The sequence below is a fragment of the Rhinichthys klamathensis genome, unplaced genomic scaffold, assembly GCF_029890125.1.
Source record: "Rhinichthys klamathensis goyatoka isolate OS25496 unplaced genomic scaffold, OSU_Roscu_1.1 h1tg000811l_1, whole genome shotgun sequence".
Lineage (NCBI taxonomy): Eukaryota > Metazoa > Chordata > Actinopteri > Cypriniformes > Leuciscidae > Rhinichthys > Rhinichthys klamathensis.
Window position 1 is genome coordinate 6,630 of NW_026607199.1, and position 144,179 is coordinate 150,808.

The following is a 144,179-nucleotide window of genomic DNA, read 5'->3' on the forward strand; positions in this document are numbered from 1 at the left end:
ATTAGCCGACCTCTCGTGAATCTAGTCTGTAGTTATATTTAATGTAGCCAGTTTTAGTAAATGTTTATTGGAAGATAATAGGTTAATTGCAGCGATAGCTTACGTGACCAACACTTCACTAACGTTAGCTAACTGGTAACCTGATGTATATAATATATTTAATAATATTTGAAATGTATATATATATATATATATATATATATAACCTATATATAATATTATATACACACACACACACACACACACACACAATTCATTTATTTAAATGGGTTAGGGAGGGTTATGCATGTGCTTATATGTACTTAGGAACATAGTTAATTCACTCATTAACTATCTCTCCGGTTTAATTTTATGAAGAATATTTTTCGGTTGAATATTTACCGAACATTGCTGTATATAGTCGTTGCTTTCTACGTTATGGGACCAGTCTATTTCCCTCCTAAATCATTCATTTGTACATGCACAGCGTAATTATTTATATTTTGTGTTGGTTGGAATTCTGAACGGACTGCAGACCTCTTTGCGTGATCACGAAGGTATAGGCTAATGGCTGAATTGGAATTTATAAGCAAGATCACGGGAATCAATAGCCTAATACAGCCCAGTTGTGCTAAAATAAATATCATGAGACGTCCATCATCAGATGAATGACATGGAAAAGTTAAGTTAGAGCCGCTAAAGCCAGTGCTAACGTAGGCCTACTACCCATGCGAACATGAACACTAAGCTTTTCCCTCCAAAAAAATAGCCTAAAACTTATCTAAGTTGTCACCCTGCCTCTCCAAATGCAAAACGGACATTAACAAAATGCAATAACAGCTTAAAAAGTACTTGGGTGTGTGTTTTATTTTATATTTACCGTTTAATAATCCAATCACTGCTGTCTGTCCATAGAAGAACATGACAGCCCGCGTGTGTTTTGGAACTAATGGGGCTTACATGAACCACGTGACAGCCGTCGCGGCGACATCAAAGCGTGTCGCAACTCTTTCTCTCTATGGCTCTGGGCGGGCTCTGGTATCGCTTGGACAGGGCTTGTGTGGTATAATTGAAAAAAATGGCGCTTGGTTGATTTCAGTCGTAATCTCCTGCTGAACACGCTGTGACAAAATATAAATGAGCTTATTTTGGATAGAGGGACTGAGGTATGTGGCATTTTTACTGATCTTTTTAACATGTCACTTTCCCAGCATAAGGTCCCAACACTGTGGAAGGAATCTGTAGTTGTACCTGTGGCCAAGAACAGATACCCAAAAGAGCTTAATGACCTTAGGCCTGTAGTAGCCCTAACATCAGTGATGAAGACCTTTGTGTCATGATCCCGGTGTTCTCTTCTGTCTCTGTCTCCCTCTTGTGTTCTTTTTGTTTCCTGTATCCATTCTCACACGCGCTCCCTTCATACACACACACCTCGCTTAGACACACCCACTTACTATCACGCTCATTCATTCTCCACCAGCTGATTGCCATCAGCCTTTCCATTACTCTTTCTCCATTTCCACCTGTTATCACTTTCTTCCTAATTAGCTTTCCTACTTCTAGTTCTCTTTTTCCCCTTTTCTCTGCCAGATTATTGACTATGTTAAACGTGTGTTACAGAGCTTACCTGTTCGCATCTTGTCTTGTCTTGTTGACGTATGTTTGCTACTTCTGCACTGCCTGTGCTGGAAATTACTGAAGTCTTTCTCTACCCAGCTTCTCTGTGTTTGAGGGCGACAGACGGACCACGAGCCCTGATTTGTGTTTCTGCTGCTGGATGCTGAGTATCGTTGCTGGACTACTCCTCAGTTTGGTTTGATTCCCAGAGACTTTCTGTTCATCTAATTACCTGCTTCAAGAGGCTTTCTGTTCGTCTGATTACCAGCTACAAGAGACTTTTCTGTTTGACCACTCTACGCAGCTTGCATTATTTTCATTAAAGGAACTGTTGTCTCGCAGATTGCATTTGGGTCCTTTTTTTCTGAACGTGTCCGTGACAGAATAATCTGGCCAAAGGATGGACCCAGCAACTGACCATTCCGTTCAGTCTGCGGTGGAATTTCAGGGAGCCATGCTGGGCCGCCAACAGGACGAGCTGACCACTACCCGTCGAGCAGTCGAATCCTTGGCGAGTCAACTGTCGGATCTCTCAGAGCAGATGCACTATCTACGCTCGGAACCTCCTCCGCGCCTCTCTGGAACCCAAGAACCCAGAATTAATAATACACCCTGCTACTCTGGCGACCCTTCAGACTGCCGTTCGTTCCTAACTCAATGCGAGGTGGTTTTCACTTTACAGCCACTCACCTACTCGCTGGACCGCACTCGTATCGCCTACGTTGTTTCTCTTCTCACCGGGAGGGCGCGAGAGTGGGGAACGGCGGTCTGGAATGCCGACTCTGATTGCATCAGCTGTTACTCTACATTTAAGGAGGAGATGACTCGAGTGTTTGACCGGTCTTCACATGGCGTCGAGGCTTCTCGTTTGCTCTCATCTCTCCGTCAAGTTAAACGGTCAGTCCCGGACTTTTCAATTGAATTCCGCACGCTCGCTACAACATGTGGATGGAATGAGCCAGCGGTTGTTGCTCGATTTATTGAGAGTCTCAACACAGACATTAAGGACGAGATTCTGTCCCGGGAGGTGCCGACCCATCTTGACTCTCTTATTGACCAAGCTATCCGCATAGACAGACGCTTTGAGCTTCGGCGCCGAGCACGCGGCATGGAGAGGGCTCTACTCTCCTCACCTCCCGTTTCTTCTTATACCCCTCCTATTAATCCGGTTCCCGAGCCAATGCAGTTGGGGGGAATTCGGATCACTGCTGCTGAACATGAGCGACGCATCTTAAACCGACTTTGCCTTTACTGCAGATCTGCCGGTCACTTCGCTGCCACATGAAAGGTAAAAGCCAACGCTCGTCAGTAAGGAGAGGGCTTCTGGCGAGCGCTACTGCTTGTGTCCCTCCGCCAAGTTCACACACTTCTTTCCCTGCCACTCTCCAATGGTCCGGCTCTTCTGTAACCTGTCAGGCCCTTATCGACTCGGGAGCGGAGGCCAGTTTTTTAGACGAGACTTGGGCTCTTGAACAGGGCATTCCTTTAGTTAATTTGAATGACAGTACTCCTGTTTTTGCCCTTGATGGTAGCGAGCTTGAAAGAGTCAGCCGTACTACCATTCCAGTGAGTCTCACGCTTTCTGGCAATCACAAGGAGACCATTACCTTTTTTATTTTTCATTCGCCCTACACTCCCATTGTTTTGGGCCATCCCTGGCTCGTTGAACACAGTCCACATATTGATTGGGGCAAGGGGTCCATTCTCTCGTGGAGATTGTCTTGTCATGTTAAGTGTTTAGTGTCTGCTGTTCCCCCTGTCTCTTCTGTTTCTGTGTTTCAGGAGGATCCTGGCGATCTGTCGGGGGTTCCGGAGGAGTATCTCGATTTGCGGGCGGTTTTTAGTCGATCACGTGCCGCTTCTCGTCCTCCCCATCGCCTGTACGACTGTTGTATCGACCTCCAACCTGGCACGACTCCGCCGCGGGGCAGACTGTATTCATTGTCCACGCCCGAGCGCGAAGCCATGGAGAAGTATCTCTCAGAGTACCTCGCTGCAGGTACTATTGTTTCGTCTTCCTCTCCCGCGGGCGCAGGTTTCTTTTTTGTAAAGAAGAAGGACGGCTCTTTGCGCCCTTGTATAGATTATCGTGGGCTAAATGACATAACGGTCAAGAACCGCTACCCTCTTCCCCTTATGTCATCAGCTTTCGAGATCCTTCAGGGGGCAAAGATTTTCACAAAGCTGGATCTGCGGAACGCGTATCATTTGGTGCGTATACGAGAGGGAGATGAATGGAAGACCGCGTTTAACACCCCCCTCGGGCACTTTGAATATAAGGTTTTACCGTTCGGCCTCGTCAACGCCCCTTCAGTCTTTCAAGCCCTAGTAAATGATGTTTTGAGAGACATGTTGAATGTCTTTGTTTTTGTCTACCTAGACGACATAATAATTTTCTCCCCATCTCTCCAGGTTCACGTTCAACACGTACATTGTGTACTCCAACGTTTGTTGGAGAATCGTCTTTTCGTTAAGGCCGAGAAATGTACCTTTCATGCCAAGTCGGTCACGTTTTTAGGGTCCGTCATTTCTGCTGACGGAGTCAGCATGGACCTCGCTAAGGTTCAGGCTGTCACCGATTGGCCGGTTCCCGACTCACGAGTCGCTTTACAGCGCTTTTTGGGTTTTGCGAATTTTTATCGGAGGTTTATCCGCAACTTTAGTCAGGTCGCCGCTCCTCTCACCGCTCTCACGTCTGTCAAGTCCCGTTTTGAATGGTCGCACTCAGCCCAGTCCACTTTCGATCGTTTAAAGACCTTGTTTACGTCTGCTCCTATTCTAGTTACTCCCGATCCCTCCAAACAATTCATCGTGGAGGTCGACGCGTCAGAGGTGGGCGTTGGGGCCATTCTGTCGCAACGGTCATCTTCTGATGATAAGGTTCACCCGTGCGCTTTCTACTCTCACCGTCTTTCTCTTCCCGAGCGAAATTATGACGTCGGTAATCGAGAACTTCTGGCCATTCGTTTAGCCTTGGGGGAGTGGCGTCATTGGCTCGAGGGCTCTCCTGTCCCATTCGTTGTCTGGACCGATCATAAAAACCTCGAGTACATACGGTCCGCTAAACGACTTAACGCTCGCCAGGCTCGTTGGTCCCTGTTTTTTGTTAGCTTCGATTTTTCTATTTCGTATCGCCCTGGTTCCAAGAACCTTAAGCCCGACGCTCTCTCGCGTCAGTTCGATTCCCCCGTGGGAACTCCTGTGAGAAAGGAGATTCTTCCTCAAGGCTGCATCGTTGGTTCTTCCATCTGGGGAATCGAACGCTTGGTTAAACGGGCTTTATCTCGGGTCGTCACTCCTCGCCAATGTCCGCGAGACCTACTCTTTGTTCCTGTCCCCACTCGCTTGGCTGTCATGCAATGGGGTCACTCCTCCAAGTTGTTCGCCCATCCTGGAGTTAGGGGAAACATTGCTGTCATCCGTCAGAGATTCTGGTGGCCTACCCGCGAGCGCGATATCCGTCGATTTGTGGCCGCCTGTTCTATCTGTGCCCAGACTAAGTCTAGTAATTTGCCACCGGCTGGTCTGCTTAGACCCCTGTCTATTCCATCTCGCCCGTGGTCACATATCGCGCTCGACTTCATTACCGGACTACCGGAGTCCAAAGGCAACACTGTAATCCTCACTGTAGTTGATCGCTTTTCTAAAGCCGCTCACTTCATTCCTCTTCCCAAACTCCCATCCGCTAAGGAGACCGCTCAAGCTGTCGTTAGTCATGTTTTCAAGCTTCACGGACTTCCCTCGGATGTCGTGTCTGATCGCGGACCCCAGTTTGCGTCGTTATTTTGGAAGGAGTTTTGCCGTCAGATCGGTGCGTCACCCAGTCTATCTTCTGGTTTTCACCCACAGACCAACGGTCAGGCCGAACGAACTAATCAGATTGTTGGTCGTATTCTCCGCAGTCTCGCATTTCGTAATCCTTCCTCGTGGGCTGATCAACTTCCATGGGCCGAATATGCCTATAATTCTTCTCCGTCCTCCGCCACCGGCTTATCTCCGTTTCACGGTTGTCTTGGGTACCAGCCACCTCTGTTTCCTTCTCAGAAGGCGGAGACTAATGTTCCGTCTGTCGAGGCGTTTATTCGGCGTTGTAAAAGAACCTGGAGAGGGGTGAGGTCTGCTCTATGCCATACTCGTTCTCTCACTCGCCGTGCCGCTAATCGTCATCGTATTAAGAGTCCGAGATACATCTGCGGTCAAAAGGTTAGGCTCTCCTCTCGCAATCTTCCTTTACGGTTCGCGTCCCGCAAGTTGGCCCCTAAGTTTATTGGGCCATATTCTATCTCTAAGATTATCAGTCCTGTCGCGGTTAGACTTAGATTGCCTCCTAACCTCCGGCGCGTCCATCCAGTGTTTCATGTTTCGTGCGTCAAGCCCGTCGTCCGCCCCCCACCTCGCCAAGTTTCCCCTCCTGTTCAGGTGGAGGAAGGTCCTGTTTATCGCGTACGTAAGTTACTTGATGTCCGTCCGCGAGGTCGTGGTCACCAGTACCTTGTCGACTGGGAGGGATACGGGCCGGAGGAGAGAAGCTGGATTCCTTCACGGAACGTCTTGGACCGCTCGCTTATCGAGGACTTCTACCGCACTCGCCAGCCTCTACCCTCGGGAGCGCCAGGGGGCGCTCGTTGAGGAGGGGGTACTGTCATGATCCCGGTGTTCTCTTCTGTCTCTGTCTCCCTCTTGTGTTCTTTTTGTTTCCTGTATCCATTCTCACACGCGCTCCCTTCATACACACACACCTCGCTTAGACACACCCACTTACTATCACGCTCATTCATTCTCCACCAGCTGATTGCCATCAGCCTTTCCATTACTCTTTCTCCATTTCCACCTGTTATCACTTTCTTCCTAATTAGCTTTCCTACTTCTAGTTCTCTTTTTCCCCTTTTCTCTGCCAGATTAGTGACTATGTTAAACGTGTGTTACAGAGCTTACCTGTTCGCATCTTGTCTTGTCCTGTTGACGTATGTTTGCTACTTCTGCACTGCCTGTGCTGGAAATTACTGAAGTCTTTCTCTACCCAGCTTCTCTGTGTTTGAGGGCGACAGACGGACCACGAGCCCTGATTTGTGTTTCTGCTGCTGGATGCTGAGTATCGTTGCTGGACTACTCCTCAGTTTGGTTTGATTCCCAGAGACTTTCTGTTAATCTAATTACCAGCTACAAGAGACTTTTCTGTTTGACCACTCTACGCAGCTTGCATTATTTTCATTAAAGGAACTGTTGTCTCGCAGATTGCATTTGGGTCCTTTTTTCCTGAACGTGTCCGTGACACTTTGAGCGATTAGTCAAGCAAATCCTGTAAAGGTTCATGGCATGCTTGACCCAATGCAATTTGCATATCAGGTTAATAGAGGAGTAGACGATGCTACTACTACCTTACCTAATCTTCTGTATAAGCATCTTGAGGGGAAAAAAACCCATGCAAGGCTTTTATTTGTTGATTTTTCATCAGCATTTAACACAATCCAAACACATCTTTTAGTAAGGAAACTTGTGTCCTCTTTTAACCTTGATCCAGGTATAGTAAAATGGGTACTGGATTTTTTAACATTTAGGCCCCAGTCAGTCAGCGTTAATGGCGTTCTATCTCAGAAGCGATTGTTATCTACAGGCTCACCCCAGGGGTGTGTCCTGTCCCCACTATTGTATCTCCTAAATGACTGTAGGAGTCACCACAATAACAGGTTTCTTCTGAAGTTTGCGGACGATACAGTACTAGTCAGTCTGCTCCAGCATGGGGAGGCTGATCATGGGCCTGTTTTGAACGACTTTGTTGATTGGTGTGACCACCACTTCTTAAAGTTAAATGTCCTTAAAACCAAAAACATTGTCATAGACTTCAGAAAAACTCTCCACTCTACCTCTTCAACAACAATCAAGGGCTCACTTATTGAGACAGTGCAGTGTTACAAATACCTAGGAACAGTCATTGACAAAAACTTGAGCTTTGACCTTAACACTTCCGCTGTCTACAAGAAGGGTCTTCAGAGGCTTAATTTTCTGCACAGACTGAATACCTTTAATGTGGACAAAACTTTGATGACTCCATTTCATAAATCTTTTATTGAATCAATTTTAACTTTTTGTTGCATATGTGGCAGAATGGATAGATATAACAGGCAGTTAGCAGACTACGCCATGATGGGACTTACACCCAAAGAATTAGCCATTTTGTTCTAACCAGGCACTCAAGTTCATTGATGGATCAGCCAGAGACAGTGGTCCAATACAAAAATAGAGTCTTTATTTTCACACTTACACTCAATCGACACACACACAATATTCACTATACTCTATTCGTAACGCACATACACCCCCAAGAGAGGAGGGAAATCGGGCAGAATCTTACCAGTGGGAGGCTAGTAGCTCGAGCAATGAGCATCCATAAAAAAACACCCTAATCATACGTGTCGAGGTTTACACACACACACACACAGCAAGGGAAATGACCACACTTGGTGAACATGCAGCCACAGCACACACCAAGGGACCCACCACCGCAAGGGGCACTGCTCCCACTGGCAGTTCTCAGCACCTGGACAAAAGGACAAAAATTGCAAAAAACAGATGTCTAATAGACCACCTGTTCTAAAGCCCAAAAATGGTACTAGGGTTAGCAATATTACAAAAACTCAGTTACACAAATTAAAATGAACAATCAAACATGAACAAAACAAAATAAACCATACACAATAACCAACAGAATGACAAAAATGCCACACTGAGGAAGCAACTTCCAAGGTCTCCCATCAATGTAAACAAATCAAGAAAACGAAAAAAAAATCAAAACAATCACAACAAATAGGTCCATCATTTTGGATATCGACAGCAGGAGAAATACAAAAGTTCAAAGAAATACACACTACAAACGACTTAACCGATGCAAGTTGCTCGTTAACTTGAACTAACCGCGGGACCTGTGATATTGGTCCCGTGGGAAAAGGCAGCCGGATACAACGAAGAAACCGTGAGCTGGTGTCACGTGAAAAACATACAAAGCAAAGCAGCAGATGTTCGGTGTAGATGTAGCCAACCAGCGGCCGCCCCCCGACTAAATAGCACTCCCTGAAATACACAGGATGTCTACTTACAAACATATCCCACGGTAATCATTCACTTATCATTCAGTGTAGCCACATACCTATGATTAGCAGCGTTAAGTGACAAGCCCCAAGCTCTGATTACCAATAGCAGGGCGCACACTCCGCTGGTGGAAGGGCTGCTACAGCACCGGGGATTCTACAACAAAACATTCCCCATAAGCCCAAGTTATGGAGTCAAACGAATGGAAAGAAAAACGAAGCTAGTCATACCTGCGGCGCTACGATAGAATGGACGACCAAGGCAGACCTCAGATCGCTAGGCCGGTAAACAATGCAAGTCGCGAGCCGGTGACGTCCCTCGTCAAAAGAACAGTCCCAGTTTATAAAGGGGCTTGGCCATTGCGATTGGCTCACAGCACAGCAAATTAAATACCACTTGGGGAGGCATGAGCCTAACAGCTGCATCCTGCTACACATAGCTTGGTATGGGAATCTTACGGTGCAAAGTAAAAATAAACTGTCTAACATTGTTAAGGTAGCCAGCAAAATTAGTTCCAATTAATTTAGTTAATTGGAACTAAACAACTTTCCTTGGCAGACATCTACAAAAGACAAGTTATATGTAAGGCTCAGACTATCTCATCATAGCTAGCCCTGACCACCCTCTGTTGGAGGAATTTGTTCTTCTCCCCTCTGGGAGAAAATACAGATTGCCCATAATAAAAACTAACAGATACAAATTTTCCTTTGCACCCACGCCAATTAATGCCCTAAATTTGTACTGAGCTTGAGCTGCTCCTCAAAACGATAGATTGTTAAGGCTACCATTTCAACTTTTGAGTACTTTTAGATTAACAAAAAAAGGTTGTATATAACGGCTGTTCTTATCTTTGTTTATGTCTCATGCATGTTTGTTTTTTAACCCTATTGCAAATCAAATTTCCCCGGGTGGGACAATAAAGACTGAACTGAACTGAACTGTCATAGGTTGCCAGCAGCTGTCCCAAAATGTCTCTGTGTCCCCAGAACGCTAGGTTGCACAATGTGCTCTAGCACCTGTCTCCAAAAAAGCACAGCATCACACATGTCCCTCTCCTGCGGATCAATGGTGCCATGAAGTTTCCACTGTTCATACAACTAGTAAAAGTTGTGAAACTGGATAACTTTACACAAAAATGCTTAGCGAGTCTTTTTTTTTACACTAAAATCCATGTTAACAACCGCATTATTTATGTCAGTGGCTTTATCTTTGAAACTGAGATTAGTATAAGGTTTGGCCCTATTTAGGATACTTCCATTTTCTCACTGTCACGCAAATGCCCGTAAACTAAAGTTTGTGAATCATCCAGTTGTGCTCTCAGGAACATCACCATTTCATTAATAAAGTAGACAACACACTCATGAAAAATATGGAGTTATAGTGCTTGTAACTTTTAAATATAACTTGTAAACAATAACTTGTAAAATCAAATAATAATTTTGCCATTAATTAGGCGTATCAAATACTCCTTTTTAAGTATTTCACAGGACAGTTGTACCTAATATATGTGGTGATGTCATCAGCCACTATAGGGTTAATTCCCAAATATGGCGTTCCGTGAATATATAAAACAGCTGCGACGGACATCTAGCCAAGCGTGCTATTCCGGGTTCGGGAAGTGACGTCATTCTCGGGGCGCCGGTTTAGGTTCAGGAGTGTGGCTGAGGAGGATGAAGATAAGTGGAATGCCTATTCATCATAGCGAGCCTGTTATTTAACACGCCCTCGAGTGCGCGGCTTGAGTTATCCAACGCAGTGGTACAGGGCGTGGAGGTGTTGCAGCAGGCTTAGCACCCTTCGGGAGGCTAAGAGGACGCTGACGGCTCGCGCTACTGGTTGTAGCTTTTGTTTGCGTGACACAGACAACTCCGGATGGATTGGAGGGTGTCTCACTGATCGGTCGCCTTCCGCCTCTTGTCTGACTTGTCTTTTCTTGTGGACGTGTACGGGAGCTCTAATTCGACAGCGCGGGTCTCTATCTGGAAGAGGACGACGCTCAAGTGGATTAGAACACGCGCTAGCGTGCAGCCTGCCAGGTTATCTCTAAATTGGTGCGGTGACAGTGCGTGTTCCTCGACTGATGGACTGAGAAACGTGGGGGGGGGGGGGGTAATCTTGAGGGACGAAGATCTATGTGTGTCTCCCTGATACTTGTATGTTATTCTTAGTGGTTGGTTTAACTTGGGTTTTGTATTGTTTGCTCTTTTTTTGTGTTTGATCCCCCTGGTTGTGATTTTGTTTATTTTGTTGTCAAAAGAACAGGGAATGACTCACCATCAACCCCTATTGTGCTGATTCCGGTCCATTAGTATCAGCAGGTTGCTGGTGTTGCAATCGAAGAAGGACGGCCTCTTTTGGCCATGTGTGACCCATCCACTTCGTAGACCTAGTTCATGTGTAAAGTGTATGTGTCTTTTGTTCATTACTGTTGTATTAACTGTTCTTGTCTTTTCCCTTCAGAATCTGGGGGATACGTGGTTCCTGAAGTCTTCTGGGTGTGGTGGTGGTTTGACTGACAGCGTGCAGTGTTCACAGTGTGTGGAGTGTGGTGAGAGCACGAGTGATTGCTGTGTCCATCCGATGAGCAAGACAGTAGTGATGTGTCGTTCATGAACGATTCGTTCATTTTGAACGAATCTTTAATATGACTCGGGACTACCGAGTTGTCTTAGAGAGTGATTCGTTCATTTTGTGTTGATCGCGCATGCGCATTGCGCAACATATGGTTTCTGAATCTGTACTGGAAATGATTAGTTCATCTCTCTCGAGTTCGGGTTCGGGACGGGTCCGAGTCTTTCGTTCTTCCTGTCAGTCCCATAGAGGCTATGCTGTCAGTACCGGAAAGAGTAATGATTAGTTCATCTTTCGAGTCTCGAGTTCGGGTTCGGCCGGGTCCGAGTCTTTCGTTCTTCCTGTCAGTCCCATAGAGGCTATGCTGTCAGTACCGGAAAGAGTAATGATTAGTTCATCTTCTGAGTCTTCGGGTTTGAGTCCTTCGTTCTTTTCTCACGTGACTTGTCACCGTATTGAATAGCCTACTAATTCACAACCTTTTTACAAACAAGCACGTAGTTAATGTATAATATAATAGTAGTTAATTAATGTATAATATATAATAAAACACACCACAGATGCACAAGAAACATTTAAAGAAACGGACAGGGACAATAATAAGATGGAACTTTTATTTTTCAGATAATGTTTATTTCACATATTTTGTATTTTAATTCCTAAATATAAAACAATATACATTCAGACGCAGTCAATAATACGAATCTAATATTGTATTTGATGCGAGATACCAGCGGTCACGTGACAAAAGAACGAAGGACTCAAACCCGAAGACTCGAAGAAAATGAACTAATCATTACTATTACTTTTTCCGGTACTGACAGCATAGCCTCTATGGGACTGACAGGAAGAACGAAAGACTCGGACCCGGCCGAACCCGAACTCGAGACTCGAAAGATGAACTAATCATTACTCTTTCCGGTACTGACAGCATAGCCTCTATGGGACTGACAGGAAGAACGAAAGACTCGGACCCGGCCGAACCCGAACTCGAGACTCGAAAGATGAACTAATCATTACTCTTTCCGGTACTGACAGCATAGCCTCTATGGGACTGACAGGAAGAACGAAAGACTCGGACCCGGCCGAACCCGAACTCGAGACTCGAAAGATGAACTAATCATTACTCTTTCCGGCCCTGCTGTATCACACACGGCACGGCCCAGCAGACAGATCAGAGTCAGACACTGACGAGTCGACAACTAACGTCTCGAGACACAAGAGGAGGAGAACAAACCTGATAAATATGAAGTTGCAAAGGAAAGAACGTCTCGGATGAGGAGGTGAGGTGAACTAACAGAATCAGACTGCAATAGCCTGAACTTAAAACCCAACAACTAATCAATTCATAAAAATTTCGGTTTCTTATAATTTGGCTTTGGCTGCATTACCCTATAATTTATTTTTATTCTTTTTACAAATGTAATCAACATTTTCGTAAGTTCTAGATAGGGGTGGTTAAAAAAATCGATTATTGATTAATCGCGATTATGTTATGGACGATTATGAATCGATTATTAAATTTTCAAAAATCGATTTTTTATTATTATATAAAAAAAAAATTTTGCGTTATTATTATTGCCGCATCGCTGGATCTAGAGAGAAGCCGCCGCCGCCGTCGAGGAAGCGACAAGACAGCGCCTGAAGAAGCCGGCCGTCTTCGCCACCTTCAGCCATCCGTGCGAGCTACGCTATCCGGCGACGGATCCTTTCTTGCAAAACTTACTGTCTAAAAGAGCAGCGAGCGTCTTTTTCAAGATGCCTTGCACTTCCTGCGGCGCGTGCAGAGCCCCGCACAGCGACGGAGACCGCCATGTGATCTGCGCTCTCTGCCTGGGTTTGTGAGCTCAGCGACGCACTTCTGATGTCGACCCTGCGGGCTGCACTGCCGTCGTTTTCTGATGCAAATGCTCGCCGGAATGACTCCCTCGAGCGTCTATCTCTCCTTCTCCGCCCCCTCTCCCGGACTCGCAGCCGCCGGCTCCCGCCCGCGCTGCCGCCGCCTCAAGCCTTGTTTATACTCGACGCGTCCGCACGAGCGCGAGTCTCCGCTGAAGCCTTGTTTATACTCGACGCGTCCGCACGAGCGCGAGTCTCCGCTGACTGCGCGCGGACCTCTCCATATGGACGAGGCGTTTATACTTGACGCGCTCGCCGTTGTGCTATTCTGTGAAACGACAGGGGGCGACTCGGAGTAATTCTCCTCTAAACCACCAGGAATCAGCAGTGAAGAAGTAGTTTGCCATTTATTAGTAGTTTATTAATTTCTGATTCATATAAAAAGAGTAATAAATGCAGTAGGTTTATTGTACTTTCACTGCATGTAAACTAGTAAACAACTGAAGCCTTATTGAAGAGTGTTTAAACCTTAATTTCATCAGCAGGGCTTACTTCTGCTATTGTAGGCTTATTTTGTAAATATAAGCAGTTACTTTAGAGTGCAAACTGGGTGCTTAATGTAAATGTGTTCCTATTCAAAAAATGAGAGGCTTTTATGGTCGCCCATCAATGCAAATGTCTCTGTGTATAGAAGGATCATAAACATGCTGATACAGACGCACCAGTTCGGCCAGATTCGGCTCGAAGTCGTTCATCTTCGGATGCGGCGCCGCGCGCGATGTTACAAAAAGTGCCGTGCACACCGCCAGTCGAAATGGGGTCTTGCGCACCCAACGCGCACGACCGCCCACACCGCAATGACGTCATTTTTGCCGCGCGCACTTCGCGCTCTTGCGGACGCGTCGAGTATAAACAAGGCTTCAGGGGACGAGGCGCTTGATATGGATGAGGACGCGCTGCTGACAGCTGTTCTAACCGCATATAATGCAAAACATTTTTTGCATTATAAACTTTTTATTTACCTTGACATGTTTCGACTGCAACCTGCAGTCTTCCTCCACCTGAACAACACCTTGTCTTTCTAGAAGAAAATTGTCCAATTTCTACAGTATGTTGTTTCTGATCTACTTCCTTAAGGAAATAAGCCTTTCATTTATTTGTTATTGTTTCGTTCAACTTGATGAGTCACAACACAATGTGATGTATTCATTTCTGTGTTCTACAGAACATAAGCTACATACAAATAATTCTGAAATTATAACTACACAACACAGAAAGTGCTTTGAGTTGTTGTTACTCAATAAAAGAGTTAAGTAATTCAGCAGCTGACTTTTTTTAATACTGCAATCACTTTGTAGTGTTTTTTCGTTTACTGTTGTGAAATGGAAAATCAATAATCGCTAATCGAGAATCGTTAATAATCGAAAATCGACTGTAATCGAATCGGGACTTCAATAATCGTAATCGAATCGAATCGGGAAATCAGACAGATTAACCACCCCTAGTTCTAGATGTGTTGGGATATTTAACATGCCATTTTAATTATATTATGCTGAAATGAACGAAATGACTCGAAAAAAGATTCGTTCATTTTGCTGAACGAGACTCAAAGATCCGAGTCAGTAAAATGATCCGAACTTCCCACTACTACAAGACAGATTCCCCAGGTTCTGAAGTGGTAGGGGCGTTTCCGTGTGTGTGCGCGAACGCGCGTGTATGTGAAGTTTGATTTATAAGCTTTTAGGATTTAGGCTATTACCAGAGATTGTGTTGTATTTTATTAAATGGTGTTTCTGAATAAACTGTTTTATACCATTCTCATTGTCTGTTATCTGACGCAGCCACAACGTATCTGTGTGCTTTGTATTTAAATTATTGGTGGGTTCCCGGACCGTTCCGGGTGGCGTAGTCGGGCTTAACCTAAAAATCCAAACTGCCACATATACAACATATTTATATCTTTATTTTTATAATTTGAAATATTAAGTTAAAATCTGAGCATTTGGCTGACAAAAAAAGTTTGGGAACATCTGGTCTAATTGAAGCTGAGGAAAGGAGCGGGTTAGAAAAGAACAAGCGCTCCAGTGCTGTGTTGTTTGTAGACTGAGAGAGAGAAAAGCCTGTCGATCGCCCCCTGGAGGAGGAAGAAATAATGACTGAGGCTGGGCTGTCCTTTGTGCACCGAAAGCAGACAGAAGCCAGAGAGAAAGCGAAATGAAAGACAAATAAATGAAGCAATTGAATTTAAACGCATAAAGCAGGAACAACCATGGGAGCCGAGCCATAAAGTGTATTAGTGAAGATAAAGCAAAAGCTTACAGCACCTGGTATTCCCAGGCGGTCTCCCATCCAAGTACTAACCAGGCCCGACCCTGCTTAGCTTCCGAGATCGGACGAGATCGGGCGTGTTCAGGGTGGTATGGCCGTAAGCAAAAGTCTCAGCCAATAAAGAGCTATTTAAAGAAGGGACACCGGGGCTCGGCCTGCATTCACACACTTTCCAGGCTGTAGCTGCAGGACAAACAGGACTCCCTTCACCCATGCATTGTAGTGGGGTGAACTGTTGTCTCCAAATAGCCAGGTTCACATATGCACAGTCACACTCATTCATTTAGTGGTTCCACATGATTAAAACAAGTAATCTTAATAAAACAGGAACAAATAAAACCCAATAAAATCAACCATGTAAAACCAACTAGAACCAATGGTGTTCATTTAACTTGAACTTAACTTGACATGAACACATTTTAACCATTAATAGTGAAGTGAAATAAAATAAAAAATGGTATATTATAGATAGTGATTAGTAAAAGTGAACCCATTCTCCTTTTACTGTACAAAATAAAGCGCAAAGAAGAATAACATGATGCATGGAAAAAGGCTCTTTTTTTCTTTTTTAACAGTGAGTAGATGAAGCTGTATTTCTAAACTGAGCACACACACACACACACACACACACACACACACACACACACACACACACACACACACACACACACACACACACACACACACGTTGGTCTACTCATTATCATAATGGTTTTTATTCAGAACAAACTGTATATTCTATTCCCTAAGCCTAAACCTAACCATCACAGAAAACTTTCTGCATTCTTGCATTTTTTATAAAACATTGTTTAACATGTTTTTCATGCCATTTTAATCCCTCAGGAAATGTCCACATAAACCACGTTTATGTTGTAATCAGTGGCATAACTTTATACTGCTGCCACTGTCACAGGTAATGTCAAAAATAATAGCAGAGCAGTGCACACCTCACCGTAGGTGAATGTTATGGAGTCCACAATCAACATCTTTGCAAGTTGATAGATTGAGGGCTGCTGAGCATTTTTTGCTCTAAAACAGGCCCTGAATGTTGTGCAGGAAATGTAAATCATATGTCCCTGTTGTAGTGGTCAGACACGTTTTGCCTTGACATACAGCTCATCATCACTTGCGAGCTGAAGAGTCATGGGGTGAAGGGCCTCAAACATGTCAGAGGTTGCTCACATACTGTTAAATCTTTGAGAAAGCTGGTTGATTATTTTGTCTTAGCGTTAAAAATGTTGACTCTGAAATAACTTAGGGGAGACCGGGGATGGTTGTAACATTTTTGACCTTTCTGTCTATATCTTGGAGTACTTTTAAGCCAGTGTGTTCAAAATGTGATTCAAACTAGTTACAAGTGTCTGCTATCAAATGACATAACTTTTATCTTTGCAACACAAACAGAAAATGCATGGTTTAGTTTCAAACACGAAGAGTGAAATTTTACAATTCACCCCAATAGTCTGGGTTAGTTGTAACATACCCTGGGGTGAGATGTAACATTATGAGATCCACCGGGGTGATATGTAACATAATGAAATAAGGATTTTGACAAAAAACAAACAAAAAAGGATTTTGAAAGGTTTTTATTCAACTCTGACTTTTCAATATAACTGATGTGTGTGTCTGTGTCACTCTTAGTCATAGTAATTGACCACTATAAATTTAACTTGAACACAAAACATTGTTTGTGTGTAAGCTTGTTTGTTACTGTCAGTCATAGTATTGGCCATAATAAATTAAAAATTGAACACTTGTGTTGGTGTAAGCACGTTTGTTACTATCAGTTATAGTATTGGCCATAATATAAAATTTAAATGGAACGTGTGTGTGTGTCGTGTGTAAGGTGTTAGGGTTAGGTTGTAACATTTCATTGTTGTTACAACTAACAGAGTCATGTAGCCATGAACTAGCTCACCTTACAGCTAACAGGCAAAACATTTTACATGAAAAATATCTACACAGACACACAATAAACATAATTTAAATTTGATGAGATTATAAAGCAGAAATTTGTCACAGGTCGGGGGGAGCCAAGCCAGACTGCGCCCACCCCTCAAACCCAGGACCACCTCGAGGAGCGTACCAGAGACCAGACAGACAAGGAGAATTTCTAAAAGCAACAATCTTTATTGAATAAAAGCAAGAATTAAAAGTCTTAATGCAGGCTTCGTCTCTCTTTCCAGGGAGGAGGAGACCGAGGGGTGCACTGCGAGGGCCCGGATTACTGGCAGCCACAGAGGAGGAGGAGACCGAACGCCTGTCTGGCGTGCAGGTAAGTAACGTGGTAAGGCGGCTCTTTTCGGCGTAATACAGGCGGACAACGGTCCGAGCAGACCAGGGCCGGGACCACGGGCCAGGAGGGGACTCTCTCCACAGGACAGGTGGGTAGCAGGTAAGTTTCTTCCAAGCGTCAGCTATTCGGCAGATGATCGGCCCAGGGGGCGATGGAGTCCAGAAGGGGGACCCGCTGCCGATCAGGTAGGTAGTCGGGTAGGCAAGTCTCCTCCGTGCAGGGTGCTCTCCCCCGTGGCGTCACGGAGCAGCAGGTGTGAGGTCCTCCGGGTGCCTTTCTGCCCTTGACGGCTCCAGCCAGAGACAAGGGTACCCTGTATAATCCAAGACAGAGACAAGTGTGCAGGTTCAAATCTATTTCGGTGGAGTATGGACTTACGGCTGGAGCGGGTGGTTCGGGACAAGCAGCGCTGCTGCTGGGGTGTGTCTCTCCTCTGAACAGGCAGCACGCAAGAAGGCCGAGGCAGAAGAATCTTCTATTTAAATAGACAAGACAAGTTAAACAGGGCAATCACACTCCTCTCTCATCTCACAGGACCTGGTGGCCGAAGTGGAACATACACATCCAACCTGAGGGCTTCGTTCTGCAAACACTGGCGAGAATGTGAACTGGAGAACACTGGCGGTTAAATAAACATGTACATCCACACACTGCAACTTCACGTCAAGTCCAATACTGTGTGACACTTCAATTCAGGCACCGCAATCCACTCTCAAATCTTAGTACAATAAGGCCAGCACTCACCCAATGTTCAATCCCTCCACTGTTGCGCTGATTCAACACTCAGGAGCCGATGAGACGCAGAGGATTTCGCATTGCATGGAACACAGCGTCTTCAACACACTTTCACACTCAGAAGAAGATATCAGGGTTTCAAAGATGAATCAGTTCACACTCTTAGTGGTAATTATATTTGTGGTCAATACACTTCACAATTCCTTATCCAATTCAGTGCAAGACATGCATTCACACGGATCCGGTGTTTCATTACTTATCTTTCTCCCTCGAGTGATGGCATTCTCCAGTCTTGACTCAATCTCCACAATTCACTCACTTCACATCCAATTCACGTTCCAGCTTGCACTCCCTCAATCACCGTTGCACCCCTTTCCAGTCAGATCCTCACAGCCGCTCCAAAGATCCCAGCAAACCCAAGCCACTGCCAAAGGAATCAATCTCTCCCGGGGGAGTACCACGCTCGAATGCGTTTTCCTTTTCCTTTTAACTAATCCTTTTGGTCGTGTTTCCCAATCACAAATCCCCACACCAAACACCCGCACCTGGTCCCGCTTAGCTAAATCAGCTGCCGCTGTCATGGCAACTGACAACAGCAAACCAGCACGGTGTGCCGGTGAAATCGTCCCGGGGGGGAAACACACTCCTAGCGGAAATTAGTTCTGCTAGATTTGTCACCTTGTGACAAATTCCCATAACAAAAATAAACAAAGTAAAAAAAGTTACTTTCATACCTCAAAATTGGTTTTTCCACTCTAACATCTGCTGTGTTTGCCACAGGGCTCTACTTTATTACATGTGGAATAAGGACTAAACTGAGCATGTGCGAAGTGAATCAGGGGATTTGTAACTAGTTCCTGATTGGACAGATTGGAATTGTTACAACTGACCCGTGTTACAACCATCCCCGGTCTCCTACTGTGTTGGACAGGCGCTCTTCTTACAACTAGTCATAATGACATTTCATTCTTCTGATTCTCACATTTTCGAAAGTTGTCTGAGATCCCCATTTTTCTGCAAGCGTCTGTGCCTTCATCTTTGCCTGGTCAAAAGCGCCACGATACTCAGACAAGCTCTGAATGGTGTTGTTCAGCAATGTTACGGCCTTCTGCATGTCAGCGTTTGTAGCTTGAAGCATTGTAGATACAGTATTCACACTCTCCAAAATTTTAGTCTGCTGAATCACTTGAAAAATGAAAGGGAATTTCTTAATTTATTTTCTTTATTCCTGCTGCTTCACCACGCTCATCCTTCTTGTCACTTGTCAGATATATTTTTGCCAGTGCTTTCATTATATCCACATATCTGTACCGAATAGCAACAATGGATTCATATCTAAAGGACCAGCGGGTGGGACACAGTCGCTTCAGTGTGACACCTGAGTGAGGGCTCTGTGGAGTCGATGCCAGTGAGCATGGCCCCCCTTTTAATACTGTGGCCAAAAAACACATACAAATGTTTGATGGTGTCAGAACTGTGACACTTCTGGAATGTTTTTTACTGCATCATTCAGCACTAGGTTCAGGTTATTTGCTGCACAGTGTACATATACGTTGCAAGTCTCTTTTTTCCCTGATCCTGGCCTGCCCTCCCGCATAGACGCCACTCATATTGGCCACTCCGTCGTATCCCTGCCCACGACATGAGAAATATCAAGGCCATTTTTCGTAATGCTGTTGAGGATTTTGTTTTCCAGTTCACTTGCAGATCTGTCAGACGTTTTCTGGAATCCGAGAAAAGCTTCAGCTACTTTGATATCGATAGCTATGTCCAATGTGTTCCTCACTATGGTGGTGACATATCTGTAAACTTGACCAAGTTGGTATCGCTTGGACAGGGCTTGTGTGGTATAATTGAAAAAAATGGCGCTTGGTTGATTTTAGTCGTAATCTCCTGCTGAACACGCTGTGACAAAATATAAATGAGCTTATGTTGGATAGAGGGACTGAGGTTTTGGGCCGTTTGATCTGCTCTAGCAGCAGAGGGTCATATTGCCAGCAGCTCAATAATGGCAAGGAAATTCCCACTGTTTGGCTGTCCCAAAATGTCTCTGTGTCCCCAGAACGTTAGGTTGCACAATGTGCTCCAGCACCTGTCTCCAAAAAAGCGCAGCATCACGCATGTCCCTCTCCTGCGCATCAATGGTGCCATTAAGTTTCCACTGTTCATACAACCAGTAAATGTTGTGAAACTGGATAACTTTACACAAAAATGCTTAGCGAGTCATTTTTTAACACTAAAATCCATGTTTTCATTATTTATGTCAGTGGGTTTATCTTTGAAACTGAGATTAGTATAAGGTTTGGTCCCATTTAGGATACTTCCATTTTCTCACTGTCACGCAAATACCCGTAAACTAAAGTTTGTCGAATCATCCAATTGTGCACTCAGGAACATCACCATTTCATTCATAAAGTAGACAACACACTCATGACAAATATGGAGTTATAGTGCTTGTAACTTTTAAATATATAACTTGTAAACAATAACTTGTAAAATCAAATAATTATCAAATACTCCTTTTTAAGTATTTCACATCACAGGACAGTTGTACCTAATATACAACATATTTATATCTTTATTTTTATAATTAGAGTTAAAACTATTTTATAATAATAATATCAATAGCTCACAGCCCTATATTAAAATAAAACCAAATAAAATTAAACAAGTAAACCCAAAATAAAGAAAAGATTCAATATTCCATCTGTTTACTTGCATGTCTCTTCTGACTGTTCCCAACGTTAGAAAACCATGAACATGCGAATGTGTGTGTAATTATTGAAATATTAATTTGAATATTAAGTTAAAATCTGAGCGTTCGGCTGACAAAAAAAGTTTAGGAACATCTGCTCTAATTGAAGCTGAGGAAAGGTGCTTTGGTGCGGGTTAGAAAAGAACAAGCGCTCGAGTTCTGTGTTGCTTGTAGACTGAGAGAAAGAAAAGCCGGTCGATCGCCCCCTGGAGGAGGAAGAAATAATGACTGAGGCTGAACTGTCCTTTGTACACCGAAAGCAGACAGAAGCCAGAGAGAAAGCAAAATGAAAGACAAATAAATGAAGCAATTGAATTTAAAAGCATAAAGCAGGAACAACCATGGGAGCCGAGCCATAAAGTGTATTAGTGAAGATAAAGCAAAAGCTTACAGCACCTGGTATTCCCAGGCGGTCTCCCATCCAAGTACTAACCAGGCCCGACCCTGCTTAGCTTCCGAGATCGGACGAGATCGGGCGTGTTCAGGGTGGTATGGCCGTAAGCGAGAATCTCAGCCAATAAAGAGCTATTTAAAGAAGGGACACCGGGGCTCGGCCTGCATTCACACACTTCCCAGTCTGTAGCTGCAAGACAAACAGGAACCACCAAGTGTCTCATGCAGCCTTGAATATGAAACTGAGAGGCCTCGTGTATTTAAAAAAATGGTTTTCAGACAAATGGCCCCAATCTCTGACTCCCTTCACCCATGCATTGAAGTGGGATGAACACTGTGTCCCCAGAACGTTAGGTTGCACAATGTGCTCTAGCACCTGTCTCCAAAAAAGCGCAGCATCACGCATGTCCCGCTCCTGCGCATCAATGGTGCTATTAAGTTTCCACTGTTCATACAACTAGTAAAAGTTGTAAAACTGGATAACTTTACACAAATATGCTTAGCGAGTCATTTTTTTACACTAAAATCCATGTAAACAACCGCATTATTTATGTCAGTGGCTTTATCTTTGAAACTGAGATTAGTATAAGGTTTGGTCCCATTTAGGATACTTCCATTTTCTCACTGTCACGCAAATACCCGTAAACTAAAGTTTGTGAATCATCCAGTTGTGCTCTCAGGAACATCACCATTTCATTCATAAAGTAGACAACACACTCATGACAAATATGGAGTTATAGTGCTTGTAACTTTTAAATATAACTTGTAAACAATAACTTGTAAAATCAAACAATTATTTTGCCATTAATTAGGCATATCAAATACTCCTTTTAAAGTATTTCACAGGACAGTTGAACCTAATATACAACATATTTATATCTTTATTTTTATAATTTGAAATATTAAGTTAAAATCTGAGCGTTCGGCTGACAAAAAAAGTTTGGGAACATCTGGTCTAACTGAAGCTGAGGAAAGGAGCGGGTTAGAAAAGAACAAGCGCTCGAGTTCTGTGTTGCTTGTAGACTGAGAGAGAGAAAAGCCTGTCGATCGCCCCCTGGAGGAGGAAGAAATAATGACTGAGGCTGAGCTGTCCTTTGTGCACCGAAAGCAGACAGAAGCCAGAGAGAAAGCGAAATGAAAGACAAATAAATGAAGCAATTAAATTTAAAAGCATAAAGAAGGAACAACCATGGGAGCCGAGCCATAAAGTGTATTAGTGAAGATAAAGCAAAAGCTTACAGCACCTGGTATTCCCAGGCGGTCTCCCATCCAAGTACTAACCAGGCCCGACCCTGCTTAGCTTCCGAGATCGGACGAGATCGGGCGTGTTCAGGGTGGTATGGCCGTAAGCGAGAGTCTCAGCCAATAAAGAGCTATTTAAAGAAGGGACACCGGGGCTCGGCCTGCATTCACACACATCCCAGTCTGTAGCTGCAAGACAAACAGAAACCACCAAGTGTTTTCATGCAGCCTTGAATATGAAACTGAGAGGACTCGTGTATTTAAAAAAATTGTTTTCAGACAAATGGCCCCAATCTCTGACTCCCTTCACCCATGCATTGAAGTCGGGTGAACTGTGGTCTCCAAATAGCATAGGTTCAGGGTCACACTCATTCATTCATGGACAGTGGTTTCACGTGATTAAAACAAGTAATCTTAACAAAACAGGAACAAATAAAACCCAATAAAATCAACCATGTGAAACCAACTACAACCAATGGTGTTCATTTAACTTCAATGAAAGATTTTAGTTTAACTTTAATTAATGGTTTTCAGTTAACTTGAATTATTTTAGTTATCCTGCATTTAAGGGTTCTTGTTTAGTCTAAATCACATTGGACGAAATCCATTTGGTCAGGTTAAAACAACTAGGCCTATGTGTAATAATTTTATCTCCGTGACTCGAAGGAACAACAGGAACGACATACACTATAACATCCATTTACTGGGAGGAAGACAAAGTTCACAAAAAGTGTCATCCCTTTCTACAGTAGCAAACACGTTTTTAGACTAATGTGTTTAGCATTGCATCTTTAATTTACACATTACTCATTATGTCGTTTAAAAAGCGCCGTTATGTCCCCACACATGCAGGGGGTAAAACACCGCTTTGGAATTAATTTTAATAGTTTATTTCTGTATCTTACACACATGAAGTTTTAGCATCTACTCTCGTGTAATGGAAATCATGAAGATCTGGATACGTCCAGTGACTGCGGTGAATAGTGCTGCTGGCAACAAGGGAAAGACCTTGTGACAGTCTGGAGAGACAGCTGACAGGAGGAAAGAGACCCCAATGGGGCTGGTAAGGGTTAGCTACCCTTGTCGGCAGTATCCAGCTCCGTGTTTACAGGATGCTGGAGACACCCGCCCAAGGCTTCTGAGAAATTAAAGAGAATATTACCCCTAGAGTCTGCGAGAGCGGGGGCGGAAGATGACTCAATGTTGGACAACATGGTTAACGACTTAGGAATGGAAACGGATATGAGTATGGAGAGTAAGACTAGTCCAAGATCTGCAGTTAGTAAAGTCATTGAATTCCATGTTTGTGTCTGTGGCTGGAGCAAGGCGACAACGGTCAGTGGTTTGAAGGTTCATCAAGAGAAAATAAAATGCTTGAGGGAGAAGGGACAAGGGCCTCACATTGATCAGTACTTCTTACGAAGTCAGTCAAGTCAGTCGAATGAAATCCAGCGACAGGAAGCAAATCACAGCTCGCAGAATATCAGCACCCCTGTCATAGAGGAGAGGAGGGCTTGCACAGTTAGTGATGAACATATTAATACTTGTGAACCCGGTCAGACTAAACAGTATAAGAGAGAAAAGAACCTCAACGGGCATAGGCCTGGAGTTAGATGGCCAAGAGCTTGTGAGAAAACTGCATGGGACACGGTAAACACAGATCTGTGCTTTGCATTGGAAAGATTAACTGGTACAGTTGAAAAGAAGCTGGATAAATTTGGGGACATCATTTACGCATATGGAAGTGAGAGGTTTGGTGTGGAAAAAAGGAAGGAAAAAGTACAGACTACTCCTGGAATGTCTAGACGGCAGCAGAAAATTGAAGGGTTAGTTAGAGAAAGGAGACAGCTGAGGAAGATTTGGAAAAGAGCAGAACAAAGTCAGAAGGAGGGACTCAATCTCTTACAAAGGCCCATAAAAGATAAGCTGGCAACATTACGCAGAGCTGAGCGTCAACGGAAACGCTACAAAAAGAAGGAACGTGCGAGTGCTAATTTCAATAAAGACCATTCAAATTTGTAAAAGAAGTTATTCACCAAGGAGAAGAATGGCACTTTAAAAGCATATAGGGTTGAGCTAGAGAGATATTTGGAGGAAACGCATACAGATGCAAAAAGGCATGAGCCTATGTCAAATCCATCAGACATACCACCTATCAACCCACCAGAATACCAAATGGATGTCTGTGCACCTAAGTGGAAAGAGGTAGAGCAGGCTGTGAGAAAGGCAAGGGCTTCATCATCTCCAGGGCCTAATGGAGTTCCGTACAGAGTGTACAAGAGTGCTTCAGGAGTTCTGCGAATTCTGTGGAAATTGATAAAAGTGGCATGGGAAAAACAGGTTGTACCTAGAGCATGGCGCAGAGCAGGTGGAGTCTTTATACCTAAAGAAAAAGATGCTACAAGCATCAGTCAGTTTCGTCCTATTTCACTATTCAAGGTTGAAGGTAAGATTTTCTTCAGCATTATTGCCCAGAGATTGTCCACCTACCTATTAAAGAATGGCTTCATTGACACTTTAGTTCAAAAAGCGGGCACTCCAGGGTTCAGTTCTGGGATGCGACTACCACCAATCAGAGCATACATGGATGACATGACAACCATGACTACAACAGTAGTCTGCACTAATCGGTTATTGGGGAAGTTAACAGATAATATTGAATGGGCACGAATGCAATTTAAGCCCTCTAAATCAAGGAGCATCTCGATAGTTAAAGGAAAGGTAGTAGATAAAACATTCTTCATTAATGGTGAGGCAATACCAACAGTTTCTGAGAAGCCAGTGAAGAGTCTTGGGAGATGGTACGATGGAGATCTAAAGGACACAGTTCAAGTGGGAGAAGTTAGATGACAAGCAGTGGAAGGTTTGAAGAGCATAAACAGCTGTGCTCTACCAAGCAAACTAAAACTCTGGTGCTTTCAGTTTGGTCTACTGCCAAGGTTGATGTGGCCACTGACTGTGTACGAGGTTTCTTTGACAACAGTGGATAAGCTGGAAGCGTTAATAAGTTCATACATCAGGAAATGGTTGGGAGTTCCACGCTGCCTCAGCAGAGTGGGACTTTATAGTAAAGGAGTATTGCAGCTGCCAGTCTCTGCTTTAACCGAGGAGTTTAAGTGTGCCAAGGTCAGACTGGAAATGACTTTAGTAGAGTCACGCGACAAATGTGTAAGGGAGGCAGCCCCTGTGGTAAAAACTGGTAGAAAGTGGTCAGCAAAGAAATCTGTAGTAGAGGCAAAGGCTGACCTTCAAATTGGGGATATCGTGGGACAGGTACAGCATGGAAGAGGAGGTTTTGGGCTCAGTTTAGCTCCTCCTAAATGGCACAAGGCAGGCCCAGCTCAAAGGAGGAAGCTGGTAGTCAACGAGGTGCGAAAGCAGGAGGAGAGGATGAGATGTATAAAGGCCATTTCCCAGGCCAAGCAGGAAGAGTGGATGAGATGGGAGAGTGTGGAACAACGCAAAATGGGCTGGCAAGACCTTTGGTCAATGGAAGAGAGTAGGATCAGTTTCCTTATTAGGTCAACATATGATGTTCTCCCATCACCGCAGAACCTAAACCTCTGGGTAGGAGAGGATCCCTCTTGTCCTTTGTGTTCATCACCTGCCACATTAAGGCACATTTTGACAGTTCTAGTTCTAGCAAAACATTACACGCAGAAGACAATATTCCTCCGCCCAGGTGAGCAACCACCAAGAAAAGGTGCTAACACCAATTCTCGCCCAGGACAACTGGAAGCTGCTGGGGACTGGAAGATGCTGGCTGATCTTGATCAATGGCTTATTTTTCCACCTGAGATTGCCACCACTAACCTACGACCAGATATTGTTTTGTGGTCTGGATCAGCATGCATTGTTCAACTGATAGAGTTAACAGTGCCATGGGAGGATGCGGTAGATGAGGCAAATGAGAGGAAGAAACTGCGGAATGCTCATCTGGCCACTGAAGCAGAACAGCGAGGATGGAGAGTCCAGGGTTATCCAGTGGAAGTGGGTTGTCGAGGTTTTGTGGCACACTCTACAACCCGGTTCCTCAGAGACGTCGGATTCAGTGGCCAAGAGTTGCGTCGCACAGTAAAGAACTTATCTGAAGCAGCAGAAAGGAGCAGCAACTGGCTGTGGTTGAGACGGAAAGATTCTAGCTGGCTGTGTACAGGCCGCCACGCTACGGTTTCGTAGAATTCTTGAAAACTTGAAGAGTCTGTTGGTTTATTTGTATAGGTTGTATAGTATTTACAGTCATTACGTTCCTGTGTATATTGCGTGAATGACGGGTGGTTGGGCAGATATTGTGTTTTGCGGTAGGTGGTATGCCATACGGAACCGTTGCCACTGAAACTGCATATCAACGCACCAGTGGGGCTCGACAGCCTTAGTCAAACAGGTTGGCGCGTATGGTTGGGTTGCGGAGAGATTGTGAGATTGTGGTTAGGTCTCAGCAGCAGGAGGGATGTAGAGGTCAGTAAGCTGGGCTGAGTTGAGTGGGGGACGGAGGGGGGTGACTCTGGGACGCCAGAGTCACTGTCGAGCCCTCTTGAGGTGTCGTGGGCTAGTCGACGAAACACTGAGGACGGAAGGTACCCACTTGAAGACCCTAGAGATGTCCCCTACTTGGCTCAATCCAGACGGTTGTCACGCTGGTCCACTAGGGAGACCACACTGTAGTTGCAGCCGTCGTGTGTGCTGACGCGCCAAGTACACTGCAGTCGTTAACGCCGGACAGAAGGGGAGTCACACCACCATATGGAAAGAAGCGTAAATGGGTGAAGCATAGTTTACTGTAAAGCTACGTCTTAGTGTTGCTTATCTTCCCGAAAGCCGAGTACAAATCAGCATGAAGTTTTAACATCTACTCTCGTGTAATGGAAATCATGAACACGTTTTAACCATTAATACTGAAGTGAAATAAAAATGGTAGGCTATATTATAGAGAGTGATATTAATGCTGTCGAGGATTTTGTTTTCCAGTTCACTTGCAGATCTGTCAGATGTTTTCTGAAATCTAAGAAAAGCTTCAGCTACTTTAATATCGATAGCTATGTCCAATGTGTTCCTCACTATGGTGGTGACATATCTGTAAACTTGACCAAGTTGGTATCGCTTGGACAGGGCTTGTGTGGTATAATTGGAAAAAAATGGCGCTTGGTTGATTTCAGTCGTAATCTCCTGCTGAACACGCTGTGACAAAATATAAATGAGCTTATTTTGGATAGAGGGACTGAGGTATTTAATTGACCCCTTGGGCCGTTTGATCTGCTCTTGCAGCACAGGGTCTGATAGGATAACGGGTAAATTTCTAAAAGTCTGTGCAGATCAATTATGTGACATTTTTACTGATCTTTTTAACATGTCACTTTCCCAGCATAAGGTCCCAACACTGTGGAAGGAATCTGTAGTTGTACCTGTGGCAAAGAACAGATACCCAAAAGAGCTTAATGACCTTAGGCCTGTAGCCCTAACATCAGTGATGAAGACCTTTGAGCGATTAGTCAAGCAAATCCTGTCTGTAAAGGTTCATGGCATGCTTGACCCAATGCAATTTCCATATCAGGTTAATAGAGGAGTAGACGATGCTACTACTACCTTACTTAATCTTCTGTATAAGCAACTTGAGGGGAAAAAAAACCATGCAAGGCTTTTATTTGTTGATTTTTCATCAGCATTTAACACAATCCAAACACATCTTTTAGTAAGGAAACTTGTGTCCTCTTTTAACCTTGATCTAGGTATAGTAAAATGGGTACTGGATTTTTTAACATTCAGGCCCCAGTCAGTCAGCGTTAATGGCGTTCTATCTCAGAAGCGATTGTCATCTACAGGCTCACCCTAGGGGTGTGTCCTGTCCCCACTATTGTATCTCCTAAATGACTGTAGGAGTCACCACAATAACAGGTTTCTTCTGAAGTTTGTGGACGATACAGTACTAGTCAGTCTGCTCCAGGATGGAGAGGCTGACCATGGGCCTGTTTTGAACGACTTTGTTGGTGTGACCACCACTTTTCAGAAAAACTCTCCACTCTACCTCTTCAACAACAATCAAGGGCTCACTTATTGAGACAGTGGAGTGTTACAAATACCTAGGAATAGTCATTGACAAAAACTTAAACTTTGACCTTAACACTTCCGCTGTCTACAAGAAGGGTCTTCAGAGGCTTCATTTTCTGCACAGCCTGAATACCTTTAATGTGGACAAAACTTTGATGACTCTTTTATTGAATCAATTTGAACTTTTTGTTGCATAGCTTGGTGTGGGAATCTTACGGTGCAAAGTAAAAATAAACTGTCTAACATTGTTAAGGTAGCCAGCAAAATAATTGGAACTAAACAACTTTCCTTGGCAGACATCTACAAAAGACAAGTTATATGTAAGGCTCAGACTATCTAATCATAGCTAGCCCTGACCACCCTCTGTTGGAGAAATTTGTTCTTCTCCCCTCTGGGAGAAAATACAGATTGCCCATAATAAAAACTAACAGATACAAATTTTCCTTTGCACCCACGGCAATTAATGCCCTAAATTTGTACTGAGCTTGAGCTGCTCCTCAAAACGATAGATTGTTGAGGCTACCATTTCAACTATTGAGTACTTTTAGATGAACAAAAAAAGGTTGTATATAACGGCTGTTCTTATCTTTGTTTATGTCTCATGCATGTTTGTTTTTTAACCCTATTGCAAATCAAATTTCCTCGGGTGGGACAACAAAGACTGAACTGAACTGAACTGTCATAGGTTGCCAGCAGCTGTCCCAAAATGTCTCTGTGTCCCCAAAACGCTAGGTTGCACAATGTGCTCTAGCACCTGTCTCCAAAAAAGCGCAGCATCACACATGTCCCTCTCCTGCGCATCAATGGTGCCATTAAGTTTCCACTGTTCAAACAACTAGTAAAAGTTGTGAAACTGGATAATTTTACACAAAAATGCTTAGCGAGTCATTTTTTTTACACTAAAATCCACGGTAAAAAACGCATTATTTATGTCAGTGGCTTTACCTTTGAAACTGAGATTAGTATAAGGTTTGGTCCCATTTAGGATACTTCCATTTTCTCACTGTCACGCAAATACCCGTAAACTAAAGTTTGTTAAATCATCCAGTTGTGCTCGCAGGAACATCACCATTTCATTCATAAAGTAGACAACACACTCATGACAAATATGGAGTTATAGTGCTTGTAACTTTTAAATATAACTTGTAAACAATAACTTGTAAAATCAAATAATTATTTTGCCATTAATTAGGCGTATCAAATACTCCTTTTTAAGTATTTCACAGGACAATTGTACCTAATATACAACATATTTATATCTTTCTTTTTATAATTTGAAATATTAAGTTAAAATCTGAGCGTTCGGCTGACAAAAAAAGTTTGGGAACATCTGGTCTAATTGAAGCTGAGGAAAGGTGCGGGTTAGAAAAGAACAAGCGCTCGAGTTCTGAGTTGCTTGTGGACTGAGAGAGAGAAAAGCCTGTCGATCGCCCCCTGGAGGAGGAAGAAATAATCACGAGGCTGAGCTGTCCTTTGTGCACCGAAAGCAGACAGAGGCCAGAGAGAAAGCGAAATGAAAGACAAATAAAAGAAGCAATTGAATTTAAAAGCATAACGAAGGAACAACCATGGGAGCCGAGCCATAAAGTGTATTTATGAAGATAAAGCAAAGGCAAACTCTCCTCTAAGTCCTTATACTGACCAATCATTGAGCGCCGTTGAGCAAGTTGAGTAGCTCAATCAACCAATCACTGAGCTCTGTTGAGCAGGCATCTTCCTCAACCCACCAATCAGATGGCCCCATTGACCGGGTCAAGTGCATCATGAGAGTGACAAGCGTAAACAACACTAACGTTACTATCATCAGTGGACTGAGATCGGTGACAGCAAACAAGAGGTAAGTCCAGTATATTCTCTGTGATTTTATATGTTTTTAGCATTTACCGAGCGATCGTTGAGATAGCGGATTTTAGTATATTAAATTGGCTAGGACTGTTTGACATCACGTCTTCGCGTAACTTAGTGTTTGGCCAAAAACGGCTTTACTCAGTGATGTCGCGAATAGATATGACTTTAAGCTTTCTAACAGTTTTTTCTGCATGGATTTACGTGCAGTAATTACAAAGTTATCAACTGTTAAAGTTTTAAAAACATTAATAGGGGAAATATAATCGCCCATCTAACTAACGTTACTGACATGAATCGTAAACTGCACTGCAGTAATTCTTGATAGTCTTTGTAATGTTTTACTAAAAAGTAAATACTTTTGGAAATAGTTACCCAAACACTATCAGGGCTGGACATTAAAACTAACCTAGGCTACTATCCAAATACAGTTAGATTTTACTTATGGCTAGTAACACAACTGTCACTTGCCAGTTTGTCCTGTTGGAATTGACTGACTACCATACTGTACATTTAAATAGTTTAGGCCTGTTTTGTCAGGCTATCTCCACTTATTTAAACTATTTTGTCTCATAGTAACTGATAAGCCATTAACAGTCAATAACATAAAACACTGAAAACTAAAATACAGTCTAAAATTATAAACCATTACCTTTTGAACTTTCAGCTAATCATGTGAAATATCACATTAAAAGGTAAATCAGATAACATCCATAAAGATTACTCAGTACTTGTGTAGTATTTTTTTTATTTATTTTTTATTTATTTTTACTTCTACTTTAAGTAATAGTAATAGCAGTAGGCCTACTGTTACTTGTGTGATGTACATGTTTTGCATCTCCTGGTCTTCCAGTGTTTAGTCCCCTGTACCGTTTGAAAAGAAGAAACTATTCTGAATCTGTTTCTGTTTTATTACATCAGATAAAAAGCATGGATTTGCAGGGACACAAGTGCAGTGTATGTGACAGGAGTTTCTCTGTGAAGTCCAACCTGACTCGGCACATGCAGCTTCATGGTCCAAAGGAACATGTGTGTGAAGTGTGTGGGAAAAGCTTCTCACTGAAACAGCAGCTGAGCAGCCACCAAAAACAGCACCTGTACCCATGCATCCGTCTGTACAGGCAGGGAGAGGCCAAGCTACAGTGTACGGATGCAGCTAAGAGTGTGGCAATGGCCCCCAGCAAAGCAGTAGACCCCAGCTGTCTGGATTCTGAAAAGGCAGAGGCTGCTGCAAAGAAAGCTGGAGGGGAAATGTGGAAAGGCCAGCTAATTGTCACATTCGGCAAATATGAAGGACAGTCTTTCAGGTGGCTGCTTGAAAATGATGTGGGCTGGGTCATATGGCTGCTGTCTGAATATTGCCAGAAGGGTGAGAAGAACGAACTCCTAAAGTGGCAAAAGGAGCGATTGCTGCAGTATGCCAGAGAGTTCCCGCCTGTCACCTTTCATCTTGACAAACGCTTGGAGGTAACTTTAACCCTTTAACTGAGATTAAATTATATTTACTGTTTTGTTTATAAAAAAATGTAGTGCATGTGTAAATCAGTTAGGCACATGTAATGCACCTTCAATAGTAAAATCATCAATGTTTACTCTGCACAAAAGCTTGTGCTTTAGACATAGGAAGTGGTAACAGTGTAAGTACTTGTGTTTATGTGGTACAATACAACTTTGAATGTTTTTATACAATTTCTTTATTTTCTGCATGAATAGGAGTCAAGGAAAGACAAAGGAAAGAAGGCTGAATCTACCCTTTCTAAGTTCCAGCAGGATCCTGACTATGCCAGTGATGCTGAATTGTTGGCAGCTGCAGGTATTTAACATTTAACTCGCCATAACTCTATTTTAAAATTCATATAACATTTAACACGCCATAACTCTATTTTAAAATTCATATAACATTTTCTTACTGATGTATTTCAAACATCTGACTAAATACACTGCTGAAATATCACACATTTTATGGCACTGATAATGACGACAGTAGGTTTAGTATTTCACTTTAATTTTCAGCAGGGTGAGGGATATTGTCAAGCTAGCTGCCCTTTTTCAGTCTAACAGATTCATGTCTAAATTCTTTGTTGGCATTTAGATAACACATACAAAAATCAATTTAATTTGTAGATGTGATATGTTGGATTTGTTTTAAACTATTGCCTATATTTGTAGCAGCTCTATACTAAAATGTTTGTATCAAATATAATTTGTGTTCTCTAAAATAAGATCTGATAACATGGAAAAAAGAAACAAAATGTGTTTATTGTGATAATGCTAGTGTTTGTCATTATATTCACATCTTTAGCAATGTGCTCGATACATTTTGTCTGATTTTTTTCTACAGAGACAGTCCTTGAAGATTCTGAGGTAGCGGTCTCCACACGGCTGACCACCTGGGGAGAGCTCACACCGGCTGTGAGTCAGGACCCTTCCCACAGCCTCAGCACATCTCAGGGAAGACCTTCTTCCCCTGTAGACACCTCTGCCTCAGAAACCGGTGGCATCTTGCTGGAGGGCTGGCAGAAATACTGGGAGCATCCACCTCCATCTACACAAGCCAATGGTATAGCTCCTCCTAACATCACATGGCTGAAATGTGATGAGATGTATGGTCTGTTTAAGAGGCCTTCCAAGTACAAGAATGCCAAAGGAGAGATTGTGGAGAGAAGGCTTTTAAAGGAGAAGATGGAGTTCCACCCACCCCCAATTCCTACTTCTGTCAAGGGAGGACTGCCCAACATGATGGCCTTTTTCACAACCCCTGCCTTCTTCTGGCGCCCAGTTGGTGTGATGCAAGCCAAGATCCGCTGCCCTAGCTCCAACTGCCCTGCACCACCAGGTGAATACCTTGAGAAGAAAGGCTTTGGTAGTTATGCCAGGCAAGTGTGTGGGATGAAGTACAATTACACCCTGTTGACGGAGAAGCTGAAGTGTTCACATTGTGAAAAGATGAGGCGGGCAGTGAGTAAGACACATAGTGACACAGACAGTGAAGATGAGGACAGTCTTCATGTTCAGCAGTACATTTGGCTGGCACACAGTCCCAAGATTTTGATGAACCTGGCCCCGGCCATCAGAAGCATGTTTCCTGCCATACTGTGTGGGAAGCGTGCTATTGACAAAGGCGTGGTTACTCTTCTGAATGACAGGGTCAACAGTGTGTCCATGAACAAAGTCCAGAGACTGCTGCAGCAGGGACATGATGAGTGGTATGTGGAGCGCCGTGACCTGTACCAGACTCTCCTGTACGAAGCCCACACAGCTGGATCTGCATCGTCTCAGAAGAGCATCCTGTCCTTTGTCAAAGCTGCTGGTACTTACACCCCTCCTCTGCCCCGGACTCCCCTTCCTTCTGCACGTGTGCTGAGGCGTGCACACATGATCATGGAGATGGAGAAGATGCCTGTGTACAGAGCCTCAATCCTCAGTGTGACTGGAGAAATCCTCTGCATTGATGGTACAAAAAAGGTATGTGTATTGTATCAATTCATGAAGTTAAGCAGACTTAATATTTACTTAGTCACTTTAAAGTGACTTGAGCCAGCTTATCGTTTTGAATAAGGGACTTTGGCCTCACTGTTCAGCGTTCAAATGTGATGGATACAATATGTACATGCATTGTAATTCATATAAATTATATTGGACAGACAGGTTATTGATAGAAACTATCAAATGAATGTTCTGCTTTGTATTTTCCAGGTCCTTAAGAAGATATATGGTGATGGCCAGGGCACCATGCAGTATATCACCAGTGTGCTGAACGAGTGGGGCCAGTTCTTGACCACAGTGGTGGTGGCAGCTGAGTCTGAGGGGTGCTACAGACGTATGGCCAAAGGTCTGATGGCCCGCTTTGAACGAGCTAGGGCTCCTGCACCAATTGCCATATATGCAGATAACAACTGTTGTCGGTAGGTAATAACACATCCATATACCCTGATAAAATTTGTCATTAATTTAATGTTAAAAAAAAAACAAAGAACACATGCAGAATTTATATTGTTTCAGTGACAGTGGTTCGTCCTTCCTGGAGAATCTGTTCGGGGACTGGGTGCAGAAGGGTACTGTGGTCAGACTGGACATCCGACACTGGCTGCACCGCTGGGATGCTGTTGTCATGAAACAGAGCCATGCCAAGTATGGGATGTTCATGAGTGCCCTGGCAGGTGCAGTGCTGGCCTACAACAAGGACGATATGATGCTCCTAATCCAGGCAGTCAGGAAGGGCAACCAGGAGTTGTACGCCAGTCTTTCAGACGAGGACATGATAGCCTTCCTCAAACCTCACCAGATCAGGTCCTATGTCAGACGGATCACCCGTGGGGTTGAGGTAAGTGTAATATTAATCCATATATAATCTTTATGTATAAGAAGCTCAAAACATACTTCACTAAAATTAACTAAGTTGTCACACTACTATATTTCATTTTGAAAATACTTCCAATTATTGAAATAATTTCACATTTTAAGCGATACAACTGTATAAAATAAATGTGAATGATTGTTACAGGAGACAGCTTCAGCAATTGAGTCCATCATTACGGAGTTCAAGGGACGTGCAGGCCTTGACATTGATGGAATCCACCTGTTCAAATCAGCACAGGCAGTGGATTCTCACTGGGCAACTGCAAGCAAGCATCTTAGTTGTATGCAGGTGGGTAAACATTTTTGAACTAATCATTGTAAAATCATACAAACTCAAACTCACTGACACCATAATAAATAAGCAACTTATGTTTTATAGGACCCCCCTGGCATACAGCTGTATGTGTCAGTGAAGGTGGTGGTGCTGAATGGTGTCCGCCTGAACAAGTACAGGTGTCGGCGAGGCAGTAACTCCTTGGAGGGCTTGCACTCACACCTGTACAATGCCATTCCCTCACAGAGATGTGGAGTTACGCCATTCCAAGTAAGTATAAACAGCTTTAATATTTAAAAAAAACATTGATTACACATCATTGTTCATAGGCGTATTTTACCTGTATCCTCCTTGCTTTTGTGCTACATTCTCCTCCTGTGCGTGTGAGCTCTATGCTGTTCACGTAGCATCAACTGAGTGTATGAGTGTCACGGTGGGTAGTGAGAATAAATCCATGGACTCAGGTGCGGAGTGAATGAGTTATTTTAATATTTTAATAAAGACAAAACATAAAATAAACAAATCAACAAAAGAAAACCACGATCATACTAACTAAATCCAGAACAAACAAGGCAGGGCAAGACAGGCACGGAACTTAACGCAACAACAAATACAACGAACGAGCACAGGACAGCAAACACAGGAAGACTAAATAGGAAGGCAAATAAGGAGGGTAACGAGGATAACAGGTGGGACAAATAAACCAATAATCAGATAACAAGGGGGAGGGACCAGACAATAACAAGAGCACATGGCCCAACATAACAAAACACTCAAGTGCATAACCAAGACAGGACAGACATGTGACAATGAGATGCACACACACAAAATAGCCCATTGCGGACAAAAGACAAATTGTATGTCATGCTGCTGGGTAATGCCCACTTTGTAATCAAAATTAGTTTCTGATGTACAATAATGCAATGGTCATGTCTTTCAGGTGTATCTGATTGCATTTGCTGTGCAGTGGAACAGCCGTATGGAATCACTCCGGGTTGCTGGTGGTCATGGCAGGCAGACGTGGTGCATGGACCCGCGGCAGATTCAGCGCCTGAATCAGCAGGCTGAGGTGCTCTTCGGTAAAGAGCATGTCCTCGAGCCCAACTTTGCCGCTCCAATGCCCTACCCTGCTGTATACAAGGACCCAGACGAGGAGGAGCTCCTTGGAGTAGAGTATGCCATGTGCCAGTCAACCAGCTTCACTGCAAGGGATTACTATGCCCAGCAAGGTACACAATCTTGCATTATAACAATATACATACATACTAAGTGGTCAAATACCTATAAATATCATGCATGTTCTATCCATGACAAGTATGTATGATATAGTTCATTTTTATTTTACATAACATGAAACAAATGAACTGCAGCATTGCCATGTTGTATTAATTTGTCTACTGTTAGTTGTTGTAACTGCCTAGACACACTGGTGATTAGTACATTACATATTTGCAGTTGAGGAAGAGCAGTCCCGTGAAGAAGAGGAGACGGGTGAACAAAGTGAGGACATGCTGGCAGATGAGGGTGTGGACGTGGGTGCAGAGTCAGAGGAGGATCCTATGGACACTGTCAGTGACAAACATGTCATCCTCACTCAATCAGAACAGGTGGAGGAGGAGGACAGTCCTGCTCTGCAGGATGTGCTGATGACCAAGAGCCATCTGCATCTTCCTGGGCTGGAGGAAGTGGAAGCCTTGGCCCTGCTCCTTTTAGAACTGGCAGACAACAGTGACCGTCACCTAGTGCCAGCTGACCTAAGGCTGAAGATTGGCACTGCAGTTGGTGCTCTGCATGAGCATGACAGGTCTGCAGCCAACTTTGTAAAAAGGTATGAGTCTAGGTGGGGTTACACCCTGTTTGGCAGATGCTTGGGAGCTGACACACCTGAGACCAGAGCAGCACAGAAGACAAAGTTTTCCTGGATGAGGTACCCTCAGGCAGCCCAGGTGACTGAGGATAGTCGTCTGTTGTACCTCATTATTAAGATGCTGAAAAACCGGCCACCAGCCAGTCGTCTCACCTCCCCCACTAAAATCACCAATGCAATCAAGGGCCAGTATAAAAGGATTGTAGACAGAGTCAGAGACGATCCCATCCTCAACGGTCTCTCCATTCCTCTGCCCAATCTGAATGCAAAGTCCATCTCTACATTCATGGCACGGGAAGAGAAGAAGGCTAACTACAGGGCAACAGTAATGCCAAATGTGAAACCCCACCAAAGAGTGCTGTCAGAAGAACCAATGCCAGCAGCTCCTACTCTGCCAGAATCCCTACCAGCTCCAGATCGACCTCAGGTTCAGTACCAGAGCCTACGTCATGAAGCTGGGAAAAGGCATGGTCAGAAGCGGAGGTAAGTTGTTCAGTTCTTCATTTCACAAGTATGTGACTTTACTACTACAATATGTGAACAAATCTGAATTTATCAGCGGAATGGTTTAAACTGAATTATACTCATGAATTATACTCATCAACGCATGTATGATTTTTTTTTTTGCAGGGTAGACGTGGAAGAGCCGGAGCTTGTGAACAGGCCCATTCAACCTAAACCCCCTGTGGCCACGTACATCCCACCCAGAGCGTCAGCAGCACCTGTCCTGGTAGTGGTTCCTGCTCAGCCACAGTGACCATCCATGATGCTCTGTGGGGCATCCAGCAGTCAAGGCTTCATACCTTTCGCACCGCCTCCTGAGCTGACATCCAGACCAATCAAGCCTCATAAATCCATGAAGCCTTGTGGGGCCTGCCAAGTACCCCAGTGTGGTGGGCAGCGTAAGCGGTACACGCCCTCCAAAGACAAGGCTGCTGAAAGTAGCCAAAAAATATTTACCTATTGCCCAGCAACTAGGAAGTCCACCACTTCAGGTTTTGAAGGTGTTGTGTTCAACAGTTTTGAACACTTCAAAAGTGTAGTAGATGAGGAACTTAAAAAGAAAAAAAAATAACAATTAGAGAGCCAACTACATCTTCAACTACATCCCCCAAATCACAATAGCAGATTCCTGGGGTATGGTTTGGACCTGGTTCAGACCTGGATTAGACCTAGTTTAGATTTTGCCCTAGTTTGGCCATGATTTAGACCTGGTTTAATCCCAGTTGTACTTACCTACAACCCCAATTCCAATGAAGTTGGAACGTTGTGTAAAACGTAAATAAAACCAGAATACAATGATTTGCAAATCCTTTTCAACCTATGTTCAATTGAATACACCACAAAGACAAGATATTTAATGTTCAAACTGTTAAACTTTATTGTTTTTTTGCAAATATTCACTCACTTTGAATTTGATGCCTGCAACACGTTCCAAAAAAGGTGCATCTTGTCTTTGTAATGTATTAAATTGAATACAGGTTGAAAAGGATTTGCAAATGAATGTATTCTGGTTTTATTTATGTTTTACACAATGTCCCAACTTCATTGGAATTGGGGTTGTAATTTGGTCCTGGTTTAGACATGGTGTGGGTTAGTCAGAATTACCTGTGCACAGATTTACATGTCCTCAACATTATTTGCACTTTGTGTAATTTGCCAAAAAATATGTGTTTTCAGTGAATGTAAATATCTGCTTAACATTGCATACTATTGCACTGCATTACCTCATCCCCTTGTATATATTGTACGTATATTGTATATTGCTCAATGTGTACATGTATAAATCTTGTAAATATATATAAAAATCCTGTAAATAATAACTTATTAGTACCTATTTTGCTATATTTTCTGCTAAATTACTTAATAATTAATGTTAATTCTATTATGTTTACCTTGTTACCTGTTATTGTTATTATTGTTGTTGTTTATTTATTTCTGATATGTAGATATATATTGTTGAACAAATCCTGTAAATTATAATTTAGTACCTATTTTGCTATATTTTCTGCTAAATTACTTAATGTTAATTCTATTCTGTGTACTTTGTTACCTGTGTTATTGTTATTATTGTTGAGTTGTTTATTTATTTCTGATATGTAGATATATATTGTTGACCAAATAAAAAAAAAGAATGTTTCCAAATATATGATTCCTCTCACTGCTGTTTCCCCATTTGTCCAATAGCTAAAGACTGTCACATGAAACTTTATTGAGTATAACAGAGGCTGAATTACTTACCAGGAAGGTAAAGTCTTAAACTTCCATTAAGGCCCTTTTATGAGTACATTTTACATGCTCCCTACAGGGCGAATAGGGCATATAGAGTGCATAATATCTCACATATGAACAAATTACACTTTGTTCAAGTAGCCTAATATAGTTTATTAGCTTTTTTCAGTGATCTTGCAAACATTGTAACTAAAAGTCTCAAGTTTATTTGTAAAGTGCATCCATTCATACTTCAAACAGATATGAGCAAACACATTTGTTTTATTACTTGTTTTTTATTGTTTTAACTGAAGCATTATGTTTGTTATATTACGTGACAGACATCATATTATACTTAATAAACTATTCAAGTCAGAGATTATAGTCTTCATGGTCTTATTCACAAAAACATAAAAAAGATAAAAAAAAGAACAGTAAACTATTTCAGAGGTAAACAAGACTTAAAATATAGATGTCCTGAAGTGTGAAAACATTGGTCTCTCTTTCCATTTGGCCCCTCCCCTCTCTCATCTCTCTCCTCCCCTTGTTTCCAAGGTGATCAGGACCCAGGATAAGGACTTGGAGGGGTCATGAGCCCTGGGCAGGCGGTCTCCCATCCAAGTACTAACCAGGCCCGACCCTGCTTAGCTTCTGAGATCGGACGAGATCGGGCGTGTTCAGGGTGGTATGGCCGTAAACGAAAGTCTCAGCCAATAAATAGCTATTTAAAGAAGGGACACCGGGGCTCGGCCCGCATTCACACACGTCCCAGTCTGTAGCTGCAAGACAAACAGAAACCACCAAGTGTTTTCATGCAGCCTTGAATATGAAACTGAGAGGACTCGTGTATTTAAAAAAAAAAAAAATTTCAGACGAGAAATGGCCCCAAACGGTTGGCGGTATATTTTGGAGAAAAAATGGCAGCGGGAGTCTCTGAGGACACATCTGTGCAACCATATCAATTTGAACCGGAGTCGGACCTGGAACAAGATGACGGCCAGGAAGAAATTCGACAATTAAGGCTCGAACAGGACATTTCTGAATGGTTGGTTAACGTAATGTCACTTTGATCTATCTTTGTATTTGCTAGCAGGGTAGAGTAGTGAGATGCGAACGCTATGTGTTTACTTATGTATACTTACACAGTTTGTAATAACACAATAACCATAACGCGTTGTTCATATATAAACGTGGGATTATGAATTATATTGAGAACGTCGTACATAGAAAACATGCCGTAATGTACCCTGAGTGTAACCTTAGCCGCATTCATCGTGAAGCGTGCAAGCGATTTGCAAAGATTAATATAAAGGTTAATAAAACTTTACACTCACTTCTTCTGGAGGTGCAGCAGAAACACGAATAGTTGGTACCCATTATTTTTTCAGGGGCAGTTTCTTAGCAAAACCAGGTTTATACTGACCCTTGTTTATAAAGCAGTCTGTTGGTGAGAAATGATTTGCGCAAACATGAAAGCATTGACGTTGTTCGTGGGGAATATTCCCTTCGAAAACAAAACTCAGCCACTGCGTCTTCGGCGGTTCGGATTTAGGAACATCAAAATGACTGCTGTGTTCGTTATTACACCCAAGAACACAACATCACAAACGCTTAGACGACATTCTGCTCCAGCGTATCAACAATGACGGATTATGATGACAGCTCGCTCAGGGCGGGTCTGTGTTGAAACGCTGCTGTTAATTATAAATCGTGGGAGGAGCGTCCGATCTAGTGACGTCACAAGATCGAACGGCTCAATTTGAGACAGGAAAACATAAGGAGATTAAAACAAAAACACTGGATTGATTTTTATCATTGTGGTTGTGTACAGGTACTGCCAACACACATTTCAGTACAATCACTTTTAAAAGTGCATGTACCATAATATGACCCCTTTAATCTGTGGCTAAAAAACACATACAAATGTTTAATGGTGTCATAGAACTGTGACACTTCTGGAATGTTTTTTACTGCATCATTCAGCACTAGGTTCAGGTTATTTGAGGCACAGTGCACATACGTTGCAAGTGTCTCTTTTTCCCTGATCCTGGCCTGCCCTCCCGCATAGACGCCACTCATATTGGCCACTCCGTCGTATCCCTGCCCACGACATGAGAAATATCAAGGCCATTTTTCGTAATCCTGTCGAGGATTTTGTTTTCAAGTTCCCTTGCAGATCTGTCAGATGTTTTCTGAAATCCGAGAAAAGCTTTAGATACTTTGATATCCATGTCCAATGTGTTCCTCACTAGAGGGACTGAGGTATTTATTGGACCCCTTGGGCCGTTTGATCTGCTCTTGCAGCAGAGGGTCATATTGCCAGCAGCTCAATAATGGCAAGGAAATTCCCACTGTTTGGCTGTCCCAAAATGTCTGTGTCCCCAGAACGTTAGGTTGCACAATGTGCTTTAGCACCTGTCTCCAAAAAAGCGCAGCATCACACATGTCCCTCTCCAACTGCGCATCAATGGTGCCATTAAGTTTCCACTGTTCATACAACTAGTAAAAGTTGTGAAACTGGATAACTTTACACAAAAATGCTTAGCGAGTCATTTTTTAACACTAAAATCCACGTTAACAACAGCATTATTTATGTCAGTGGCTTTATCTTTGAAACTGAGATTACTAGTAAAGGTGTGGTCCCATTTAGGATACTTCCATTTTCTCTCTGTCACGCAAATACCCGTAAATTAAAGTTTGTCGAATCATCAGTTGTGCTCTCAGGAACATCACCATTTCATTCATAAAGTAGACAACAAACTCATGACAAAAATTGAGTTATAGTGCTTGTAACTTTTAAAGGTTCTCTAAGCGATCCTGGGTGACGTCACTTCTTGTTGACGTTCGAACTATTGTCAAACAAAACGGAGGCTAGCTAGACCCTCCCTCCTCCTCATCCGCACACTAACCCCCCAAACCACACCCCCAAACCCTTCTTGTCGGTCATTGGCTGGAATAGTTTATTATGTTTCAGGGAGCGGGTCGCTGCAGTTTGCTTTTGTTGCTGTTTGTGGAGCCTGGGCTGTCTACAGAGATCGCGTTTCTTTACAGTGTGTTCAGGGGACAGGCAGCCAGCGGTTAGTGAGGAGATGTTTGCTGTATGTGACAAAAAATGTTTTGCCCTAAAAAACGCGTGACATCGCTTAGAGCACCTTTAAATATATAACTTGTAAACAATAACTTGTAAAATCAAATAATAATTTTGCCATTAATTAGGCGTATCAAATACTCCTTTTAAAGTATTTCACAGGACAGTTAAACCTAATTTACAACATATTTATATCTTTATTTATATAATTAGAGTTAAAACTATTTTATAATAATAATATCAATAGCTCACAGCCCTATATTAAAATAAAACCAAATAAAATTAAACAAGTAAATCCAAAATAAAGAAAAGATTCAATATTCCACTTCCATGTCTCTTCTGACCGTTCCCAACGTCAGAAAACCATGAACATGCGAATGTGTGTGTAATTATTGAAATATTAATTTGAAATATTAAGTTAAAATCTGAGCGTTCAGCTGACAAAAAAAGTTCTGTGTTGCTTGTAGACTGAGAGAGAGAGAAAAGCCTGTCGATCGCCCCCTGGAGGAGGAAGAAATAATGACTGAGGCTGAGCTGTCCTTTGCACACCGAAAGCAGACAGAAGCCAGAGAGAAAGCGAAATGAAAGACAAATAAATGAAGCAATTGAATTTAAAAGCATAAAGAAGGAACAACCATGGGAGCCGAGCCATAAAGTGTATTAGTGAAGATAAAGCAAAAGCTTACAGCACCTGGTATTCCCAGGCGGTCTCCCATCCAAGTACTAACCAGGCCCGACCCTGCTTAGCTTCCGAGATCGGGCGTGTTCAGGGTGGTATGGCCATAAGCGAGAATCTCAGCCAATAAAGAGCTATTTAAAGAAGGGACACCGGGGCTCGGCCTGCATTCACACACGTCCCAGTCTGTAGCTGCAAGACAAACAGAAACCGATACTCGGTTACTAACGTAACCTCGGTTCTCTCTAGAGAGGGAACGAGTATTGTGTAAGCTAGCTTACGCTACGGGAAAGATTCATCTTCTTGAGATATTGAAGCCAAAAATTATCCTTAATTTTGTATTTATTGTCAACACAGTGCAGCAGCTAGCAGACCTAGAGCAGGCTATCTTGCGTGCTCATTGGCTGCCCTGCGGCAACTGTAGCAGCCTACCAGTGAGCCCGGCGTGACGTAACGCCCAATGGAAGGCACCCGCGCCTTCATAGCGTCATAGCCCGCCAGAATGGGCGTGGCTTAGCGTATAAAAGAAGGGGCTGTAGGCTGATTTCCCTGGGTTTCGTCGACTGAAGCGGAGTCGCTCAGGGCGCGACCACGGCCGGTTACGCAATACTCGTTCCCTCTCTAGAGAGAACCGAGGTTACATTAGTAACCGAGTATCGTTCTCTTACGAGAGGTTCTCTCGTATTGCGTAAGCTAGCTTTTTGTCAACGCCATGCGCGCCAAGCATCCACCATGAGTCCCCGAGTTTTTCGGGGAACCCAATAAGCGGAAAAATAAGGTGGCCAGCCGCGCGGGCCATCACTTGTATATAAGCACACATAGGGAATACAGAGCAGCGCGCTGGTCTGTATTAGCATATAGCACATACCCCATCAGCAGCTCAACCAGGAGAGCTAAGTTGCGTGAGAGTGGTCTGAGCACGAAGATCTGGGCAGAACGCACATCTCACATCTCACAAGCCTGACAAAGGTAGAGGGGGAGCTCCAGCCCGCCGCTACACATATGTCGTGGATAGAAATCCCGCTGGACCATGCCCACGATGAGGCCATGCCTCTTGTGGAATGAGCCCTGATGCCCAGAGGGCATTGCAGACCTTTTGACGCGTAAGCAGCTGCTATAGCGTTATAGCGTCCAATATCCATCTGGACAAGCTTTGCTTCGAGGCGGCGAGACCTTTGGTGCGTCCGCCAAACGAAACGAAAAGCTGTTCTGAACGCCTGAAAGAGGCGGAGCGCGCAGTGTAGAGCCTCAGCACCCTGACTGGGCAAAGGAGATTCACTCTAAAAGGAGTGCCCATCACTTAGGAACACAACCATGTCTAGGTTTGAGGATGACTTTAGAGTCATTTAGCCCGAACTCAAGACACGCCGCGCTGACAGACAGCGCGTGCAGATCCCCCACACGTTTAACTGATGACAGAGCAGTCAGAAAAAGTCAGTTTTCAGTGATAGATATTTTAACTCCACGGAGTCCAGTGGCTCAAAGGGGAAGACTTTCAGGGCCTCGAGGACCAAGGAAAGGTCCCACATAGGAACCGACGGGGGGCGCGGCGGATTCATCCTTCTAGCTCCTCTAAGGAAGCGGATAACCAGCTAATTTTTTTCCCAGCGACCGGCCGCGCGTTGACTCTGCGAACGCTGCTACGGCCGCCACATACACTTTGAGCGTGGATGGGACCTCCCCTTATCCAACAGCTCTTGTAGGAAAGTGAGCAGTTGCGTGGGCATGGTCCACTGGCCAAAGGCCGGTCTGACCTTTCGATAAGAGATAGCTCCCATAATTACTACCCACTGATACCAGTCGGCTACTAACCAGGGCTGCAGAGCTGCTATGCAGGTCTGAGTCACTCTGATCTTCTCGCCGCCAGAAGCCCAAGCTCGGTGAGACGCGCGAGCATTCAGTCAGCGTTGGAGCGGGCGCATGCGCAGTAGCCCCGGCTGAAGCACTGCTGCAGCTGATGCCATATACAGCCCAGCATCCTTTGAAACGTTTTCAAAGGGAAAAAGCTTCCCTTCTGGAAGGATGCGGCTAGGTGTCGAACACGGCGCGCGCGCTGTGTCTATAGACGAGCCGTCATGGCCACAGAGTGCCGTTCTATTTCTAGAAGGAAATCGACTGACTGGGCAGTAATGAGCTCTTGGTCCAGTTGACCGAGAGTCCCAAGTTTTCCAGGTGACTGAGGAGCACCGTTCTGTGAGATAACAGTTTTATCTCTGACTGTGCCAAAATCAGCCAATCGTCCAGATAGTTTGTGATTCGCAAACCTGATTTCTCAAGGGGGTGAGCGCCGCGTCCATGCACTTCGTAAATGTACGGGGTGCTAAAAGGCAGGCCGAACGGCAGGACGGTGTATTGATAAACCTGACCGTTGAAGGCGAATCTCAAGAATGGCCTGTGACGGGGTATTATCTGAATCTGAAAATAGGCATCTTCCAGATCGAGAGAGATAAACCAGTCCCTCGGGCGAACGTGCGCGAGGATTTTCCTGGTCGTAAGCATTTTGAACGGCCTTTTCATAAGCACTTTGTTCAAATGTCTCAGATCTAAGATGGGCCTGAGGGCTCCGTCCTTCTTGGGCATGAGAAAAATATTGGCTGTAAAAGCTCTATAGCACCTTTGCACAGTAGCTTCGCTATTTCTGCACGGAGTAGATGTGCTACTTCTGCATTCACTGTCGTCACGGTCCGCGCTTGAAAGCGCGGGGGACGGCGAACGAGCTGACGTGAATAGCCCTGCTTTATTGTGCTTAGCACCCATTCTGAAGAACCCCTGGGATAGCTTCCCATGCTTTTATATGTACAGCTAGGGGGCGAATGGCCTCCGCGCTCTGATCGCCGCACTTTGGGGGATCGAGAAACTGAACCGGAGGAGTGGGCGCAGCGCGCGCGCCCTCGGTACTTGGAGGCGGCAGCTCGCTGACAACCGTGACAGGCTGAATTGTGTGTGACGTCCCAATTGCCATGAATGGGGATCGTTCTTTTACCACTTTGTGATGCGCGAGCAGCGCCCTGGGCGAATTGTCTATTAGTAAGCATGAGCGCTTGTGCGCGGGCACGAGACTTACATATGAATGTGACGCCCTGATCGCTTTGGATGGGGAGCGTTTTACGATCGCCTTGAGACACGAGCGCGGCGCTATGGGCAGAGTGTTTATTAGTAAGCGTGAGCGCTTCTGAGCGGGCACAGGACTTACAGTTATATGTGACGCCCCGATCGCTTGGGATGGGCAGCGTTTTATAGTCACTCTTAGATGCGCGGGCGGCGCTCGGGGAGAGGTATGTGTTAGAAAGCATGAACGCTCGTGGGCGGCACGTGACTTACATTCATAACCTGACTGATGTGAGTCTTTAATGGCCGTGTGAGCGTTGCCAGTAAGCATGCGCGCTCGTGAGGGGGCACGTGACTTACTTTCACAGCCCGACAAGTTATGAGCACTTGAGTACGGCGGCTCGCTGACAGCGACAGCTGGCTGTTTTACATGTGACGTCCCGGTTGCTTAGAACGGGGAACGTTTTGTGAAAATATTGTAATGTGAGAGCAGCGCCGGAGGCGGTGTGTCTGCTTAGTAAGCGTGAGCGCTCGTGAGCGGGCACGTAACTTCCATTCATAGCCTGACCAATATGAGTACTCAAATACGGCGGCTCGCTGACAGCGACAGCTGGCTGTTTTACATGTGACGTCCCGGCTGCTTTTAAACGGGGAACGTTTATGAAAACTTGTAATGTGCGAGCAGCGCCGGAGGCGATGTGTCTGTTAGTAAGCGTGAGCGCTCGTGAGCGGGCACGTGACTTACATTCTTAACCTGACATGTATGAGGCTGATCTGGCCGTGTGACAGAGCGGGTAGAAAATAGGCGTGAGCACAGAGTTGTGGGCACGTTTCCTACATCTAGCACTCGAGCGGCATTTGCCAGCTTTATGAGAGTGGGCTCTGCGAGAGACACGGGGGTTATCGTGCTTGTGTGTAAGGGTGAACACCGAGATGTGGGCACATTTTCTACACTCAAGACACCAACGGCGTGAGCCGGATAACCAGACATTATACTCGCTTGAGATTTCTCTGGGTCGCCGCGAGAACGGCGGATGTGTGCAGGCGAGCGGGTTGCATTACCGGCTCGTTGGCTGCCAAATACACTGCTACAGTAGCCTTATCTAAGGGGACTGACAGGGCGAGACATTTCGACAGCGGCGCGCAAGCCCGTCCGGGCCATGCAGAGAGCTCGAGAGGGCTCTGCATGACGCGCGAACGGGGACGTGAGGGCGGGGTAGCTCTCTTGTAACGTTAAGAGAGCTAGCCGCGTGCTCGTTGGTCGAGCAGAACTGTATAAAAATTTCTGCTCTTACCACGCATCCAGTACGTCGCGTATGTTGATGCCCGTCCGGGTCATGCAGCGAGCTTGAGAGGGCTCTGCATGACGCGCGAACGGCGACGCGAGGGCGGGGTAGCTCTCTTGTAACGTAAAGAGAGCTAGCCGCGTGCTCGTTGGTCGAGCAGAACTGGGAACAGTGTTTGTATGAGGGCGCGTGCACTAGTAGTGGGCATGGGATCTACATGTGACACAGATGATGCCCGTCCGGGTCATTCAGAGAGCTCGAGAGGGCTCTGCATGACACGCGAAACGGGGGCGCGAGGGTGGGGAAACTCTCTTGTAACGAGAGCTAGCCGCGCGGCGCTGTGGTTATAGACTTCATTCGAGCCCGCAGGGTCGACATCGGAAGTTCCTCGCAGTGCTCGCATCCTCCATCGAGAGGGCGAGGCTGCGTGTTCCTGGCCCAGGCAGAGAGCGCAGATGGGCGGTCTCCAACGCTGAGCGGCTCTGCACGAGCCATAGGAAGTGTGAGACATCTTGAAAAAGACGTCTCGCTGCTCTTTTAGGAAGTGTAGAAAACAGAATACAGAGATAAAAGGATATTTCGCCGGATAGCGTAGCTCGCACGGATGGCTGAAGGTGGCGAAGACGGCCGGCTTCCTCAGTGCTGTCCTAAGCTGGCTGTTCGCTGTTCGACGGCGGCTTCTCTCAGATCCAGCGATGCGAAGAGCACGCTGAAGAGGCAAAAATCAGGGAAATCAGCCTACAGCCCCTTCTTTTATACGCTAAGCCACGCCCATTCTGGCGGGCTATGACGCTATGAAGGCGTGGGTGCCTTCTAGGGGTGGAACGGTACATGTATTCGTATCGAACCGAAACGGTACGGGCGTCACAGTTCGGTGCACGAATTTACACGGAGAATACACGGTATAAAAATAAATAAAACTCGCGTGCAAATTAATGAATGTAATGCGGAACTACTGTTAGATACGCGGGTTCTTTAGGGACACATAATCTGTACCATCGGCTTAGCTGTACCATCGGCTTATGTGGCATTTTTACTGATCTTTTTAACATGTCACTTTCCCAGCATAAGGTCCCAACACTGTGGAAGGAATCTGTAGTTGTACCTGTGGCCAAGAACAGATACCCAAAAGAGCTTAATGACCTTAGGCCTGTAGTAGCCCTAACATCAGTGATGAAGACCTTTGTGTCATGATCCCGGTGTTCTCTTCTGTCTCTGTCTCCCTCTTGTGTTCTTTTTGTTTCCTGTATCCATTCTCACACGCGCTCCCTTCATACACACACACCTCGCTTAGACACACCCACTTACTATCACGCTCATTCATTCTCCACCAGCTGATTGCCATCAGCCTTTCCATTACTCTTTCTCCATTTCCACCTGTTATCACTTTCTTCCTAATTAGCTTTCCTACTTCTAGTTCTCTTTTTCCCCTTTTCTCTGCCAGATTATTGACTATGTTAAACGTGTGTTACAGAGCTTACCTGTTCGCATCTTGTCTTGTCTTGTTGACGTATGTTTGCTACTTCTGCACTGCCTGTGCTGGAAATTACTGAAGTCTTTCTCTACCCAGCTTCTCTGTGTTTGAGGGCGACAGACGGACCACGAGCCCTGATTTGTGTTTCTGCTGCTGGATGCTGAGTATCGTTGCTGGACTACTCCTCAGTTTGGTTTGATTCCCAGAGACTTTCTGTTCATCTAATTACCTGCTTCAAGAGGCTTTCTGTTCGTCTGATTACCAGCTACAAGAGACTTTTCTGTTTGACCACTCTACGCAGCTTGCATTATTTTCATTAAAGGAACTGTTGTCTCGCAGATTGCATTTGGGTCCTTTTTTTCTGAACGTGTCCGTGACAGAATAATCTGGCCAAAGGATGGACCCAGCAACTGACCATTCCGTTCAGTCTGCGGTGGAATTTCAGGGAGCCATGCTGGGCCGCCAACAGGACGAGCTGACCACTACCCGTCGAGCAGTCGAATCCTTGGCGAGTCAACTGTCGGATCTCTCAGAGCAGATGCACTATCTACGCTCGGAACCTCCTCCGCGCCTCTCTGGAACCCAAGAACCCAGAATTAATAATACACCCTGCTACTCTGGCGACCCTTCAGAGTGCCGTTCGTTCCTAACTCAATGCGAGGTGGTTTTCACTTTACAGCCACTCACCTACTCGCTGGACCGCACTCGTATCGCCTACGTTGTTTCTCTTCTCACCGGGAGGGCGCGAGAGTGGGGAACGGCGGTCTGGAATGCCGACTCTGATTGCATCAGCTGTTACTCTACATTTAAGGAGGAGATGACTCGAGTGTTTGACCGGTCTTCACATGGCGTCGAGGCTTCTCGTTTGCTCTCATCTCTCCGTCAAGTTAAACGGTCAGTCCCGGACTTTTCAATTGAATTCCGCACGCTCGCTACAACATGTGGATGGAATGAGCCAGCGGTTGTTGCTCGATTTATTGAGAGTCTCAACACAGACATTAAGGACGAGATTCTGTCCCGGGAGGTGCCGACCCATCTTGACTCTCTTATTGACCAAGCTATCCGCATAGACAGACGCTTTGAGCTTCGGCGCCGAGCACGCGGCATGGAGAGGGCTCTACTCTCCTCACCTCCCGTTTCTTCTTATACCCCTCCTATTAATCCGGTTCCCGAGCCAATGCAGTTGGGGGGAATTCGGATCACTGCTGCTGAACATGAGCGACGCATCTTAAACCGACTTTGCCTTTACTGCAGATCTGCCGGTCACTTCGCTGCCACATGAAAGGTAAAAGCCAACGCTCGTCAGTAAGGAGAGGGCTTCTGGCGAGCGCTACTGCTTGTGTCCCTCCGCCAAGTTCACACACTTCTTTCCCTGCCACTCTCCAATGGTCCGGCTCTTCTGTAACCTGTCAGGCCCTTATCGACTCGGGAGCGGAGGCCAGTTTTTTAGACGAGACTTGGGCTCTTGAACAGGGCATTCCTTTAGTTAATTTGAATGACAGTACTCCTGTTTTTGCCCTTGATGGTAGCGAGCTTGAAAGAGTCAGCCGTACTACCATTCCAGTGAGTCTCACGCTTTCTGGCAATCACAAGGAGACCATTACCTTTTTTATTTTTCATTCGCCCTACACTCCCATTGTTTTGGGCCATCCCTGGCTCGTTGAACACAGTCCACATATTGATTGGGGCAAGGGGTCCATTCTCTCGTGGAGATTGTCTTGTCATGTTAAGTGTTTAGTGTCTGCTGTTCCCCCTGTCTCTTCTGTTTCTGTGTTTCAGGAGGATCCTGGCGATCTGTCGGGGGTTCCGGAGGAGTATCTCGATTTGCGGGCGGTTTTTAGTCGATCACGTGCCGCTTCTCGTCCTCCCCATCGCCTGTACGACTGTTGTATCGACCTCCAACCTGGCACGACTCCGCCGCGGGGCAGACTGTATTCATTGTCCACGCCCGAGCGCGAAGCCATGGAGAAGTATCTCTCAGAGTACCTCGCTGCAGGTACTATTGTTTCGTCTTCCTCTCCCGCGGGCGCAGGTTTCTTTTTTGTAAAGAAGAAGGACGGCTCTTTGCGCCCTTGTATAGATTATCGTGGGCTAAATGACATAACGGTCAAGAACCGCTACCCTCTTCCCCTTATGTCATCAGCTTTCGAGATCCTTCAGGGGGCAAAGATTTTCACAAAGCTGGATCTGCGGAACGCGTATCATTTGGTGCGTATACGAGAGGGAGATGAATGGAAGACCGCGTTTAACACCCCCCTCGGGCACTTTGAATATAAGGTTTTACCGTTCGGCCTCGTCAACGCCCCTTCAGTCTTTCAAGCCCTAGTAAATGATGTTTTGAGAGACATGTTGAATGTCTTTGTTTTTGTCTACCTAGACGACATAATAATTTTCTCCCCATCTCTCCAGGTTCACGTTCAACACGTACATTGTGTACTCCAACGTTTGTTGGAGAATCGTCTTTTCGTTAAGGCCGAGAAATGTACCTTTCATGCCAAGTCGGTCACGTTTTTAGGGTCCGTCATTTCTGCTGACGGAGTCAGCATGGACCTCGCTAAGGTTCAGGCTGTCACCGATTGGCCGGTTCCCGACTCACGAGTCGCTTTACAGCGCTTTTTGGGTTTTGCGAATTTTTATCGGAGGTTTATCCGCAACTTTAGTCAGGTCGCCGCTCCTCTCACCGCTCTCACGTCTGTCAAGTCCCGTTTTGAATGGTCGCACTCAGCCCAGTCCACTTTCGATCGTTTAAAGACCTTGTTTACGTCTGCTCCTATTCTAGTTACTCCCGATCCCTCCAAACAATTCATCGTGGAGGTCGACGCGTCAGAGGTGGGCGTTGGGGCCATTCTGTCGCAACGGTCATCTTCTGATGATAAGGTTCACCCGTGCGCTTTCTACTCTCACCGTCTTTCTCTTCCCGAGCGAAATTATGACGTCGGTAATCGAGAACTTCTGGCCATTCGTTTAGCCTTGGGGGAGTGGCGTCATTGGCTCGAGGGCTCTCCTGTCCCATTCGTTGTCTGGACCGATCATAAAAACCTCGAGTACATACGGTCCGCTAAACGACTTAACGCTCGCCAGGCTCGTTGGTCCCTGTTTTTTGTTAGCTTCGATTTTTCTATTTCGTATCGCCCTGGTTCCAAGAACCTTAAGCCCGACGCTCTCTCGCGTCAGTTCGATTCCCCCGTGGGAACTCCTGTGAGAAAGGAGATTCTTCCTCAAGGCTGCATCGTTGGTTCTTCCATCTGGGGAATCGAACGCTTGGTTAAACGGGCTTTATCTCGGGTCGTCACTCCTCGCCAATGTCCGCGAGACCTACTCTTTGTTCCTGTCCCCACTCGCTTGGCTGTCATGCAATGGGGTCACTCCTCCAAGTTGTTCGCCCATCCTGGAGTTAGGGGAAACATTGCTGTCATCCGTCAGAGATTCTGGTGGCCTACCCGCGAGCGCGATATCCGTCGATTTGTGGCCGCCTGTTCTATCTGTGCCCAGACTAAGTCTAGTAATTTGCCACCGGCTGGTCTGCTTAGACCCCTGTCTATTCCATCTCGCCCGTGGTCACATATCGCGCTCGACTTCATTACCGGACTACCGGAGTCCAAAGGCAACACTGTAATCCTCACTGTAGTTGATCGCTTTTCTAAAGCCGCTCACTTCATTCCTCTTCCCAAACTCCCATCCGCTAAGGAGACCGCTCAAGCTGTCGTTAGTCATGTTTTCAAGCTTCACGGACTTCCCTCGGATGTCGTGTCTGATCGCGGACCCCAGTTTGCGTCGTTATTTTGGAAGGAGTTTTGCCGTCAGATCGGTGCGTCACCCAGTCTATCTTCTGGTTTTCACCCACAGACCAACGGTCAGGCCGAACGAACTAATCAGATTGTTGGTCGTATTCTCCGCAGTCTCGCATTTCGTAATCCTTCCTCGTGGACTGATCAACTTCCATGGGCCGAATATGCCTATAATTCTTCTCCGTCCTCCGCCACCGGCTTATCTCCGTTTCACGGTTGTCTTGGGTACCAGCCACCTCTGTTTCCTTCACAGAAGGCGGAGACTAATGTTCCGTCTGTCGAGGCGTTTATTCGGCGTTGTAAAAGAACCTGGAGAGGGGTGAGGTCTGCTCTATGCCATACTCGTTCTCTCACTCGCCGTGCCGCTAATCGTCATCGTATTAAGAGTCCGAGATACATCTGCGGTCAAAAGGTTTGGCTCTCCTCTCGCAATCTTCCTTTACGGTTCGCGTCCCGCAAGTTGGCCCCTAAGTTTATTGGGCCATATTCTATCTCTAAGATTATCAGTCCTGTCGCGGTTAGACTTAGATTGCCTCCTAACCTCCGGCGCGTCCATCCAGTGTTTCATGTTTCGTGCGTCAAGCCCGTCGTCCGCCCCCCACCTCGCCAAGTTTCCCCTCCTGTTCAGGTGGAGGAAGGTCCTGTTTATCGCGTACGTAAGTTACTTGATGTCCGTCCGCGAGGTCGTGGTCACCAGTACCTTGTCGACTGGGAGGGATACGGGCCGGAGGAGAGAAGCTGGATTCCTTCACGGAACGTCTTGGACCGCTCGCTTATCGAGGACTTCTACCGCACTCGCCAGCCTCTACCCTCGGGAGCGCCAGGGGGCGCTCGTTGAGGAGGGGGTACTGTCATGATCCCGGTGTTCTCTTCTGTCTCTGTCTCCCTCTTGTGTTCTTTTTGTTTCCTGTATCCATTCTCACACGCGCTCCCTTCATACACACACACCTCGCTTAGACACACCCACTTACTATCACGCTCATTCATTCTCCACCAGCTGATTGCCATCAGCCTTTCCATTACTCTTTCTCCATTTCCACCTGTTATCACTTTCTTCCTAATTAGCTTTCCTACTTCTAGTTCTCTTTTTCCCCTTTTCTCTGCCAGATTAGTGACTATGTTAAACGTGTGTTACAGAGCTTACCTGTTCGCATCTTGTCTTGTCTTGTCCTGTTGACGTATGTTTGCTACTTCTGCACTGCCTGTGCTGGAAATTACTGAAGTCTTTCTCTACCCAGCTTCTCTGTGTTTGAGGGCGACAGACGGACCACGAGCCCTGATTTGTGTTTCTGCTGCTGGATGCTGAGTATCGTTGCTGGACTACTCCTCAGTTTGGTTTGATTCCCAGAGACTTTCTGTTAATCTAATTACCAGCTACAAGAGACTTTTCTGTTTGACCACTCTACGCAGCTTGCATTATTTTCATTAAAGGAACTGTTGTCTCGCAGATTGCATTTGGGTCCTTTTTTCCTGAACGTGTCCGTGACACTTTGAGCGATTAGTCAAGCAAATCCTGTAAAGGTTCATGGCATGCTTGACCCAATGCAATTTGCATATCAGGTTAATAGAGGAGTAGACGATGCTACTACTACCTTACCTAATCTTCTGTATAAGCATCTTGAGGGGAAAAAAACCCATGCAAGGCTTTTATTTGTTGATTTTTCATCAGCATTTAACACAATCCAAACACATCTTTTAGTAAGGAAACTTGTGTCCTCTTTTAACCTTGATCCAGGTATAGTAAAATGGGTACTGGATTTTTTAACATTTAGGCCCCAGTCAGTCAGCGTTAATGGCGTTCTATCTCAGAAGCGATTGTTATCTACAGGCTCACCCCAGGGGTGTGTCCTGTCCCCACTATTGTATCTCCTAAATGACTGTAGGAGTCACCACAATAACAGGTTTCTTCTGAAGTTTGCGGACGATACAGTACTAGTCAGTCTGCTCCAGCATGGGGAGGCTGATCATGGGCCTGTTTTGAACGACTTTGTTGATTGGTGTGACCACCACTTCTTAAAGTTAAATGTCCTTAAAACCAAAAACATTGTCATAGACTTCAGAAAAACTCTCCACTCTACCTCTTCAACAACAATCAAGGGCTCACTTATTGAGACAGTGCAGTGTTACAAATACCTAGGAACAGTCATTGACAAAAACTTGAGCTTTGACCTTAACACTTCCGCTGTCTACAAGAAGGGTCTTCAGAGGCTTAATTTTCTGCACAGACTGAATACCTTTAATGTGGACAAAACTTTGATGACTCCATTTCATAAATCTTTTATTGAATCAATTTTAACTTTTTGTTGCATATGTGGCAGAATGGATAGATATAACAGGCAGTTAGCAGACTACGCCATGATGGGACTTACACCCAAAGAATTAGCCATTTTGTTCTAACCAGGCACTCAAGTTCATTGATGGATCAGCCAGAGACAGTGGTCCAATACAAAAATAGAGTCTTTATTTTCACACTTACACTCAATCGACACACACACAATATTCACTATACTCTATTCGTAACGCACATACACCCCCAAGAGAGGAGGGAAATCGGGCAGAATCTTACCAGTGGGAGGCTAGTAGCTCGAGCAATGAGCATCCATAAAAAAACACCCTAATCATACGTGTCGAGGTTTACACACACACACACACAGCAAGGGAAATGACCACACTTGGTGAACATGCAGCCACAGCACACACCAAGGGACCCACCACCGCAAGGGGCACTGCTCCCACTGGCAGTTCTCAGCACCTGGACAAAAGGACAAAAATTGCAAAAAACAGATGTCTAATAGACCACCTGTTCTAAAGCCCAAAAATGGTACTAGGGTTAGCAATATTACAAAAACTCAGTTACACAAATTAAAATGAACAATCAAACATGAACAAAACAAAATAAACCATACACAATAACCAACAGAATGACAAAAATGCCACACTGAGGAAGCAACTTCCAAGGTCTCCCATCAATGTAAACAAATCAAGAAAACGAAAAAAAAATCAAAACAATCACAACAAATAGGTCCATCATTTTGGATATCGACAGCAGGAGAAATACAAAAGTTCAAAGAAATACACACTACAAACGACTTAACCGATGCAAGTTGCTCGTTAACTTGAACTAACCGCGGGACCTGTGATATTGGTCCCGTGGGAAAAGGCAGCCGGATACAACGAAGAAACCGTGAGCTGGTGTCACGTGAAAAACATACAAAGCAAAGCAGCAGATGTTCGGTGTAGATGTAGCCAACCAGCGGCCGCCCCCCGACTAAATAGCACTCCCTGAAATACACAGGATGTCTACTTACAAACATATCCCACGGTAATCATTCACTTATCATTCAGTGTAGCCACATACCTATGATTAGCAGCGTTAAGTGACAAGCCCCAAGCTCTGATTACCAATAGCAGGGCGCACACTCCGCTGGTGGAAGGGCTGCTACAGCACCGGGGATTCTACAACAAAACATTCCCCATAAGCCCAAGTTATGGAGTCAAACGAATGGAAAGAAAAACGAAGCTAGTCATACCTGCGGCGCTACGATAGAATGGACGACCAAGGCAGACCTCAGATCGCTAGGCCGGTAAACAATGCAAGTCGCGAGCCGGTGACGTCCCTCGTCAAAAGAACAGTCCCAGTTTATAAAGGGGCTTGGCCATTGCGATTGGCTCACAGCACAGCAAATTAAATACCACTTGGGGAGGCATGAGCCTAACAGCTGCATCCTGCTACACATAGCTTGGTATGGGAATCTTACGGTGCAAAGTAAAAATAAACTGTCTAACATTGTTAAGGTAGCCAGCAAAATTAGTTCCAATTAATTTAGTTAATTGGAACTAAACAACTTTCCTTGGCAGACATCTACAAAAGACAAGTTATATGTAAGGCTCAGACTATCTCATCATAGCTAGCCCTGACCACCCTCTGTTGGAGGAATTTGTTCTTCTCCCCTCTGGGAGAAAATACAGATTGCCCATAATAAAAACTAACAGATACAAATTTTCCTTTGCACCCACGCCAATTAATGCCCTAAATTTGTACTGAGCTTGAGCTGCTCCTCAAAACGATAGATTGTTAAGGCTACCATTTCAACTTTTGAGTACTTTTAGATTAACAAAAAAAGGTTGTATATAACGGCTGTTCTTATCTTTGTTTATGTCTCATGCATGTTTGTTTTTTAACCCTATTGCAAATCAAATTTCCCCGGGTGGGACAATAAAGACTGAACTGAACTGAACTGTCATAGGTTGCCAGCAGCTGTCCCAAAATGTCTCTGTGTCCCCAGAACGCTAGGTTGCACAATGTGCTCTAGCACCTGTCTCCAAAAAAGCACAGCATCACACATGTCCCTCTCCTGCGCATCAATGGTGCCATGAAGTTTCCACTGTTCATACAACTAGTAAAAGTTGTGAAACTGGAGGGGGGGGGGGGGGGGGGGGGGGGTAATCTTGAGGGACGAAGATCTATGTGTGTCTCCCTGATACTTGTATGTTATTCTTAGTGGTTGGTTTAATTTGGGTTTTGTATTGTTTGCTCTTTTTTTTGTGTTTGATCCCCCTGGTTGTGATTTTGTTTATTTTGTTGTCAAAAGAACAGGGAATGACTCACCATCAACCCCTATTGTGCTGATTCCGGTCCATTAGTATCAGCAGGTTGCTGGTGTTGCAATCGAAGAAGGACGGCCTCTTTTGGCCATGTGTGACCCATCCACTTCGTAGACCTAGTTCATGTGTAAAGTGTATGTGTCTTTTGTTCATTACTGTTGTATTAACTGTTCTTGTCTTTTCCCTTCAGAATCTGGGGGATACGTGGTTCCTGAAGTCTTCTGGGTGTGGTGGTGGTTTGACTGACAGCGTGCAGTGTTCACAGTGTGTGGAGTGTGGTGAGAGCACGAGTGATTGCTGTGTCCATCCGATGAGCAAGACAGTAGTGATGTGTCGTTCATGAACGATTCGTTCATTTTGAACGAATCTTTAATATGACTCGGGACTACCGAGTTGTCTTAGAGAGTGATTCGTTCATTTTGTGTTGATCGCGCATGCGCATTGCGCAACATATGGTTTCTGAATCTGTACTGGAAATGATTAGTTCATCTCTCTCGAGTTCGGGTTCGGGACGGGTCCGAGTCTTTCGTTCTTCCTGTCAGTCCCATAGAGGCTATGCTGTCAGTACCGGAAAGAGTAATGATTAGTTCATCTTTCGAGTCTCGAGTTCGGGTTCGGCCGGGTCCGAGTCTTTCGTTCTTCCTGTCAGTCCCATAGAGGCTATGCTGTCAGTACCGGAAAGAGTAATGATTAGTTCATCTTCTGAGTCTTCGGGTTTGAGTCCTTCGTTCTTTTCTCACGTGACTTGTCACCGTATTGAATAGCCTACTAATTCACAACCTTTTTACAAACAAGCACGTAGTTAATGTATAATATAATAGTAGTTAATTAATGTATAATATATAATAAAACACACCACAGATGCACAAGAAACATTTAAAGAAACGGACAGGGACAATAATAAGATGGAACTTTTATTTTTCAGATAATGTTTATTTCACATATTTTGTATTTTAATTCCTAAATATAAAACAATATACATTCAGACGCAGTCAATAATACGAATCTAATATTGTATTTGATGCGAGATACCAGCGGTCACGTGACAAAAGAACGAAGGACTCAAACCCGAAGACTCGAAGAAAATGAACTAATCATTACTATTACTTTTTCCGGTACTGACAGCATAGCCTCTATGGGACTGACAGGAAGAACGAAAGACTCGGACCCGGCCGAACCCGAACTCGAGACTCGAAAGATGAACTAATCATTACTCTTTCCGGTACTGACAGCATAGCCTCTATGGGACTGACAGGAAGAACGAAAGACTCGGACCCGGCCGAACCCGAACTCGAGACTCGAAAGATGAACTAATCATTACTCTTTCCGGTACTGACAGCATAGCCTCTATGGGACTGACAGGAAGAACGAAAGACTCGGACCCGGCCGAACCCGAACTCGAGACTCGAAAGATGAACTAATCATTACTCTTTCCGGCCCTGCTGTATCACACACGGCACGGCCCAGCAGACAGATCAGAGTCAGACACTGACGAGTCGACAACTAACGTCTCGAGACACAAGAGGAGGAGAACAAACCTGATAAATATGAAGTTGCAAAGGAAAGAACGTCTCGGATGAGGAGGTGAGGTGAACTAACAGAATCAGACTGCAATAGCCTGAACTTAAAACCCAACAACTAATCAATTCATAAAAATTTCGGTTTCTTATAATTTGGCTTTGGCTGCATTACCCTATAATTTATTTTTATTCTTTTTACAAATGTAATCAACATTTTCGTAAGTTCTAGATAGGGGTGGTTAAAAAAATCGATTATTGATTAATCGCGATTATGTTATGGACGATTATGAATCGATTATTAAATTTTCAAAAATCGATTTTTTATTATTATATAAAAAAAAAAATTTGCGTTATTATTATTGCCGCATCGCTGGATCTAGAGAGAAGCCGCCGCCGCCGTCGAGGAAGCGACAAGACAGCGCCTGAAGAAGCCGGCCGTCTTCGCCACCTTCAGCCATCCGTGCGAGCTACGCTATCCGGCGACGGATCCTTTCTTGCAAAACTTACTGTCTAAAAGAGCAGCGAGCGTCTTTTTCAAGATGCCTTGCACTTCCTGCGGCGCGTGCAGAGCCCCGCACAGCGACGGAGACCGCCATGTGATCTGCGCTCTCTGCCTGGGTTTGTGAGCTCAGCGACGCACTTCTGATGTCGACCCTGCGGGCTGCACTGCCGTCGTTTTCTGATGCAAATGCTCGCCGGAATGACTCCCTCGAGCGTCTATCTCTCCTTCTCCGCCCCCTCTCCCGGACTCGCAGCCGCCGGCTCCCGCCCGCGCTGCCGCCGCCTCAAGCCTTGTTTATACTCGACGCGTCCGCACGAGCGCGAGTCTCCGCTGAAGCCTTGTTTATACTCGACGCGTCCGCACGAGCGCGAGTCTCCGCTGACTGCGCGCGGACCTCTCCATATGGACGAGGCGTTTATACTTGACGCGCTCGCCGTTGTGCTATTCTGTGAAACGACAGGGGGCGACTCGGAGTAATTCTCCTCTAAACCACCAGGAATCAGCAGTGAAGAAGTAGTTTGCCATTTATTAGTAGTTTATTAATTTCTGATTCATATAAAAAGAGTAATAAATGCAGTAGGTTTATTGTACTTTCACTGCATGTAAACTAGTAAACAACTGAAGCCTTATTGAAGAGTGTTTAAACCTTAATTTCATCAGCAGGGCTTACTTCTGCTATTGTAGGCTTATTTTGTAAATATAAGCAGTTACTTTAGAGTGCAAACTGGGTGCTTAATGTAAATGTGTTCCTATTCAAAAAATGAGAGGCTTTTATGGTCGCCCATCAATGCAAATGTCTCTGTGTATAGAAGGATCATAAACATGCTGATACAGTCACAATTGCTCTGTCATATGTCTCTGCAGAGTACTCATCATTTTCAGATAGATCACAGACTGGGAGCATTAAGAACTTATCTTTGTGATCTAACATTTTTTGTCGAGAACATCCCAGCAAAACAAGACCTTCTAGCTTTTGTGCCTTAGCAACAAGAGGATAAACACCTAGCCAGTCATTGACAAGTTTGCCCACCCTATTTGAGACATCAGCACTAGTCGTTGTTCGTTTAAGTAGTTGGGGAATTGACTGAAGTATGTTGAATTGGCGTGCAATTTGAGATGGGATATAATTTGTTCCATGACACAACCTCTTCAGTTTCTGGTTGTGACCCTCAAATGAAAATGCAGATGTACACCAAAGAGGTCCATACATCTTGACAGAGAAAGGCAAATGTGTAAGCTGATGGACATTGAAGGACATTTGGCACAAGCCATATGTCGTTGGTATCTCCTGCACAAACTTTGTGATCTTGGATGTTGCTGCTGCCAAGTCATTTTCTGTGACAGTGTCTTTCAGAAAGCAAAAAATGGCAGTGACCAGAAGGAGCCAATGTTTCAAAAATTTTGTTGGAAGAATCTTGTATAGAACAGGACCACTGTAGAATAATAGCCAGCTTCTGCATTCTGCAGCCTTCCACCTTTGCGCAACTTTCACAGTCCGTGGTATTCTTGGTATATCAGATGGAGGTTTGATGCTAAGCAGACTTTGATCAACAAGCTTATGTGATGTCCCAATGTACCAAGGGCTGTCATGGTACTTGCTATTGAACCACAAGTCCAAGAATTGCTTTGTCACTCCCAAGAGAACACAGTGCATGTAGTCAATTGGAAAGCTGTTCACAATGTCAAAACCAGTGGAGGGATTCAGGAGGACTAATGGTGATACTGTCTTCACCCCAAACACATGGTCAACATCATTCTCAATGGCCCTCTGCCCACATTCAATGACATGGTCATGGGTTCTTTTCTGTGCCTCAGTGGGTGGATATACTCTGGCATATCCTCTTCCTTTTGGCACTGTTTTCCCTTCATTTAAGCCAGCGGTTTTCAATAGGTGAGGCGCGCCTCCCCTGGGGGGCGCCAAAGAGCCACAGGGGAGGCGCGACACGAGAAGAAAAAATAACTCTGTATGCAGCTCTATTAATGTTGCAGGGCTTAAAGTATCCCGGCAACGCATGCAATAAGTTTTTGTATATGATAACGCTCTTATTCACGCAAATGCTTTTAAACCATTCATTCGCGACAAGACAAAAGAGAACGCGCTGTCAGTGAATGTCCTCCTGTCCTGACACACGCACACATACGCACGCACGCATGACGCACAGAAAGACGCGCGCCAGTATCGAGTTCTCTTTCGCGCCTGAACGAACAATAACCCACACATTTATGCCAAAATGTCAGTTTTGTCGAGTATCCTCACAAGAACAGTCTTAAATGAGTTAAATAAAATCTTAAATAGAAGTAAAGAGTAGAGAATGAGATGATGCCAATGCTGGAGTGTGTGTGCGCGCGCGCGCGCGAGAGAGAGAGAGTAGGCACGGGCATGAGAGAGTGAGACACGCGGGCGCGATCGAACAGTGGAGACATAAAAACATACTCCGTCATTTTGTTAATACAGGACATCATTCAGTCTGCAAAGTGTTTACTTATATTTGTGTAGTCCTATACTCGCAATAAAACACAACATCGTGCTTTTCTTCACTCTGTATTTCTTGTCAAACTGTAACCTATAACTGTCACACACACATACACACCGTTTTAAAAGCAAAACATATTTATCCAACCCCTTTTTAAAACAGTCTGTGTGTTCCATCTTTTGGACATTCATCATATCGCATTGGTTTTCATTTCTTGTCCTCAAAACAGAGCACTAATCTGTTTATTTTTAAGTTACACATTAATTAAAAAAGAAAAAATCCATTATTTATAATTCTGATGAGAATAAAGTTACGGTTAATTAAAATGAAGGAAAACAAATATATTGATCTGAAATATTGCAAATTTTAAATTCATTCAGGTACAATTACCAAACATATCTCAAGGTCTTTTTATCTTTTTATTAATTTAATAAACTAATTATATAAAACTATTATCAGTGCACTATAAATAAACTGGTTCTATGCCTTTATTAATAAAACTTATTTAAAAAATACAAGGCTTAAGACATTTATAAAAATGCCTTCTATATTTCTGTTTTGCTTTTCACTCCATTGTACTGAAATCGTACCGAACCGTGGTGTCTGAACCGAACCGTGACTTCTGTGTACCGTTCCACCCCTAGTATTGTCTTCATACTATGAATTATGTTAAGCTATGGTAAAAGTGGTACCGCCAGACCTGGAGATCGGCTGAATCCTATAAACGGTAAAAAAAAACAATTGTTTTACTCGAGGGGAGGTGGAAAAGGAGCTTAATTTCCCAAATGGTGCAATATCCCTGTAACGTTAGCTTGGCTTATCGTTACCCGGGTGCTCTGCCCTGACTTCTTATGATACAGTGCATGTCTAAGATACAAACTTCCGGGTTGCAACACAAAGATTTTTGATAAGTATGCTGATTTTTGTTAAGTCACGCTCAGAAATGTGTCATTTGCATATTAAAATCACAAAAAATCGAGCAGGGGGCACGTACGACCACAACCCCCCACCACCCCCGTCCCGCCGCACCGCGCCACTGTCACCTTTTTTACTCTGAGGAGTTTGCAGGTCTGATTGTGAATTTAGACTTATGTTTACATTTTAATTATTTGAGTTTTCATGGTTGTGTTGACATTTCTGTCTTGGGATTATAATCAGAGGAAGGTTAAGTTTAAAATAAAAATGTTTAAATGTAATATATTTTTTCTCCTGGTCCTTATTTTAAATGGGTCATAAAAAAATCAATAATTATCGATATCGACCGATATGAAACACTGATATCGTGATACAGTTTTCAGCCATATCGCCCAGCCCTAGGCGACAGAAGCAACTTATTGTGTCACGTATGGCAGGCAAACCCCATAACATCGGCGAAACACTGCTACTCATTGCATTACACATGTTAAGCATGTTTTGTTGACTTGTGGTTAGGCCAGTGATTTTAAAAGTAGCCTCAATTAGGCCTGCATAAAGTTGGAAATTATTTGCTGTTGCAAAGAATAGTTTATGAATGCACTTTTAAAAAAGTTGTGGAAATAAAATGTCTTCAATTAGGCTACAATATTAAAAAATATTTACATTTTATCCGTTTTTATTGGAACTCATCGTTGCCTGGAACACACAAAAGATGGCATTTACTGCAGAGGTGTGTGGGTTAGGGCAGGGGGGCGGGATTTTGGGGAAGGGGGGGCTCGGCTGTCCTAACCTACTGTTAGGGGAGGCTCACATTCACCCAATTTGAAAACCCCTGATTTAAGCAATGTCCACATCCATATGCACCATTGAATTGATGTATACCTTGAAGCATACATCGGGCTACTGCGTCACATGAGCATACGATAGGGAAAACTTTAGACACCACAGTTTTTTTTGTATGTGGGTGCTTCCATTCCAGACCTTGTGAATTGATTTTTAGAATGTCATCCACAAATTGCTTAAGGTAGGTGGACATGTCAGGTTTACCACGCCCAAACCAGACACCTGCGAGTATCATGTTTTTGAAATGAACATTTGGTTGGAGTTCATTTATCACACATCTGATGGGCCACAATGAGAAAGGTGAAGATTTAAACATTGGAATGCCATCACAGTTCCATAGTAGTGATATGTCATTAGCTGTGAAATTGGGGAGTGTTTGATACATTTCACCCTTTCTTACATCATTTGTTCCATATACTTCTGATTGAAATGCACAATCATCTTTTTGTAGGATGTCTCTTAGCTGGTCCTCGATAGAGAGACTTATATAAAAATTGCCTTCTGCAATATTCTTTTTTGGGTCATTTATCTCATTACACTCTGGACAATGCATGTTGTTCTTTGAAAGATATGTTTGGCAAATGTTGCAGAAAAGGTGAACATTTAGAGACTCAGATGGATCATGGAATATTTTTCGGAAGAGGTGGAGAGACTCTGGCAATATGTTGCTACTCGGTAGAAAGACATTTAAGAGCTTTAATAGGTCTTCCACAGCACTTGCTGTTAAACTGTGCCTCAGAGAGAAGGACAAAATTAGAACTATTGCCTGTGCAATTGTTATCTCTGATCCTGTGTAAAGAGGGGCCCCAGATTTTTCAAATTGTGAATTTGAATCAGAATTTGTGACAGCAGTGTCATCCATAGTAGAGTCAAAATCTCCCTGAGTGTCACTCCACTCATCTTCACCATGGTCCATTTCATCAACAGAATCATAAAATTCGTCCTCGTCTTCCTCACTGTCTGCAGGGGATTCATTCTGATGGGTATCATCCCAATTGTAATGAGGAGTGTTGTTTGCCCGCCATCGACTTGTCTTTGGAAGGGGGCAACTCGATTCTGGATCCAAAAATCTAGTAATATGATCAAAGACTATTTTAACATGTGACAGTGCTTTCAAGTAATAAAATGTTAACATAATTTTATTTAACCCTCTGGTACTTTTTAGTCATTTTCGTGTTTTGAAGTTGTTCCATTTTTTACTTAATCAAAATGGTACAAAGCTTTGTGATTTTGTAGCACTTGCTGCAGTAAAATACACAAATAATTATATAAATAACAGTGAACATTGTATTAGATGTACAATGTTTACAAAAAATAATTTGCATTTTTAATATTTAAAATGTACCAATTAATTATTTCAAATGTATTGAATTATCTATACTCAGATTCAAGTTGTAAAAATAGGGTACCTTTTGTAAGGGCCTCGTTGTTTTGCATTCATTTCAATGTAGGGATATCTTCTTGTTTAGAGGAATCATTTGTGGTCACTGTTGTGGAAATATTAAATATGTATAACGTACTGCATATGTAAATAATAATAATAATAATAATAATAATACAAAATCTTGGCGTTAGAAAGTCAACATAATAAAAACTGAACGGAAAATAATTTGTATATTCATACAAAGAACACCGCCCACAACTCACATCGTAGGCATGAACATTCAATTGCGCATGCGCATCCTTGCTCACTGCAGCGCAACGGTCAGAGGAGACGATCATACAACTTTCTTGAAGACGACGAACTGTGACAAACAATTGTAAGTAACATATTTAAACGTTTCTTTATATTAACATTTGACACAATCTAGAAATATTTATGTGTAAACCTGCGTAAAATGTTTTTTTTTTTCGTAACATTTTAAGACTGGTCAGTAACGTTAGTCATCTGGCTGCTTTTTGATAACAGTTATATAATTAACGTTAGATCATGTTTAACGGTCTTACCGTTACATTTATCAACTACTTACACCATAAGTAGAAACCTTTAAGTAGAAATACACCATTATTAGAAACTTAAGTCATTTCTTAAACGTTATTTTTGTAGTTAACATCACAATGGACTTCATCATCAGTGGCTGTCGGTTATGTCTCGGACATTAACGTTACGTTTCTGTTGCTGGTTGCTTAGTAACAGTTTTAAACATCATTTTAGAGGGAAATTACCCTTATCTGTTCTAAATCCACTGTAAACCTTGCAATATACACGAGAAACAACTTGTGTTCTTTGATCTTGAGCATATCTCTCCTAAAAGAAAGCAAGCATCAGGTTGTCAATGTACGAGACTCATACAGGCACGCAACTACAGTAACACGGCTAGATCCACCGGCTGGTGCGAAGCTATGTCTGAATTGAGGTCCAGATCGAACAAAACCTTAACAAGAGATTAATACACCTATAAAACATTGAATGTCTTTTACATTAAACATCAAAGCATATAATATTTGTATAAACACTCTTTGTTTTGCCCACACATCAAAAGCATTATAATTGACAGAATATTGTCTATTTTTTTTTATCCTATTAAGAAAATGAGGTTTATGTTAATCCAATGGATTGAAGATCCCCCAACATGGGATGTGCTTCCAACTGAAAAAATTATTAATGGACAGTGTGAAATTGGTGGTGTATGTGATGTACAGTACAAAGAAGAATCCAGCCCTGCAAAAATTCTAAACGTTGGTAAGTATGTTTTTGTAATATGTCTGTGCATTACTGTGATACAATTGATGCATGTTGTGATAATAATTAATTATCATTTCAGGAACTAGATCTGCCATGCTTAAGCAGCTTCATTCTATTGAGAAAAATCAGTCCATCAAAAGATCCAGACCTGAAGGGAATGAAGAATTAGGGAGAGGGCAGCGCCAGAAGTATAGCAGAATACTTTCTGAATCAGAAAGCAGTGAAGAATATGAGGTAAATTAGGATGATGCAGTTTGTGGTAACCCTAACCCCATTTTGTCTAATATCTAACACGATATTAACTCCTTGTTTATTAAATATCAAAATCGAGTGCTGGCAGTAGATCCATTTCATATTTAGCACTAAAACTCTGGAACAGTCTTCCTAATATTTTCCAGGAAGCAGACACACGCTGTCAGTTCAAAGCTAGACTAAAAACACATCTCTTTGACCTAGCATACACATAACACACTATAGACTTCTATAATTCAATGTTAGGCTGCATAGATTAGGTCAGCCGGAACCGGGAACACTTCCCTTAAATCCTGATGTACTCGTTACATCATAAGAAAAATGGCGTCCGAATGACAAGCACATGACAATATATAATGTCGAAACCTGATAAGCTATTGTTGCTTAGACCCATATGATTGCCACTTTCAGCTAATTTGAAGGTTATATTTGTAATTGTACAATTCTCTTTTATTTACAGTCGGTCAGTAAACAAGTTTCTGAAAAGAGCGTCAAAAGGATAAGAGCCGCCAGATCCTTTCTGCAGCAGTATAATCTTGAAAAAGTAAGATTATTTCAACGAAGTTACATATATCAGGGCTCTAGTCTAGACTCATTCTTCCCACTGCTTTATTTTTCCAGCAACAGTAGATGTATTTAACAGTAGCATACAAGAAAGAAATTAAATGAACAAATATAAAAAATAAAACACTACATAGTAGACTTCACTGTAAATTATACATTGATTCTTATTAAATCTACTATTAAAGTTCTCACAAGACTCTTATTTTCACAGCACCCGTTCACTGCAGATGATCCATTGGTGAGTAAATGATGTAATGCTAAATTTCTCCAAATCTGTTACAAATTATGAAACAAACTCATCTACATCTTGGATGGTTTGATGTTGAATACATTTTCAGCAAGTTTTAATTACATACAAACTGCACTAACAAATGTTTTACAATTCTAGGAATCAAGCAGGGAGGGAACGACATCAGCAAGGACAAGGAATGACAGTGGAGTCAATCAGCAAATTTTGGCTGAATTAAAAGAGATTAAGAGTGTTCTTGTGGAAACTCTAACACTTTTAAAAAATGGTAACCCTATGAAAAGTTTTTAATTTTTTTAAGTGATTGCTTCAAAAGATATTAAAACCTATTTTGTTCTAGGATGCACTCCATTAATGACTGCACCAGCACACAATCTCCCTGGATGCACTTCGGATTTGCCAGCCCCAGAGTCTTCCCCTGTGGTACCTGCCCCTTCCTCTCTACTGCCTCTTCATGTAAAGGAGACTAGGAGTAATAATGACTGCAAAAAGGTATTGTTTTTAAGTAACATTCAAAATGCTTTCTTACTAGGGCTGCATGATTTGGTCAAAAATGTATATTATGATTCAGTGTTTCCCACAGGAGTTTATATATTAAAAGTCAGAATTGTTAGATTATGTTCGGTTCATATTTTCAGCCTTTTTTCTCTTTCATACAAAAACCAAAAATGCCATTTTACATGAGAGATGATACAGATTATGGTATGCAAGATGGACAGAATTGTCAGATTTTTAAGGAACAAAAGTAAACAACATAATGCTGACAACTACATCCAATGTTTGTTATTATTTATTTTTTTTTGTTCTAGAGATAAATGCAAATTAGTGCATACTTAAACATAACATTTCAGAAAACTTGTATTACAAAAATGTTTGCAAGTAATGTAATCAATCATTTGGAGAAGTATGTCAATAGAGGGTATGCGTGTGACGTCACCGTCGGCTGGATTGATAGAGCCCTATGCAATCCGTTTTATTTTTTCCCAAATTCCGTTTTATTTTTTCCCAAATTCCGTTTTTTTTCTTTTTTTTTCGTTATTTTAGTTGTAAAAAGTGTGCTTTTAAAGTTAATGATTAAAAAATGTACACAAATAAAATAGGAATGACCTTAAATTTATTGAGGTAACAGACATTTACTCAGTACTTTTCAGCACAAATACTGCATGATGCAACATAACACTGCACTCTTCAAGTAACAACAAAATATGGTTATGAGCTTTAAACTGTCCAGTAAAATAAATTATATTAGTTTATATAAGTGTAAATAAAAGTCACACTGTCTCTCTCTCGCCCACTGTTGCGTGCTCTCGGACACACTCGGTCTCTCTCGCGGAGTATCGCTCGCGGTGTTCGCTTCGCTTTTGTCCAGTCCGGCGCCTCATAGACAGACGCGGTGTGTGTGTGTGTGTGAGAGAGAGAGAGAGAGAGAGAGAGAGAGAGAGAGAGAGAGAGAGAGAGAGAGAGAGAGAGAGAGAGAGAGAGAGAGAGACGCGTGAGTAGGGGTGTCACGATTCTCCAAATCCTCGTTTTGATTACATTTTTGATTCTAAGGTCACGGTTCGATTCGATTCTCGATTTTTACATTTATTTTTTTTAATGATGAATCGTGCATTTGGGATATTATGTCACTCAACACTCAGATAACGACACATTTCATCCTCTGTTGCAACGAAAGTGGCTAACTTATTTTAACCTTATCTACAAGCAAGGACAAAAATAAAGCAATTGAATTTGAATTAATATCGATTCTGGAATAAAAAAATCGATTTTAGAATCGATAAAAAAACTGCGATAGCTAGGTGTATCGATTTTTTTCTCTCAGCCCTAATCCCTAGTATGTAATAGTGAAGAAGAACATAGGCACAGGCTTCCCTTGAGGAGTTCTATTGTCAACATAGATGCCCAATACCATTACTCAATAATCATTATGGTTTGTAAACTTATGTTCTGTTTGTTTCTTTCCTTACAGGCTACATCAAAAATAAATTTAATATTGAAGCAAGTATAATTAAGAAGGCCATCTCCCAGAAATGCGCAGATGAATGCAAGATGTCAAAAAGGCGCCACAATGATTGTGTGTGAGTTTGTTTGAATCAAACTGATTTGTTCAGGATGTTTAATGTTGTATTTCACAGTTGGTGTGAGTGTGTGTGCGCGTGTGAGTTCGTGGGAATCAGACAGATTTGCTCAGGATATGTTTAATGCTGTATTTCAGTTATTGTTGTGTGTGTGTGTGTGTGTGTTTGAGTGTATGTGTGTGTAAGTCTGTAGCGAATATAATCTGTAAAAAAGTTATAAATTCATAGTTATGAAAGTAGAAATAAATAAATAAAATACTTATGAAATTAAAATAACAGAAAATGCATTTATTGTTTTGTTTTTTTATTTGTATCAATCCATTATCAGTGTGTGCACTAATACTGTGTGCCCAAATCACCTGCCATGTTGTTTATAATGTGACTGCAGGTTGCACAACATACATTAAACAGTGAACAATGTCTACATTGAGGTGAGTTTAAGCAAACTGCAAGACAAAATCAAAAAACTACTATTAGTAAAAAGAAAAACATTGGAAAAGTGCAGCTATAGGATTCTTAAAAATGCTCGAAAATAAAAAGGAAACTCCTTACCTGAGTAGTGACCCAATTAGATCCCATTAAAATACTGTAGAAAATCCTACAGGAGGTTTATGCATTGTCCTAAAAGACCATTTCTATCGGAATCCTATAGGATATTTATGTATAGTCCTATAAGACAATTTCTATCGGAATCCTATAGGATATTTATGTATAGTCCTATAAGACAATTTCTATCGGAATCCTATAGGATATTTATGTATAGTCCTATAAGACAATTTCTATCGGAATCCTATAGGATATTTATGTATAGTCCTATAAGACCATTTCTATCGGAAATCCTATAGGAATGGTTCCAAAATATGATAGAAATTCTAATTAGAATCCTGTACAATTTTCTTATTGGAATCCTTTAGGATTTTTTGACAGTCTTCTGGGTGTGGTGGTGGTTTGACTGACAGCGTGCAGTGTTCACAGTGTGTGGAGTGTGGTGAGAGCACGAGTGATTGCTGTGTCCATCCGATGAGCAAGACACTAGACAGATTCCCCAGGTTCTGAAGTGGTAGGGGCGTTTCCGTGTGTGTGCGCGAACGCGCGTGTATGTGAAGTTTGATTTATAAGCTTTTAGGATTTATTACCAGAGATTGTGTTGTATTTTATTAAATGGTGTTTCTGAATAAACTGTTTTATACCATTCTCATTGTCTGTTATCTGACGCAGCCACAACGTATCTGTGTGCTTTGTATTTAAATTATTGGTGGGTTCCCGGACCGTTCCGGGTGGCGTAGTCGGGCTTAACCTAAAAATCCAAACTGCCACATATACAACATATTTATATCTTTATTTTTATAATTTGAAATATTAAGTTAAAATCTGAGCATTTGGCTGACAAAAAAAGTTTGGGAACATCTGGTCTAATTGAAGCTGAGGAAAGGAGCGGGTTAGAAAAGAACAAGCGCTCCAGTGCTGTGTTGTTTGTAGACTGAGAGAGAGAAAAGCCTGTCGATCGCCCCCTGGAGGAGGAAGAAATAATGACTGAGGCTGGGCTGTCCTTTGTGCACCGAAAGCAGACAGAAGCCAGAGAGAAAGCGAAATGAAAGACAAATAAATGAAGCAATTGAATTTAAACGCATAAAGCAGGAACAACCATGGGAGCCGAGCCATAAAGTGTATTAGTGAAGATAAAGCAAAAGCTTACAGCACCTGGTATTCCCAGGCGGTCTCCCATCCAAGTACTAACCAGGCCCGACCCTGCTTAGCTTCCGAGATCGGACGAGATCGGGCGTGTTCAGGGTGGTATGGCCGTAAGCAAAAGTCTCAGCCAATAAAGAGCTATTTAAAGAAGGGACACCGGGGCTCGGCCTGCATTCACACACTTTCCAGGCTGTAGCTGCAGGACAAACAGGACTCCCTTCACCCATGCATTGTAGTGGGGTGAACTGTGGTCTCCAAATAGCCAGGTTCACATATGCACAGTCACACTCATTCATTTAGTGGTTCCACATGATTAAAACAAGTAATCTTAATAAAAAAGGAACAAATAAAACCCAATAAAATCAACCATGTAAAACCAACTAGAACCAATGGTGTTCATTTAACTTGAACTTAACTTGACATGAACACATTTTAACCATTAATAGTGAAGTGAAATAAAATAAAAAATGGTATATTATAGATAGTGATTAGTAAAAGTGAACCCATTCTCCTTTTACTGTACAAAATAAAGCGCAAAGAAGAATAACATGATGCATGGAAAAAGGCTCTTTTTTTCTTTTTTAACAGTGAGTAGATGAAGCTGTATTTCTAAACTGAGCACACACACACACACACACACACACACACACACACACACACACACGTTGGTCTACTCATTATCATAATGGTTTTTATTCAGAACAAACTGTATATTCTATTCCCTAAGCCTAAACCTAACCATCACAGAAAACTTTCTGCATTCTTGCATTTTTTATAAAACATTGTTTAACATGTTTTTCATGCCATTTTAATCCCTCAGGAAATGTCCACATAAACCACGTTTATGTTGTAATCAGTGGCATAACTTTATACTGCTGCCACTGTCACAGGTAATGTCAAAAATAATAGCAGAGCAGTGCACACCTCACCGTAGGTGGATGTTATGGAGTCCACAATCAACATCTTGGCAAGTTGATAGATTGAGGACTGCTGAGCATTTTTTGCTCTAAAACAGGCCCTGAATGTTGTGCAGGAAATGTAAATCATATGTCCCTGTTGTAGTGGTCAGACACGTTTTGCCTTGACATACAGCTCATCATCACTTGCGAGCTGAAGAGTCATGGGGTGAAGGGCCTCAAACATGTCAGAGGTTGCTCACATACTGTTAAATCTTTGAGAGAGCTGGTTGATTATTTTGTCTTAGCGTTAAAAATGTTGACTCTGAAATAACTTAGGGGAGACCGGGGATGGTTGTAACATTTTTGACCTTTCTGTCTATATCTTGGAGTACTTTTAAGCCAGTGTGTTCAAAATGTGATTCAAACTAGTTACAAGTGTCTGCTATCAAATGACATAACTTTTATCTTTGCAACACAAACAGAAAATGCATGGTTTAGTTTCAAACACGAAGAGTGAAATTTTACAATTCACCCCAATAGTCTGGGTTAGTTGTAACATACCCTGGGGTGAGATGTAACATTATGAGATCCACCGGGGTGATATGTAAGATAATGAAATAAGGATTTTGACAAAAAACAAACAAAAAAGGATTTTGAAAGGTTTTTATTCAACTCTGACTTTTCAATATAACTGATGTGTGTGTCTGTGTCACTCTTAGTCATAGTAATTGACCACTATAAATTTAACTTGAACACAAAACATTGTTTGTGTGTAAGCTTGTTTGTTACTGTCAGTCATAGTATTGGCCATAATAAATTAAAAATTGAACACTTGTGTTGGTGTAAGCACGTTTGTTACTATCAGTTATAGTATTGGCCATAATATAAAATTTAAATGGAACGTGTGTGTGTGTGTGTGTGTCGTGTGTAAGGTGTTAGGGTTAGGTTGTAACATTTCATTGTTGTTACAACTAACAGAGTCATGTAGCCATGAACTAGCTCACCTTACAGCTAACAGGCAAAACATTTTACATGAAAAATATCTACACAGACACACAATAAACATAATTTAAATTTGATGAGATTATAAAGCAGAAATTTGTCACAGGTCGGGGGGAGCCAAGCCAGACTGCGCCCACCCCTCAAACCCAGGACCACCTCGAGGAGCGTACCAGAGACCAGACAGACAAGGAGAATTTCTAAAAGCAACAATCTTTATTGAATAAAAGCAAGAATTAAAAGTCTTAATGCGGGCTTCGTCTCTCTTTCCAGGGAGGAGGAGACCGAGGGGTGCACTGCGAGGGCCCGGATTACTGGCAGCCACAGAGGAGGAGGAGACCGAACGCCCGTCTGGCGTGCAGGTAAGTAACGTGGTAAGGCGGCTCTTTTCGGCGTAATACAGGCGGACAACGGTCCGAGCAGACCAGGGCCGGGACCACGGGCCAGGAGGGGACTCTCTCCACAGGACAGGTGGGTAGCAGGTAAGTTTCTTCCAAGCGTCAGCTATTCGGCAGATGATCGGCCCAGGGGGCGATGGAGTCCAGAAGGGGGACCCGCTGCCGATCAGGTAGGTAGTCGGGTAGGCAAGTCTCCTCCGTGCAGGGTGCTCTCCCCCGTGGCGTCACGGAGCAGCAGGTGTGAGGTCCTCCGGGTGCCTTTCTGCCCTTGACGGCTCCAGCCAGAGACAAGGGTACCCTGTATAATCCAAGACAGAGACAAGTGTGCAGGTTCAAATCTATTTCGGTGGAGTATGGACTTACGGCTGGAGCGGGTGGTTCGGGACAAGCAGCGCTGCTGCTGGGGTGTGTCTCTCCTCTGAACAGGCAGCACGCAAGAAGGCCGAGGCAGAAGAATCTTCTATTTAAATAGACAAGACAAGTTAAACAGGGCAATCACACTCCTCTCTCATCTCACAGGACCTGGTGGCCGAAGTGGAACATACACATCCAACCTGAGGGCTTCGTTCCGCAAACACTGGCGAGAATGTGAACTGGAGAACACTGGCGGTTAAATAAACATGTACATCCACACACTGCAACTTCACGTCAAGTCCAATACTGTGTGACACTTCAATTCAGGCACCGCAATCCACTCTCAAATCTTAGTACAATAAGGCCAGCACTCACCCAATGTTCAATCCCTCCACTGTTGCGCTGATTCAACACTCAGGAGCCGATGAGACGCAGAGGATTTCGCATTGCATGGAACACAGCGTCTTCAACACACTTTCACACTCAGAAGAAGATATCAGGGTTTCAAAGATGAATCAGTTCACACTCTTAGTGGTAATTATATTTGTGGTCAATACACTTCACAATTCCTTATCCAATTCAGTGCAAGACATGCATTCACACGGATCCGGTGTTTCATTACTTATCTTTCTCCCTCGAGTGATGGCATTCTCCAGTCTTGACTCAATCTCCACAATTCACTCACTTCACATCCAATTCACGTTCCAGCTTGCACTCCCTCAATCACCGTTGCACCCCTTTCCAGTCAGATCCTCACAGCCGCTCCAAAGATCCCAGCAAACCCAAGCCACTGCCAAAGGAATCAATCTCTCCCGGGGGAGTACCACGCTCGAATCTTCTTCTTCTTCTTCTTCTTCTTGTTTTTATGGCGGTTGGCAAATAACGTCTGGTTGCATTACCGCCACCTTCTGAAATGGAGTGTAGGTCTGGATAAATTATTTCCCTACACTTAAATTATCTTTATTAAACCTGTTCTTCTAAAAAAGGAAAATAAAACCCCAAAACAAAAATCTCCCGAATTCCTTAGCAAAATATCTCTTACTTTCAAAGGTATCTCTTCATCTTCTAGCTGCTGGATTAACTGTTGTCTCTCATTACTATATCTAGTACATTCTTCAATAGCATGTTCTATGGTATCCTGTGTGTTACATACACTACACCTCCCATCAGCATGTTTTTCCATTAAAAATAATGTACTGTTTAAGCCTGTATGCCCAAGTCTCATTCTTGAAATGATGTTCTCCTCCTGTGTATTTCTGCAAGTACTTCTACTCACCCCCACTCTTTTTTGGATATTATATAGTCTCCTACCAGTCTGACCATTATCCCACAACACTTGCCACTTCTCCTTTATCTTTCTTTTAATGATTGATTTCACCTCTTCTTTACTATACTTAATGCTTAAACTTATATACTCCATTTCTGTTGCCTTTTTTGCATACTTATCAGCCAACTCATTCCCTATTACTCCTTTGTGGGCAGGAACCCATACAAGTCCAACATTGACTCCAGTTTTAATTAATGTACTAGCCATTTGGACAATTTCTACAACAATGTCTTGTCTAGATTGTGAATTTATGTTCTGAATACTCATCAGAGCTGACGCTGAGTCTGAAGCAATTACTAAACTTCTTGGCCTGTTACTCACAGCCCAAGAGAGTGCCATTAAAATAGCAATTAGTTCTGCTGTATAGACTGCTAAATTATCATTAATTCTTTTTTGTGTTGCTACTTTTAATTTTGGAATAACAAAAGCCACCCCCACTCTCCCATCCCTTTTGGACCCATCTGTGTACATTATAATCCTATCCCCATATCTTTCAACTAAATACCCCTGCACCATATTACTATCTATATCCCCATTCTTAGTTTCCTCCAAAAGACTGAGATCAACTGAAAGATCTTCAAGAGTCCATAAAGGAACTCTTGAAAATACTACTGTGGGACTTATATCCAACAAGGCTATTTCCATCTCATTTATTTTCTGTCCAATAGTCCACCCAAAACTACTTTTTCTACCATTCTGTCTCTCTTGACACTCTACCAATGTAGATTGACTCAAATGGTCTTCCCTATGACCTTTAAGGTTTGCCCAAAAAACCAGGCTAAGCTGGTCTCTTCTGAGATCTAAAGGCAACTCCCCCATCTCTACTTGGATGGCTGCCACTGGAGTTGTCTTCATGGCTCCACAACATAATCTTAAACCTCGACTCTGCACTCTGTCTAGTTTATTTAAAGCTGTCTTAGCAGCAGACCCATATACAACACACCCATAATCAAAAACTGATCTAATCAGTCCAGTATATATTGTATGCATAGCACTCCTAGTTGCACCCCATTCCACCCCATGCAAACACCTCATTACATTCAATACCTTTTTACACTTTTCTACCATCTTCTGAATATGAACTGCCCATGTTAATCTTTTGTCAAACCATATACCTAGATATTTAAAGCTCTCTACTCTTTCCAATTCCTTACCTGATATTTGAATCTGAAACTCCTGACTTATTTTCTTCCTTGTGAAGAAAATGACCTTAGTTTTTTCCACAGATATCCTAAATCCCCATTCAATTGTCCATGTGTGTACTGTATCCACTGCTTGTTGTAACTTATTTACAATGTGATTGATATTTCTTCCCCTTTTCCACATTGCTCCATCATCTGCAAATAAAGCTACACCAATAGACCTTTCTACATTTATAAATATCTCATTTATCATTACTGAAAAAAATAATGGGCTAATAATACTCCCTTGAGGAGTACCATTGTCTACCTCATACACTTCACTCAAAACCCCATTTACTTTAACTCTAATTTTCCTCCCAGATAAAAAGGATTTTACCCACACTAACACTCTCCCCTTTACTCCCAACTGATATAATTTGATAAGAAGCCCCTCCTTCCACATCATGTCGTATGCTTTCTCTATATCAAAAAATAAAGCTAAAACTGTTTCTTTGTTTACCTGAGCTTTTCTGATGTCATCTTCAAGTAACACAGTTGGGTCCATAGTCCCCCTACCTTTCCTAAAACCACTCTGGTAATTCCTCAATGCATTTTTAGTTTCTAAATAGAATGCTAATCTATCATTTACCATTCGTTCCATGGTCTTACCCAACTGAGATGTCAGTGCAATAGGCCTATAACTACTAGGCAATTTAGCGTCTTTACCAGGTTTCCTAATAGGAATAATAATTGACTCCTTCCAAGTGCAAGGGATTACCCCTTCTACCCATATTTTATTAAAAAGAGCCAATATTACTTCCTTACTTTTATCAGTTAGATTTCCTATCATTGCATAGCAAACCTTGTCATTCCCTGGTGTAGATTTCCCCACCTTCTTCAAAGCACAATTCAGTTCCTTCATTGTAAATAGAACCTCCATCACACCACCTTCCTCCTTATCATTACCCAACTCAGCACTATATCTTAGTTTAGTAGCTTCTCTTCCTTCCCTTTCTATCTGATCTAAATTTGCTTCACTATGTACCTTTACTAATGTCTTTGCTATAACTTCAGCCTTGTCCCTGCTATTAGTAATAATCCTATTATCATCTAACATTATTGGATATTCATATTCTCTCCCATTACCCCTCATTTTCTTTATCATACCCCACACTTGTTGTATTGGTGTAGTTCTACCAATAGATTCACAAAACTTTTCCCAGTATATTTTTTTTGCCTTCCTTATTGTCTGTCTCACTATTGCTTGCAATCTTTTATATTCAATCATTTTCTGAAAGTTGTGTGATCTTTTCAAAATTCTAAAGGCTCTATTTCTATGCTTTATACTCTCACTGCAATCCTTAGTCCACCAAGGAACAATTTTGATGACATTTTTATTCTTTGTTTTAGGTACAGCTACTTCTGCTGCTTCTATTACACTGCTGCTGATTTCCCTACATAAATTCTCAACACTTTGATCCTTATTTACACCTACCAATCTGTATTCACTCAACTCTCTAAATGTGTCCCAATCAGCTCTTTCTAACATCCACCTACCTTCCCTCATTACACTCTCTCTTATCACCTCCACTCCTACCTTAATTGTAATTAAAAAATGATCACTGCCTATATTACTTTCCCTCAATACTTCCCAGCTACATTTATCAGCTACTGTCTTTGTAACCAAAGTCAGATCTATTGCAGATTCATATCCCCTAGCTATATCTATTCTCGTACCTGATCCATCATTCAAGCATACTAGCCCCTTCTCACCCAAATATTCCTCAATAACTTTTCCATTAGAATCATCCCTATCCCCCCAAAGAGTACTATGCGCATTAAAATCACCACACCAAATACCTTTACCATTTAAGTTATCCCACATTTCATCCAGATTCTCATCTTCTAGTTGTCTGCATGGATTGTAAAAATTAATGATACCCATACTACCACTATCTGTCCATATTTCTATTACAATATATTCTAAATCCACACCCTTCTTAACCTCTCTAAACTGCATCCCTCTTTTAACAAATGTTGCACACCCTCCACCACTTCCCTCCACTCTATCCCTTCTTATACTTATGTACCCCTTTATAACAAAATCTAATGACTGTTTAAGCCATGTCTCCTGAATGCAAATTACATCTGGCTTAACCTCTAAATTATTAATAAAACCTTTTAACTCCTGCCCATTTGCTATAAGACTTCTTGCATTCCACTGTAAAATCAATAAGTTCTTAGAGGTGTTAATGATGGATCATTTGTTTCACCCTGCATAAGATCAGCTTGTATTTTTTCCCACGATAAATTATCCACATTCAAGAACTTTGCAGCAGCTTTAACAATTATTTTTATTTTCTCAGTTCTCGTTTTAGCTTGATCAGAACAATTAACCACGTACGCAATGAACAGTATCAATTTCTCTGAGCTTAACACATCCTCCTTTGGCCTTCTGCATTCAGCACCACCTTGTGTTGCATTTATCTCCTGTGTCTCTTTCCTTTCCATATTGACGACCTTTACCGCCTCAGCATATGTAATTTTTTTTGTTGTCCGTATCTGTTGTACCACCACTGCCCTTTTGCTTACAGGACATCCCCCATACGCAGCCGTATGATCCCCACCACAGTTACAACATCTCCTCTCAACCCCCTCTCCACATTTCCCATATTCATGCTCTCCTCCGCACTTCCCACATCTTAATTTCCCTTTGCATACATTTGCTATATGGCCAAACCTTTGGCATTTATAGCATCGAGTTGGTGGAGGGATGTACTCCCGCACCCTGAAACTCAAATAGCCCACCATCACTTTATCTGGCAACACTTGCTCCTTGAACTCCAAAAGTACTGTAGTGCTATCTACTTTCTCTCCATTACGGTTTGCTTTAAGTCTTTTTATGTCCACTACAGTTCCTCCCTTAATGTTCTTTTTAAGATCGTCTAATTTTTCCCCAATCGGTATACCTGTGATCACTCCCTCTGTTCTTATACCTACAAACCTTCGTACTTCACTCACTTCTTTCTTACACACCGACTGTAATCTCTCAGCCTTCTCTCTTTGCTCAATGTTCCTGCATTTAATTAGTAATCTGCCATCTCGTAACACTTTTGCCATTTCTATGTCTCCTACTACCTTTTTCAATCCACTCGTCAATGTAAACAAACCAATTTCGTTTCTATCATGCCCCTCTTTAAATTTAACGATTACTTTCAAATCATCTTCCTGACTTACCTTCCTTCTCACATCTCTACCTACTTCATCAGATACATCTTCAATACTCCTCTTCGATGGTCCTTTCCCCATTCCCTCAGCCCCATTAGACCTAGTATAATTTCCTCCTCTCCCTCTACCGATTACATAACCTTGATTTTTCCAATCTTCTTGACCTTTTAACCAATCCCCACTCTCATCATCTTCCTCCATTATACTATCCAGACCCAGTCACAAATCAGATTATGCCAAACCGCCAAATAAAAATAAACAAAACAAACCAAAACAAACAACAAAAGAAAAAAACAAAGAAAATATCTCTTGGAGATACAAACAAACCGCCACCGCCGTGTCTTCCGGAAACGGAAACCACCACGCTCGAATGCGTTTTCCTTTTTCCTTTTAACTAATCCTTTTGGTCGTGTTTCCCAATCACAAATCCCCACACCAAACACCCGCACCTGGTCCCGCTTAGCTAAATCAGCTGCCGCTGTCATGGCAACTGACAACAGCAAACCAGCACGGTGTGCCGGTGAAATCGTCCCGGGGGGGAAACACACTCCTAGCGGAAATTAGTTCTGCTAGATTTGTCACCTTGTGACAAATTCCCATAACAAAAATAAACAAAGTAAAAAAAAAGTTACTTTCATACCTCAAAATTGGTTTTTCCACTCTAACATCTGCTGTGTTTGCCACAGGGCTCTACTTTATTACATGTGGAATAAGGACTAAACTGAGCATGTGCGAAGTGAATCAGGGGATTTGTAACTAGTTCCTGATTGGACAGATTGGAATTGTTACAACTGACCCGTGTTACAACCATCCCCGGTCTCCTACTGTGTTGGACAGGCGCTCTTCTTACAACTAGTCATAATGACATTTCATTATTCTGATTCTCACATTTTCGAAAGTTGTCTGAGATCCCCATTTTTCTGCAAGCGTCTGTGCCTTCATCTTTGCCTGGTCAAAAGCGCCACGATACTCAGACAAGCTCTGAATGGTGTTGTTCAGCAATGTTACGGCCTTCTGCATGTCAGCGTTTGTAGCTTGAAGCATTGTAGATACAGTATTCACACTCTCCAAAATTTTAGTCTGCTGAATCACTTGAAAAATGAAAGGGAATTTCTTAATTTATTTTCTTTATTCCTGCTGCTTCACCACGCTCATCCTTCTTGTCACTTGTCAGATATATTTTTGCCAGTGCTTTCATTATATCCACATATCTGTACCGAATAGCAACAATGGATTCATATCTAAAGGACCAGCGGGTGGGACACAGTCGCTTCAGTGTGACACCTGAGTGAGGGCTCTGTGGAGTCGATGCCAGTGAGCATGGCCCCCCTTTTAATACTGTGGCCAAAAAACACATACAAATGTTTGATGGTGTCAGAACTGTGACACTTCTGGAATGTTTTTTACTGCATCATTCAGCACTAGGTTCAGGTTATTTGCTGCACAGTGTACATATACGTTGCAAGTCTCTTTTTTCCCTGATCCTGGCCTGCCCTCCCGCATAGACGCCACTCATATTGGCCACTCCGTCGTATCCCTGCCCACGACATGAGAAATATCAAGGCCATTTTTCGTAATGCTGTTGAGGATTTTGTTTTCCAGTTCACTTGCAGATCTGTCAGACGTTTTCTGGAATCCGAGAAAAGCTTCAGCTACTTTGATATCGATAGCTATGTCCAATGTGTTCCTCACTATGGTGGTGACATATCTGTAAACTTGACCAAGTTGGTATCGCTTGGACAGGGCTTGTGTGGTATAATTGAAAAAAATGGCGCTTGGTTGATTTTAGTCGTAATCTCCTGCTGAACACGCTGTGACAAAATATAAATGAGCTTATGTTGGATAGAGGGACTGAGGTTTTGGGCCGTTTGATCTGCTCTAGCAGCAGAGGGTCATATTGCCAGCAGCTCAATAATGGCAAGGAAATTCCCACTGTTTGGCTGTCCCAAAATGTCTCTGTGTCCCCAGAACGTTAGGTTGCACAATGTGCTCCAGCACCTGTCTCCAAAAAAGCGCAGCATCACGCATGTCCCTCTCCTGCGCATCAATGGTGCCATTAAGTTTCCACTGTTCATACAACTAGTAAATGTTGTGAAACTGGATAACTTTACACAAAAATGCTTAGCGAGTCATTTTTTAACACTAAAATCCATGTTTTCATTATTTATGTCAGTGGGTTTATCTTTGAAACTGAGATTAGTATAAGGTTTGGTCCCATTTAGGATACTTCCATTTTCTCACTGTCACGCAAATACCCGTAAACTAAAGTTTGTCGAATCATCCAATTGTGCACTCAGGAACATCACCATTTCATTCATAAAGTAGACAACACACTCATGACAAATATGGAGTTATAGTGCTTGTAACTTTTAAATATATAACTTGTAAACAATAACTTGTAAAATCAAATAATTATCAAATACTCCTTTTTAAGTATTTCACATCACAGGACAGTTGTACCTAATATACAACATATTTATATCTTTATTTTTATAATTAGAGTTAAAACTATTTTATAATAATAATATCAATAGCTCACAGCCCTATATTAAAATAAAACCAAATAAAATTAAACAAGTAAACCCAAAATAAAGAAAAGATTCAATATTCCATCTGTTTACTTGCATGTCTCTTCTGACTGTTCCCAACGTTAGAAAACCATGAACATGCGAATGTGTGTGTAATTATTGAAATATTAATTTGAATATTAAGTTAAAATCTGAGCGTTCGGCTGACAAAAAAAGTTTAGGAACATCTGCTCTAATTGAAGCTGAGGAAAGGTGCTTTGGTGCGGGTTAGAAAAGAACAAGCGCTCGAGTTCTGTGTTGCTTGTAGACTGAGAGAGAGAAAAGCCGGTCGATCGCCCCCTGGAGGAGGAAGAAATAATGACTGAGGCTGAACTGTCCTTTGTACACCGAAAGCAGACAGAAGCCAGAGAGAAAGCAAAATGAAAGACAAATAAATGAAGCAATTGAATTTAAAAGCATAAAGCAGGAACAACCATGGGAGCCGAGCCATAAAGTGTATTAGTGAAGATAAAGCAAAAGCTTACAGCACCTGGTATTCCCAGGCGGTCTCCCATCCAAGTACTAACCAGGCCCGACCCTGCTTAGCTTCCGAGATCGGACGAGATCGGGCGTGTTCAGGGTGGTATGGCCGTAAGCGAGAATCTCAGCCAATAAAGAGCTATTTAAAGAAGGGACACCGGGGCTCGGCCTGCATTCACACACTTCCCAGTCTGTAGCTGCAAGACAAACAGGAACCACCAAGTGTCTCATGCAGCCTTGAATATGAAACTGAGAGGCCTCGTGTATTTAAAAAAATGGTTTTCAGACAAATGGCCCCAATCTCTGACTCCCTTCACCCATGCATTGAAGTGGGATGAACACTGTGTCCCCAGAACGTTAGGTTGCACAATGTGCTCTAGCACCTGTCTCCAAAAAAGCGCAGCATCACGCATGTCCCGCTCCTGCGCATCAATGGTGCTATTAAGTTTCCACTGTTCATACAACTAGTAAAAGTTGTAAAACTGGATAACTTTACACAAATATGCTTAGCGAGTCATTTTTTTACACTAAAATCCATGTAAACAACCGCATTATTTATGTCAGTGGCTTTATCTTTGAAACTGAGATTAGTATAAGGTTTGGTCCCATTTAGGATACTTCCATTTTCTCACTGTCACGCAAATACCCGTAAACTAAAGTTTGTGAATCATCCAGTTGTGCTCTCAGGAACATCACCATTTCATTCATAAAGTAGACAACACACTCATGACAAATATGGAGTTATAGTGCTTGTAACTTTTAAATATAACTTGTAAACAATAACTTGTAAAATCAAACAATTATTTTGCCATTAATTAGGCATATCAAATACTCCTTTTAAAGTATTTCACAGGACAGTTGAACCTAATATACAACATATTTATATCTTTATTTTTATAATTTGAAATATTAAGTTAAAATCTGAGCGTTCGGCTGACAAAAAAAGTTTGGGAACATCTGGTCTAACTGAAGCTGAGGAAAGGAGCGGGTTAGAAAAGAACAAGCGCTCGAGTTCTGTGTTGCTTGTAGACTGAGAGAGAGAAAAGCCTGTCGATCGCCCCCTGGAGGAGGAAGAAATAATGACTGAGGCTGAGCTGTCCTTTGTGCACCGAAAGCAGACAGAAGCCAGAGAGAAAGCGAAATGAAAGACAAATAAATGAAGCAATTAAATTTAAAAGCATAAAGAAGGAACAACCATGGGAGCCGAGCCATAAAGTGTATTAGTGAAGATAAAGCAAAAGCTTACAGCACCTGGTATTCCCAGGCGGTCTCCCATCCAAGTACTAACCAGGCCCGACCCTGCTTAGCTTCCGAGATCGGACGAGATCGGGCGTGTTCAGGGTGGTATGGCCGTAAGCGAGAGTCTCAGCCAATAAAGAGCTATTTAAAGAAGGGACACCGGGGCTCGGCCTGCATTCACACACATCCCAGTCTGTAGCTGCAAGACAAACAGAAACCACCAAGTGTTTTCATGCAGCCTTGAATATGAAACTGAGAGGACTCGTGTATTTAAAAAAATTGTTTTCAGACAAATGGCCCCAATCTCTGACTCCCTTCACCCATGCATTGAAGTCGGGTGAACTGTGGTCTCCAAATAGCATAGGTTCAGGGTCACACTCATTCATTCATGGACAGTGGTTTCACGTGATTAAAACTGTGACAGTCGTCAATGTTTTTCTTATTACGTATTGGAGATGGCGCTGTTATGCGTATATCCGGGGAACCAGGTGGGAAGTTATTTTAAGGAAGTGTGATTGCGCTTCGCTCTCTCTCTCTCTCGCTCTTCCGCCTTTGTTGTCAGGCGTGGGTTATTCGCGGTCATGGTCACGTTAGCAGACGGCTTGTGAGTATGGTTGTTGTAGGCCGTGCTGCATTGATGTATTAATGCTGCGGACTTTTTCTGTTTTGCGATTCATATTTTGAGGAATATGTTTCCCTCATTGAATTTCGTAAAGCATTGGAAAGTTGGTTCGAGAGCGGGTTTTGCGTGTAAATGGAGCGTGTGATTTGCGTGTGATTGGAGTGGTTGAGAGAGAGCGGTTTCCAATCCGGTTATATTGTGTTTAGATGTGGATTCAGGGCATTATAGGTACTATGTTTTGAGGAGGTTTTTGTGGTAGGAAGGATTTTTCTTTTGGGGTTTATTTTTGGCGCTCGAGTTGCCGAATTACTTTGTAAATATTGTGTGTGATGTAATGAATTGTATTTCAGCCCCAGTAGTCAATGAGTGATATGGTAAGCAAACGTTTTTTTGGTTTTTTGCTTGTTTTTTCACTTATGTGGTTGCTTTATTGTATTTTGATTTCTTTCTGCATACGATTTATTGCATTGCATTTAATTAGCTGAATTGTTTATTTTGATTTATCTGTCATTCATTTATTACTGTAAGGTAATTAAAAGGTAAATGTTCCTGGGACTGAAATTAATAGAACATGTTCATTACATCTTATTTCCATTCTAGTTATTACTTTTGGAATGGAATGTATTGATGTGCTGAATGAAAATACAATATGATTGGAATTGAACTTGACTAGTAGATATTAAATTGACTTTACTTCTGGTTCCTTGTTCTGTTGTTTCTTAATTGATAATATCATCTCTATGTGTAGTATTTATGAGTGATTAATTAAATAATTGTGGTGGTTTTTACCCCTGGCGCCCGAACTTGATCTTTTAAGGCCTAATACCGTCACAGAAGTGGCGCCCGAACAGGGACATTCAGATGTTGTGTGGTTATTGGTCTATTGTGATTATCTGTGTAACTATGGAATCCTGTTTTTCTCTTATAAATTTTACTGGACCTGGAGATGATAGTAGTCTGGGACCATTTCATGATAGCCCTTCCACTCCTCGGAGTGTAGAACGGTCTTTATTAGACGATAACACCGGTTTAGAACAACCATTTCTTGGTGTTCCTTTAATTGGTTCAGGAAACCAGGCAGATGATTTAACAATATTTTCTCAAGCAATTGATTCACTTAAGAGTGTATTTGTGGATACTGTGGCCTGGCAGAAAAAATGGTTTGAGGAAAATGCTAAATCTGGTGCTAAAGACATTCCTAAAGAGACATTGACACTGGTTGAAAAGGCGCAAACTGATTTTTTAGAGGTCCTTAATGATCGTATGAAAGTTTTTACCAGTCAAACAATTGATGCCATTAAGTGGAATGCAAGACAATCATGTACTGAGTTTAAGGAATTGGTTGAGGATACTAGCAGTTCATTACTTTCTTCTTTTAAAACAGCTATTAAAGAACATAGTGTAAGTGGAAAGGAGTTACGAGATGAAGTATGCAGTCTGCAGCAGCAAGTGTTTACTATGCAAACTTCTCTGGATGCCCTTATGCAGAAAAGCTCACAACATGACAGTAAGATAGTTGAGCGGGAGGATGTTGATGTTGCCTCTACTCCTTCTCAGGTATGTTCAGGTTCAAGAGTACCTGGTAATACTGGTGATTTGGTTAGTCAGGTTTCTGTTCCATCTAATTTAACCTGTGGTCGTGTCCTGCCTATTAAAATGATATTTCCATCTTTTGGTGGAGTGCATGATGAGAGTGATCCACTAGTTTACTTGGAAAGATGTAAAGATTTCTTAGCTCTTAGACCAATGTCAAATGGTGAGATTCTTGCAACAATGCGTAGTGTTTTGCATGCTTCTGCCCGTGATTGGTGGGAGACAGTGAGATTTAAAGTTGACACTTGGGAAAGTTTTCAGCAAGCTTTTTTAGCTGTTTTTTTGCCGGAAGACTATCAAGACGTGTTGGAGGACCAGGTACGAAATCGGTTACAAGGGGCAAATGAAAGTGTTCGTGATTTTACTTTCTCATTTCAAGCCTTGTTTAAGCGTTGGAAAAAGGAAGCTACTGAGGATGAGGTTTTAAAAGCTCTTTTTAAAGCTATGAACCCTTGTTTTGCTAGTCAGCTTCGAGGTCGTGCACAAACTGTTGAGGAACTAGTGAGGCTAGGAACTCAAATAGAAAGGGATCATGATCATCAGAGAAAGTATAATCAGCTTCAGTTGTCCAAGAACACTACATTTGATCAGAATTCACAGGCTAGAAAAATTAAAGAGGTAGAATTAAAAGCTGTCTTGCCTTCAGAGCAACGAAATTCAAGCTTGTTGTGCTGGAGGTGTCATGAAAATCATTCTCCAGGTTCTTGTCCTAATTTCAAGGGTTCTTTGAGTGGAAAACACTATGGTGGGCATGCACAGGGTTGTAAAGAACCTCAGGGTCGTAGCCATCCACGAGGTGTAGTCTCTGCTTATGATGTGCAAAGACTGGAAAAGAAAGATCCAATTGGTAGCAAACAGGACAGGAGAGTTGGCTCTGTAGCTCTTAAACAGTTAGTGGTTCCCTTAACTGTGAGGAACTGTACTGGGAAAGCACTTGTAGATACAGGGGCCACATATACATTATTACATTTTGATTTATGGAACAAGATGAAAGGACCTAAAGAGCAACTTGATGCATGGCGTGAAGGACCACTTTATTTGGCTAATGGTGATGCTACTGTTCCTCTCGGACAGAAAATGCTTGATTTTTATTTGCATGATTGGCATTTTCAGGTTCCTACAGTAGTCCTTGCAGCTCAGAAACTCGTCTACTCAATGGTGCTGGGGTTGGACTTTATAGCGTTGGCGGGGTTGCAGCTTAATATTAAAGATCAGTTGTACAGCTTTTCGGGAGACCTGGAAAATCGTGTTTTCCCCTTCCAACCACCAATTACCTCGGGGGATGCTTGGAAGTCTTGTAAACCACCTGGGTATGGTAAGCCTACTGCATCTCTGTATTCCTCTGTTCCTCCTGTCCAACTGGAATGGTCAGTAAGTGAGTGTATGGAGAACTGTGTGCAGGAAAAAACTGTTACAGAACTTGTTGAGTTAGTACAAAGCAAGGTCAGTGAGAGTAAATTGCCAGACAAAGAGTCTCATGTTCTTTTTACACTTTTGTATGATCATCCTGAAGTGTGTACTCCTTCTCTTGGCAGAACTCATCTGGTTCAGCATAAGATCGCTGTCCGTACAGATGTGGTTGTAGCACAAAAGCCCTATAGGTTACCAGTACATAAGAAGGAAATAGTAAAGGATCAGATTGATGATATGCTTTCACGAGATATTATTCAGCCATCTCATTCTCCTTGGGCATTTCCTATAGTACTCGTTCCTAAAAAAGATGGAGGCCAGCGCTTTTGTGTTGATTATCGACGATTAAATGCTGTGAGTGAAAGTGATGCATTCCCTCTCCCTACGGTGGGTGAAATCCTGGAGTCACTTGCGGGAGCCAGTGTGTTCAGTACTCTGGATCTTAACAGCGGGTACTGGCAAGTGGCAATGGACCCAGACAGTATGGCTAAAACTGCCTTTGTGTCCCCTTTTGGGCTGTATGAATTTAAGGTTTTACCTTTTGGTTTGAAAAATGCCCCAGCTACATTTCAGCGGCTCATGAATAGGGTGTTGGCTGAGTGTTTAGGACAGTGTTGTTTGGTTTATCTAGATGACATAGTCATTTATTCATCAGATTTCAGTCAGCATATACAAGATCTCCAAAGGGTTTTCAGGTGTTTACAAAAGGCAGGATTAACGCTGAAACTTCAGAAGTGTCATTTCTGTTTAACTGAGGTTACGTTTCTTGGCCACGTGGTGACCACCAAAGGGGTGAAAGCGGATCCTGCTAAAACAGAGGCAATCCAAAATTTCCCTATACCCAAAAATCTAAAAGAACTTCAGCGGTTCTTGGGGATGAGTGGATGGTATCATCGGTATGTTCCTAATTTTTCAGCCATTGCCGAACCCTTAAACGCCTTGAAACGAAAAGGGGCGCGTTTCCATTGGTCAGCTGATTGTCAGGCTGCTTTTGAGAATTTGAAAATACATCTGTCTTCTTCACCAATATTGGGACACCCTAACCATGCTTGCACATTTATAGTTTATACAGATGCTAGTTCAACAGGTTTGGGTGCTATTCTTGGTCAACGTCCATCTATGTTTGGTGCGTCTGAAGAAGTACTGGCATATGCAAGTCGTACACTTACTGGGGCAGAAAGGAATTATTCCACCACAGAGAGGGAGTGTTTGGCTGTTGTCTGGGCGGTCGAAAGGTGGCGGCATTATTTGGAGGGCAAATCTTTTATCGTTGTGACTGATCATGCATCTCTCCTTTGGGTGTTTAACACTACCAAAGCAAACTCTCGCCTGATTCGGTGGGCTTTGAAATTGCAAGAGTTTGAATTCACTCTTGAATATCGCAAGGGAAAGCTTAACAGTGCTCCTGATGCTTTGTCCCGTATCAGTAACCATGACGCTACACCAATAGTTGCTGCTTATGCTAAGCAAACCCCAGACAGTTTGGTTTTACAGTTTCCTCTTTCTGACGAGGATATTTGGACAGCACAACAGCAAGATATGGAGGTCCAAAAGGTATATCAGAATATAGTTGGTAATCTGCAGAGTCCTGAGGAGTCTGGTTCTGGATTCGTTATCTTAGAGGATAAAGTTTACCGGAAGGTGATTCATCCTTCCAAAGGAACCTATTTTCAAGTGTATGTCCCACAGAACCTTCGCCAGACTATGTTGGAAGCATATCATTCCAACCCATTAAGTGGACACTTTGGCCGTTATAAGACACAAAAAAGGTTAACAGAGGTTGCTTTTTGGCCAAATATGTGGGGGGATGTTTCAAAGTTTGTTAAGAATTGTGTCAATTGTCAACAGTGTAAGCCTGAGTGTCGTAAACCAGCAGGCCTGTTACAACAAACTGAAGCACATGAACCATGGGAATTGCTTGGCGTGGATCTTATGGGACCGTTGCCTCGTAGTACGCAAGGTAACACCCAACTAATGGTGGTAGTAGATTATTATAGCCATTGGGTGGAGTTGTTTCCACTTCGGAAAGCTACTGCTGTGGTAATCGCGCAGACGCTTAGGAAGGAGATATTGACACGGTGGGGTGTTCCGAATTTCTTGTTATCGGACAGAGGTCCTCAGTTTACCTCTGAAATTTTGCGAGAGCTGTGTAGCAGGTGGGGAGTGGTACAAAAATTGACAACCGCATACCATCCCCAAACCAACTTCACAGAACGTGTGAATCGGACTGTTAAGGGGATGATATCGTCTTATGTGTTTGGTGAGCATAATCATTGGGATCATTATTTGCCAGAGCTGAGGTATGCTATCAATTCTGCTGTTCAGGAGAGTACTGGATACTCCCCAGCAGAATTACTCTTGCAAAGAAGGTTGAAAGGACCTTTTGAACGTATTCTAGAACCACACCAGACTAGTCTCAGGGTTCTTAAAGATTTGCAGGAGATTGTAGAGAAGAACTTGTCCCGAGCGAAAGAGAAGCAGAAACGTTTTTATGATGCTGGTCGTAGGAATGTGACTTATTCCAGGAGAGATAGGGTTTGGATGAAGGCACATCCCCTCTCCAAGGCTTCTCAACAATTTGCAGCCAAGTTTGCAGCCAAATGGATTGGGCCTTATCGAATTGTAGAAAAGTTAGGTCCAGTAAATTTTCGGGTTGTGCGTGAGGACAATGGAGAGGATTTGCGTACTGTCCATGTGTGTAATTTGAAGCCTGCCTTCCCTGCCGCTGACGAGTTTGATCTTAAGGAAATGGAGGAAGCCTTGAGAACTTTTGCTGAAGAGTCAGATGATGAGGAGTTTCTAGGGTTTTAATCTGGATATAATGATGTCCTAGTCTAATTAGCACTCCATTTTGCAATGATTTTACAAATGATGGAAATCTAAATGTTGAATGCAGGAACTAATGCTTTATGCTGTCGTTGTTGTAGGGTTTCATGTGTTTCATGTATTGACATTTCCCTGTTGATGAGCATATGGTATGTTCCAGAATATTAGGGAATCTTTCTCCACGGGGGGAAGAATGTGACAGTCGTCAATGTTTTTCTTATTACGTATTGGAGATGGCGCTGTTATGCGTATATCCGGGGAACCAGGTGGGAAGTTATTTTAAGGAAGTGTGATTGCGCTTCGCTCTCTCTCTCTCTCGCTCTTCCGCCTTTGTTGTCAGGCGTGGGTTATTCGCGGTCATGGTCACGTTAGCAGACGGCTTGTGAGTATGGTTGTTGTAGGCCGTGCTGCATTGATGTATTAATGCTGCGGACTTTTTCTGTTTTGCGATTCATATTTTGAGGAATATGTTTCCCTCATTGAATTTCGTAAAGCATTGGAAAGTTGGTTCGAGAGCGGGTTTTGCGTGTAAATGGAGCGTGTGATTTGCGTGTGATTGGAGTGGTTGAGAGAGAGCGGTTTCCAATCCGGTTATATTGTGTTTAGATGTGGATTCAGGGCATTATAGGTACTATGTTTTGAGGAGGTTTTTGTGGTAGGAAGGATTTTTCTTTTGGGGTTTATTTTTGGCGCTCGAGTTGCCGAATTACTTTGTAAATATTGTGTGTGATGTAATGAATTGTATTTCAGCCCCAGTAGTCAATGAGTGATATGGTAAGCAAACGTTTTTTTGTTTTTTGCTTGTTTTTTCACTTATGTGGTTGCTTTATTGTATTTTGATTTCTTTCTGCATACGATTTATTGCATTGCATTTAATTAGCTGAATTGTTTATTTTGATTTATCTGTCATTCATTTATTACTGTAAGGTAATTAAAAGGTAAATGTTCCTGGGACTGAAATTAATAGAACATGTTCATTAAATCTTATTTCCATTCTAGTTATTACTTTTGGAATGGAATGTATTGATGTGCTGAATGAAAATACAATATGATTGGAATTGAACTTGACTAGTAGATATTAAATTGACTTTACTTCTGGTTCCTTGTTCTGTTGTTTCTTAATTGATAATATCATCTCTATGTGTAGTATTTATGAGTGATTAATTAAATAATTGTGGTGGTTTTTACCCCTGGCGCCCGAACTTGATCTTGTAAGGCCTAATACCGTCACCGGTCTCCCATCCAAGTACTAACCAGGCCCGACCCTGCTTAGCTTCCGAGATCGGACGAGATCGGGCGTGTTCAGGGTGGTATGGCCGTAAGCGAGAGTCTCAGCCAATAAAGAGCTATTTAAAGAAGGGACACCGGGGCTCGGCCTGCATTCACACACATCCCAGTCTGTAGCTGCAAGACAAACAGAAACCACCAAGTGTTTTCATGCAGCCTTGAATATGAAACTGAGAGGACTCGTGTATTTAAAAAAATTGTTTTCAGACAAATGGCCCCAATCTCTGACTCCCTTCACCCATGCATTGAAGTCGGGTGAACTGTGGTCTCCAAATAGCATAGGTTCAGGGTCACACTCATTCATTCATGGACAGTGGTTTCACGTGATTAAAACAAGTAATCTTAACAAAACAGGAACAAATAAAACCCAATAAAATCAACCATGTGAAACCAACTACAACCAATGGTGTTCATTTAACTTCAATGAAAGATTTTAGTTTAACTTTAATTAATGGTTTTCAGTTAACTTGAATTATTTTAGTTATCCTGCATTTAAGGGTTCTTGTTTAGTCTAAATCACATTGGACGAAATCCATTTGGTCAGGTTAAAACAACTAGGCCTATGTGTAATAATTTTATCTCCGTGACTCGAAGGAACAACAGGAACGACATACACTATAACATCCATTTACTGGGAGGAAGACAAAGTTCACAAAAAGTGTCATCCCTTTCTACAGTAGCAAACACGTTTTTAGACTAATGTGTTTAGCATTGCATCTTTAATTTACACATTACTCATTATGTCGTTTAAAAAGCGCCGTTATGTCCCCACACATGCAGGGGGTAAAACACCGCTTTGGAATTAATTTTAATAGTTTATTTCTGTATCTTACACACATGAAGTTTTAGCATCTACTCTCGTGTAATGGAAATCATGAAGATCTGGATACGTCCAGTGACTGCGGTGAATAGTGCTGCTGGCAACAAGGGAAAGACCTTGTGACAGTCTGGAGAGACAGCTGACAGGAGGAAAGAGACCCCAATGGGGCTGGTAAGGGTTAGCTACCCTTGTCGGCAGTATCCAGCTCCGTGTTTACAGGATGCTGGAGACACCCGCCCAAGGCTTCTGAGAAATTAAAGAGAATATTACCCCTAGAGTCTGCGAGAGCGGGGGCGGAAGATGACTCAATGTTGGACAACATGGTTAACGACTTAGGAATGGAAACGGATATGAGTATGGAGAGTAAGACTAGTCCAAGATCTGCAGTTAGTAAAGTCATTGAATTCCATGTTTGTGTCTGTGGCTGGAGCAAGGCGACAACGGTCAGTTGTTTGAAGGTTCATCAAGAGAAAATAAAATGCTTGAGGGAGAAGGGACAAGGGCCTCACATTGATCAGTACTTCTTACGAAGTCAGTCAAGTCAGTCGAATGAAATCCAGCGACAGGAAGCAAATCACAGCTCGCAGAATATCAGCACCCCTGTCATAGAGGAGAGGAGGGCTTGCACAGTTAGTGATGAACATATTAATACTTGTGAACCCGGTCAGACTAAACAGTATAAGAGAGAAAAGAACCTCAACGGGCATAGGCCTGGAGTTAGATGGCCAAGAGCTTGTGAGAAAACTGCATGGGACACGGTAAACACAGATCTGTGCTTTGCATTGGAAAGATTAACTGGTACAGTTGAAAAGAAGCTGGATAAATTTGGGGACATCATTTACGCATATGGAAGTGAGAGGTTTGGTGTGGAAAAAAGGAAGGAAAAAGTACAGACTACTCCTGGAATGTCTAGACGGCAGCAGAAAATTGAAGGGTTAGTTAGAGAAAGGAGACAGCTGAGGAAGATTTGGAAAAGAGCAGAACAAAGTCAGAAGGAGGGACTCAATCTCTTACAAAGGCCCATAAAAGATAAGCTGGCAACATTACGCAGAGCTGAGCGTCAACGGAAACGCTACAAAAAGAAGGAACGTGCGAGTGCTAATTTCAATAAAGACCATTCAAATTTGTAAAAGAAGTTATTCACCAAGGAGAAGAATGGCACTTTAAAAGCATATAGGGTTGAGCTAGAGAGATATTTGGAGGAAACGCATACAGATGCAAAAAGGCATGAGCCTATGTCAAATCCATCAGACATACCACCTATCAACCCACCAGAATACCAAATGGATGTCTGTGCACCTAAGTGGAAAGAGGTAGAGCAGGCTGTGAGAAAGGCAAGGGCTTCATCATCTCCAGGGCCTAATGGAGTTCCGTACAGAGTGTACAAGAGTGCTTCAGGAGTTCTGCGAATTCTGTGGAAATTGATAAAAGTGGCATGGGAAAAACAGGTTGTACCTAGAGCATGGCGCAGAGCAGGTGGAGTCTTTATACCTAAAGAAAAAGATGCTACAAGCATCAGTCAGTTTCGTCCTATTTCACTATTCAAGGTTGAAGGTAAGATTTTCTTCAGCATTATTGCCCAGAGATTGTCCACCTACCTATTAAAGAATGGCTTCATTGACACTTTAGTTCAAAAAGCGGGCACTCCAGGGTTCAGTTCTGGGATGCGACTACCACCAATCAGAGCATACATGGATGACATGACAACCATGACTACAACAGTAGTCTGCACTAATCGGTTATTGGGGAAGTTAACAGATAATATTGAATGGGCACGAATGCAATTTAAGCCCTCTAAATCAAGGAGCATCTCGATAGTTAAAGGAAAGGTAGTAGATAAAACATTCTTCATTAATGGTGAGGCAATACCAACAGTTTCTGAGAAGCCAGTGAAGAGTCTTGGGAGATGGTACGATGGAGATCTAAAGGACACAGTTCAAGTGGGAGAAGTTAGATGACAAGCAGTGGAAGGTTTGAAGAGCATAAACAGCTGTGCTCTACCAAGCAAACTAAAACTCTGGTGCTTTCAGTTTGGTCTACTGCCAAGGTTGATGTGGCCACTGACTGTGTACGAGGTTTCTTTGACAACAGTGGATAAGCTGGAAGCGTTAATAAGTTCATACATCAGGAAATGGTTGGGAGTTCCACGCTGCCTCAGCAGAGTGGGACTTTATAGTAAAGGAGTATTGCAGCTGCCAGTCTCTGCTTTAACCGAGGAGTTTAAGTGTGCCAAGGTCAGACTGGAAATGACTTTAGTAGAGTCACGCGACAAATGTGTAAGGGAGGCAGCCCCTGTGGTAAAAACTGGTAGAAAGTGGTCAGCAAAGAAATCTGTAGTAGAGGCAAAGGCTGACCTTCAAATTGGGGATATCGTGGGACAGGTACAGCATGGAAGAGGAGGTTTTGGGCTCAGTTTAGCTCCTCCTAAATGGCACAAGGCAGGCCCAGCTCAAAGGAGGAAGCTGGTAGTCAACGAGGTGCGAAAGCAGGAGGAGAGGATGAGATGTATAAAGGCCATTTCCCAGGCCAAGCAGGAAGAGTGGATGAGATGGGAGAGTGTGGAACAACGCAAAATGGGCTGGCAAGACCTTTGGTCAATGGAAGAGAGTAGGATCAGTTTCCTTATTAGGTCAACATATGATGTTCTCCCATCACCGCAGAACCTAAACCTCTGGGTAGGAGAGGATCCCTCTTGTCCTTTGTGTTCATCACCTGCCACATTAAGGCACATTTTGACAGTTCTAGTTCTAGCAAAACATTACACGCAGAAGACAATATTCCTCTGCCCAGGTGAGCAACCACCAAGAAAAGGTGCTAACACCAATTCTCGCCCAGGACAACTGGAAGCTGCTGGGGACTGGAAGATGCTGGCTGATCTTGATCAATGGCTTATTTTTCCACCTGAGATTGCCACCACTAACCTACGACCAGATATTGTTTTGTGGTCTGGATCAGCATGCATTGTTCAACTGATAGAGTTAACAGTGCCATGGGAGGATGCGGTAGATGAGGCAAATGAGAGGAAGAAACTGCGGAATGCTCATCTGGCCACTGAAGCAGAACAGCGAGGATGGAGAGTCCAGGGTTATCCAGTGGAAGTGGGTTGTCGAGGTTTTGTGGCACACTCTACAACCCGGTTCCTCAGAGACGTCGGATTCAGTGGCCAAGAGTTGCGTCGCACAGTAAAGAACTTATCTGAAGCAGCAGAAAGGAGCAGCAACTGGCTGTGGTTGAGACGGAAAGATTCTAGCTGGCTGTGTACAGGCCGCCACGCTACGGTTTCGTAGAATTCTTGAAAACTTGAAGAGTCTGTTGGTTTATTTGTATAGGTTGTATAGTATTTACAGTCATTACGTTCCTGTGTATATTGCGTGAATGACGGGTGGTTGGGCAGATATTGTGTTTTGCGGTAGGTGGTATGCCATACGGAACCGTTGCCACTGAAACTGCATATCAACGCACCAGTGGGGCTCGACAGCCTTAGTCAAACAGGTTGGCGCGTATGGTTGGGTTGCGGAGAGATTGTGAGATTGTGGTTAGGTCTCAGCAACAGGAGGGATGTAGAGGTCAGTAAGCTGGGCTGAGTTGAGTGGGGGACGGAGGGGGGTGACTCTGGGACGCCAGAGTCACTGTCGAGCCCTCTTGAGGTGTCGTGGGCTAGTCGACGAAACACTGAGGACGGAAGGTACCCACTTGAAGACCCTAGAGATGTCCCCTACTTGGCTCAATCCAGACGGTTGTCACGCTGGTCCACTAGGGAGACCACACTGTAGTTGCAGCCGTCGTGTGTGCTGACGCGCCAAGTACACTGCAGTCGTTAACGCCGGACAGAAGGGGAGTCACACCACCATATGGAAAGAAGCGTAAATGGGTGAAGCATAGTTTACTGTAAAGCTACGTCTTAGTGTTGCTTATCTTCCCGAAAGCCGAGTACAAATCAGCATGAAGTTTTAACATCTACTCTCGTGTAATGGAAATCATGAACACGTTTTAACCATTAATACTAAAGTGAAATAAAAATGGTAGGCTATATTATAGAGAGTGATATTAATGCTGTCGAGGATTTTGTTTTCCAGTTCACTTGCAGATCTGTCAGATGTTTTCTGAAATCTAAGAAAAGCTTCAGCTACTTTAATATCGATAGCTATGTCCAATGTGTTCCTCACTATGGTGGTGACATATCTGTAAACTTGACCAAGTTGGTATCGCTTGGACAGGGCTTGTGTGGTATAATTGGAAAAAAATGGCGCTTGGTTGATTTCAGTCGTAATCTCCTGCTGAACACGCTGTGACAAAATATAAATGAGCTTATTTTGGATAGAGGGACTGAGGTATTTAATTGACCCCTTGGGCTGTTTGATCTGCTCTTGCAGCACAGGGTCTGATAGGATAACGGGTAAATTTCTAAAAGTCTGTGCAGATCAATTATGTGACATTTTTACTGATCTTTTTAACATGTCACTTTCCCAGCATAAGGTCCCAACACTGTGGAAGGAATCTGTAGTTGTACCTGTGGCAAAGAACAGATACCCAAAAGAGCTTAATGACCTTAGGCCTGTAGCCCTAACATCAGTGATGAAGACCTTTGAGCGATTAGTCAAGCAAATCCTGTCTGTAAAGGTTCATGGCATGCTTGACCCAATGCAATTTCCATATCAGGTTAATAGAGGAGTAGACGATGCTACTACTACCTTACTTAATCTTCTGTATAAGCAACTTGAGGGGAAAAAAAACCATGCAAGGCTTTTATTTGTTGATTTTTCATCAGCATTTAACACAATCCAAACACATCTTTTAGTAAGGAAACTTGTGTCCTCTTTTAACCTTGATCTAGGTATAGTAAAATGGGTACTGGATTTTTTAACATTCAGGCCCCAGTCAGTCAGCGTTAATGGCGTTCTATCTCAGAAGCGATTGTCATCTACAGGCTCACCCTAGGGGTGTGTCCTGTCCCCACTATTGTATCTCCTAAATGACTGTAGGAGTCACCACAATAACAGGTTTCTTCTGAAGTTTGTGGACGATACAGTACTAGTCAGTCTGCTCCAGGATGGAGAGGCTGACCATGGGCCTGTTTTGAACGACTTTGTTGGTGTGACCACCACTTTTCAGAAAAACTCTCCACTCTACCTCTTCAACAACAATCAAGGGCTCACTTATTGAGACATTGGAGTGTTACAAATACCTAGGAATAGTCATTGACAAAAACTTAAACTTTGACCTTAACACTTCCGCTGTCTACAAGAAGGGTCTTCAGAGGCTTCATTTTCTGCACAGCCTGAATACCTTTAATGTGGACAAAACTTTGATGACTCTTTTATTGAATCAATTTGAACTTTTTGTTGCATAGCTTGGTGTGGGAATCTTACGGTGCAAAGTAAAAATAAACTGTCTAACATTGTTAAGGTAGCCAGCAAAATAATTGGAACTAAACAACTTTCCTTGGCAGACATCTACAAAAGACAAGTTATATGTAAGGCTCAGACTATCTAATCATAGCTAGCCCTGACCACCCTCTGTTGGAGAAATTTGTTCTTCTCCCCTCTGGGAGAAAATACAGATTGCCCATAATAAAAACTAACAGATACAAATTTTCCTTTGCACCCACGGCAATTAATGCCCTAAATTTGTACTGAGCTTGAGCTGCTCCTCAAAACGATAGATTGTTGAGGCTACCATTTCAACTATTGAGTACTTTTAGATGAACAAAAAAAGGTTGTATATAACGGCTGTTCTTATCTTTGTTTATGTCTCATGCATGTTTGTTTTTTAACCCTATTGCAAATCAAATTTCCTCGGGTGGGACAACAAAGACTGAACTGAACTGAACTGTCATAGGTTGCCAGCAGCTGTCCCAAAATGTCTCTGTGTCCCCAAAACGCTAGGTTGCACAATGTGCTCTAGCACCTGTCTCCAAAAAAGCGCAGCATCACACATGTCCCTCTCCTGCGCATCAATGGTGCCATTAAGTTTCCACTGTTCAAACAACTAGTAAAAGTTGTGAAACTGGATAATTTTACACAAAAATGCTTAGCGAGTCATTTTTTTTACACTAAAATCCACGGTAAAAAACGCATTATTTATGTCAGTGGCTTTACCTTTGAAACTGAGATTAGTATAAGGTTTGGTCCCATTTAGGATACTTCCATTTTCTCACTGTCACGCAAATACCCGTAAACTAAAGTTTGTTAAATCATCCAGTTGTGCTCGCAGGAACATCACCATTTCATTCATAAAGTAGACAACACACTCATGACAAATATGGAGTTATAGTGCTTGTAACTTTTAAATATAACTTGTAAACAATAACTTGTAAAATCAAATAATTATTTTGCCATTAATTAGGCGTATCAAATACTCCTTTTTAAGTATTTCACAGGACAATTGTACCTAATATACAACATATTTATATCTTTCTTTTTATAATTTGAAATATTAAGTTAAAATCTGAGCGTTCGGCTGACAAAAAAAGTTTGGGAACATCTGGTCTAATTGAAGCTGAGGAAAGGTGCGGGTTAGAAAAGAACAAGCGCTCGAGTTCTGAGTTGCTTGTGGACTGAGAGAGAGAAAAGCCTGTCGATCGCCCCCTGGAGGAGGAAGAAATAATCACGAGGCTGAGCTGTCCTTTGTGCACCGAAAGCAGACAGAGGCCAGAGAGAAAGCGAAATGAAAGACAAATAAATGAAGCAATTGAATTTAAAAGCATAACGAAGGAACAACCATGGGAGCCGAGCCATAAAGTGTATTAATGAAGATAAAGCAAAAGCTTACAGCACCTGGTATTCCCAGGCGGTCTCCCATCCAAGTACTAACCAGGCCCGACCCTGCTTAGCTTCCGAGATCGGACGAGATCGGGCGTGTTCAGGGTGGTATGGCCGTAAGCGAGAGTCTCAGCCAATAAAGAGCTATTTAAAGAAGGGACACCGGGGCTCAGCCTGCATTCACACACTTCCCAGCAGGCTGTAGCTGCAAGACAAACAGGAACCACCAACTGTTTTCATGCAGCCTTGAATATGAATCTGAGAGGACTCGTGTGTTTATGTTTTTTTTTTTTTTCAGACAAATGGCCCCAATCTCTGACTCCCTTCACCCATGCATTGTAGTGGGGTGAACTGTTGTCTCCAAATAGCCAGCAGGGTTCACATATGCACAGTCACACTCATTCATTCAGTGGTTCCACGTGATTAAAACAAGTAATCTTAACAAAACAGGAACAAATAAAAGCCAATAAAATCAACCATGTAAAACCAACTAGAACCAATGGTGTTGTTCATTTAACTTGAATGAAAGGTTTTAGTTAACTTCAATTGATGGTTTTCAGTTAACTTGAATTATTTAAGGTATCCTACATTTAAGGTGACTTGTTTAGTCTATATGTCTATATCACATTGGACGAAATCCATTTGGTCAGGTTAAAACAACTATGTGTAATAATTTTATCAGAAAATACAACAGAAACGGCACACACTATATATAACATCCATATTTACTGGGGGGAAAAAAAAAGTTCACAAAAGGTGTCATACCTGAACTACAGTAGCAAACACAAAGAAGGCTATGGGCTTTTTTGCATTCTGAAGCTTACAGAATATTAGTTAAGGCAGCACAGAATATGTACACTGCTCAAAAAAATAAAGGGAACAATCAAACAACACAATGTAACTCCAAGTCAATCACACTTCTGTGAAATCAAACTGTCCACTTAGGAAGCAACACTGATTGACAATCAATTTCACATGCTGTTGTGCAAATGGAATAGACAACAGGTCGAAATTATAGGCAATTAGCAAGACACCCCCAATAAAGGAGTGGTTCTACAGGTGGTGACCACAGACCACTTCTCAGTTCCTATGCTTTCTGGCTGATGTTTTGGTCACTTTTGTATGCTGGCGGTGCTTTCACTCTAGTAGTAGCATGAGACGGAGTCTACAACCCACACAAGTGGCTCAGGTAGTGCAGCTCATCCAGGATGGCACATCAATGCAAGCTGTGGCAAGAAGGTTTGCTGTGTCTGTCAGCGTAGTGTCCAGGGGCCTCATTTATAAACGTTGCGTACGCACAAAAGAAGGCGTACGCCGCTCTCTACGCAATAATTGGTATTTATAAAAAGCAAACTTGACGGTAAAATGTGCGGTCCTTCACGCAAGCTCTGACCCAGGCGTACGCACAAAAACGGGTGAAATGAGAAATAGCGACACCGTCGGCAGATGGAAGAAACACGTGAAAGTGTGTGAAACTGTAGACCGTTGTGTAATGGCAATACTGCCTCTCATAAATAACACGAAGACTTCACAAAGCAAGTCTTACAATTAACAGCCTACACGAACACCCGTTTGATCGATCTGCAACAGAAATGCAAATTAACACATATTTGCAAAAATAAAAGTGAAAAATATGTTCTGCAATAATATTGGCATGTTATACAATTCATCCTCATAAATAAGATGGTAAACAGAACGAAATAATGTACAAAACTGATATTCTCGCCAATGTGTCCGTCAGGCGGAGCAGATATAGATGCAATTAGATAGATAGATAATTAGGGAGATAGATAGATAGATAGATAGATAGATAGATAGATAGATAGATAGATAGATAGATAGATAGATAGATAGATAGATAGATAGATAGATAGATAGATAGATGTATTATTTGTCCACTGGGGAAAGTTGTTTTCATAGTAAAAATGTCTTTATCAGCTACGGAATCATGGTATTCATGCATATGCCTTTAGTTTGTTTTATTTTTGATAAAATAACGTATGACGTATGTCTCAATCATTCAGAAAGCTGCAAGAAATTACATTTGCGCTGAACTATTTCCCATTTCCAAGTAGATTATAACCGACATCTGTAGCTTGTCATTTCTTTTTTATTTCGGCCACAGTCCGAGGTTGTGAGGCTACAGCACTTACGGCGTCTGCAACCTTTTGCCACTCAAGTGCCAAAATGGCATTAGTAATGCCCACACTGTGCCCTCCAAACAACATTTTTCTCCTCTTTTCCACCTCGCCAACGATAACGTCTACTTTACATTGAGTGAAGTTACGTTTTTTTGATTTCCTCTCTATGTTTGCCATGATTTCGCAATCGATGAATATTAACTTATGGGCGTTTCACGGACTATTTATGGGCAACTATGGGCGTGACATGAAGCCGCAAAAGCTGTGCTACATTTAGAATTGATTGTGATTTATTAAGGGAAAAATGCGTAGGATGTGCGTGCGCACGGTTTTATAAATCCGAATATTTCTGTGCGTACGCACGTCCTATGTTTCATCCGTATGCCACTTCTGACGCAAATCCTACGCAAAGTTTTATAAATGAGGCCCCAGAGCATGGAGGCGCTACCAGGAGACAGGCCAGTACATCAGGAGACGTGGAGGAGGCAGTAGGAGGGCAACAACCCAGCAGCAGGACCGCTACCTCAGCCTTTGTGCAAGGAGGAGCAGGAGGAGCACTGCCAGAGCCCTGCAAAATGACCTCCAGCAGGCCACAAATGTGCCTGTGTCTGCTCAAACGGTCAGAAACAGACTCCATGAGGGTGGTATGAAGGCCCGACGTCCACAGGTGGGGGTTGTGCTTACAGCCCAACACCATGCAGGACGTTTGGCATTTGCCAGAGAACACCAAGATTGGCAAATTGCTGAAAAGCTGCAGTGCTCTTCACTGATGAAAGCAGGCAGCAGAACGTTCTCCACGGCGTCTCAAGACTCTGACACGTCTGTCACGTGCTTAGAGTGAACCTGCTTTCATCTGTGAAGAGCACAGGGCGCCAGTGGCTAATTTGCCAATCTTGGTGTTCTCTGGCAAATGCCAAACGTTCTGCATGGTGTTGGGCTGTAAGCACAACCCCCACCTGTGGACGTCGGGCCTTCATACCACCCTCATGGAGTCTGTTTCTGACCGTTTGAGCAGACACATGCACATTTGTGGCCTGCTGGAGGTCATTTTGCAGGGCTCTGGCAGTGCTCCTTCTGCTCCTCCTTGCACAAAGGCTGAGGTAGCGGTCCTGCTGCTGGGTTGTTGCCCTCCTACTGCCTCCTCCACGTCTCCTGATGTACTGGCCTGTCTCCTGGTAGCGCCTCCATGCTCTGGACACTACGCTGACAGACACAGCAAACCTTCTTGCCACAGCTCACATTGATGTGCCATCCTGGATGAGCTGCACTACCAGAGCCACTTGTGTGGGTTGTAGACTCCGTCTCATGCTACTACTAGAGTGAAAGCACCGCCAGCATACAAAAGTGACCAAAACATCAGCCAGAAAGCATAGGAACTGAGAAGTGGTCTGTGGTCACCACCTGTAGAACCACTCCTTTATTGGGGGTGTCTTGCTAATTGCCTATAATTTCGACCTGTTGTCTATTCCATTTGCACAACAGCATGTGAAATTGATTGTCAATCAGTGTTGCTTCCTAAGTGGACAGTTTGATTTCACAGAAGTGTGACTGACTTGGAGTTACATTGTGTTGTTTAAGTGTTCCCTTTATTTTTTTTGAGCATTGTATATGAAAGGAAATACTAACTATTTCAGTAAACAGGAACTAGAAAAAAGCTTTCTCCTATCATATTTATAACATAGCATATGCACACCTGACCTAACCTCATTTGATAGAATAGCTGCTCTTTCCAGTGCAAAATCTGCAATACTCACCAGAAACACTCTGGGCCCGTTGTCTGCAATCACAACTTGACCAGTACCCTTCACAAACTCTGGATCTTACTTTTGTAAGAATAAACACAGCACAGGTTGCACACAAGTATGTGTAAGGCCTACAAAACAACATCGTAAATAAGTGATGACGCCAAAACAAGTTATTGCTATTGAGGCCTGCAGGCGGCAGTAATGCGCGACATGTGCAAAAGAATGGCAATGACGTCACGAAGAAGAAAAGGACGTTGTTATCCTGTCCGTGTGCTTCGGGTCCTTATGAAGTGAACAGTCAAATATTTATGTTTTAATCTGTTTGATTTCACTATTGGCATTTCATATTTACTACTGCAAAAGGGAAACAACACAAAGGTAATTATATTCTTCTGTGAATTTTAGATGACGAATAAAGTCGCAGTGATCAACGATTGATTGATTGATTAAGTAACGTTACATTGGACTATTATTATTATTATGAACCTTCCTTAGCTGGCCACATGAGCTGGTCATAGATTGTGTGAGCCTTTCAGTATCAAAATCTAGAAAGAATCCTACCTAGAGTGTTTTTATTTGGCAGTTTGTTGTGATTTGCTTGAACCTTGTGTGTTTTCTGTTACTTTGCATTTTTCAATCCATCTTCCTAACAAAGGGTGACATGTACATACACAGTACACACATTCGCACTCATACCCATTACCCATAAACAATTTGCTGTCTCCAATGCCCCTGTCCTTCATGTCTTTGAATTGTGGGGTAAAACCGGAGCAACATGCAAGCAAACAAACACCGCACAAAAAGGCCTCCTCCTTGTTTAAGCCTTTCTGCAATTGTTCAGATTTATTTAAGTTGTTATGATGGTGAATCTAATAGAGAACATTTTCACCCAAGGGAAGTGCAAATTATTTACAAAACCCAGAAGAGTGAAATGGCAAAAAATAGAGTAATGTCCAACACATACACTAACGTTACCTGTCAAAAGTTTGGCGTAATTTATTATTTTTAAAATGGTTTAAAAAAAGTTTTTATGCTCACCAAGCTTGCATTTAATGTGATTAAAAATACTGTAAATCTGCAATGTTGTAAAATATTGTTACTATTTAAAATAATTTATTCCTGTGATGGCAAAGCTGAATTTTCAGCAGATATTACTCGTCAGAGTCACATGATCCTTCAGAAAACATTCTATGCTCTTGGTGCTCAAGAAACACATTATTTTCAAGATTAAAAACAGTTGTGCTGCTTAATATTTTTGTGAAAACATAACATACAGTACCATTCAAAAAAAGACAAGAAAACAATTTTATTCAACAAGGATGCATTAAATTGATGATGATATTTCTATATATATAAAAAAAATGCTGTTCTTTTGAACTTTATCAAAGCATCCTGAAAAAAAAGATCACGGGTTCCACAAAAATATTAAGCAGCAAAAACATTGATAGTAATACGAACTGATATAAGAACTGTAATAACTGATTACAGCACCAGTAATAATTGATAATAATTGAACACCAAATAAGCATATTTATGAAGGATGATAAGTCAGCCAGCCTCAGTCAGTCGTAATGATCCTCCATCATCACTGGAGTAATGGCTGCTAGAAATTCAGCTTTGCATCACATGAATACATTTAAAAATATATTAAAATAGAAAATGGTTATTTTTAAGATGTAAGAATATTTCACGATATCATTGTTTTTGCTGTATTTTTGATCAAATAAACGCAGCCTTGGTGAGCATAAGAGACTTTCCAAAACAGTGATAAAATATGTCTTTTTTTCCCCTTTGGGTTTTTCTCAGATGGGGGAGGTGGAGTTGTCCTGTCTGGCTTATGCCAAAATGTTCCTACATGCCAGTCAGTTTCCACGCTGCAGTGTGAACGGCCTGCTGTTGTCCTCCAGTCCAGCAGGGGGAGCTGTGTGTATCACAGACTGTGTGCCGCTGCTCCACTCGCACTTGTCTTTGGCTCCAATCACACAGCTCGCTCTTACACAGGTAACTACTAGGGATCGACCGATATGGATTTTTTAGTGCCGATACCGATACCGATTTTTTTCCCATCAGCCTTAGCCGATGACCGATACGGGCTGCCGATTTTCTTGAGCCGATATTTGGAGCCGATACATTTTGCTCCCTCAATTTACATCATAAAAATGACATGATGTTAACAAATGTTACAGGTCTCAATTTAATAAAAGTAACATTTATTTAACGTAAAAAAACAATATTTAACAAATATTAAAAACATGTGAGGTAGAACAAGAACAAGTAGATAAACAATATTTAACAAATATTAAAAACATGAGGTAGAACAAAAAAAAGTTCACTGCTGAAAATAAATATTTAAGCATAAATAAAATAATTACACTATTGCACACAGTAGCAACTAGCATAATAAAGTGCACAGTGCACACTGTACTTCATTTTAAAAGTAACGAACTATTTACTGCCATGGTTTAAATTTTCTACATAAAATAAAATGAGCATGTCTAGTCTCTAATATCACTGCGATGGCGAGGGAGACACACACCACACGCGTCCAAACCTCAGCCAGGTGGTCGCTGAATAAATATCCCACAAAAAGCACGGAACAACGTTGGTATTACTTAATCCTATGACCAGTGTTCGTAACAGCTACCGTACGCATACTAGGGCTGTCAAAATTGCTCAAATGGCGTTTGTATATTCCCTCTAAAAAAACATATTTGAACATATCGTCGTGTATTTGGTCAATGACGCGCATTACGTCAATAACAGGACAAATTAATACAAAGAGACATAACTAGTAGTATTAAGTAGCTTATTTGAGTTTAAACATATTTGACAACGTATTACTACAAAAAAAACGAGTAAATCAACTAATGGCCAAGACCGCAGAGCTCACTCTGGCTCGCCCGGACTCGCAGGCGCACTCTCTCTCTCTCTCTCGCACTCACCCTCACGCTCTCCGCGCATACCGGTTTAAATGAACAACAACAAACAAAAGTTGAGTGCTGATCAAGAGTTTTGTGCAAGCAATTTAAGGTATATAGCAGGCTTCATTCAGTGATTGAAACAAATACATTAATTGAAGTTTCACAGTACATAGAACCGACACTGAGCGCTCCGAGCGAGATGTGCTGTAGTAACGTTAGTCTGCTACCGCGAGCGTGTTTTTCCACATTTGAATATTAATTTTCACCTTTAAAATTCAGTTTTTTTAAACTATTCGAATATATATTCGTATTTAGAATATTCATTGACAGCCCTAATGCATACTGAACGGATAGCCTACAGCAATTTGCAGCTCCCTAAATACAATGGCAAGCAAGCAGTTTAATAGACGAGTCATTCGCGATTTCCATTTGGACCCACAAACTTGCTTAGCTATATAGTTGCAACCACATAACAGTTATAGAGCAACGTGTTTCCATTTTCAAAGTGTTTGACAATATTTCAGCAGTCAAACAGTTAAAAGATGCTTTGAAAGTTTAAAAGTTACCGTTATCTTGAAGCGCAGGTTGCACTCTGCTAGTGGGGGAGGGACAGTGCAGGGTCTGCACGTGAACTGCAGCGTCTCCAGCAGCACAGAGCTGCCTGTGGACGCCTGTCTATAAATAATGCCGGGAAAAAACTATCGGCGAACGCAGCAGCCGCGTATCGGCCGATTCCGATACACGTAAAAACCGCAAATATCGGCCCGATATATCGGCCGGCCGATATATCGGTCGATCACTAGTAACTACGCCTTTAATGAATGTTGGCAGTGGAAAACTAGCACAGCGAGAGAAAAGTGGAGATGAAGCATGAAGTTCGCAGTGTCAGAATGCCAGTCTGTCAGTCAAGTCTGAACTAGCAAGACGCAACGCATTACGACAACGACAGATAGTCTGATTGCATATAAAAAATAAACATTAAATGTCTTGAGCAGTGTTGTGGAAGTTACTCTGGAAATGTAATTAAATTATTGATTACTCCTTTTAAAAGTAATCAAGTTACTGTTCTGATTACTTTTTTCAAAAGTAACTAGTTAGATTACTAGCCCCCCCCCCCCCCCCAATTCATTTAAAAAAAAAAAAAAAAAACCAGAATAACTTCTTTAGCCTGCTCATGAATTAACTTTATTGGGAAGTGCATACTCTCTCTCGCAACAAACAAAATTAAGCCAGTCTCATCTGACTTTTAACTCCACTTTTTAAAATATTTTTATATTTGGACTGGACTCGACAGTAGAAGTTGATGCATTGCTCTCCGCGCCCGATACTTTCTCGAGAAGTTTTACCGTGCTGTGCTGCCCTTTCAGATGTGTTAACAAATTAGAATTTCTAGTTTTTCGCAGTTGAAAATGTTTTCTTGCCCCCCACATAATTGACGTAGCTCACAATAATGTTCTTACCGTTGACAGAAATAAACTAAAAACAAAGCTTGTATTTCCAGCTACAGAACGCGTAATTTTCTCTCCATGCTGAGTTTGTTTTCGTTGGCTTACCCACCGCGCAAGCTCTTACCAGTCAAAGTAGGTCTCGGGTAGATGACGTCACGGACTCGCGTGTGTGACAGGCATGCATCTGAAAAGCTATTTCTCTTTTTACAATCTAGATCAGGGGTTCTCAAACATTTTGGAGCCAGGGACCCCTTACAGGGGAAAAACATTTCCAAGGACCCCCTCATATTTATAACAGTGATTGAGCACAAAGTTAATGTGGGAGCGGCTAATAAAATATTTTTGCACAAATGGTCTCCACCCAGGGTCCTATGCAGGAATTTCTAAATAGCCTACTGAGGTCCCAAAAGTGATCTTGCTAGAGAGGTTGGATTTTTGATGTTCTTGATCTACACATGTGCATTTTAAGGTGTTTTAAGGCCCAAAAATTGGATAACTATAGCTTTAAAAGCATGTCAGTGGGCAGTGGCATACATTTTTTTGTCAAGATGACAGTTTAAATTTTATGATCCATATACAAAATGGAAATGCAGAATGTATATGATTATTGTTCACATGTAGGCTATATCAAAACTCAATCACATATTCCAAACCTTAAATGAAAAATGTTTCAAGGATTATTCTGCACAAAAAATATAGCCTTAGCCCATATTTATACAATAATAATGGCAATATGTTTAATAGGTGCGTGTGCTGTTAAATTGAGCTCATACCCACTGTAATTAGCTAAAAAACTTACAGTATATCTGTGTTAAATAGGAATCCATAATGTTAATCTCATCCTGGGCATAGTATGCTTCTCTTGACCTGTAGCTATTTCCTTTCCCAAAGCTGAGCTTTGATCGATACTTTGCAAACTGATTGTTTCAGTCGTTCGTTTAAAACTTCTATCTAAAACAGCTGTTTAGTTTTGCTATTTAGGCCTACATCTTATCTCGCACTTTATGACCGTTAACTGAAGCGTCGTGCGGGAACTCGCGCTCGGCTTGCAGCTTCTGTGAACATAAGCCCCGCCTACTTTGAATTAATCTCCGACTCAAACATTTTGACTCGACTGCTGTTGTTGTTAGTCTGCTGAAGCAGCTCAGACGAGAAGGTCAGTTATCATCGCGATGTACAATATCCTTGTAGCACCAAATTAAGTTAATATTATGCAATTATTTCACAACTTTCATTATATAACACACAGAAAAATGACAGAGGTCCGGACATCGGGGACCTCAATTGTGGGTACGGCCCTGGCCCTGTCCCTATGCACTTTTTAATATTACAGCACAATTTTTTAATTTTCCATTAAATAAGTTGCATCTGAATGTGTAATAGGCCTACTTGTTGCGTTGTTGAGGCGTTAGCCTTCCCCTCACTCCACAGCAAACCTTAAATTAATGGTAGCTATTCAGAACAAAACGAGAATGAAAAATAAGTAGGCTACCCTATAAGATAATAATACAAATAATAATAATAATAATAATAGTAAAGGCAACATTTATTTTAAACATCAAGTCTAAACGAATTAATTTGAATCAAAACTGAAACTGCACAGACGTTGGGCTCGTGCATCTCTCATTCGGTCCAAAGTTTCCACATTTGCGATGTAGCCTAACATTTGGATGCTTAACTGTAAAGAAAGCTGCATGCTTCAGTCCCAGTATAGCCCTACACATATCAGCATCTTCACATGCGGAGAAATGCAATTGGAATAACAGCAAGTCGACAGAATGATTGTACTGCCTTCATAGTGTACAACAGATAAATTAAATTAAGCCAAACTTTATATAAGTTCGGTTGATTGTATTTTATTTTGATAATGATCAGGCTTCTAATGTCAAATCTAGCAGTGCTAGAACTGACATATTGTGCGCGCACGCGAGACGCTGGCGCGATTACTTGGGATTTTTTCCTCAGCAGTGGAAACAAAGGAATAGCTACTAATTATTTATGGTCATACAGATAAGAAAAGAGTTCATCATTCAAAACGGTAAAGTGTCCATTGTGTATACATTAAAAATGACAACAAAATGTCATGCCTTTTAAAAATAAAGAAAACAACAGGATGCGGGTGCCGTCTCTGTCTCCTTCTGGCGCATGTGCCCCAAAATCAACCAAAACACAGCGAATAGTCTACTTGACGCACAGACATACGAAATACAGATATATTATCTATCTAGAAACCTAAGTGTCTACTTTGTATTATTTGACGTTGAATGCATTATATAAGTCACTTTGTAATAAATAGCATGTTTTCAGATGATAAAGAAAACACGAATTATAGTCCGGAAAAAACGGTAGACTGTTATAAATTATTTCGCGGACCCCCTGGCTATTGTTCGACCCCACTTTAAGAACCACTGAAGAACTGTTTTGTTCCGTTTCACAACAGTTCTTACATTTTTTCTTTTCTTGGTGTGAAAAAAAAGTAAAGAACCTTTATTGATGTATGCAGTATTTTCATAAGTTGAAAATGGAGGGTTAGTTTAAAACAGCCAATTCCTAATAGAAAATTTCTGTATAATGAAGATTTTGTATATATTTTTGCGTATCTCAATCAATGTTTAAGTAGATTACATGTTCTTCTGAAATATCCAATATCTAAATGTTTTATTGCTTTCTAATAGTTTTTTTTTTTAAGAATGATGTTGAATTATCTATATTAGCAGCATTAACAGCATGACATTGTTCTATTCCTCATTTGTAAGTTACTTTGGATAAAGGGTTTTTTTACGTGAATGAATGTTAATGTAATGACATTTATATGCTGCTCTAGAAATCTAGAATTCATGATGATATTTCCTGTTGTAGGTCGATGTTTGGTGTGCACAAACACAGCAAAGGATTGTGGGATATTATCAGGCCAACGCTTGTGTGTCAGACAGCAGGTACTCCTTCATCTTTTCTTATTTCGAGTTCCTAATTTTTCCACTGCATTTCACTTTCTCTTACTGTCTTTTTCCAGCCCTACACCCTGTGCATTGAAGATCGCAGAGAAGATCTTCGAGCAGTGTAACAATGCCGTGTTACTCATGGTAATTTTGTTTAAAATGTCACCTTGTTACGAAAGTTACTAGGAAAAGTCCTTTTTTAATTGGAAAAATGTTTGCCTCAGATTGATGGAGAAAAGATGTTTCCAGGCTGCCGTGTTCCTCCGATTGTCATGTATGAGCGCAAAGACGCTCGCTGGGCACTCAAAGACAAACACACGTAAGAAAATCTCAAAGAATGCGCTGTTTTGTTTTTGATGATAATGTTGTAGTGCAGCTTTTAATGACATGTGTTTTCATTAGAATAATGCTTCGGCAGTGGGAAGAAACCTGTTCCGTGGTTAATCAGCTGTTCAGCTCTGGTGATCAGGCACTATTGGTGGATTTTGACAGCCATTTGGATGACATCACAAAAGACTGGACCAATCCGAAACTCAATGCCAAGATCATGGAGTTGGTCTCCCCAGCCAATGGAAATGTTTAACTATACAGACTAAATCAGCTCATGTCATAGTGTTTTCACTTAAATTCTGTTTTTAATATTATTTGACTGTGTATCGTGCTTCATTTTGTCAAATTTTATATGATAGAAATGAAATATGCTGAAACATAATTTTCTTGTTCATTATGATTTGGTGCTTTGATCCTAAAAATAAACACACACTTACATTGAGGTGGATATAATACAACCAGCATATTTCCTTACTTTCATCTTTCTACATGTCATATTTAAGTAATTTAATAATAAGCTATTAATTGTTGATTTAAAGATCTATCTAAACATTAAATAATTCTGTAATAAAACGAAAATGTTCTTCTTCAGGTTCTTTCATTACATCCGAATTCTCCGTTTTTCAGATTTAATAAGAATTTTTACACATCCGGACTAAACTGAAAAAAAAAAAAAAAAAAAGTAGAATAGTCTATAATTCAGCTTGAACTAAATGAAGGTGATTGTATTAATGGCTGATGGCATGTGCATTAATCAAGTCTCTTTAGATGAGCAGGTGATTCCTTGCAGCAAATTGAGAACAAATCAAAGCACTCAGAGCAGCATGAGTGCCTTTTTAATTTGAAATATGAGAATCTTCGGGTGTGTCTGGAGCTTTTATTTCCTGTTCTCTTCCCTTCTTTTCTTTTCAGCACTGCTAATGTTTGCATTTCTAAACCTGTATGATTCTTCTGTGGAACATAAAACATATTTTGAGAATTGTCTCTGTGTTTTTGCCCACACAATGAAAGTCAACTGGCACTATTAAATTTAATCTGTTTAAGCCAATCAGAATTCAGGGTTACTATCATGTTAAGTTAAGCCTGCTTTCTGGAATACCCTCCAGGGGAGCAAATAATCACACATGCTGAGTAGCAATACAAAGTAAAGATTAAATGGATGAGTAAAGGTGTGGCAGGGAAGAGGGAGAGGGTCAAACACAACAATCAATAAAACAGACCTACAATACACTCGTTATACAGATGTATGAATATTAAAACATATGTGAAAACAAGTGAGATTTGACGTTGTTGTCATATTAGTGTATATTTTAGGAGGTCCACCAAAGGAGACAAATGGGTAGTTGACGTGACGTGGCTTTTTCACCGTCACAGAAGGAAAAAAAGTAATTATTTCACATTTTCATCATTTAAAATACTGTAAATGGTTAAACATTTTCTTGTTTTACATGAATTTGTTGTTTTAATATCAGAGTTATTTTGAATTTTTTTTACAACTTTGAGCCAAATCTCTAAATTGTCCTATGGTGTGACGGGAGACAACATTATTTCATTAATATTACCTTTTATAAATAAAGAAAATAATGTTTAAAAATCTTAATGGACACTCCTGGCATAATTGTGCAAGTGTCTACTTCACTAAGTGGCCATCACTTTTCCTATACATACATTTCTATAAGTGTAGGAATTTCATAAAGTTTGTCTCAGAAAAAAATGTCCTTTGGTGTTATGCAATAACCTGATATTAAGTTGGGCAATATCATGGACAACTACATTTAATTGAAAGACCCCATTCAAGGTCATGTGACTGAAGACCCATATGAAGCCCATGAGCAGTGCACATGGTAAGTATTTCTCTCAGAATTGTTCAAATATTTAACTATGTTTTCAGACCACGGAAGTTGTTAAGTTTTTTTGTCCTTTGGTGTGACACCCCTAAATTTCATTTTTTAATTCAAATTTGTATTTTTAACAGCAGGACTATGTAATACAATGCAAATGTATCATGCCAATTGCTAATGACAGTTAAGCTAGCATTAGCATGGTTATTAACATGCCACAAAAGCTCAAATGTCCTTTGGCGTGACAGGAAATGTCCTTTGGTGTGACAGGAAATGTCCTTTGGTGTGACACTTTGGCCTGTCACACCATAGGACACAGATGTCACAAATAGGACAAGACCTCCTTAAGAAGCTATTAAAACAAATAGATAAAGTTTGTTAACATACTTTTCATTATTTTTTTTACCAGTTTTGATGATTTTAAATTCAATAATGACTTACATTTTAATGTTTATTGCTATTTTTTGGACATTACATAAAATGTTCTGAAGTGTTACTAAAACAACTATAATGTATAATGTAACAACTATAAACAAATATAAAGTACATAAATACAGTGCTACTACTTTATAATGCTACTTAACTTTTTTTAGAACAGAAAGAACTGAGGGAGAGATGAGTGCAAAAGAGAGGACCAGACAGAAAAAGGATCCACAGAGAAAGGAGGCGATCCTAAGAGAACGACGGAGAAAGTAAATCAAACTGAAATGTTGCCATATACATCATATACATCTTAAAATAATTCAGGGATCTTGCTGAGTGACTGAAGGACTGCTAATTGTTCAGTATCAGAATAGACCTGTGTGAGGTTCAGGTTCAACATTAGTTACATAATAAGCTTGTTATTACAGAATAATAATCTATATTGTGTTTAGGGCTGTCAGTTAAACGCGTTATTAACGGCGTTAACGCAAACCCATTTTAACGGCGTTAATTTTTTTATCGCGCGATTAACGGTCTTTTTGGCATAGCAAACTTTGTAGGTTTTTTTTCACATGCTTTTGCAACAGGACGACACGGGCGGCGCTACGCTATGAAACCCATTCATTTCAATGGCTTGGGCCGCGCGAGGACGTTTTGAAAGCGCAAGCGGATCTAGCTAGACCTGAAACAAAACAACAGGCACGCTGCACACACTTGTTTGGGCTTGCGAGCCGGATGCGCGAGCGCGAATCTCTCTGCTCGCGCGCGGAATATAATGTGCCGAGCACGAATCCCTCTGCTCGAGTCGCGCGCTCTCAGATACACGCTGCTCTTGTAAGAATTTTCTCTGGGCTCGCTCAGAGAACATGCCTGCACTTAAAACGTGTTCAGTGCAATCGCGAATCTCTCCTCTTCCCCAGCTAACAATTTTGGGTTATAAGAACGTTTTCATAACGTTCCCATTAAGTTATAAAAACGTTATTTCTGAATGTTATAGGAACGTTCAAAACGTCCAGTTTTGAGTGGATGACGAGCGCGAGACGCCGAAATGGATGCCAATAAGATTCTGAATGGAAAGTTTACTTTTAAAAAGTTGCCAAATGGTTCCATTGACAAGACCAAAGTGATCTGTGCGTTTTGTCGTTGTGAACTGATCATCATCGCAGCACGTCCAGTCTGAATACCACTTGATGATGGCCAGCACACACACACACACACACACACACACACACGCACACAGCTGATGCGAATTCTCCGCCCCCTCGTCAATATCAGGACCTCGTCAGTATTTCTTTCACCTGGACAGTGTTACATTGTGTGAGAGAGATTATTTGCTCCAAGTGATAATGTTTTAGTGTGGAATTGAACATTATATGCCAATATTGTTTTCAATAAAAAACATTTGCACAAAGCAAGCCGATCCACTTTTCCATGTTGATAAGAGCATTAAAATGAGAAAAAAATAATGGGACAAAAAGAAATCAAGAGACATTTAGAATAGATAAAAATGTGTGATTAAATGCGATTAATCGCGAGTTAACTATGACATTAATGCGATTAATCGCGATTAAATATTTTAATCGTTTGACAGCACTAATTGTGTTTTATAAGAAATTGACAAGTAAGTGGTTACATTTGTAGGGAAAACACAGGTCATGAGTTCATAATTGAGTATGCATTACATTAATTTCTCTGTTGATCCATTCATCTATATTATATCATTATTTCAAACAGATATCATTTAAGAAGGCTCTCTGGGAATTGGATACATTCAACATTAAAGCACTAGGAAGGAAGAGACAAACTAAACTTATGCAATGTTTTTAGGGATTTTATTTTCATGTCAGAAGCCAAGTTTCCATCCACTTGTCAATCGAATTATCTGAAGTTCGGTAAAAAACCTCATGCGAATAAAGCTGGTGAAAGTGTGTTTCCATCCAACGGCTTTAAAGCGAATAAAAACCTGTGCGTAATGACGACACATGCTGTTTTACGATCAAATTGGTATATCGAATTGATTTGAGACATTTTCCATTCATTTTCTCACCGAATTGCACAACATTCAAGCCAACATTTGCGAACAAAGTTTTGCTAGACAAAATGGATCGCGCCATAATAACGTTTCCATCAGCGTTTATCGCATAAGCCGTATATCCATCAAGACAAAATCCGATGAGACCGAACGCATTTGAGTCGATATTCATGAAATTCAATCGAATTTTTCTGTTTCCATAAGGCATTTTTAATTCGATATTACTTAATTCGGATAAAAACGTGTGGATGGAAACATAGCCAGTGTTTCCTTATTGATGGATCTATAATCAAAGTTACTTTTGGTGTAATATGTTTTGCACAGTTTATATTGCTGAAAAATAAAAACAAATGTCCTCCTTTATAATTGTTACAATAAACACTATATATTCGGACTCTTTTTATGCAATGACTATCTTTGTCCTTTGGTGTGACGTTTTGTCCTATGGTGTGACAAACATAAAACAACAGAAAAATATACTTATTTTAAAATATCTTTTTAAAAAAAGAGTCAAGTTTGGCATTAGGGGAGTTTCAATAATATCTCCTCTTAGATGGGTACAATTTCAAACAGTTTTGTAAGGTTGGCGAAAAAGTTTTATTGACATTCGTAGGGAAAAGTTTATCAAGTTCATCTATTCATGGTGAAAATTATTTTAATTTGTACTTTCATGTAAAATAAATATCACTTTCATAAAAAATGTTTTAATGTGAACAATTCTCTCAAGTATTTTTTTATATGTTATTTAATATAATTTCTTAATACTTTTTAAATGTCACACCATAGGACACATTTACAGTAGTGTTGAGTGAAAACGTGAAAAAAAAAATGTGAAGTCATTGACAAAATGAGTAACCACTACTATTTTCTGAAACTGCAGTTTTCATACTCCATAAATATATGTATTTTTTCTTAAAAAATTATGTTTTCCAAAAAAAGTACTTTTTCTTGGCCATTTGTCAACTACCCAAATACCAATTTTCCTAAAATATCAAATACCAACTTCATCATTCATTCATTCATTGTAGTGCCCTCATAGGTGGACCTCCTAAAATATACACTAATATGACAACAACGTCAAATCTCACTTGTTTTCACATATGTTTTAATATTCATACATCTGTATAAAACATATGTGAAAACAAGTGAGATTTGACGTTGTTGTCAAATTAGTGTATATTTTAGGAGGTCCACCAAAGGAGACAAATACCAATTTTCCTAAAATATCAAATACCACCTTCATCATTCATTCATTCATTGTAGTGCCCTCATAGGTGCCATTTTTATGCAATTTGGGAGCATATCCTCCGAATGTCCTCTGGTCTATATCAAGTTTGGTTAAGTTTAAACATTGTGTTCAGGAGAGGTGAATTCGTGAAAAATGTGCGACAGCAGACTAAGTTTTAGATCAGATTAAATTATGCTTAAGTCTTTGCAATGGTTTGATAAATCAAAATTGCCATCACTGTCCCTAGCTGCTGTTTATGAAATTTGGTAAAGATCAGACCAATAGCCTAGAATGAGTACGAATTTTTTATTTTTTTTATCAAAATGGAGAAATAAATGTATAGCCAGAAATTAAAACAGGGATGTACCTTTATGGGTCTCAAGGATTCAGGGGAAAAGAAAGAAATTCTCAAGATTTCCAAAACATAAATTGCCTTGTTATAATGCCCACACACTTTTAGGGGAAGATGATGATGAAGAAAAAGAAGTAGAAGAGGGTTCCAGCACCTTCAGTGCTTTACTGGATCACTAAAACAGATGCATGACACCCCTGATACTTGGATGGTTAATTGTTTTTGTATAGCTATTGATGACTAAAGTTGGTATAAGCCAAAACAAGTAGCCTCACACTTACTTTTTAGTCGATGAAATCCAAGAAAACTGAAGCTCTCAGTTTATGCCATTACGATTGAGACAGCAGAGGACAAGGCAAGTGACAACAACATTTATTGCCATTGATTAATATAAAGTGACAAATTCAATGATACATTAGCGTTATCGGAAGTTATTTCAAACACTCGCTGGTGTCTGAAAGTGAGTTTTGAGCTGAAAAGTGTTTAAAATGTCTTAAAATGTTGAAATGAACTGGTAGCCTAGTATGACAACATCGGAAATGAACAGCAGTGTTGACCATCTCCTGATTCTGGTAAATGCCGTTGTTCATGACCACTCCTCACGCCCCAGTTGGCCCGCTTTGGACCAAGGTATTCAGCTTTTGGCCGACATGCCTATTGACTAAAGATGTGTCTTTGTATTACTTATAAATATTTAACTGCTATCTGGCTATATATTTAAGCAACTAATAATTGCATCATTTCCACTAACTACATACAGTAATGGGTTTCTACCAGTTATCTCAAGCCATTTTCCTCTTCATTTTGATCCTTAATGTTTAGAATGCTGCGAGTGATATCTTAGAAGTTTGTTACTCTGATACTTCAACAAAGGTTCAGAGTCACTTCCCCTGTAGGAGACTGGCTGGCCAAACATTTGAGAATTGCAATAGGGTCTCTTAGGGTCTTGACCTCTTCTATCTGGAACTCAACCCATGGAAGAGAGATCTGGAGAGAGAAAAATTAAATTGAAAAGTGCACCCAAAACAACGTCTCTTTCGTAAAGTTTTTTTTTTTTTTTGCTGTACATCTCCCCAAAAAAAATGTAGCATCTGATCTATATACATCCATTATACCTTCCCATAAGGTCTTTACCTTAATGATGATGTGTTTATCAGAGATGTTGTCTCCATCATTCAGTTCTTCTCCGAAACACAGCGTGATCTCACTTTGAGGTTCTTTTCCTCCATTGCGGAAAGCATCCAACTCTGAGAATAGGAAAGAAAATCTTCAAAACTTGGTCGAAACTTGGTATTACTGTATACAGGGAATCAGAAGAGGAAAGAAACATTGCTAGCTAATGTTGACATTATGTTTACACTATATAGCCGGAGGAGAACTGACCCATCGTTTTTTTCTCCTGTATCTAAAACCAACCTTTTTTTTTATTTCTTGCCACAATTGCCTCTGGCTTGATCACTGGGGGACTTAGGCTACAATCACACTGCCAGTCCAAATCCGAATATTTCTTAATCCAATTGTAATCTGATCTAAATGACTGAATGTCCACACTGTGTATTGCAACTGTTTAGGCCTGATTTGTGTGTCCCTTGCCGTTGCGTTGGTATGCCTACACACCGAAAAACAACAACAGCAACAGAGACGTTGGGAATACAGTTGTTGTATTACAACATGTGTAGCCGGTAGGGGTGTAACGGTACACAAAACTGATGGTTCGGTACGTACCTCGATTTTGAAGTCACGGTTCGGTATGGATTTGGTACAGCAGGGGGGAGAAAATTAAACATCAAATTTCTTCTTTTTTTTATTAAACAGTGGTTTAATGAACAAACGGTGTCTCTGTCTTTAAATTAATTCAATTATAATGAAAGGTTTCTTAAGGATAAATAAAATATTTGCTGTAAACTATATATAAGGGAGCCCTTACTTGCACATTACTATAATATTAAAGGTTAATAACAGAGCCCAAAATATTATTATATTATTTAAATTCAGTTACTGTTTATTACTACGAGCCCGTAGTCAGCCCGATCCGTGTAAAGATCCTCAGCAAAGGCCATATCCAGCTAACAAAAATATGTTCTCAGAGTTTTGCCATTAAGTTATGAAAACGTTCAAAACGTCCCATTTTTTTAATATATAAAAAAGTTTTTCTTGGTTTATGTGTATGTTAGAGGCCCTGTTTCCACATAATATTAAGATGCGTTTTGGTCGACCGGATGCGGACCATCTTTTTCCACAGTCTATGGGATAGACGTGGTAATTGCTGATGAAGAGTTGATTGGATAGACTTTTTGAACGTGCTCCTCCCGAACTTTGTTAATGAAACATCATTACAGGATGACGGGATTTAAACTTTGTTGGCTGAAGACCCAAGTTTGGTTTGAAGACGAAAAACGTACCAAGCACAATGTTCTCTCACCATTCCTGATTTCTAACACACACTCACCGCGTTCGGCTGGTCTTGCGGCATAAAGACAATTTAGTATCACCAGTTTACCTGTGCTGCATGACTTTGAACTGTGGAGGAAACTAGATTACCTGGAGGAAACCCACACTGACACAGGGAGAACATGCAAACTCCGCACAGAAAGACTCATGGCTCAGTTGGGACTCGAACTGGGGACTTTCTTGCTGTGAGGTGAGTGCTACCCACTGAGCTGTCCTGCTTATATTTATGTTTATATTAATTCAAATGATAAAAATAGAAAAAATTTCAACAATTGATTTCTTACAGCCACAGGTAGGGGTTTTAAGTAACAAGTTCCAAAAACTGTGTTAAGATACATTTTTCAGAGTGTTTACATTTTCCCAGAGTATACAAGTTTCTAAGTGCATTAAATGTTCGAATTATAAAATAAACAGATAAGACTTTACTTTAAGATTTACATTTTACTGTAGCAGTACACTGAAGTCAAGTCACCTTTATTTATATTGTTTATACAATGCAGATTTTTTTCAAAGCAGCTTTACAGTGATAACAGGAAAAGGATTCAATGATGCAAAACAGTTCATTTCTGCTGTACAGCAGCTCTAAAAGAAAGTGTCATTGCTCAGCTGAAGTTAGTTCAGTGTTGATTCAGTTCCGTTTTAAAGTAGTTCATTTCATCAATAAAGCAGCTCTGCGGAAAACAGTGATGTCATCGTCCAGCTCAGTTCAGTTCTCATACAACAGCGTCTGTGCAGTCAAATCAATAATATTGTTGAATATAAATTGTCCCCAACTAAGCAAGACAGAGGCAACAGTGGCAAGGAACCCAAACTCCTTCAGGTGACAGAATGAAGAACAAAACCTTGGGAGAAACCAGGCTCAGTCAGGGGGCCATTCACCTCTGACAACAAATGAAAACTGTGCGATTATGATTCAGTCTACATCACAAGTCAGAATCAGATTGTAGATTGTGGATGCTATGTGGTAGCATTCAAATATTTCATCCAGTTCCTTTTATTTGAAGATCGGATTCTAAAATGTGTAAGAGTCTCTGGGAAGTACAGTCCAAGACATGGAATCATAAGAGCAAAGCTTACATTTTCTAAACCAAAAACACAACCCCACCAAGTTAAACAAGAAAAGAACACAAACTCAAACACAAAACTAGACAGGACACAAGTCAAATATAACTTGATGTTGAAAACAACACAATAGAAAAAGAAAACACCCCAAAATGTAGTTGTGAATACCGTAAAACTTCAAATAATAGCCGAGTCCCAAATAGACGCCTATTGTGGCTGCAGGTTTGGGTAAATAAAGGCCGGTCTCAAATAGAGGCCGGGTCTGTTTTTTTAGTTTCGGGTTGTATTTAATCTTCTAAAACCGTCAGATCAGCGGCCGCCAACGCAAATGTTTGTCCCGCCAAAGCCTTTTTTGTCTTGGTCTCTCTGAGTTTCACGTGGAGCATTTGGGGATTTTTAGAGATTAGAGGCTCTAGGCCTACACTCAATGAACAACATCTCAACACTAAATTATAAAGGCCTGTCTCATATAGAAGCCTGTCTCAAATACAAGCCAGTTCGACGATTTGGGAAAATAAAAGCCCGGACTACTATTTGAAGTTTTACGGTATATTAACTGTTTAATTTGGATGTTCAAACACTGTCATTTTACAAAATGCTTTGTGATGCTGCATGATGAAGAGAGACGTAATAGTGTAATGGTTGTCTGCAGACTTGTCTGCAGAGCTGTGAGTAATAGAAAGATAATGAGAAAATTAAGTCCAGAATCAGATGATTTTATGAGTTAAATGGACAGTTGATCCGTGATCCGTAAGGACCATGCCCCACGATTCGGCACGCATTTGCGGATTAATTGCAAGTTTAAGCACCAAGTGAAAGTTTATAATTTGCATGTGTTTTGTCTTGCCAGTTTACACATTCAATAGGTTTTAAACAATTCCAGTGCTAGAAGAGGCAAAAGAGAATTTAAGAGGCACAGCCGCACACACACCGAAGCGCGCGCACAGAGCGAGTCGTGTTTCAGATAGCGTGCAAACTCCGAATTGATTCCCCTTTCGCGTCTCCTTGCACTCAGAGCCGGATTAACGCAAAGGCAAACTAGGCACGTGGCGTCATACATGTGACGCTTTGTACATTTCGTTGAAATCTTATGCACATGGCATCCTTTAGCATCAATATGAGACGCAGATCCCAAGGCGTCATACAGGTGACGCTCGTCTAAATCCGACGCACATGGCATCGTTTAGCGTGAATATGAGACGCAGATCCCAAGGCGTCATAACCGTACCCTACCCCAGACCTAAACCTACCCATAACAGTGCGTGTTATATTGACGCTAAAGGATGCCATGTGCGTAAGATTTCGACGAAATGTCATATGGCGTCACCTATATGACGCCAAAGGATGAGAATGCGTTGGATTGGCGGGATGGGGCCTGCAGACAGAGGGACAAAAATATATAAAAATGTACAAATGTCCTATCTACAATTCATTTCAATATTTATTAATTAACTAAAAATAGTGACGATGTTTATCTTAACCATAGACTGATACATTACGTCACATTAACGCCAGCCCATCAGGTGCTGCGAAGCAAAAGCCTAAATAGGCACGCAAAGAAGCACAGCTCGTAATGCAGGTGTGTGTGTTGTCGTCATCTATTTTGGAGTGATTGCAATGTATTCTAAATATAAACTTGAACTGTAGATCAGCGTCATTTCTGGAAAAATCATTCACCGCTTTATTACGAGTTTAAAAGAGCGCGAGCGTCATTAACGTGCCCAGACGCGATGCTTTGAATTTGCGCGTACAATGAATGACATCCGTCGGGAGCTGACTAAAAACGCTACAAAAGTTAAAGTCAAGACGTTTGTATTCAAAGTTAAAAAGCCAACACACTACAACATTTTTAAATGTTTCAAATAAAGGCTCTCATGGGTCTATCTTCTAAATTCTCCTAATGATTATACCGTCTGACATCAGCCTACTTACGCCAATAATATCAGTTTAGAATTTTTTTTCTAATCAGTAGCGATCGTGTCTTTCTCTTCCACTTGATTTATGTATAGCATATTTAAGCTAGCAATGCAATGCATAGGGACCACCCACTTGCTCATTCTCTGTTTAGACGCAGGACACCCTTTCCTGGGTGGCCCGAAACATACAAAAAGTTGTTCTGATTTCCTCCACAGGGCAGCTCTGTGGACATAAGCGTCTAACCTACTATCATATTACTTATATATTAATAATATGACAATATCTGCGGTCAATATTGATTAAATAGGAGAGGAAAATCCTGCCCATACCGCAGCTATGAAAAAAATTATAAAAGCATATATCACTGAAGTGGTATTCTGGAACTGTGAATAATTTGAATAAAACAGCAAAATAACAATAACAATAACATCTTCATTAAACAAAAAAGAGATTACCTTAGATGAAGTTTGATTAATATGTACATACAGTAGCCATGATACTGGTAAAAAGTCTGGACCAATTACTATTTTTAATGTTTTTGAAAGAAGTTTTTTATTATGCTCTACAAGCCTGCATTTATTTGATCAAAAACACAAAAAACCCCCCAAAAAACAGGAATATTCAGCAAGGATGTGTTAAATATACACTGTAAAAAGTAATTGTTGATTCTACTTAAGAAAAACTAGTGAATTTAACTTACTTTGAAAACTCAGTTGATTTAACTTGATTACACTGTGTACTGTGAACTTTTAGGTGAAACTAAACAAATCTAGTACATTGTACTTAAGATTGGTAAGTGTATTGTACTAAAGGCATGTTCACACTGTTGCAAATATCTGGAGCACAGAATTTGCATATAATAATAATAATAATAATGAAATTAATAACATTTTTAGTAAATACCATACAATTAGAAACGGTTTGATGATAGCTATAGCTATATATATATATACATACGCGCACACACACGTGCGTGTGTATTTATTTATTAATAAGCCATCGGCTGCTACTGCTTCACAGTACTTATTTGTATTACAGAGCTTTATATATTTACTGGTCGTTGGTTATGAAGTTTCAGCATGAGACGAAACAACTCGGGGTTTTTTTCATCTCGCGCATGCGCATTTGCCCAATTGGACGGTTGAACTTGAAGAAGACGACATCGACGAAGAACTTCATCTCGTGTTCGGGATCGGGATGCGGCAGCAAAACTAGGTATGCTAGCCTCTTGAACAACTATTTATCAACTTTAATGTTATTGTATTGCTTAAAAACAGAATTTATTTAGCTCATTGTGCAGTAAGAGGAAAAGGCACACTGAAGTTACGTTAGTTTTATGTCGAATGAGACCAGTTGAGACAAGTGGCTTACTAGCTAACGTTAGGTTGCAAAAATCGATTTTTACTGAACACTGTTTTATGTACAGTTTGTAAGCTGTGTTAATCGTTTATAAGTTCGGGGATTATCATTAATAATATGTAAATCCTGGCTGTGCGGCCTAACGTTACTTTCATTCTGTCTAGAAAGTTCGATGCTCACGTGTCGTTCACATGGAAATTAACAACACGATGCATTAATTAAAATAGTGTAACTAACAAGCAGGTATTAGCTTATTTTGTCTTTTTATTTTGTGACAGATTCACTCAACGTTTCACCAATAACTTCAAGACTTAATGTGGAGACATTGGCTGCAGCAGATTAAAATGACGTAAGCTCATCGCAATTATGTTTCGATAGCAAAACAAATGTTGCTTTTGCTGTTGTTTTTTTGCTCTGTGTTGTGCTAGTGTCGAGCGCTATTCAATATACATTTTTATAACTTTGCAGAAATCCAACATCAATGCGGAACAAACAGCCGTTCTTCATGGCCTACCACTCCTTCTCGGAGAGGACCCCACCGATTTTTACAAGACATGTTTTGTAAGTATTTTTTTCTCTGATGTGGTTCTTATTTAACAGGCAAACTGTTCTTCAAACAGTTGATATCTGGCAAGAAGAGTTATGAAGGCAAGAAAAACAGTCAGGACATTGAAACAAAGTAAGGGTTAGAGAAAAGAAAGTGAAAGATACGTTTTATTTATTTGTTTGTTTCACATTTTAATGAGTATGTGCTCTTAAAGGGATAGTTCACCCAAAAATAAAAATTCTGTAATTTACTCACCCTTATGTTGTTCCAAACCTGTATGAGTTTCTTTCTTCTGTTGAACACAAAATAATATGTTTCGAAGAATGTCGGTAATGAAACAGTTTAGTTTACCCATTGACTTCCATAGTATTTTTTCTAACTATGGAAGTCAATGGCTACTCTCAACTGTCTGGTTAACAACATTCATCAAAATATCTTCTTTTCAGTTCAACAGATGAAAAAAAACTCATGCAGGTTTAGAACAACTTGAGGGTGAGTAAATTATGACAAGATTTTCATTTTTAGGTGAACTATCCCTTTAAAGCAACACTTCACCGTTTTTCCATATTAAACTGTTATTCCCTTTACTAAGACGAGTTGATACATTCCTCTCTCGTCTCAGTGCATGCACTCAATCGCTCTGGCGCGTGCAGACACTTTGTTAGCACTTAGCTTAGCCCAGTTCATTCATTAGGATTCAAACAGAGATGAAGTTAGAAGCGACCAAAAACCTCCACGTTTTCCCTATTTAAATACAGTTAGACGAGTAGTTACACGACCAAGTATGATGACACAAAATAAAACGTGGTTCTTTTCTAAGCGGGTAAAATGGATAACTAATGTATGGCGGAATAGCACTTGAGAGCACTTCAACTCAGCGCAGTAATATCATTTTTCAGGAGTGATGATATTACTGCACAGAGTCCAAGTACTATTCCGCCATACATTATAGTTATCCATTTTACCCGCTTAGAAAAGCGCCACGTTTTATTTTGTGTCACCTTACTTGGTCGTGTAACTGTATTTAAATAGGGAAAACGTGGAGGTGTTTGGTCGCTTCTAACTTCATCTCTGTTTGGATCCTAATGAATGAACTGGGCTAAGCTAAATGCTAACAAAGTGTCTCCGCGCGTCAGAGCGATTGAATGCACGCACTGAGATGAGAGAGGTATGTATCAACTCGTCTTAGTAAAGGAAATAACATAGTTTAATATGAAAAAACGGTGGGAGTGTTCCTTTAAAATATGTTTTGTGGCTTTCTTTGACCTCATTTTTGTTATATGCTATTCCCATTTTTAGGACTGATGACAATGAAGATATGTCCAACATTGAAATAGGTATTCTGACAGTGATTCCCGAGTCGTCTGCAACCGCTGCCGTACCCTACTCCCTGCATCTTGATGCGTCAACAACAGCAATCGTTCTGGAAGGTACAGTGGTTGTGGATGATCTTGAAAATCTTCCACAAGCAATGTGTTTGCTCTTTGGACTAATTTATGCTCGAAACCTGCAGCACTGAAGAGCACATTCGACTTCATACAGAGAGTGATTTTGTCCCTTGGCCACAAGTCACTCAAACCTAAAATCCAATCACTGAAAAATCGCCTGATGCAGTAATAGATCATGGCCATGATGCTTTGAGTGAATAGAGCTGTCTTTAAAGGAACACTCCACCTTTTTTTATCATATTAAACTATGTTATTCCCTTAACTAAGACGAGTTGATACATACCTCTCTCGTCTCAGTGTGTGCACTCAATCGCTCTGGCGCGCTAGACACTTTGTTAGCACTTAGCTTAGCCCAGTTAATTCATTAGGATCCAAACAGAAAAGCGACCAAACACCTCCACGTTTTCCCTATTTAAATACAGTTACACGAGTAGTGTAACTCGACCAAGTATGGTGACACAAAATAAAACGTGGCGCTTTTCTAAGCGTGTAAAATGGATAACTATAATGTATGGCGGAATAGCACTTGAGAGCACTTCGACTTGGCGCAGTAATATCATCACTCCTGATGATGAGAGGATTTTTTAGGAGTGATGATATTACTGCACCGAGTCGAAGTGCTCTCAAGTGCTATTCAGCCATACATTATAGTTATCCATTTTACACTGGTGTAATCATCTTACACCATTCTCGGTCGTGTAACTACTCGTGTAACTGTATTTAAATAGGGAAAACGTGGAGGTGTTTGGTCGCTTCTCTGTTTGAGTCCTAATGAATGAACTGGGCTAAGCTAAGTGCTATCAAAGTGTCGCGACGCGCCAGAGCGATTGAGTGCACGCACTGAGACGAGAGAGGTAGGCCTATGTATCAACTCGTCTTAGTAAAGGGAATAACATAGTTTAATATGAAAAAACGGTGAAGTGTTCCTTTAAGAGAACTCTAAAGAAAATTGTTCAGTGTTGTTTTACAGATACGTCAGTGTTTTCCAATTGTTGAAAATGAAAAAATATAAAAATATCCATATTTAACAGGATGTTTTGAATTTCAAGTTTACTTGTTTGGTTTTAGAATAGAGTTTTATAAGAAGAGAATTTTAAAGAGAACTGTAGTAGGAAAGGCATTCTGTACCAAACTCTGTGACTTAAACGCTCTGCTTTCAACCACTGTTGAAACATTTTAAAGATGTTAAAAACAAAGAAACATTGATGTCTTTATTGTCTTTAGTTTGTTTGTTTTTTCTTGAGTGCATTGTGCTTTATTTCTAAAATGTTGTTGGCGGGCCAGTAATGTTTTAACATTATTATTGTTGAACAAATAAACATTCTAGTGTTTTGCCAAATGTGTTGTCTGTCTTTGTATTTTCAACTTAGAATTTTGAGTACAACTTGCTTGAGAAATTTAAGGCAATCAGTTTCCACACATTCCTCTAGTAAAATGAACAAGCAGACATGTTAAATTAACTGTTTTGTTTAAGTTCTGCTTACAAATCTCAACTTAAATCTGTAAGTTGCCTAAACTTGAGTTTATTAAGTTACCTGTACTCAAGTTTTATGGTAACCTCTACAAATACACAAGTTAACTCTACAAAGAAGTAGACAGTAGTATCAAGTCAAAACTTATGACCTAATTTGCTTGAAAAATTTGAGGCAATCAGTTTCCACAGCTTTTCTTAGTAAAGTCAACTTATTACTTTTTACAGTGTATAAAAAGTGATAGTAAAGACTTTTTTAAAACAACTTTTTAATAATCAAAAAAAAATCCTGAAAAAACTATCACAGGTTATAAAATAAATATTAAGCACAATTTCTAACATTTGATAATAAATCAGAATATTATAAAGTTTTCTGAAGGATCACATGGCACTAAATTCAGCTTTGCATCACAGAAATATATTTTAAAGTATAGTAAAATAGGAAAACCATTATTTTAAATTTTAATAATATTTCACTAACCTATATATTATTTTTCTGTATTTTTGATCAAATAAATCCAGGCTTGATGAGCATAAGAGACTTCTTTCAAAAGCATTAAAAATAGTAATGTGTCCAAACTTATCTACTGTGTAAGTAAAAACATTTAAAATTAAATGTTGCATAAATTAAAAGGTTAGGAATCATATTTGTTTCAAGAGTTTTTTTATTGGGGGTGTGGGGCCTCCAACATGAATATTGCCAATAGGGCCTCCAAATGTCTAGAACCGGCCCTGCTTGCACTTGGATGAACACATACACACAAAATGTCAAAATACCCATCTCTACAAGGATTCTCGTAAACACAGTCGGTTATGTCTTAAGTGAACGTCAACGGTTGAGAAAGAAATCGAATGTGTATCCTTATATTGGATCTGTGCATTAGGTCTTAATGCACCCAAACTTGGGTTTTCAGATGACATAGTTTAATTCCCATCTGTTATTCCCAAGTGTTATTTTACATTTAATTATCACGTACCTGAAATGAATACTACAGTTAGACCTTACTTTAATTGTAACTTTGTTATATTGTATTTTTCTATGCTTGCAATTAGTGTATTTGTTCTTATTTTTACTGACTGTTCATACATGCCTTTAATAATGTTTGAACTTTTTGCTGTGGTATCTGAGTACTTAAAGTGTGCTTTAAGTAATAAATGGAAAGCAAAGTTACCCCCACACACCCCTATAATTTTTTTTCTTGCAGATCCGAAAAATTATCTGATCCGTGAGTTTTGTGATCCGTTAAACCACTGAACAACAGGTGGAATGCTGTTACAGAAGGGAAAGTTCAAAGTCCTGATTGCTTAGTGTAATGCATTAGGTTTAATAAAGTCGGTTTATTATACCTGCTTGCCTGTATATTTTATTTGCATAACTTGCATTCATTGTTTGTTCCTTATGCATGTGTCTTGTGACTTTATGTTTACTTCTCTTCAATTCTCTTTAATGATAGTAACATTTAAAACATGTTAGATGAACGTCCAACTAAAACATTACAAAAATACATTCCATGAACGGTGTATAAATAATGTTTGTGCTAACGTTTTGAGAATTTTTTTAAAGACCAGATAACTATGAACGAACATTCTTTTAACGTTACTGGAAGACACTTTGTTCATAACTTTGAGAGAACCTTGCCAGAATGCTTGCCAAAGTTCTGAGAACGTTCCTTGTTAGCTGGGAATCTGCTAAAAGCGACTAATATTCCAAAAACATTCAGCAAATATTAATAGCATCATAAAGACTTTCCAAGAATGTTGTTTTAAGAACATTTTCTCTCAATGTTATGAGAACATTTAATAAAAAAATAACATTGTAAGGATATTCTATGAACATTGTTCTCACAATGTTTTCTCTCTACATTATGAGAACAGTCATCAAGTACAAATTACATACATTCGTAAAGTCATTCCATGAATGTTGTACTAAGAACATTTTCTCTTAGCATTGCAAGAACGTACACTCACCGGCCACTTTATTAGGTACACCTGTCCAACTGCTCGTTAACACTTAATTTCTAAGCAGCCAATCACATGGCGGCAACTCAGTGCATTTAGGCATGTAGACATGGTCAAGACAATCTCCTGCAGTTCAAACCGAGCATCAGTATGGGGAAGAAAGGTGATTTGAGTGACTTTGAACGTGGCATGATTGTTGGTGCCAGAAGGGCTAGTCTGAGTATTTCAGAAACTGCTAATCTACTGGGATTTTCACGCACAACCATCTCTAGGGTTTACAGAGAATGGTCCGAAAAAGAAAAAACATCCAGTGAGCGGCAGTTCTGTGGGCGGAAATGCCTTGTTGATGCCAGAGGTCAGAGGAGAATGGCCAGACTGGTTCGAGCTGATAGAAGGGCAACAGTGACTGAAATAACCACTCGTTACAACCGAGGTATGCAGCAAAGCATTTGTGAAGCCACAACACGCACAACCTTGAGGCGGATGGGCTACAACAGCAGAAGACTCCACCGGGTACCACTCATCTCCACTACAAATAGGAAAAAGAGGCTACAATTTGCAAGAGCTCACCAAAATTGAACAGTTGAAGACTGGAAAAATGTTGCCTGGTCTGATGAGTCTTGATTTTTGTTGAGACATTCAGATGTTAGAGTCAGAATTTGGCGTAAACAGAATGAGAACATGGATCCATCATGCCTTGTTACCACTGTGCAGGCTGGTGGTGGTGGTGTAATGGTGTGGGGGATGTTTTCCTGGCACACTTTAGGCCCCTTAGTGCCAATTGGGCATCGTTTAAATGCCACGGCCTACCTGAGCATTGTTTCTGACCATGTCCATCCCTTTATGGCCACCATGTACCCATCCTCTGATGGCTACTTCCACCATGTCACAAAGCTCTAATCATTTCAAATTGGTTTCTTGAACATGACAATGAGTTCACTGTACTAAAATGGCCTCCACAGTCACCAGATCTCAACCCAATAGAGCATCTTTGGGATGTGGTGGAACGGGAGATTCGCATCATGGATGTGCAGCCGACAAATCTGCGGCAACTGTGTGATGCCATCATGTCAATATGGACCAAACTCCCTGAGGAATGCTTCCAGCACCTTGTTGAATCTATGCCACGAAGAATTGAGGCAGTTCTGAAGGCAAAAGGGGGTCCAACCCGTTACTAGCATGGGGTACCTAATAAAGTGGCCGGTGAGTGTATATTAACTATTAAAGGCACAATATGTAAGACTTTTTCGCCACAAGAGGACGCAGTTTCCAACAATAACAAAGGCGTAGGTTTATGACGCAGTGATGAGCTGAATGATGGGACTTGCTGTCAAGCTGATGGATCTAATAATGTTTATGGATGAGTGCAAACATTCATGTTTTTTAACATTACAGTGGTATGAAGCAGGTCGCGATTGCTAAAGAGACAGATATCACACGCGAGTCCTACAGATATAAAGGAATAAGGGCATTTAATTTTACCGAACTACCCGCAAGTGCTGGATTACTCACACAGGTCAGTTTATTAGACGAATTAAACTTGTGAGGTAACGCAGCGCTGCTTCACTTGGTCTAACGTTACACTATCACACTAAACAGCATTTAAATGTGTGTTGAAAGTTATAATGTTACGTGTTAGTTCGTTTGCTATACGAAACTAGCACAGTAAGCTAGATCAACATTAGAATAACATACTGACCATATTCTAACATTTCATCATGTTGAGCTAACGTTATATATAGGCTGTCAGTTAAACGCGTTATTAACGGCGTTAACGCAAACCCATTTTAACGGCGTTAATTTTTTTATCGCGCGATTAACGGTCTTTTTGGCCTAGCAAACTTTGTAGTTTTTTTTTTCACATGCTTTTGCAACAGGACGGCATGCGGGCCGCTGCGCTATGAAACCCATTCAATTCAATGGCTTGCGGCGCGCGAGGACGTTTTGAAAGCGCAAGCGGATCTAGCTAGACCGGAAACAAAACAACAGGCACGCCGCACACACTTGTTTGGGCTTGCGAGCCGGATGCGCGAGCGCGAATCTCTCTGCTCGCGCGCGGAATATAATGTGCCGAGCACGAATCTCTCTGCTCGAGTCGCGCGCGCTCTCAGATACACGCTGCTCTTGTAAGAATTTTCTCTGGGCTCACTCAGAGAATATGCCTGCACTTAAAACGTGTTCAGTGCAATCGCGAATCTCTCCTCTTCCCCAGCTAACAATTTTAGGTTATAAGAATGTTTTCATAACGTTCCCATTAAGTTATAAAAACGTTATTTCTGAATGTTATAGGAACGTTCAAAACGTCCAGTTTTGAGTGGATGACGAGCGCGAGACGCCGAAATGGATGCCAATAAGATTCTGAATGGAAAGTTTACTTTTAAAAAGTTGCCAAATGGTTCCATTGACAAGACCAAAGTAATATGTGTGTTTTGTCGTTGTGAACTGAGCTATCATCATCGCAGCACGTCCAGTCTGAATACCACTTGATGATGGCCAGCACAAACACACACACACACACACACAGCTGATGCGAATTCTCCGCCCCCTCGTCAATATCAGGACCTCGTCAGTATTTATTTCACCCTTTTATTGATGGACAGTGTTATATTGTGTGAGAGATTATTTGCTCCAAGTGATAATGTTTTAGTGTGAAATTGAACAGTATATGCCAATATTGTTTTCAATAAAAAACATTTGCACAAAGCAAGCCGATCCACTTTTCCATGTTGATAAGAGCATTAAAATGAGAAAAAAATAATGGGACAAAAAGAAATCAAGAGACATTTAGAATAGATAAAAATGTGCGATTAAATGCGATTAATCGCGAGTTAACTATGACATTAATGCGATTAATCGCGATTAAATATTTTAATAGTTTGACAGCACTAGTTATATAACATTGATTTGTTTTATGTACATTTGCTCACCTGTCTAATAAAGCTGTCAAGTCGTGGCTCGTGAAGCTCTGTCAAGTCGCGTTAGTCGCGGACGTGGAGCTCTCGGCATTTAAAAAACGCCACGCTGATATTGATCCTCATTTTAGTTATCCTTGTTTGTCCCAGAGTCTGCTTGCCATGGTCTATGTTTGAAAGAAACAAGAACTGCGTGCCGCTAAACGTTACGCACTACGCAGTTGTCCACGTCTGTCGCCATGGTTACGTCATGGCTATGGCAGTATGAACGGAAACCGAGGATTGCGCGGATATTGCGTCATTGACAGGCAACATTTTTTTCCGGGACGGCCACTTATTTAAAATTGGAATTTCTCTGAAATAAAAAATCTTTGGAGACTTTTGGGATATTGTAAGTACAAAACTGTAGAAAAAATATATCACACTGTGCAAGTGATTTTTGGATGTTTTATTACAAAATTCTTACATATTGTACCTTTAATAACGTTAAAAGAACGTTAAACATTATTTTAAGAACGCTTTGTCCTACCATTTACATAACAGTTAAAGAAAGTGAAAGTTATGGGAACGTCTAGACCTAACAGACCCTAGCCACCTTCAACTTCTCCCACCAAATGCTGTCGTGATGTATCCAGATCTTCAAGTAGAAGGAGCTGGAAGAAATATATTGATATTGTGATGCATCCTGGAATCATAATCACACGTTTGGCCAGAAGAGAACTGGCCCCCCAACTGAGCCTGGTTTCTCCCAAGGTTTTTTTTCCTCCATTCTGTCACCTGAAGGAGTTTTGGTTCCTTGCCACTGTCGCCTTTGGCTTGTTTAGTTGGGGACACTTAATATTCAGCAGTATTATTGGTTTGACTGCACAGACAGACACTATCGGATGAGAACTGAGCTGGACCGATGACATCACTGTTTTCTGCAGAGCTGCTTTATAGCAGAATTGAACTCATTTCATAATTGATGAGCTTTACACAGTTCTTGAACCGAAAACAATCAACACGGAACTGATTTCAACCGAATAATGACAATACTGTGTTCTTTAGAGCTGCTTTACAGCAGAATTGAAATCTGATCACTGATCACACTTGTTCTTTGAAACAATCTGTATTGTATAAGGCGCTATATAAATAAAGGTGATACCTCTTTGAGTAATAAGACCAGTGGAGTCTGTGTGTAGACGAAGCAGACTAGCAGTATATTGTAATTTTGCAATCAACCTACACCACGAAACAACACAACCTTGTTTCTGCAACAACTCTCAGCATATTTTCTACTACAACGTCTGATGTTTTTCATGGCGTGAGAAAGTAACAAAAGCAGAAAAACTACGCAAATTCCGATCAGAGCAGTAAGATTAAAAAGCATTTTTTGGAAATTAGATTTGAATAGGATTTCAAACCAAATATGAATGTAGCTTGAAACGGATTTGTAAAAATCGCATTTCACATGATTTTTTTGACGTTTACACTTGCTAGATACGATTAGATTCCAATCAGATATGCACAAAAATTGGATTTGGACTGGCAGTCTGAACAGGGCGCAGTCTATAGGAATAAAGAATTATGGAATTACTTATACTTATGCCATTATACTTACATAATTTATTAGACAGAACTGTAAAACAGAGACAGTAAACTAATGGCGAGAGAATGGGAGCAAACAGAAAAACTAAATTAAAAAATGCCAAATATCAGCTGATATTTTGTCCTTGGCAGTATAGACCACTATTTAGGACCTGTTATTACCCTCTATAAAATAAAGGTTCTTTATTGGCATCTATGGTTCCATGAAGAACCTTTAACATCCACGGAACCTTTCCTCTGGACAAAAGCTTATTTATAGTGGATAAAGGGTCTTGAAATTATTCAAATGTTCTTAACACTAAGAAAACTGTTCACTGAAAGGTTCTTTGGTGAACTCAAAAAGCTTCTTCTATGGCAAAGGTTCCCAATTCCAGTCCTCACACCTCCCCGCTCTGCACAGTTTGTGGGCAAATTCCAATCGGAAGTGAGCATCCCTATGCCCTACTCACTCCGAAGTGTAGAACCATTGAAGTGGGGACTTTAGGGGGAGCAGGGCACTTGTGTGTCATAATGAAGTCGTTTGGAACACACTTGGCGAAGGGAGCAATGAAAGACTACGTAATTTCCTCATTCGCTTCACATGGATTGTTACCACTACAAAGCTAGGCAGCGACAACAGGAATATCTTATTATACACTAATATATACAAATGAAAACAAAAAATATAATTCATATATGTGTGTGTGTGTATGTTCCATATCTTTTGTATTTGATGACATTATTTTTGTGAACGTTTAAGCCAAAGAAGTACCGTATAAGGAACATAGGTAACACTTTACAATAAGGTTCATTAGTTAACATTAGTTAATGTATTAACTAACCATGAGCAATCCATTTGTAACTGTATTTGTTAATCTTTGTTAACGTATAAAAATACAGCTGTTCATTGTTAGTTCATGTTAGTTCACAGTGCATTAACTAATGTTAACAAGATTTGAATAAAGTGTAAGTAAATGTTGAAAATAAATGCTGTATACGTGCAGTTCATTATTAGTTCATGTTAACTAATGTAGTTAACTAATGTTAATTAATGAACCTTATTGTAAGTGTTAACGGAACATAGAAATTTGAGTTGACCACTCAAGTAATGTTTTATTCTGGGTTTTCCAGTGCAAAATATTTGCTTGTGAAACACTTACCCTGTCTGAATGTATCCATGTTGAACAGCTGGGTAAGCTCGCTTGCTCTCTCCATTTTACAGGGTCCTGTGGTGGTGTTGTGCGGTCCTCTCCAGAACACCCGTCCCTGACAGAAACGCTTGGCATAGATGCCTCCTCCTGTCAAGGTCAGCACAACTCCCCGCTCCATGAAGGGCAGTAATTTTTTAAGATCAATCAAACGTGGGGCAAGGCTGGGGTCATCAACCATGTCTAATGGGGGGTCTGGGAGAGGGATTCGATGGAAGCCAGGGCCGCTCAGAGACGGTGGAGACGGAGGGACGGGTGACGGAGGCAGGTAAGCAATCCGAACATCATCACCCCTTACTTCTCGCCGCAGAACCTCCTGACCAACGTAGTGCACGGTTATGTGGAAAGTGTTCAGCACTGAAAGAACAAAAGTGTTTTTAGAAACCATCTGCTGATAGTTTGGTTAAACATGAAACAGTTGTGAGATCAGATTTGTTCTACTCAATAAATGAATCAAATTGTATTTTTAGTTACCTCTCTTTTCTTCAGACAAAGGCACTGTTTCAATTGTAAAGTTTAACTGGATATCTTCAGCACCTCAAGAAAGTGTTGAATAACAATAAGTCAGACATCCACTTTGCATTACTAACATCAACATTAACCACAAATGAACCAAGTTGAAAACTCAGGTAAAATTCATTGAGTAAAATCAGGTAATTACTGTCACTCTTTAAGAGGATTGTCTGCATCCCGATCTCACTTCCTGTGTGTGGTACAGTTTCCTGTGCACTCTGTTAAGATCAGAAGTGGAAATAGTGCTCAATTAATTGTAGACTCTGCTAAGTGGAATGTAAAATGTGTCTCAGTGCACGTTTTCGACTGTTTGTTTTGCTTTTTTAAGGCAGGCTTTCTCTATTTAGCATGCATGTTGCAAATAGCATCTTAATTAAAGTTTGAACAGCATAGCTCTTCAATGATTAGTTATGTTTTTACCATGTTGATGGGCTGGAACACAACAACCTCCTTTTTGATCTTTTTGCATTCGATCTCCTGATCATGCTCAGATTCGCTGTGTCTCCTCCTGATGCTTCTCACTGCTTTCTGTCCATTCTCTTTTTTTACTTTCACCCCTCCTATGATGAGAGGAAAATGAAGCAAATAATTACAAAAAGTAACTCCTTTACATACTCACATGATTTTTTTGCTGTTCATGTAAACTGTAGGAATGGGCAAAACTTTTTTATAGTCAATGTTTGATGTTTAAGAAAGCTTATTTTCTCCAAAAAAATTAAATAGACAAACAAAACAAACAATAAAAAAGAAGAAGATATTTTTACAGAACATTCAATTCAATTCACTTCCATTTATTGTCATTGAGCAAAGTACAAATACAAAGCCAATGAAATGCAGTTAACATCCAACCACCAGGATGCAGAATAAAGTAGTAATCATTCCAAGTAGTGCAAAAAAAGTGATTGAATATAACCATGCATATGCATACATAGGTAAGGGTGGTCTGCAGCACGCACGACGATAGAGTTCACAAACAAAGTCTTTATTTAGAATAACAAACACTCAGGAGATATCTAGATCTAGAAGATGCAAACTATATAAACTGAAACGAGAACTGACAAGGGACTAAACAAAACAGGGAGTTTAAATACAAGTCGAACATAACGACTGACAGGTGATAATTATACGCAACTATAGAAACAAACGAGATAATCAGTAACCAATGAAACCGGAACTAAACAGAGTATGCAAAACAGGGATTAACAGAACAGAATAACAAAATAGAAGTCAACAATCGTGAAAGTACGGGGGAGGGACATAGACCAGGAGGAGTCGGAGGACACATACACCACGGTGGAGCCTTGACTGAAGGGCTAGGCGAAAGCTGGGGACTGGCCGACGGGGCGGAATCTAATTCCTGGTGTTTCTCCATGTCCTCCATTTATTACTCTAGATTGCAAGTTCTTTAAAAGTCACCTAGTGAAATGTTATTGGTAGAATCTTGCTGCTATAGGGTACGTTTACACGACAACGATAAGCTTAAAACAGAGAAGTTTTTCCTTTGAGTTTCCCACGTAGACGACACCATTGTCAAAACGATCCCCATTCACACAAATCCGCTGTATTTTGCTGCCAGGCCATTAGATGGCGATGAAACACTACAGACTGATAGACTGCGTATAGCGTCTAGGATAGAATGCGTTTAGACTGAACATGTCATATGCATGTGCATGATGTCATCGTTTTCGCGGATTCACACTTTGAAACCTGTTTTCAAAAGTTTGCGTTTTCAGGCACCCAAAACGCCGTTGTTGTGTGAATGAAAGTTTGAAGTTGGAAACGGTGTCGTGTAAACAGCCACTCAGACCAGTCCAATCCAGAACATCTGTTAGACCAGGGGTGTCCAATATCCAGCTCCTGATGGGTCACTTTCCGGCAGAGTTTAGCTCCAACCAGAGTATGTGAGCGGAGTGGAAACGGAGCGGTGTGATTTTGAATAGAGTGCGGAGCGGATTTTTTAAAAGTCGGAGCGTCGTGGTTTTCACTCGCTTCTTGAGCGCTCCACTACCGCTCCATCCAAGGCCGTATAGGCTCCATCACGAGTACAAGTCATGCCAACGGCCCATTATAGAACTGCATTTTTAGTAAGGATTCACACGTTAAACACATTTGGCTAGCAGATAGATCACTCAAATCAGAATTTTTTTTCAAGGTTATGATGACGCATATCGATGGACATGAGTGGCTGCGAGAGGTTATAGCTCTCAAGCTTACTGAATATGATCGGGCAACACGATCTCATGAAAGTGCGTATATCTATAGCACCAATTTTATTTTTTTCTCGTGCCATTTATACGCTGTGGCGAGCAGGACGAGGCCGAGGGATGAGAGAGCGGCGCGAGGCCGGTGGCGTGAGTGGTAATGAGCGACACCTGTGAGACGCACCGGTCTCGCATCTCTCACGGAGGAGCGGAAGCATAAAGGAGGAGCGACGACAGTAAAGATTGAGAGAGGCCTGATTTTGTGTTGTGTTTTGTTTCTGTGGCCAGCAGTCGTCCGTGAGGGGCTGCTGGCTTATACTTTCATTTTTGTATTTATTTCTTTATTAAATATTGTTGAACGTTCGCCGGTTCCCGCCTCCTTCTTCCCATAACTTCTGAACCCTGTTAAATACGCCAAAAATAGTTTTTGCGTGCAAATGATGCGCACTAAACCCCCTTGGGTAGGATTAGGGGTGTGGAGTCCATGCGTATTACACGCCATAAAGTGCGTATCATATGCACGCGAAAACAGCGTATCATATGCACGCAAAACTTTTGCCGTATAAATGGTATGAAAAATAAAATTTGTGCTATAGATATGCTCTTTCATGAGATCGGGCTGGATCGGGTGAAAGCACATTTTAAACAGGTAACACTTATTCACACACGCAATTGATCTCTCTCACTAATGCATTGTATTCAAACAAATGTAATCTTACAGTGCTGTCTGTATTTGATTTCGAATGAGCAGAAATCTGTAAGTAGGGGTAGCAACCCGTAGACAAAATAACTGATGAAAACGTAGTTATTTTCTTCTTTCCAAACAAAATGTGCACTGCAAAAAGCAGCAATGATATTTGCAATGATAACTTTTAATGCTGATAACCATGTAATAAGCTTAGCATGTCATAGAAAAAGTTTGCACACTATCCAATAAACCACATTGAAACTATTCTCCTAGTATTGTTTTTTTTATTTTTTTTTATTTAATATGCCTATATATTATGAGCAGAACTTTTGCGAGATTTCAAAGCATACTTATAAATACTTTATTCGCAATTTCCTCGGGGAGCGAAGACGGAGCGGTGTTTTTGATATCAGTGAGCGAGGAGTGGAGCAGAGCGGTAAATGGTGAACCCGGAGCGGAGTAATTATTAAATGCTTGGAGCGCGGGGGGAAAATTGTTGCCGCTCCACTCCGCTCACATACTCTGGCTCCAACACACCTGCCTGGAAGTTTCTAGTGGTCCTAAAGACCTTAATAAGCTGGTTCAGGTGCGTTTAATGAGGACTAGAGCTAAACTCTGCTGGATAGTGGCCCAGGACTAGACACCCCTGGTTTAGACCAATCGAGCCTCATTATGGTGGGAAAATGCTAAGGATTTTTGCAAATTTAGGGATTATTTTGTGTTGAAATGTATATGGGGGGCATGAGAGAAAGAGACTGAAGGTGTAAAATCCGTGAGAGTTGGCAACCCTGCTATGTTACAAACAAATGTTTCCACATCCATTTGTTACCTTGTTCTTCTAGTGGTACGAGGCGGTACACTTTGTAGGGTTCTGAGATGTCCAGCTGTGATCTTTCAACGACCTCACTAAACTCTGGACTTTTGTTGAGGGCACAGCGAAGGCGAGTTTTCCAGGATGCAGGGTCATTTCCATTCTCCAAAAGCTTCCCTTTAAACTCCGCCCAAGCCTTCAATCGGAAAAGTTCAAATTAATATATATATTTTTTTAATGTTTAATTTCTTAATAAGTGAATTACTGCTCAAACTATCTTTCAAATTAATTATAATCAGTAATGTGCAAATTAATTATCATCAACCTGTAATTCCACAGAGGTGGAAACAAACTATTTGATATACTAGCAGAACAAAAGGTATCAACAGTGAAAAGATCCAGTGCTTAGCCAGCCAATATATATCATATATATCTATATATATATAATGTAATGTACAGTAATGTAATGTAATGTAGACACATACACACACACACGTCTGGGCCGCTATCTTTGTGTCCATAGACGTAATGTTTGTTATACTGTAAAAACTGTATATTCTATCCCATTACACTAACTCTACCCCTAAAACTACCCAATCACAGGAAACTTTCTGCATTTTTACATTTTCAACAAAAAAAAACTCATTCTGTATGATTTATAAGCTTGTTTCCTCATGGGGACCTCAATTTAGGTCCCCACAGTGACATGAGTCCCCATGAGTCAGTGTTCAGGTTGAAGTCCCCACAGGGATAGAAAAACATGAACACAAACACACACGCACGCGGCACGCACACACACACACACACACACACACACACACACACACACACACACACACACAGAGAAATGTATATCCACCTTGAAAATAGCTGCATCTTCCTCACTTCGGAAATCTTGTTTTCCTGCATGTTTCCATGGGATACGAAACATAGTTTTATCAGTGTTGTCCCACACTAGGCCGTGATACTTCCCACTGTTCACCTATATCCCAAAGCACACACAAGAGAGAAACAGTTATTATTATTAATCATAATTATTCATATTTATGACCTGCGACCCTTAGGTAATATTAGGCAGCTAGATACTCTGCCTGCACATAAAAGATAAATAAAATAAATAAATAAAAAGGCAACTGTGGATGCCAGAAAAATAGGTAGCTAGCAACATTTTTAGATTTTACAGATTGGAGTTAAATTTACTGTAAAAAAAAAGATTTCATTAACTAAAAGAACTAAAATACATTATAACTACTTCATTACCAAACTACTCAAATCTATTTTTTTTTTTTTTACTTTGATAATATACTGTCATCCACCTTGAAAATACAAGAGGTAAAGAGACAGCTAGTACATAATGAATCACATGTAGCTTTTCCACAAGTTGAGATAAATACTAAACATAAGGTCAGGTGCATGTCATACACAAATACAAAACAACATCGCGGTAACACAGATGACACTAAAATAATACAATAAACTATAATTTAACAGCATAAGATGTAACATAAAAAAGAAAAAAGAAGCATTATTTCAATGAAAAACTATCAAATCTAAACTATCAAAGATTTTATTAACTCAGATCCTTTGACACACTCAACATACCACACACACACGCACCTGTTCCACTATCCAGGAGCGCAGACGGCGCGTGGAGCGAATCCTTCCAGATGCCATCTGAAAAACACATTGATTGACAGATGCTGATTTGTCTTAAGAAAGTCAGACATCTCACACATTTGAAAGTTCAGAGGTGGGTAATACCATGTTATTTGACATGGTACCATGGAACGTATGCAATAAGGTATGCAGAAGTTATTATATTTAGCCCAACTATATTTAGTTTTTTTTGGGGGGGGGGGGGGGGGGGGGGGGGTTTGTGAATACTCTTCCAATAAAATGAGTATTAAATTGAAGATGAATCTTTCATCAACACTCATGCCAAGTGTTTTCATAAACAAAATCAATTACTTTTTAAAATTAGAAACACCAAATGTGTATTTTAATGTAAATGCTACATAATAATGCCAAATAATGATGAATATAATAATGCTAATTATAATAATAATAGTAATAAATAATACATTTGATTCATTTTTTTTATTGGTCAGCCAAACTAATTAAACAACTGCTGATCAAGCTATACAAATGTGGATTACAGTTTTAATATTGACATTTATATATATGACATTTTGAGCATCTAGTCAACAGTAGCCACTGATCAGTCTTCACTACTCTAACCTGTTCTTGTATCTTACCTTATGAAAGTCTGCAAAATCCCGGACCCTCTTTTCTCTGGCTGAGCTTCTGTCAGGACTCTCTTTTTTTTTTTTTTTACTGTTTAAGGTTCTTTATAACAACTCCATGTCTTTGTCAGTGCAGCGGTCTGAGAGACTTCTCTTATTTTAAGGTTGACAGCTATTTTTCTCAGAGTGACCATTTTGTCTCTACAATGAATGTAAGTGAGTAAAGTTTCTGAATGAATGGATGTGTTTTGAGCCCAATGAAATGAGATAATGTTTTAGATGTGTTTCTGAGCTTGTTCTTGTGAGCTTTTTGGGGTTATTAGAACAACAGTGATCAATGGAGCTATTATTACACTTGACTAAAACAATAAGCATAAATTTTGTAATTACCCACAGGTTGTTATAAATCTTATTTAGACTCTAAACAATTCTTAAATTATCTTGACTCTAAACAATTTCCGCAATCACTTTCGTTCTTAGATAAAAATCGCTGTTTGGTTCCCTCCCTTGGTAGTGCAGTAACTTACAGGAGCGGCGGTAATTGTATCATACTACTATTATTATATATGCCTTAACTTTATTAAGACGCATTCACAATACGTTTTGTCAACTTATAATTGAATTATGCTTAAATAAAAATCAAATAGAGATACAATGTATTTTATAATTTCAACAATTTCTTCTAAACTATCCACATCAAAAATCAATGTAGCCTAAATAGTTCGTTGTATAAATAATTTCGCTGACAAAACGGCATTTTTGTTTAAACTTTGTGAAAATGATTATGTAGTTTGTAGTTTCGCTTAGCCTACCTTTAGTTTCGGTCGTGTATACTGTCAGCAGTTCTGGAGATCACAGTCTGCCTGTCCAGCCCATCGCAGATGATCGCACTAGAAATTCCTGAAAGCAAAACAGTGGAGCGTCCTGACCTGTTTGAAGCACTTTTGTAGGGGGCGCTCAGCGGCTCACAGCCTCGAATTATCACTCTGTTCGTCAAAGAGTACGGAATATTTTTGAATTAACAAATTATTGGTGAAATGTGTAAATATGTATGCCGACGGCCTAGTAATCATATAAAAACATTGCTAAACATGTAACGTTACTGTGAAATAATTTGGAAAAATTCCCCGCTCACTGTCACTCACTGCGATTGGGTCGACTTCCCACCGATTAGAAAAGTCCTAGGTAACACATGACTTAACGTGTGACACGCTCCTTTATTGTATATATATATATATATATATATATATATATATATATATATATATATATATATATATATATATATATATATATATATATATATATATATATATATATATATATATATATATATATTGCTTTGTGCGGCTACATCACTTGGGGAATAATGAATATTACTACAACACGAGCAGGTGTTATGTGACATCGGTGACATCTTTACTGAGCATGTCTTAACGGTCTTAACACATCATAAACCACGCCCACTTTGGCATTTTCTTTCAGCCAATTTCCCTTCTGCCAGTTTAATTCGTTTCAAAAGAAACGCTGCTCTTCCCAGAAACCACGTGATAATACGGATATCTCATTCAAGCCTCCAGAAGGCAAAAAAAAAAAAAAAAAAAAATTATACATTGTAGAAATTTCGTCATACCAGATGTGGTGTAGGCTATTATGAAAGATATGTAGCAGAACAAATGAGGAGCAAAACAAATTACATGATTGTGAAATATCCACTGAAATAATTTTGTATTTATTGATACACTGTTATTATTATTATTATTATTATTATTTTTAAATAACACACACACACACACATGTGTCGGTTTTCCATGTTTTATGGGGACTTTCCATAGACATAGCCTACATTTTATACTGTACAAACTGTATTCTATTCCCTAACCCTAACTACCATAAATCCTACCCACCACAGAACACCTTTTTAAATTTTCTAAAAACATAATTTAACATGATTTATAAGCTGTTTTTTTTTTTTTTCATCGAGTCAAAAAATTATAATTATTTTTGGCAGACTCTTGTTCTCTCGTTCTCTTTGTTCTAAATAATATTAAACTGATGCATTTACGTTTGGTAAATTATTTAGCTGGGGGAAATGTGCATTTTTCTAAAAATCGATGAAATGTAGTTGAAGTGAATACAAAGTTCTGTCATGAAACTGTAGATGGCGCAGGCTGATATATGGTCCTATATAGGTCCATTTGTAGCGGTCATATTGACATCTAGGTAGCGCAGCTGATTAGTTGCTGTTGTATCAGCAGCCAACAAGATTTATGCTCAACATTCAGATACCTGCCATTGTTTGCTGTTAGCAGTCTGCAGTGCACTTTCAGAAAGCATCTGAAATCAACACCTAAGATAAGTGAACGATATTACTCCATAACTCTGTGCATATTGCATGCATGGTCTGCTATATTTATTCCTAAAGAGCAATCATAAAAAAGTGATAAACTAAGTGTCATGTCCTTCAGGATTGAATTACTAAGCATGTAAGCAGGCAGCGTTTACATAATGTGTTTATGCAGCATCAAGCGCTCTATTTACTGTGAGGAAATGCCATCAAACTATGGATATGAGAAAAGGTAAAAGTGAAATAAGCTGCATTCACGCTTTCAACGGACGGGGTTTGCCATATTTAGCTGCATAACTCTGACACGTTTATTTATTTCAAAGGGCAATGTTTTCATTAGCTATGCTAAATGTGTGCAGCTGCATGCAGTGTTCACACTCTGTCATTTATTATCGCTCCCAACTGGTTATTCTCTTATTAAAGAGTTTAAGGTGTTAGGGGTAAACAGCTTCAGCCCAGGACCAGATATGATGAAAGAAGACCAGGAATCGTGAGGTTCAATCAAATAGGTAAAAATTTACTGAAGAATAGTTTGCAGTTTCATCGGTAGAGCGAGCGTCAAACTCTCACGAGGAGGTCGAAAGCCAACTCTACCTTACACAAAATCTTACCATTTTGCATGCAAGGGCATGCATTACATCATTGTTAGTCCTGATTGGCTAAGAGAACATAATGTTTAAACAAGTTTGCACATATGGATAGATATGGGGGTATATCGCCATTAGTCAAGATAGTTGTCGTCCGGTGATTTAGGTCTGTGGTGACCTCGCAGGTTGGAGAAAGGCGTCTGTGGGTCGTATGTGGTATATCACGAGGTCCAGAACCTACACATAATGTCAAACGCACACACAAAGCACTAACGAAAATCAGTTCTCATCAAGGTTGAAGAGAGCCTGAGCTCAGTATTATCAGCACAGTCGACCAAAACAGGCTGATAAAACGTTCACTCCTCAGGAAGAGCTGCA

General features: G+C 41.3%; 3 protein-coding genes, 7 non-coding genes and 1 pseudogene across 10 annotated transcripts; 2 read left to right on the forward strand and 9 right to left on the reverse strand.

The window, feature by feature from the left end:
• Positions 1-15,404: 15,404 nt before the first annotated feature.
• Positions 15,405-15,523, reverse strand: LOC130078075 (5S ribosomal RNA). The gene has a single exon (XR_008805879.1). It is a non-coding gene; the product is annotated as a 5S ribosomal RNA (ribosomal RNA).
• A 6,067-nt stretch (positions 15,524-21,590) lies between these two features.
• On the reverse strand, positions 21,591-21,709 carry LOC130078079 (5S ribosomal RNA). The gene has a single exon (XR_008805882.1). It is a non-coding gene; the product is annotated as a 5S ribosomal RNA (ribosomal RNA).
• A 1,122-nt stretch (positions 21,710-22,831) lies between these two features.
• LOC130078080 (5S ribosomal RNA) lies at positions 22,832-22,950 on the reverse strand. Its single transcript, XR_008805883.1, has one exon. It is a non-coding gene; the product is annotated as a 5S ribosomal RNA (ribosomal RNA).
• Positions 22,951-30,679: 7,729 nt separating this feature from the next.
• Positions 30,680-38,666, forward strand: LOC130078074 (uncharacterized). Its single transcript, XM_056243570.1, has 11 exons — positions 30,680-30,723; positions 31,653-32,198; positions 32,445-32,544; positions 33,073-34,196; positions 34,428-34,636; positions 34,734-35,055; positions 35,236-35,379; positions 35,470-35,634; positions 36,305-36,593; positions 36,820-37,714; positions 37,862-38,666. The coding sequence occupies exons 2-11, from the start codon at positions 31,662-31,664 to the stop codon at positions 37,986-37,988; spliced, it is 3,912 nt and encodes a 1,303-aa protein (XP_056099545.1). The 5' UTR covers positions 30,680-30,723; positions 31,653-31,661; the 3' UTR covers positions 37,989-38,666.
• A 4,543-nt stretch (positions 38,667-43,209) lies between these two features.
• On the reverse strand, positions 43,210-43,318 carry LOC130078078 (5S ribosomal RNA; annotated as a pseudogene).
• A 27,859-nt stretch (positions 43,319-71,177) lies between these two features.
• Positions 71,178-71,296, reverse strand: LOC130078081 (5S ribosomal RNA). The gene has a single exon (XR_008805884.1). It is a non-coding gene; the product is annotated as a 5S ribosomal RNA (ribosomal RNA).
• An 11,255-nt stretch (positions 71,297-82,551) lies between these two features.
• LOC130078082 (5S ribosomal RNA) lies at positions 82,552-82,670 on the reverse strand. Its single transcript, XR_008805885.1, has one exon. It is a non-coding gene; the product is annotated as a 5S ribosomal RNA (ribosomal RNA).
• A 1,122-nt stretch (positions 82,671-83,792) lies between these two features.
• On the reverse strand, positions 83,793-83,911 carry LOC130078076 (5S ribosomal RNA). Its single transcript, XR_008805880.1, has one exon. It is a non-coding gene; the product is annotated as a 5S ribosomal RNA (ribosomal RNA).
• Positions 83,912-99,114: 15,203 nt separating this feature from the next.
• LOC130078077 (5S ribosomal RNA) lies at positions 99,115-99,233 on the reverse strand. Its single transcript, XR_008805881.1, has one exon. It is a non-coding gene; the product is annotated as a 5S ribosomal RNA (ribosomal RNA).
• Positions 99,234-103,257: 4,024 nt separating this feature from the next.
• emc9 (ER membrane protein complex subunit 9) lies at positions 103,258-111,222 on the forward strand. The gene is made up of 6 exons (XM_056243569.1): positions 103,258-103,375; positions 104,804-104,998; positions 110,226-110,302; positions 110,380-110,449; positions 110,530-110,624; positions 110,708-111,222. Exons 2-6 carry the CDS (start codon positions 104,804-104,806, stop codon positions 110,886-110,888), a joined length of 618 nt encoding a protein of 205 aa, XP_056099544.1. The 5' UTR covers positions 103,258-103,375; the 3' UTR covers positions 110,889-111,222.
• A 5,862-nt stretch (positions 111,223-117,084) lies between these two features.
• irf9 (interferon regulatory factor 9) lies at positions 117,085-141,782 on the reverse strand. The gene is made up of 10 exons (XM_056243568.1): positions 141,680-141,782; positions 140,242-140,298; positions 139,484-139,606; positions 138,643-138,820; positions 135,345-135,484; positions 135,073-135,142; positions 134,886-134,948; positions 134,364-134,768; positions 117,646-117,758; positions 117,085-117,498 (listed from the first exon to the last, which is right to left on the reverse strand). Exons 2-10 carry the CDS (start codon positions 140,296-140,298, stop codon positions 117,376-117,378), a joined length of 1,272 nt encoding a protein of 423 aa, XP_056099543.1. The 5' UTR covers positions 141,680-141,782; the 3' UTR covers positions 117,085-117,375.
• Between the last annotated feature and the right edge of the window lie 2,397 nt (positions 141,783-144,179).

Excerpts from the sequence above, each read along its gene's own strand:
- LOC130078074 (XM_056243570.1), top strand. The coding sequence starts at position 31,662 with ATGGATTTGCAGGGACACAAGTGCAGTGTATGTGACAGGAGTTTCTCT. Across the intron at positions 35,380-35,469 it reads AGCATCTTAGTTGTATGCAG|GACCCCCCTGGCATACAGCT; the intron begins GTGGGTAAACAT and ends TATGTTTTATAG. Across the intron at positions 37,715-37,861 it reads AGGCATGGTCAGAAGCGGAG|GGTAGACGTGGAAGAGCCGG; the intron begins GTAAGTTGTTCA and ends TTTTTTTTGCAG.
- emc9 (XM_056243569.1), top strand. The coding sequence starts at position 104,804 with ATGGGGGAGGTGGAGTTGTCCTGTCTGGCTTATGCCAAAATGTTCCTA. Across the intron at positions 110,450-110,529 it reads ACAATGCCGTGTTACTCATG|ATTGATGGAGAAAAGATGTT; the intron begins GTAATTTTGTTT and ends TGTTTGCCTCAG. Across the intron at positions 110,625-110,707 it reads GCACTCAAAGACAAACACAC|AATAATGCTTCGGCAGTGGG; the intron begins GTAAGAAAATCT and ends TGTTTTCATTAG.
- irf9 (XM_056243568.1), bottom strand. The coding sequence starts at position 140,298 with ATGGCATCTGGAAGGATTCGCTCCACGCGCCGTCTGCGCTCCTGGATA. Across the intron at positions 135,143-135,344 it reads TGTTCCAGCCCATCAACATG|AGTGCACAGGAAACTGTACC; the intron begins GTAAAAACATAA and ends TGATCTTAACAG. Across the intron at positions 117,499-117,645 it reads ATAAACACATCATCATTAAG|ATCTCTCTTCCATGGGTTGA; the intron begins GTAAAGACCTTA and ends TTCTCTCTCCAG.